The sequence below is a fragment of the Malus sylvestris genome, chromosome 11 (genome assembly GCF_916048215.2).
Source record: "Malus sylvestris chromosome 11, drMalSylv7.2, whole genome shotgun sequence".
Lineage (NCBI taxonomy): Eukaryota > Viridiplantae > Streptophyta > Magnoliopsida > Rosales > Rosaceae > Malus > Malus sylvestris.
The window spans coordinates 37,835,169-37,961,049 of record NC_062270.1 but is presented as its reverse complement, the minus strand read 5'-3'; the positions used below and the strand labels follow the sequence as shown (position 1 = coordinate 37,961,049).

The following is a 125,881-nucleotide window of genomic DNA, read 5'->3' as shown; positions in this document are numbered from 1 at the left end:
GAGCATAAAGAGCGACCTCAAGCTAACAAGACTCTTCTTTTTGCGAGGGTTGGGAGAAACATCTATCGTACACAGTCTTACCCTTACTTGGCAAATAAATTGTTTTCATGACTCGAAATCGTGACATTTCGGTGACAAAAGAAACAACATTTTCGTTCCGCCAAGTCCCTAAACCCTATATTGCAGGAGCATGCTTCAGAAAAAGTAGGATGACTACTTTGCAAAACTAAGATTGGGCATAGTTTAATTGTAGTGGCACAATAGGCATGTGGGGCTCAGCTAGCCTCCCGCGCTAAAAATTTATAGGACAAGGATTGTCTGCCCTCCTAGTTGTGGTGCCCTTTCATGCCCTCCTATTTTGTGCGGTCACGGTTAAGCCACGTCAATATTTTATATTAATTTTTTAATGAGACAATAAGACAAAAAACAATAAAAATATAAAATATTGACGTGGCTTAACCGTGACCGCACAAAATAGGAGGGCATGGAAAGGCACCACAACTAGGAGGGCAGACAATCCTTATCCAAATTTATATGCACTCGTTGAATATTATAATCTATTTTATATATAGTTGAGTGTTACGGTGATATGACATTATAAATGTGAAACACAGACGTTGTGACCACGAGTACATGCAAATTTTTCTCCTGTCTTAGACACAAGATATCGACACCTCATATTTTTTATATTATCGATGGTAAACCAACTTCATTGTCATGTTTAACATCCAAGCATTTGTATTAGGCATGGATAAGTGGTCCTTTTATGCCATTTTCTCTTTGTTTCCATTGAATTGAGAGAATATTAGAACTTCAAAATGGAAGAGGCCCCAACAGCTGAAAAATTAGGCCCAATTCTAACCGCTCTTCAACTTGTTTCGTACCAATCAGTCAACGGCCCAGAATTGTTTCATCATGTAAATATTTTTATTAGGTAATGTGCTGGCAAAACTCCAAGGACTGAAACCTTATCCATTTATGACTTTTAGAATTCCAAATATTTGAAATTCCAATATTACACCTCAATTGTTAATACAAACTAGGGAAAAGTTTTACCAAGTCCAAAAAATACAAGCAATTAAATGATTAAAAACATATATGGGCTCATTTGAAATTGTTTTTAAAATATTAAAAGTGTTTTTAGAAAGAAAAAAATATATTCTTTTAGGTTCCAAAAGCATTAAAATGGATAAAATTCATGATAGTAGAATTTCTTTTATAATTTAATTGTTTTTTTTTTCTTCTCAAATTTCATTAAGCTAACGTGTAAGCATGTTTCATAATGATAGCTTATTACACATATTATTTAAAAATTTCAGTACTTAAATATGTTAAATTAAAATTATGTAAGCATCTTGATATTTTTTTCCCACTCCAAACTTCACTAAGGGCAGCTGCCACGAGTGGACCTTAGCTGTTTTCGTTCTTGCACGTAACTTTACCCTCTTATCTTTGGTTTCAGGGTTTATATTCTTCACACTCATGTCACGTAATAAGTATTTTATTATTCAGACAATAATAGATCAATGTCCAATCGTATTTTATACTTGATTCCTGAAAAGAAAAGAAAAGAAAAAAACCACGGCCCTACTAGAAGAAGGGGAATTAAGTTATTGCCATGATGTCAATCAAGAAAAAGCAAACACCATGATGGATTCATATGGAAGATTTCAAATCTGAAGTGTTCAAGCCACCAAAATAGTTCAGATTAAAAAAAAAAAAATATATATATATATATATATATATATATATATATATATATATATATATATATATATATAGAAAGAGAAAGAAGATTCAAAAGTCAGCCTTTCGGAATGTCAAAAGACCGAAACTCTTGCATTTCGCGCGTTCTGATTGATCGTGGGATCAAAATGGTAAGGGAAGGGCTGTGCCGCCGTGGGAGCCACTTTCACGCGGTCTGCGAGATGGTGGGGCCCGCACCAGTGTCTGACTTTGTGGTTCTTTTTTTATTCCTGTCTTCCTTGCAGACACACGCGCGCTTCCAGTGGGGTAGCGCCACGCTCTTCATTTGTTATAATTTTTGTACGGTAGATTTGGGGAAATCAGGTGATTAGTGGGATTTGATTGGAAGTAGGTACGGCTGATATTCGCATTAGCAGGCGAGTAAAATACAATTATTTCGATTGTTTAGCAAAATGGCGGATGGTCGACACAAGGACCAAATCACGGGTTTGGCGGGAAAATATTATTTACGCAAGGCGGTTCTCGAACGTTAATAATAAAATAAAAAAATTTAACGAAAATGTCATTTTAACCAAATATCATATTTTTACATTAAAATGTCAATCCTAGTACTATTTAATTTACTCTTTATTTTATCTTTATCGTTAAAACTCAAAGTTTTCAAGTCATTTTCATTAGTTTCCTGTAAAAAAAATGTCAGAAATAAATATTTAAACCTAATTGGATTAAGATAATTATTAAGCGGAATAACAATTTTTTTTTTAACAAACGATATTAACTACACTAAAAGGGTAAGAGGGTAGGTTAAACCTCATAATAGGTTAACAATTTGTTTTTGACGAGAATTCAACATAAGATTTCTTACTTACAAATGAAGAAGAATATCACTACACCACTGACTAAGTGACAATTTTGTTTTATTTTTAAGTTCACACGTTTTTTGAAAACCGAAAAATAAAAAGTGAAATTTATTTTTGAGTTTTCAAAATTTAGCTTTTAGTTTATTTGTGATCAAACAGTTTTCAACTTTCAAAAATATAAAAATTGAAAAATAAATAGTTATTAAATAATTCCCAAGTATTAATTTATGATAACTTTCTAAAGAAGGTGAACTAAATGAAAATGACTTTGAAAAGAAAAGATAAACTAAATGAAAATGACTAAAATTTAGTTCATTTCCACTTGAAATGTTCTTATTTCGACTCCTTTGAGACCTATAAAAAGACATTGTATATATTAAAAATAGCCATTCATGTCTCACCCAACCAAAATACCATGATTGAAAGAAAGGAAATGTTATGTTCTGTGATGATAATCAGACCGTGTGTTTTTTCTTAAAGGCGCAGTTATAGTTTTTGATATTCACGTCTAGGTATTCATAGTCTTGTGCTATCATATAAAATTCTCTCGATGTTTAATAAAGCTTCTTTTCAATGTAAAAAAAAAAAATATATATATATATATATATATATTACAACGGTGTTGCAAATTGACTCGATCATGTTAGCATCAAATTCCTTGTACATTCTCAAAGAAATGTACTTCGAATATTATGCATTGTTTTTTTTTTTTAAATATTATGCATCGGTTTAAACTAGTCTACTACGTCTGATTTCCCATGCTAAATCTATTTGTTACCATTGAAATAACTATCACTTCCTCTTTCATTTACCTAACTTAGCTGCTATGTCACAGTCTAATTCACCTAAATACATCTTTGCTTTTATTTGAATTTGGTACCAACCTTTGGTTTTATTTATTAAACTGGATGACACAAATCAAACGGTGTATAATGTACGGCTGCTCTTAAATTATTTTCTATGACCAGAAATTATAATCAAATTTGGTTTTTGTTTTCTTTTGTTTAGTCATATTCACACCAAGGGAATTCAACATCCCACACCTCCAAAAAAAAAAAATTATAATAATAAAGGACCGGAAAGGCTCCATCAGATGCCAAATTAGAATTTTCTACAAAGAAAAAGAATTTATACATATTTGTTAAAAAGAACTAGAGTAAATTAGTCACTGATTATCAAAGTTTTAAAAGGCGAAAACGAAGTCAAGACATTACATTGATAATCTTGCTTAAAGTGACCTAAAATTATTAATATTTAGTCTAGTTTGAGGGTATGTCATATAGTCTAGTTGATTATTTGGTATAGTGAGTTTAAGCCTACTTTCGCTGGGTAGAGGCATTTTCATCGCCGCCTAGGCGCGCCTCAAGGCTCGTTTTTTTTAACATTGTTGATGGTTGGGTGTAGCGATATTTAGTCTACAGGTTGTACAAGTTGTTAGAAAATACTATGCATTTTAGTTTATTGGATGAAATTTTTCATTGTTTAATTTAATCCATAGGAAGTTTTATTTGTTAGAAATGTCATATTACGCACTATACTCATAAAAAAATTACAGTTAAGAGTTATAGTTAATAACACATAATATCACTAGGATTATTATGGTAACGTTGAGTTTGAAATTGTGAATAATTACATTGTCAAGATAAAATGTTATATGTGAATGTGATTACGTTACAAAAACGTTGTTAGACTATATTGCATAGTAATATCGAACATATAATAATGGTTGAGGGTTTGATATAATTTTAAACTTCCACCAACTCTTGGTCAACTTGGTAGTAGGAGTCGTAGACATCATGCTTTCCTTAATTAACACTTTAATTAAACTCATTTTAATAAATTTGAAATGTAACATTTGAAATGCCTCGTGAGTTTTTTCGATTTCCGATAATATGGACTGCTATCGCTTTAGCCCAGCTGATTTATTTTTAGAAAAACTCTTGAGCATGTTGATACGGTGGCAGGGTCCACTTTTAGTATCGATTTGGCAAACACATTATTCTCCCCCAAATATACAACCATATTATGTTCCAAGTACATGTTAGCATGAAACATGTCGGATGGATCTACTTTCCCCACCATATCATAAGTTGTTACAATATAATCATATATCGATCAGAATGTTTTTACATGGTAGGGCTCGAGTACTACTAAAATTAGTAAGTTAATGTATAATTATAACGTTAATTATTTTATACCGACTCGCTTCACAATATAATACAATGAATCAAACTGTTCGATATTTAGGTTTTTACACAATGATCATAATTGTAAAAATTCATATGATGTGAATAGTGCGAACTTTTAATTTTTTTTTTTACCAAAAACAGTGTGCTATTCTAATTATCTTATTAAAATAAGACAAGTGTTGTAAAAAAAAAGATTAAAATAACACAAGTAAAAGCGTTTGGATGTGAGTAAATTTTTATATGAAATGATTTTTAATGAGAAATTAAATCATGGTTGGTTATATCATGGGATATATAGCATGTAGTTGGTCCTAACGAGTGACACGGAGAAATTAATTTTATATTGAATTCCTTATTGTAATTTATTTTTATAAATTTATAAGATTTTATATAAAATTTTAAACTTGTGATCGGCCCGCCCCTAACCCTGGGATGGGTGTCCAAGTTAGCACCCATCGTTGCTACCCAATACAGTTTTGCTGTGCTACGTAGCACGCGTAAACTTGTCCCATACGCCTCTTTTGGTTATGCCATTACCAATTATGTGTAATCCCTAGGCCAACCGCCCTAACCTAATAAGAACAATTATCCTTATGACCAAACAAGGAGCAGACAATCTAAGCATTTTACTTGGTTATACATTTTATACCCATCGATACCCCTGCATGTTCTACACTCTCCATAATGTGCTAGTTCACTTGTACTTAGACTACTAGTAGTATAAGTTAACAATAGTAGTAAGGGATTGATGGTATGACCTCTTTAACATTAAGGAGAGAAATGCTACTAGACTAATGGCTATTTGGTTTACTCTAATAAGGGGAATGGGTGAGTTTAGCCTCACAATGAGCTAGCAATAATGTGGTTCAAATTCGCATTTGACGATAATCGGACCTAAAATCTCTATCTTTCTTATTGAACATCCTACACAAATCGTAAAACTTACACATAAAATCATTAAATATTTATCTCATTCTTTCCCGATTCACTATTTTTTACCTTACATCTTTTATGTCTAATTCTTCATCTCATATTTGAAACGAACAAAATTGGTAGGATGAAACTGAAAACGAACAAAATTGATTAGTATTATTTGGCTCGATTCTCAACTTCAAAGATGAATCGGATATTACCCTAAGAGTAGTTATATCGGGGAACCTTTAGGCTGGCACCCAGCCAAATTATTGGCTCGACACTGGGCCAATCCACTCCAGCCGAGCAGATAGGCTGGCACCCAGCCCAAGCTAGTCTCTAGGTCGACTCATAATGTGCTAAGCCCTTGCCCGACCTACATGACGCCAAGCGATACCGCCATGCCCCCCTGAGCTGAATTCGAAGCTTTCTGCTTTCCTTCCACCACGACCCCAACTCGAGCTTCCATATCCAAAACCCTTCCTCTCTATCTTTATCTTTTTCAGCCTTTAGAAAGCTTCAATCTTCCCCTATCTTTGAATTCGGGTCGGGGTGAACTTGGCTGATCTCACATGGGTTTTGGCGGTTTCAAGATAAGAAAAAGAAGAAAGGAAGAAAAATTGGTGAAACTGTGTTTGACCGTACAGTTGGAAAATCAGGGAAGAAAAAGAATAAGGGAGTCCAGAGAGACCAGTGGCGGAGCCACTAAAGGACAAGGGTAGTCATGGGTCTATCCTGCAATTTTTCCTTTTCTTTGTATAAGATATAGCATAACATCATTTTATTTCTGGTAAGTTTAGTTGCAATCTTGAAATTCATGGATTTGAGATTCTCTTATTCTAGTTATAATGATGTAGCTTCTTCAACTTGTTAATTACTTCATGTTCATCTTTGGGCGGAGGAGATTAATTTAGGTCGAAGTTTTTGACCGTGGTAATTGAATCTAATTGCCAGGATTTATCACTTACTCTAAGAATGTTGGCTGATATTTTTCTTTGTTGGCTTGAACTTCTAGTCCATCTGCTCTTAAATATTAGTTGGATTATGTGACTATATGGTTGATGCGGTATGGGTATAATCTACCTCTATCTTGCATATTAACCTAATGGTTGATGCGGTATGATATTTTTCTGAGTTGAGATAAATAAATCGGAATACAACCAATCTATTTCGTATTTTAGGCATTAAAAAATAAAGTATTTGTGAAAGCACCCCACCCCCCCACCCCCCGCGCGATGTAAGATCTTGGCTTCGCCACTGAGAGAGACCCTTTTGAGAAAAGTGGGAAGAAGAAGAAGGGATCATGTCAGAAATTAAAAATCAAATTATTATTTTATAATAAAAATTAATAATATTTTAATAAAATTGACTAGGCTATTTAGTTTTAGGGGTAGAGATGCATTTGGCTTATTAGTGTTCATCAGGATCTATCGCTGTTCACTGAGTGGATTAAATAAACTGGATACTGACGTATTTTTTTAGAGATGAAATTGCTCTAATATAAGATATCTAATAAAATTACAAAAAGAAAAGAAAAAGGTACGTGCTAGATCCCTTAGCCATTAAGGCACATACAATAGCGTTGCATCAATAATTAATTGCTTCCCACCGTAAACAAAAGGGGTTTTAACAAAACATTTATGATACTGTTTATTTTTGACGATAAATATATTTTTACTTTAAAAAATCACTTTTGTACTATTCATTTACAATACATTTTTATCATTTTGATTAAAACTCAAAGTTTTCAAGCCATTTTCATTAGTTTTTCTTAAACAAAAATATAAAGCTCGTTTAGATGTACTTTTAAAATGACAAAAAACACTTTTGGTGAAAATATTTTTAGAACCAATTTTTAATAAAAATATAAGTAAATCCTGGAAAAAACTTAAAACACTCATTAGAAGAAGCATATAACTAATGATTCTTGTAAAATACACTTCAAGTCTTTTTAGAACTAAAAAATATTTAAAAAAAATATTTTAAATATTTTAAATCATTTTAAAAACACATTTTAAAAAGCTCTCATTTGAATCTTTGATTTGCTTTGCCGGAAGAGAGAGAGAGAGAGAGAGAGAGAGAGAGAAGGACTCATAAGAGAAAGTGGCAGTCACGTCTGGCACGTTCATATCAAGAAGCCACGTGGAACCCTGGGAGACGTGGATCCCATGCTGAAGTGGCCGATGAGAGCATAGAAAAACGACACAACGTTGCTTACAATATTTTTAAATTTTTATTCTAGAGAGAGAAAGAGTTAGAGAGAGAGAGAGAGAGAGAGAGAGAGAGTTGAAGTTGGAAAGGATATATAGAAAGAAGCGACGAACAAGGCGCGGAGAGGCGGTCCGAGAACACGCAGAGACAACGTTATCATTTATTTCGATTCATTTTCTTTTCGCTTTTCTCCTCCGAAGTCCGCGTATCCGCGTTTTTCGCACACCAAAAAATTAAAGAAAAAAGAAAAAGAAAATCGGGAAAAAAAAAATTGAACGAAATCCGGGAAAGAAAATCCGTCGCGGAGAAGAAAGAAACGCGCAAGAAACGAGCAGCGAAACGCCGAGATTCATCGAGCTCGATACGCCGGATCTTGCTGCTCCGAATCCCGACCCGAATCCGAGTCCGCTCGCTGTCTGTTGGGACGCATTGGTTTATTAGCTCCGTGTTCGTTTTGATTTTCCGGGAAAGATATTATTTTCCTGGAATTTTTGTGCGGTTTGGGTAAATTTGATTGTGAGGTTTCTGTGGCTGGATCAGATCCTTCCGGTGGAGCTTGGATCTGGTGCGGCGGATGAGAGAGGAGGTGTATGTATTAAGAATCAATAGGGAAAACGATGAAATGGGGAGCATTGCTTAAGGACTTAAGGGAGAAGGTCGGTTTCACTCAATCGCCGTCGTCTTCTTTATCTGCTTCTGCTGCCGCCGCCGCCGCTTCTTCGTCATCGTCGCCGGCTCTCTCTGCCAATAACAATGCTAATTCAGCTCTTCACGGCTCGTATTCTCCTTCAGGGTACTCTACTCCTTGTGTTCTTCATTTTTTTCGCTTTTTATTTTTATTTTTAAAATTATTGGGTTTTCAGTTGTGTAGTTTAATATATTGATAAACTTGTTCGTTTTCAGTACGGCATTTTGGGTTTAATTTATTTACTAATTTCTTGTTAATTTGGGGGCTTAATGGGTTTTAAGTGGCCGTGGATTGAGTGTTTTGTTAATACTTCAACGGTGTTATGCACTCTAGGGAAGCTTGTCAGCTGTGATGAGTATTTGTTGACTTAAGCTTTGCAGCTTGTTGTTTGATCAAATGCTAGATTGTTAGATTTGGCTCATCTAGTCTCACCCGTTGGATGGTCTGTTCCACTATCCCTACAAATTTTGCAGCAACTGATGGTGTGAAAATGGATTTAATTTTAGCGTGTTGGAGTGGTTTTGACTTCAGAGTGTAGCCCATGGTTGCATTGCCTTGGCATCGATGTCATTGACATCTCATTCGTGGCAACTCATCAGTGATTATAGGTTATATGTGATCAGCTAATGCACCCGTCCTTGAATGGATCCCTGTTTTAGCATATGGTGGCTTGGGTTAGAGTTTAGTCATCAAACCTCATGGCTTTAGCTTGTTTGTCGTTGATTGATGCTTTACATTCCCAAACCTTGATATGCTTGAATGGGTTTAGAAAGGAAAATGTAATAGACTATGTCTGATGACGTGATTAGGACATGTAGAATATAACACATAGCTTGTGTGGTAAAATTTGGAGATTTGGCGGATAAAGAGGGTAGTCTATACACATGCATGTATAATCTATATATGTATACATGCAAATAGTTTGTACAAAACAATAGAGGTGAATTATGTAGCTGTTGATTCTGCTGGCCACTCAAAACATGTTTGGATTATTATAAGAAGTAGCAAAAAGTTACTGCAAGCTTTTGGTGCCAAAGTAAAGAGTTAGTGCTGTCTTTTTTAGTGAGTCTTAACATAAATTTTGTGAGGGTCAACATCTAAGTTTTATGATTTGTGTTCTCATATAAATCTTCCATAAAGGATGCATGGTATCAGTTGTTTGTAGTTTCTATATTTCAATTTGATACTGTAGCATTACAAGATCATTAACATCCAATGCCTGTGAAAGCAGAGACAAACATGAATTGGAATTGGACTTCAAGAGATTTTGGGAAGAGTTCCGGTCATCCAGCTCTGAAAAGGTTTTTTTTCATTACTTATTCCATGTGTTTTCTTTTTTATCGATGTGATGCAGAATAAATAAGGGGAAAAGGAGCAGAGAGTTTTTGGGTGAAATAGAAGAGGGGGGAAATGAGACAGAGATGATGAGCAATAGGGTGTCGGGGTTTTCAAATATATGATAGTCAACAACAACAACAACAACAACAAAGCCTTTTCCCACTAAGTGGGGTCGGCTATATGAATCCTAGAACGCCATTGCGCTCGGTTTTGTGTCATGTCCTCCGTTAGATCCAAGTACTCTAAGTCTTTTCTTAGAGTCTCTTCCAAAGTTGTCCTAGGTCTTCCTCTACCCCTTCGGCCCTGAACCTCTGTCCCGTAGTCACATCTTCGAACCGGAGCGTCAGTCGGCCTTCTTTGCACATGTTCAAAATCACCGGAGCCGATTTTCTCTCATATTTCCTACAATTTCGGCTACTCCTACTTTACCTCGGATATCCTCATTCCCAATCTTATCCTTTCTCGTGTGCCCACACATCCCACGAAGCATCCTCATCTCCGCTACACCCATAAATATATGATAGTCAATCCTCAAAATACGTTTGGAAAAAAAAAAAAGATCCTCAAATGGTTACATCATGAACTATTTATGTAGCCTTTCCAGAAATCAGATCTCCAATTAGCTTTCTAACAAACTGAAATCACCAATTAAATCCCCAATAACATCTCTAAATTAGGATAAAACGTTTCAAATCATTAACTTTTATTCTTAGGCAGAATCTTCATTATATTGTTTGTTGCTTTTATATATTTGCATGCAGTTATTTTTTGTTTCTGAAAATAATGGTTTCTAATTTTTTTTTAAATTGTATATGCAGGAGAAAGAAGCGGCCTTGAATTTAACTGTAGATATCTTTTGTAGATTAGTAAGGCAACATGCAAATGTAGCTCAATTAGTTACCATGTATGAACCCTCTTCCCCCTTTTCTTGTCTTCTGCATTGATTGGTACATAATTTCTTCGAAAAATGGGAAAAGGATGTAATATTATGATTCATATTGTTGTGATAAAATTAACTATGCGAAGGGCTAATTTACCTTGTAATAGAGATGCAAGTGATGTATACAATATTTCCTTTTAAGAAAAATTAATTATTGATTTGACGTTTATGTGTGTTCTGAATTGGTTTTATGGTGCCGCTGCAAATTAAAATAGATCAGTTCCCTGCATAACCAGCAACTTTGTGTTGCTAAAGCTGGGTTGGACAAGTATTGACTGTTTACTCCACTCTATTTTCTTGTCACTGGTGTCACTGAAAACATGTTTTTCCTCATTTATTTTTGTCAGATCCAATTACCAAAATCTGTTGTCATGTCGAGTTGGAGACCTCTATTTGATTTTAATTTGAGTATGTACAGATGCATAATTTTGTTTGAATTTTTAAAGCAGTTTTTTCACATTAGAAAATGAATCATGAAAAATGATTTGCTTGTTTTGGAACTTTTGGTAAAAGTTAAACTCTGCATTTCTATAACTGTTGGTTATAGAAAAATCCGAGTTTGTTGACTAACATACAACTTTTGATGAACACAGGTTAGTTGAAACACATATATTCTCATTTGTCCTGGGAAGGGCATTTGTAACAGATATTGAGAAGCTAAAAATCAGCAGCAGAAAAAGATATTTGGATGTAGAAAAAGTACTGACGTTTTTTTCAGAAGTCACAAAGGTTGGCTTTTATTTTAGTGGGTGTTATCATTGTTTTCTCATCTGTTTCCTGAAGTCATAATCTTATTTACTTCCGTGCAGGATGGCATCAGTCCTGGTTCAAATTTGTTAACTGCTTTACAAGTGCTAGCTTCTGCGGTAAACTTTTGTTAATTTCACTAGATTAGGATACTTATTTGGTTGTGACGGACTTAAATGACTTTTTTGTCTTTCATTCACATGCTGTTAATGCTTGTTTCCTTTTGCTGTTTGCAGCCTATTGATAAACAATCTCTCCTTGATTCGGGCATATTGTGCTGTCTCATTCATATTCTCAATGCCCTTCTGGATCCTGATGAAGCCAATCAGAAGCAAAAGGCTACTGATCATGATGAACTACTTTCAACTGAGAAAGATTATGACGGTGTTGCTGGCCAAGTCCATCGGCTTGAGGTAGCTTTTACTTAATGGTACACAAAACCATACATGTTTATTACACATGGATGTATGCAAAGATTGATTTTGAAAACACAATAGGCTTAATTGCTATCTTGTGTTTAGTAGAAGTAGAACCTTGTAGCATTTGAAGCGTGACATTTTTTGAACATGCCATGATTTGTGGGTATTTTAACATTTTTATTTTTCTTTGTTAGATGTTTATATTTCACATATTTGAACTCCAGCCAGTAGTGCGTGACATTTTTCTCATACTGAACTCGTCTTTATTTGTATGTTATTGTGCTGTCCATTATCACTTGCCTTATTAGGCCAAACCTCATTATTACTTTATCAGAAATTTTATTTATTCATGTTTGATATTGATTTTTAAGCCTGTTGTACTTGCTATGTTCTCGGTTCATGGTACGTTTTAAACTTTCTTTTTGTTTCTAACCTATAATTATGCAGGTAGAGGGGAGTGTTGTGCATATTATGAAAGCACTGGCAAACCATCCTTTGGCAGCACAAAGTTTGATTGAGGATGATTCTCTTCAGTTGCTCTTTCAGATGGTTGCGAATGGCTCTTTGACAGTCTTCTCTAGATACAACGAGGGCCTGGTTCTGCTGCACAGCATTCAGCTTCATAGACATGCTATGCAGGTTGATACATTGCACGTATTGCCTGCCGTATTTGTAGAGACATTAGAACCCGTAATTCGGATTTTGTTTGTGCTAACTTGTGCTTATCTTTCCAGATTCTTGGTCTTCTTTTGGTCAATGACAATGGGAGCACTGCAAACTATATTCGCAAACATCATCTGGTATGTAATATATTATGTGCGTGCACTGCATTGTAATGGTTAAATCCTAAATATACTGAATATGCCTGCTCAACTGACCATGCATACCTCCCACATACCCTCTAATGTTGGATAAGCATATAGTTCTAGCAGGAACATGAGCTAGCCAATGATGATTACACAGGCTGTGCTGACTTTTTTAATGTATTGTTTTCAAAGAATGGCTTGATCCATGGTTTTCTGGTTATCATTTTAAAATTATTCTCACATTATGATTTTCTGTTCTCCCTGTGCAGATTAAAGTTCTTTTAATGGCTGTCAAAGATTTCAATCCTGATTGCGGTGATTCTACATATACTATGGGCATTGTGGATTTGCTGCTTGAATGTGTTGAATTGTCATATAGACCTGGTAATTGGCTCATCAGTTTTCCTTCTTTAGTTGAACTAACATCTCTTCCTTGTGCTGTATTTTTTTAATATCATTTTCTGCAGCTTAAATATGTGTTGGTTCTGATACATTTTGGGTATGTAGATGCTGGTGGTGTCAGGCTTAGGGAGGATATACATAATGCCCATGGTTATCAGTTCCTTGTTCAGTTTGCTTTAATTCTTTCCTCAATGTCTGAAAGTCAGGGGTTCCATTCTGTTCAGTATAAATTTTCAGACAAAAATTCTGCTTCAGGCGGTTCCCATGCACAGGATGTTGTAGACATTCAGGATTCCATGGGAGAAAAGGGACCCTTAGATGAACAACTTTCTCCCACACTGTCTAGGTTGCTTGATGTTCTTGTTAATCTAGCTCAAACTGGCCCAACCGAACCAAAAGTTTCCAAGTCTTCCCATACCAGGTCCAGTGGCCATAGCAGAAGTCGTACACCATCTTCAGATAGATTGGCTGATGAAGTTTGGGAAAAGGACAATAATAAAGTCAAAGACCTTGAAGCAGTTCAGATGTTGCAGGACATTTTCCTCAAAGCAGAAAGCAGGGAGTTGCAAGCAGAAGTTCTGAATAGAATGTTCAAAATATTTTCAAGTCATCTTGAAAATTACAAGTTGTGCCAGCAGTTACGGACTGTTCCACTTTTCATCCTAAATATGGCTGGTTTTCCTCCATCTTTACAAGAGATACTGCTAAAAATTCTTGAGTATGCCGTGACTGTTGTAAACTGCGTCCCTGAGCAAGAGTTACTGTCACTTTGTTGCTTGTTGCAGCAACCAATATCATCAGACTTAAAGCACACTGTACTTTCTTTTTTTGTAAAACTTCTATCTTTTGACCAGCAGTACAAAAAGGTCCTCCGAGAAGTTGGTGTCCTGGAGGTTTTGTTGGATGACCTGAAGCAGCACAAGTTGCTTTTGGGTTCAGAGCATCAAAGTGCCAATACTAATCAGTTGGAGATAAATTCTGGTTCAAGCAGCTTTAAAAAGCACTTGGACACCAAGGATGTAATTATTTCATCACCCAAACTAATGGAATCTGGTTCAGGGAAGCTTCCTATATTTGAAGTTGATGGTACAATTACTATAGCGTGGGATTGTATGGTCTCTTTATTAAAGAAAACTGAAACCAACCAATCGTCTTTCCGTGTGGCTAATGGTGTAACTACTGTTCTTCCGTTTCTTGTGTCTAACACACACCGAGCAGGGGTGCTTAGGGTATTGTCATGTTTGATCATTGAAGATGGTACCCAGGTTTGTTTACTTTTTTAGTATACTGTAACTCTCTACAAATTTGAATTTCCGTGGTTTTGCATTCAATTCTTGTCCCTTTATTTTTATTTTTAATTTTCATTCATATATTTCTGAAATAAAAATTAGTGACAAATCTAGAACTTTCATAACATAGAAGTAGTTATAGAAGCTTTTGTGCAGACATAGTAGTATTTTAGTCATCGAGCTTTGCCATTGTCGATTTTCGAAATAACTTTAGTTTCTCATATTTGACCAGGCACATCCTGAAGAATTAGGTGTGATTGTTGAAATTCTAAAAAGTGGAATGGTTACCAGTGTTACGGGATCTCAATACAGGCTTCAAAATGATGCAAAATGTGACACTATGGGGGCTTTGTGGCGCATTCTGGGAGTTAGTAACTCAGCTCAGAGGGTTTTTGGTGAAGCCACTGGTTTTTCTATTCTTCTTACCACACTCCATAGTTTCCAAAGTGAAGGGGAGCATTCAGATCAATCTTCTTTAGAGGTTTACATCAAGGTGTTTACGTATTTGTTGCGTCTAGTGACTGCTGGGGTGTGTGGTAATGCTGTTAATAGGACAAAATTGCACACAATTATATCATCCCAAACTTTCTATGATCTTCTATCCGAGTCAGGCTTACTTGGTGTGGACTGTGAAAAGCAAGTCATACAATTATTGTTTGAACTAGCTCTTGAAATTGTGCTTCCACCGTTCTTAACATCAGAAAGTGTTACATCGTCGGATGTGCTTGATAATGAGTCTTCAAGTTTTTCAATAATGACTACATCAGGTTCATTTCATCCTGATAAGGAACGGGTGTTCAACGCTGGTGCTGTCAGAGTTCTTATTCGGTCGTTACTGCTTTTTACTCCAAAGATGCAGCTTGAAGTGCTTAACCTTATTGAAAGGCTTGCTCATGCTGGTCCCTTCAACCAGGAAAACCTCACCTCTATAGGTGCGAAAAACAATAATTATTGGCTTAAGTATCTAAATTGGTGACCAGTACTCTCACTTTCTACTTTGTCTAATGTATTTAGGTTGCATTGAACTTCTGCTGGAAACCATTCACCCATTCCTTTTGGGCTCATCTCCATTCCTTAAACATGCTCTGGAGATTGTGGAAGTTCTTGGGGCATACAGGTAAGACTTGCGTACATGTATTGGAATTTATTTGTTTTCTCTGTTCAGTTCTCATTGTCTTTTCACTTTATTTTTATCTAAGTTCTTTTTCTGTGCCATTTATATATGGATTTTTGGGAATGGAGGTGTCTCTCAGCAATTAAGAGTGGTGGTTTGACATTATTCAATTTGAATAACAAGGTTTTTTTATGTATATGGTGGTAGGTTATCTGCATCAGAACTTCGAATGCTTATTCGATATGTGTTGCAAATGAGGTCAATGAAGTCAGGTCGTATACTTGTTGACATGATGGAAAGGTTAATTCTCATGGAGGATTCAGAAAATATTTCCCTCGCACCATTTGTAGAGATGGACATGAGCAAGATTGGTCATGCTTCCATTCAGGTTTCTCTGGGAGAAAGATCATGGCCTCCAGCAGCTGGTTATTCATTTGTCTGTTGGTTTCAGTTTCAGAATCTGTTGAAGTTGCAAACAAAAGAAACTGAGTCCAAAGCTGGTTCTTCTAAAAAGTGGAGCAGTTCTGCCGGGCAACATCATGAGCGGCATATTCTCCGGATATTTTCTGTTGGTGCTGCAAATAATGGAAATGCATTCTATGCAGAATTATATCTTGACGAGGATGGTGTTCTTACCCTTGCAACCAGCAGTTCTTGCTCCTTATCATTTTCAGGATTGGAACTTGAGGAAGGCAGGTGGCATCACCTTGCAGTTGTACATAGCAAGCCAAATGCTCTTGCTGGATTGTTCCAAGCCAGTGTTGCTTATGTATATCTTGATGGAAAGCTTAGACACACAGGGAAACTAGGATATTCTCCATCTCCGATTGGGAAACCTTTGCAGGTAACCGTGGGGACTCCAGTTAATTGTGCAAGAGTTAGTGACTCGACCTGGAAGGTCCGTTCTTGCTACCTTTTTGAGGAGGTGCTCACCTCAGGTAGTATTTGTTTCATGTACATTCTTGGTAGAGGATATAGAGGGCTCTTCCAGGACACGGATCTTCTTCGTTTTGTCCCCAACCAGGCATGTGGTGGTGGTAGCATGGCTATCTTAGATACCTTGGATGCTGACTTGACCTTGGCTTCTAATACACAGAAGCTTGACAAATCTAGTAAGCAAGTAGTCTCCAAGGCAGATGGCAGTGGAATTGTTTGGGATTTGGAGAGACTAGGTTATCTCTCTTCACAGCTCTCTGGGAAGAAGCTTATATTCGCATTTGATGGAACCTGTGCAGAAGCTATTCGAGCATCAGGGGAGCTATCCATGCTCAATCTAGTTGATCCATTGTCAGCAGCTGCTTCTCCTATTGGGGGTATGTTTAAGACGACGGCTCACGTATTGGGTCCAAATTTTCACATTTATATGATTATATAAATATATATGCATGTATGTATGTGAAAAACTGGCGGATCTAGATTTTTAGAATTTTCCTTTATTTCCTTTGTTCTCATTTTTTGTTTTGTGCAGGTATACCACGATTTGGGCGTCTTCATGGGGATATTTACCTATGTAGGCAATGTGTAATTGGTGATACTATCTGCCTGGTTGGTGGGATGACTGTTATCCTGGCCTTAGTTGAGGCTGCTGAGACTAGGGACATGCTACAAATGGCCCTTACTTTACTGGCCTCTGCCCTTCATCAGAATCCTCAGAATGTGAGAGACATGCAAAAATGCCGGGGATACCATTTGTTGGCTCTCTTTTTGCGTCGTCGAATGTCACTGTTTGACATGCAATCTCTTGAGATCTTTTTCCAGATTGCTGCTTGTGAAGCTTCATTTTCGGAACCGAGGAAGTTGAAATATAATCGGACTAATTTGTCACCAGTTACAACTATGCAGGAAACCAGTTTTGAGGAACTTAATTTGTCAAGGTTTCGTGATGAGTTTTCTTCTGTTGGATCTCAAGGAGACATGGATGATTTTTCTGCACCAAAAGATTCATTTAGTCACATTTCGGAGCTTGAAAGTGCTGATATTCCGGATGAAACCTCAAATTGCATTGTCTTGTCAAATGAAGACATGGTTGAACATGTCTTGTTGGATTGGACATTGTGGGTAACGGCTCCAGTTGCAATTCAAATTGCACTTCTTGGTTTTCTTGAGCATCTAGTGTCCATGCACTGGTACAGAAATCATAACCTTACTGTTCTGCGCCGAATAAACCTTGTTCAACATTTATTAGTTACTCTACAGCGGGGTGATGTTGAAGTTCCCGTTTTGGAGAAATTGGTTGTATTGCTTGGTGTCATTTTAGAAGATGGGTTTCTCTCTTCTGAACTGGAACATGTGGTTCGGTTTGTGATTATGACATTTGATCCACCTGAATTGACACCCCGACATCCAATAGTGCGTGAGGCCATGGGAAAGCATGTAATCGTGAGAAACATGCTGCTGGAGATGCTTATTGATCTGCAAGTAACCATTAAATCCGAAGAATTGCTTGAGCAGTGGCATAAGATTGTTTCTTCTAAATTGATTACATATTTTCTAGATGAATCTGTTCACCCAACAAGTATGAGATGGATCATGACTCTTCTTGGAGTTTGTCTTACTTCGTCTCCTACATTTGCGCTAAAGTTTCGGACAAGTGGAGGTTATCAAGGCTTGACCCGGGTGCTTCCAAGCTTCTATGATTCCCCAGACATATATTACATTTTGTTCTGTCTGATATTCGGAAAGTCTGTCTATCCTAGATTGCCAGAAGTTCGCATGCTAGACTTTCATGCACTTATGCCAAATGATGGAAGTAATGTGGAACTGAAATTCGTAGAATTGTTGGAATCTGTTATTACCATGGCAAAATCTACATTTGATAGGCTGAGCATTCAGTCAATGCTTGCTCACCAATCTGGTAATCTTTCCCAGGTTGGTGCTGGCCTTGTGGCAGAACTCGTGAATGGAAATGCAGACATGGCCGGGGAGCTTCAAGGTGAAGCATTGATGCATAAAACATATGCGGCACGCTTAATGGGTGGGGAGGCATCAGCCCCTTTTGCTGCTACTTCAGTCTTGAGATTTATGGTTGATTTGGCAAAAATGTGCCCCCCTTTCACTGCTGTCTGCAAACGAGCAGAGTTTCTCGAAAGCTGCATTGACCTATATTTTTCTTGTGTCAGGTTTGTTATGGGACCGAGTATTCTCTGACATTGATACTGTTAATCTAAATTTTACTGGTTTTTCTTAGAACTTCTCTTTTTACTCAACTCATTATCTTGTTTCTTACAGAGCGGCCCATGCTGTGAAGATGGCGAAGGAGCTATCTGTAAAGGCAGAAGAGAAGAACTTGAATGATTGTGACGATACCTGTAGTTCACAGAACACGTTTTCTAGCCTACCTCATGAACAGGATCAGTCTGCCAAAACCTCCATCAGTGTTGGAAGCTTCCCTCCTGCTCAGGTGAGTTCAAGTTCTGAAGATACGGCTGTTCCCCTAAATTCTGGGGCCGATGATAAAGCAAAGACCAAGGCTATTACAGCCCAGCCGGAATTGCACATATCAGTGCAAGAGGATGTACAAGCTGTTCAGAGCTTAGATGGTGACAATGCTGACCAAGTTTCTGCCACATCCAGCACAAATGATTTTAGTTTCCGTAAGGTCACCCTGGAACCCCTTAAACCAGTGGATTCTGAGAGTTCCGCATCTTTTACCATGCTTGATTCTCCCAATTTATCAGAGAAGTCTAGTTCGAGGCTCCCACTTACACCCTCTCCTTCTCCTGTTTTAGCATTGACATCTTGGCTGGGAAGTGTGGGCTATAATGAATTCAAATCTCCCTTGGTTGCCACTCCTTCCATTGATTCTTCTGCGACTACCACTGAATTTGATCCATCTGCAGAGCTGAAGTCTCCTGGGCCTTCTAATGCAAGTAATTTTTTTTCAGCTAGTCCAAAGCTACTTCTTGAAATGGATGATTGTGGCTATGGAGGTGGTCCTTGTTCCGCTGGAGCCACTGCCGTTTTAGATTTTATTGCAGAAGTTCTTTCTGAGTTTGTGACCGAGCAAATTAAAGCATCACAGATTATAGAGGGAATCTTGGAAAGTGTTCCATTATATGTTGATGTAGATTCTATGTTGGTATTCCAAGGATTGTGCCTTAGCAGACTGATGAACTTTCTGGAAAGGCGTCTCTTGCGCGATGATGAAGAAAATGAGAAAAAGCTAGATAAAAATCGTTGGTCCTCAAATTTAGATTCCTTATGCTGGATGATAGTGGATCGTGCATATATGGGCGCTTTTCCTCAACCCTCTGGAATACTAAAGACGCTTGAGTTCTTATTATCCATGCTACAATTAGCAAATAAAGATGGCCGAATTGAAGAAGCTACTCCTAGTGGGAAGAGCCTCTTATCTATTGCAAGAGGGAGCAGACAACTTGATGCTTATATACATTCAATTCTTAAAAATACAAATCGTATGATACTGTATTGTTTTCTGCCATCATTCTTGTCTTCAATAGGAGAAGATGATCTGCTTTTGTCCTTAGGTTTGCTAGTTGAATCAAAGAAGAGAGCTTCCTCCAACTCTTCACATGATAATTCAGGAATTAATATCGGCACAGTCTTACAGTTATTAGTTGCTCACAGGCGAATTATATTCTGTCCCAGCAATATGGATACCGATATAAATTGTTGTCTTTGTGTCAACTTAATATCTCTCCTGCATGACCAACGACAGAATGTGCAGAACATGGCTGTTGATATTGTCAAGTATCTCCTGGTGCATCGTCAGGTAGCTCTAGAAGATCTGCTGGTTTCTAAACCAAATCAAGGACACCAACTGGATGTGCTACATGGGGGATTTGACAAGTTATTAATATTGACTGAAAATTTATCTGCTTTCTTTGAATGGCTTCAGAGTTCTGAAGTGATGGTGACTAAAGTACTAGAGCAGTGTGCTTCCATTATGTGGGTACAGTATATTACTGGATCAGCAAAATTTCCAGGAGTGAGAATTAAAGCTATGGAGGGTCGTCGCAAGAGAGAAATGGGGAGAAAATCAAGGGATACATCAAAGTTAGATATAAAGCACTGGGAGCAGGTGAATGAACGGAGATATGCACTGGAATTGGTGCGTGATGCAATGTCCACTGAACTAAGAGTGGTGCGTCAAGACAAGTATGGATGGGTTCTGCATGCTGAGAGCGAGTGGCAAACGCATCTTCAACAACTTGTCCATGAGCGGGGAATATTCCCAATGCAAAAATCCTCTGTTAATCGGGATCCTGATTGGCAGCTTTGTCCAATTGAAGGTCCATACAGGATGCGCAAAAAACTTGAGCGCTGCAGATTGAAACTTGATACTATCCAAAATGTTCTTGATGGACAATTTGAAGTAAGGGAAGCAGAGCTGTCCAAAGAGAATAATGAGAATGATCTGGATGCTTCTGATAATGATTCTGAGTCATACTTTCAACTTTTGACTGATAGTGCCAAACAGAATGGCCTTGATGGTGAACTGTATGAAGGGTCATTTCTTAAAGAACCTGATAATGCCAAAGATGTTGCTTCTTTTAGTCATGAATGGAATGATGATAGAGCTAGTAGTATCAATGAAGCAAGTTTGCACTCTGCACTCGAGTTTGGTGGAAAATCTAGTTCAGCATCTGTCCCCATAGATGACAGTGTACATGAAAGATCTGACCTAGGGTCTCCATGGCAATCTTCTTCTGCAAGAATCGATGATGTCAAAGTCACAGATGATAAATCGGATAAGGAACTCCATGATAATGGTGAATACCTGATCAGGCCTTATCTGGAACCTTTTGAAAAGATACGATTTCGGTATAATTGTGAACGAGTTATGGGTCTGGACAAGCATGATGGTATATTTTTAATAGGCGAGCATTCTCTGTATGTGATTGAAAACTTCTATATCGACGACTCTGGGTGTATTTGTGAAAAGGAATGCGAAGATGAACTCTCTATCATTGATCAGGCTCTTGGTGTAAAGAAGGATGTTACTATGGATTTCCATTCAAAGTCAACTTCATCTTGGGGAGTAACAGTAAAGTCAGGAGTTGGGGGAAGAGCATGGGCCTACAATGGCGGTGCATGGGGAAAGGAGAAAGTCTGTACTAGTGGTAATCTACCTCACCCTTGGAACATGTGGAAACTTAACAGTGTTCATGAGCTTTTGAAGCGTGATTACCAGTTGCGTCCTGTTGCTGTTGAAATCTTTAGCATGGATGGATGTAATGATCTTTTGGTGTTCCACAAAAAAGAAAGGGAAGAAGTTTTCAAAAATCTAGTAGCCATGAATCTTCCCAGAAATAGCATGTAAGCAATCAATTCCCGGTTCCCTCTAATTTTTTTTTTCCAATAGTCCTTTTCGTGTTATTTTGCATGATTTTTTTGGTCTACTAGTGTGTGTATGTCTGTCTTTGTGTGTGTTTTGTTTGTGTGCCCTTTTGGGACTCGGGATGTTGAAACTGTGCAAGTGTATATTGTGGAACATAGCATTTAAGATATGAACCGCAAATTTACCTATATTAGTGTTTTACTTATGTATTGATGGTTTTCCTGTCGAATATCTTCTGCATCACCTTTGGGATTTTTGCCAGTAATTTTTTAATTCATAATTCTATTCCTTGCTTTAGGTTGGACACAACCATATCAGGATCAGCAAAACAAGAAAGCAATGAGGGTAGCCGCCTATTTAAGTCAATGGCCAAGTCCTTTTCAAAGAGGTGGCAAAATGGAGAAATAAGCAATTTCCAGTACCTCATGCATCTCAACACGTTGGCAGGACGGGGATACAGTGATCTTACCCAATATCCAGTGTTTCCATGGGTTCTGGCAGATTATGAGAGTGAAAACCTGGACTTATCAGATCCCAAGACTTTTCGTGGACTTGACAAACCGATGGGTTGTCAAACATTAGAGGGCAGAGAAGAATTCAGGAAAAGGTAATATCAATTCCACTGGTTTATTCTTATTTCACTTTTAAGTTTTAAGTTGTGTTTTCTTTGATTACAGTATTTCCTGTTTCATTTCTGTATAGTTGTTTTAACCACATGAAGCACTTCCTCTAGCATGGTTTTCTATATGCAGAAACACATTTTTGGACGTATGTTATCAGCACTGTTTATTTATTCATCTTATCTTTCCTTCTCTACTCAGGTACGAGAGCTGGGATGATCCGGAGGTCCCAAAGTTCCATTATGGTTCTCATTATTCCAGTGCTGGGATTGTCCTCTTCTATCTTCTACGCCTACCACCTTTCAGTACAGAGAATCAAAAGCTACAGGGAGGGCAATTTGACCATGCTGATCGTCTTTTTAATAGTATTAAAGATACTTGGTTCAGTGCAGCTGGAAAGGGCAACACATCAGATGTGAAGGAGTTGATTCCTGAATTTTTCTACATGCCAGAGTTCCTGGAAAATCGTTTCAATCTTGATTTGGGAGAGAAGCAATCAGGAGAGAAGGTGAAACATCTTAATCCCTTACTAAGAATAAAAATTATTTGACGGTTGACAGTCATCGACCACCCTTGAGGGCCCAAATGCATATACCATTTGGGTAGACGTGTACAACTTTCTATTGTGCATTCTAATAAACAAAATATTGTGATTTCTAATAAACAAAATAAGATGTTCTAACAAAAGTTTTCTTTTGTTGGTACATACAATTTTGAAAATGCTAATAGTTAAGGTAGGGGAACTGGGTTTTTTTGTGCTCTAGCCAAATGCCACTTTTTTATTTAAGAGCAAGAGCCCAATGCTACTTGAATCTTCTTCTTTTTCTACTATTTGAGAATTTAAACATTATCTCTTTAATTTCTATCATTAGGTTGGTGATGTTGGCTTACCTCCATGGGCTAAAGGCAGTGCTAGAGAATTCATCAGGAAGCACAGGCAGGCCCTGGAATCTGATTACGTTTCACAAAATTTGCATCATTGGATAGATCTCATTTTTGGATATAAACAGAGAGGAAAGGTTCGTATCGAGATTCGTTCTTGGCACGCTGCAACTCATTCATAAGCTTTTAATAGGCCTCATAAAGTTGTACTTGTGCACCTGGAAGTTCTTCAGAGAAATTTGTGGCATCATTTTAGTTTCATCTTTCAGTTCAGTATTTACCGCACCTAGAGACATATTGCCCACATATATGTGATTGCATGAGATATACCCAAACCTAACTTGAACTGGTGAATAGTGAAGTCCTCATCTTTGCATGTGCTTATTTTTGCAACCAAACATATATTTAATGCTCAATTTTTCTTGGTAACGGATTACAAGCTCAATTTGATAAAGAACTTGTTGGTTGAAAATTTGCTGAGATATAATACTACTGGACTATTTTTCTATTCTGGCTCTCATGTGCCAAGCACTTGTTTACCGCACTTATTCTGGTCCTGACTTTGTGTTCTACTTTAGTACTTTCTGTTTTGGTCTGCTTTTCATTATAAATTTCCTTGAAATTGACAGGCAGCTGAGGAAGCTGTGAATGTTTTCTATCACTACACGTACGAGGGGAGTGTAGACATAGATTCGGTGACAGATCCTGCAATGAAAGCCTCAATTCTAGCACAGATTAATCATTTTGGGCAGACACCCAAACAGCTATTCCTCAAACCCCATGTGAAAAGGCAGGTCAACCGAAGGGTTCCTCATCCACTTAAGTACTCTCACCATCTCGTTCAGCATGAGATACGCAAGACATCGTCTTCGATAACTCAGATTTTTACTGTCAATGAGAAAATCCTAGTGGCAGGAACAAATTGTTTGCTTAAGCCAAGAACGTATACCAAGTATGTTGCATGGGGTTTCCCAGATCGTAGCTTAAGATTTATGAGCTATGATCAAGATCGACTCCTATCGACACATGAGAATCTTCATGGGGGCAACCAGATTCAGTGTACTGGCGTTAGCCATGATGGTCAGATTCTGGTCACTGGGGCTGATGATGGTTTAGTTTCTGTTTGGAGAATCAGTAATTCTGGCTCCCGTGTCTTGAGGCGCTTGCAGTTGGAGAAGGCACTCTGCGCCCACGCATCCAGAATTACATGTCTTCATGTTAGCCAGCCTTACATGCTGATTGTGAGTGGATCAGATGACTGCACTGTTGTTATATGGGATCTCAGCTCCTTGGTTTTTGTTAGGCAGCTCCCTGAGTTTCCAGCCCCGATTTCTGCGATTTATGTGAATGACTTGACAGGGGATATTGTGACAGCAGCTGGAATTTTACTTGCAGTTTGGAGCGTTAATGGGGACTGCCTTGCAATGGTTAACACGTCTCAACTGCCTTCTGATTCAATTCTTTCTGTTACAAGTAGTTCATTTTCTGATTGGCTGGACACAAACTGGTATGTAACGGGTCATCAAAGTGGGGCTGTTAAGGTGTGGCAAATGGTTTACCACACCAACCTCGAGAGTTCCCAGCAGAAGTCAACGACCAATGGGATGGGTGGTTTAAATCTCAATGATAAAGTACCAGAGTACAGGTTGGTCCTCCACAAGGTGCTCAAGTTTCATAAGCATCCCGTTACTGCCCTTCTCCTTACAAATGACCTCAAGCAGTTACTAAGCGGGGATTCTGGCGGGCATTTGCTGTCATGGACAGTGCCAGAGGAGAGCTTGAGAGCATCAATGAATCAGGGGTGATGATCCTAAAATACGATTCAAGTGTGATAACTTCAGCAAATGGGGCAGCTCTCGGTTCTAACTAAGACCCAAACCCTCGTGATGAAAAGAACGGAAGTGCTGCTCATGCTAAAGGGTACAAATGTGACAGCAGGGCTGGCCTGGACCGGAACAGGAGAAAACTATACAGGATTGACAGTAAAGACGAAGCCACCCATAAACTAATTGTTGTGTTGAAAACCACGCAAGCATGCTGCCTGTCAGGATCTTTGCTACACCAGGTTGAGCATCTGATCGGGAAGGCGATACTCGATGCTTTTAGGATGAATAGGAGGATGCTCTCCATTTCGGACGAGGAGCGTCCCAGTCTTACAGGTTTTTTGGTTTGTTTGTTATTTTTAATGTAAATAGTTGGACTAACACGGTGTGTGATGGAAGTTGTATAGCAGAGAAGTGTGCCAGGAATGGGGACGTTTGGGTGAAAAATGATCGGTCCAGTGTCAAATTGGTCAATTGTGGGCATTTTTGGGCTACAATTCTTTTTGAAATAGTGCATTTTGGGCACTTATTATTGCCCATTTCTTTTTGTAAAATTTACCCCTCTCCCACGAACTAAAGGTTGTGTTTTGTTTTCGATTCGGTAGTGGAATTATTCTAATTCACAACTTCTCGAGCATTTACTAGATGAACGTTAGTATCTATACTATTATTAAGAAAACCTTTCTTGTCAACTTTTTTTCCTTCATTTTTTTTCCTATTTTGCTCACTTTTGATACACTATTGACAAAAGGAGGGTAAAATAGTAATTTTGTACCTTTTGACAAAATGACATTCATATCCCTATTTTTCCTATTTTACCTTTTTTTTCGATAATGACAATCATAGCTTTCTAATTTTACTTACTTTTGATACATAATATTTACATAAGGAGGACAAAACAGTAATTATATAATATTAAAAAAAATATGCACTTATTAAGAAAAATTGTTTACACATACACAAAGTGTGTTTTTTGCTAGTTAGAATTATTTTGATTCTTTACTCGAGCATTTACTAGAATGTTTGTATTAGAATTATTTTGATTCTTTACTTCGTTGTGGTTAGTATTGAATACAAAATCAAAAGCATGTCAGTTCACAATTTATAATCGCCTGTGCCCAACTTATCTAATTTTTGACTCTCTTGTTCTAAATAAGTAAACATGTCATTATTTTGAAACTGGTAATAACAAAATGCATCTTGGATTTTTTTTGAGATCAGTTGTTTGTAGTATTGCGTGGTCCACTTGCACTCAAAATTGAATTCCGCTGCACTTGAGTTCGAATCTCCGTCCTAGTACATCAAAGCTTAATTTAAAACGCATGCATTACGCTCGTTATGCGCTAGAATATAGTCCCGCGCAGCGCTTGCGTTTGCCATGCACGTACTCGGCTAATGTAATGGCTACTTCAACCCGACACTACTGCTCCTCCACTTCCTCCGCCGTGCACCGCCACTCTATGTTGAAGAAAGCTCTGCCAAACCCGATTCTCCACTTCTTCAAACACCCTCAAAATCCCATTAAATTACCTTCCTTGAAGGAGGTTTGCGACGGAGGAAGCCTCGGGGAAGCTTTTCACTCACTCGGCAGTTTGCTCACTCATCCAAATTCCCTTCAGCTCTCTCTAGATGCGGCTTACTCGCCGGTCCTCGAGCTCTGCGCAAACGAGAAGGCTCTCTCAGAAGGGCAGCAAATCCACGCCCAGTTGATCAAATGTTGTGATGTGCCCGATTCTGCGTTTCTGAGTACTAAGCTTGTTTTTATGTACGGGAAATGTGGCTCTCTTTTGGACGCGGAGAAGGTGTTTGATAAAATGTCCCACAGAACGGTTTTCAGTTGGAACGCGATGATTGCTGCTTGTGCTTCAAACGGGAAGCCTTGGAAAGCTCTGGAGCTGTATAGGGACATGAGGGTTTTGGAGGAACCTCTCGATTCTTGCACTTTTCCTTGTATTCTGAAAGCGTGCGTTGCGATTAACAATCTCCGTTATGGGGCAGAAATTCATGGTCTGGCTATCAAATACGGGTATAGTAATGTAACACTCGTTGTCAACTCACTAGCTTCGATGTATGCAAACTGCAAATGTGTTGACGGGGCGAGGAAGTTATTTGATGGTGTGAAGGAAAAAGAGGATATTGTGTCGTGGAATTCAATTATTTCAGCGTATTCCGCAAATGGGAAATCAGCTGAAGCATTGGGGCTGTTTCGAGAAATGCTAAGCTCGGGACTTGCCCTGAACTCATATACCCTTGTCGCCGCTCTTCAAGCCTGCGAGGATTCTTTTTGTGGTAAACTTGGTATGGAGATCCATGCTGCTGTGTTGAAATCGGGTCACTTCTTTGACATTTATGTGGCGAATTCTTTGCTTGCTATGTACGTGAGATGTGGTAACATGCATGAGGCTGCAATAATCTTCAGAGACTTGGATGCCAAGGATGTTGTTTCGTGGAATACCATGCTCTCTGGTTTTTCCCAGAATGGTCTATATGACGAAACCCTGCTGTTGTTCCGAGATATGCAGAGTACTGATACAAAACCTGACCAGGTTTCACTATTAAATATCCTTGCAGCATCCGGTCGATTAGGAGATTTGTTGTCTGGGTTGGAAGCTCATGCTTATGCGATTAAAAAGGGATTCGACTCTGATTTGCAGCTCGGAAATACACTGATAGATATGTATGCTAGGTGTGGTTGTGTGAATTTCATGGGCCGTGCTTTTGACAAGATGCCTACTAAGGACTTAATTTCTTGGACAACTGTTATTGCTGGCTATGCTCAGAATAATTGTCACTTAAGGGCCTTAGAATTGTGCCGGAAGGTGCAGACGCTCCAATTGGATGCTGATGCAATGATGGTAGAAAGCATTTTAGCTGTTTGTGGGGCCTTGAAATGTGTTTCTTGGGTAAAAGAAGTTCATGGTTACGCTGTGAGAACAGGTTTATTCAATCTGGTGTTACAAAATGCAGTTGTCAACCTATATGGAGAGTGTGGATATGTGAAATATGCAGAGCTGATGTTCGAATTGATTGACTCTAAGGATATTGTGTCTTGGACGAGCATGATCTCTTGTTATGTTCATAATGGGTTTGCAAATGAGGCCCTTGAACTATGCCACTTCATGAAGGAAACAAATGTTGAACCTGATGCTATAGCACTAGTTAGTATACTATCGGCTCTTGCGAGTTTATCTGCTCTGAAGAAAGGGAAAGAGATTCATGGTTTTCTTATCCGGAAGGGCTTCATCTTAGAGGGATCTCTTGGAAGCTCTCTAGTCGATATGTATGCCCGCTCTGGAACTTTGGAGAATGCATATGAGGTATATAACTGTATTAAAAATAGAAGTCTAATTTTGTGGACTACCATGATTAATGCGTATGGAATGCATGGCCAAGGCAAGGCAGCCATTGATTTATTCGAGCAGATGGAAGGTGAAAGAAATGTTCCTGATCATATTACGTTTTTGGCTCTTCTATATGCCTGCAGTCATTCGGGCTTGATTGATGAGGGTAAAAGAATATTTGAAATTATGAGAGATGAATATCATTTGGAACCATGGCCTGAACATTCTGCCTGTATGGTTGATCTTCTTGGTCGCGCCAATCGGTTGGAAGAGGCATACCATTTTACGAATAGCATGCAGAGTGAACCTACCGCTGAGGTATGGTGTGCACTCCTTGGGGCTTGCCGGGTTCATTCTAACAAAGAATTCGGAGAAATTGCAGCAAAGAAAATCTTAGAGTTGGACCCGGAGAATCCTGGAAATTATGTGCTTGTATCTAATGTGTTTGCTGCTAGTGGAAGATGGAAAGATGTAGATGAAGTGAGGTTGAGAATGAAGGGGAGTGGATTGAAGAAAAATCCGGGATGTAGTTGGATTGAGGTTGGAAACAAGGTTCATACATTCACGGCGAGGGATAAATCTCATCCGCAGTCCGATGATATTTACCTCAAGTTAGCTCAAATCACAGAGAAATTGGAGAGAGAAGTAGATTATGTGGCTCAAACCAAATTTGTTTTGCACAATGTAGAGGAAGAAGAGAGAGTTAAAATGCTTTATGGACATAGTGAAAGGCTGGCAATTGCATACGGTCTGCTTAAAACTCCCAAAGGAACCCCTATCCGAATCACCAAGAACCTTCGGGTTTGTGGCGATTGCCATAATTTCATTAAACTAGTTTCAAAGGTTTTTAGGCGGGTGCTTGTTGTGAGGGATGCAAATAGATTTCATCACTTTGAAGATGGTATCTGTTCTTGTGGCGATTTCTGGTGACAGTTGAACATTGTATTTAAATTTCTTCACAAACAAGTATGGATGTCTTGGATTTACTACTGCTGGTGGGATCGTTGAAACATTGGTTCGATGTGCTTGCCGCTACATCTCTTGTGCTAATTATCTGCTCCCCGAATGCAGTGTGCGGGATACAATGGTTGGAAATTCTACTTGCATCAATAACTTCTCCAAAACATGTTTGAGTCCAACCTTGTGTGCCAAGAAAGAGCTATTGGAGTTGGTTATTAGGTTGCTTTCCAGCAGCTATTGAAGGAGAAATTACAATGTAACAACAGAGTTTGGATGGATTTCGACATAATTCAGGAACCGCGTACTTCAAATCGCGGGAAATACCAGACAGACGAGTTCATGAAACTGAACAGGTGAAAATTTTCACCAAATGAACCACAGTTCTTCGAGAATGATTGTTTTTTTTCTTCACCTTATTGATTTTTTAGAAGCAATGGGCCAATAAATCACCATAGTTGTGATATAGAAACATACAAAAGGTCACTTCTCAAGATAAATTCTTGTTTCTCTCGTCACATGATTTTCTTGTGTGTGGGTGAGATAGTGCGAGATAGACACATTGCATGTGATTTTCTTGTATGTGCATGAGATAGAGAGACTCGGAGAGAGATACATTGCATGTACTATAAGGGACTCCTCGGCACAAGTACCAGATGTTGTATACAGTCAATTGTCTGTATCTTCTGTACGATATTTTTTGTATCTTTTATTACGTGACAAGTCGTGTAATAAAAAAGAGATACGTGTTTGTATTTGGCACGTTGTACTGACATGTGATGTGTTGCGGCAAATTAAACATGCGAAACCAATTTCCTAACCAACCCAATAGGGTCTGGGCTAAATGATGGCATATCTTGAGCAGCCAAATAAATGTAATGTTAGCATACCAAGAGAAATGAAAAGGTCGCTTGCTCTATCTTCTTCTTCCTCTCAGTTACTGTGCTGCAGGTTAACAGGGGAAAGATATAGGAGCACCCCACCCTATAGCAGGAGATCACAGACTGCTCCGACTGTTGCATTTACTTCTTATTTCAGATGTTAAGACTAGTCCCATCTCAATCTTCAGATTTCATTATTTTTGGACCTTTAAATGAAGGAAAATGGCAAAAAAAAAAAAGAAAAAAAAAAGAAAAAAAGATGGACCATTTTAGGTGTTTAACAATTTGAATAGTTACTTAGTATTATGATCTAGTGATATTCTCTTTCGTTTTTAAGTGAAATGTTTGATTCTCGGCAAAGATAAGTTTGAACCACATTATTGCTAGCTTATTATGAGGCTAAGTCCATCATTTTTCTTTAATGTAGATAATATCATTTGTCCAAACTGTTCAACTAGTCCTACAATCTAATAATTAAACTTTGATCACATATTAACCAGATACTGAAAAAGCGATCATTCCAATAATTAAACTTTGTAGACTAATTATTTCACCAATTGCTCAAGTTTATTTATGAGAGGAAAAGAAAAATCCAGTCGATTTCAAACTTGTCCAAAAAAAAAAATTACCAAAAACTTTGAAAGGCTATCTCACAGGTAGCTACTAGGGCGTCAAAAAACGAGCCGTCTGCAATGAGAAAGCACGCAGACGCAGGGCATGGAAGGAAAGAGGACCAACGTTTACTGTGATCTTCATCTCCATCGAAACAAGCACCCATCCATCAGATCAGATCAGATCCCACGTCTTTAAAAAGAACTTTGATGACAAATTAACGTTTATCAAATCAATAGATCATATCAAGTTTGTATGAAACAAAATTCAGAAGGAAGAGCGTCCTGTAATATCAAACATCACGGGAAAATTTGAATATGCATTGCGTTTGCTGCTCAGTTATCACGCTTGCAGCAAACATGATCAATTGACAACTGACTACTCACTGTCGTCCAATGCAGAGATATCTCTATGAAGTACAAACTAATTGTGATGCTCTTTCAGCCATAAAAAATTCGAAAATAAAATTCTTGTTCTCTTTTCTTATTTTCCTTGTCATTAGCTAGCTAACTGTTGTACGAAAATTTGAACTTTCAATTTTTTTTAAGTCACCTTTTCAAATCCATTTTTCGTTAGTATCAATTAAACTTGAAACAGTTAGAAATCTATCGGCTATTCAATAAATCTAATAGCTATCTAATATTTAATTAAACATTGAATATTTTTACAACGTAATCAAATAGTTAAACAATTCTTTATTGGGTTAATTTTATGCATAGGTAATTTAAAGAGTAAACTAAAAAGTAAAATGTTTCGATCTATATGAAATATTACAATAAAAGAAGAACAGTCGAGAATGTAAAATAAAAAAATTCAGCTGAGAATGTCAGTACATCCCCTTAAATCAAAATTTTAGTAAACCCAATAATTGAAGTATCGTGGCCTTTTCTGTTGTGTAGCAACAGTGTGTTTGAATTTTTGTTGAGTACTTTTTAGAACAAACCCCATCTCCCTCTATTCCTCCAGTCCACAGTCTACAGTTTTCTAAATTTTCTTTAGGGTTTTTAGAGAGAGAAGGAGACTCGGGGCTATGGCCACTGCAAAGCCGCTCTATATATCTTCCACCTGTGATACCTAAACACTGTTTTAGCACAGCCTATACAGATTGATAGCTGCAATAGCTGTTAATATTTCCAGTCCTTTTTTTGCCACATGCTGATGCCTCTTTAATTCACCGCTTAAGAAGAGAAGGGGGCTAGGGTTGGTTTTTATGAACCCTACCTCTTTAACATCTGTCTCATTTCAACCAATCCAAATGCAACATCTGTCTCAGTTCCACCCTATATACATCAACACATGCCCTCAGGTTTCTGCATCTCTTGCGTTCTTCTCCAGTCTCCTTATTTTTCCTTGCTCTCCCATTTTTATTTTATTTTTTATAAAATTTCATCTTCTTTTACTTTCCAAAAGAAAAAAACCATACTCCTTTTCTAGTTAGCCAATGGAGAAAGAATACCTTTCTTTTTCTTGCAAAAGTTACCCAATGGATAAATAATATCTTTTTTTATTTTCTTGCCAAGATTTGCTCTAGATTTAGTTTTTTCTTGGTCAATACTTTTGTTTAAAATCGTAATTTCATTATATATTGAAGTTTATGCAATATTTTCATAAACTTGTTATGACCCAGCTATATATATTTCAAGGATCAGATTTTTATAATCGCGGATGTTCTTTTATTTTTGTTAGCTCGTCGTGGATGTTCATGCACTATATATTTCTTAAACTTTTTTGGCCCTTATCATTTTTTTCCTTATTTTCATTCTGTGCTCCAGTAGCCCTAGCTTGTCGTAGATATTCATTCTCCTTTTGTTCATCCACACAATCTTGAGAGCAAGAGTTGACCTAGTCTCTGCGTAAAGAAAGTAAGTTCACAAGGGAAAAAGTGAAGCTGCCAGCATGATCTAGCTTTGGCTAAAGATGTATATAATCACGTATATATGTATCAGTTCTATTAACCCTGGCTAGGTCATGCTCTGACAGCTTCACTCCTTCCTGTTTTGGGGACCCAAAAAACACAGAAAGCCAACCATCCTCTCAACCTTTGGAACAAGAAAAGCAGCATAAAGTTATGAGATATCACTGTAAGTACATCATAGTATATTCCTGTGGTCTTAGATTTATTTGTCTTTCCTAGCATGCGTTCTAACTTTCTCTTTTTTGCTCCCAGCTTTTCTGTTTGTTCTTACTTTTTTTTCTAAATTATAAGCTGTTCAGTGATCTAACCCCCCTAACAGTGTAAGATTGACCCGCACCTCGAAGATGTTTATATGTAAATATAATTTTCTCGTGTAAATATTCCTGATGCAGATTGGGTATCTACACAGATTTTGGTGGGTGTTAAGATTTTTATAAACTGGTGTGTAGTAAGAATTCAACTCTACCAGTTATTTACCATGTACTTTGTTTTGTGTTGGCAGATAGATTCGAACTTAGAATTTTGGGTTCGATGATACAATATTAGGATTGTTCAATACTTTGTAACTTAGTTCCCTCTTACATCCAGTACAACTGTCCTTCTGAGTGTAGTAGACTTATTTGTTAGATAAAAATTACTATTACACCAAGAGAATGATATGTTTGTTTTTTTTCAACATGTATATGTGAATGGGAGTTAGAGATTTAACACCAAGTTAATATGGAAATAAAAATGCTCAGCCAGAGAAATTTATGCAGAGAAGTGTGAAGCTAGGCCACACTCACACAGCATATATGACTTTGTACAACCGAACTTGTGGTGAAATGTCAGGAGTTTTTATTTGTTTCTGTTGATGTGTTGGACTGCTGGTCTCCAAATTTTCTCTTAAAGGTTTGAGACTACAAACTATAATGGTGGAGTGTTTGATTGACTGGCGTCCGCACTAAGATTGGATGAGTTATTTAGCATCAATTCTTGTCTGAACTAAAACATTGGTTTAATCCAATGTGATTTGATTATTGCATCTTTTATATAAAGCAAAGATGAATAGTGCTTTTGGTGTCAACAAGTTCCAACAAAAAAACAAAAAAAAACAAAAATGCTTCCTAGACGAAATTTTTTAAAGGCATTCCAAAATAATGCATTAAACAAATTAGGGGTATTTTTGCTATTTTAACAACTAATTTTTGAGCTTTAAAAAAAAATTATTACATAGGTTAGAAATAATGTGATTCAATTTGTATATTTTTAAATACGTTCAAAATGAGATAAAAATTATATGTTACATGTAGATAATAATATGATTAAATTAGTAGTAAAATGATTTTTTTCTAACAAACAATATGATTTATATTAAGGAGGAAATGATGAGTTTAGCTTTAAAATAGACTAACAATAATATGATTTAATTAATTATTTATTAAATATTATTATCTTTATTCTTAATGTAATTTCTTTAGAGGTTGTTTTTATTATGTGAATTTAGATGTTTTAATTAGTTTAAGAGGGATTTATTCTAGCACGATCTAAAATTTATTCTTTATTTCAAATATTTAACATTCTTTTTATTAATTTACGTATATAAATACATTTAAAATATATAAGTCGTGCGTAGCACGTTGTAATCAAAAAATTTCTTGTACATTCTTAACAAAATTTTTATCATGATCGATTTTATTATGTGATTTTAGTTCCTTTAATTAGTTTAGGAGTGGTTTTTAGGCATGATCTAAGATTACTTATTTATTTTAAATATTTTTTTTTTATCAATTTACGCATATGAATACATCTAAAATATGTAAGTTGTGTGTAACACTTTGTGAATAAAAAAATATCTAACCCTCACGCAGGTGCATGAGGGTTATTTATATATTGTTCGCAGACTCCCCCATGAACAGAGATTCTCTTCTCAGCCATATTAGGCCCACCAATCCATTGCCATATCTCTTGCTGCTTTTTCTGAAAAAAAGTCGGCTTGAAACTCCCCCTCAAATTTGTGCCCATTTTGGTACATCCTATTTACTTTTTCTCTTTAAATTGGATGATAGATTGCTGATTGACTCCTTATATGGAACGATGGATTAATTGTCACACATCTCGAAGTCTTGATTCATTAGACATCAATCTCCAAGGTCGATAGAGGGGCGCGTTAGTTAATTATGTTGTGTGTCCTCATCAATTAGGAGTTAAGAATACACAATATAATTGGATATCATTGTGCAAATTATAGATCATTAGGTTAAAAAGATTGTGTCGGGCTGATCCTATACAATATCATTGTGTAAATTATAACCTCTCAATCTTCTTCCTTCTTGTTTCCATTCGTGGGCATCTTTACTTTTTCTCTGTTCCGTTTACATACCAAATGATATCTTATGGAACATATGGATGAGATGTGAATACTCGAAATAACAATAGCAAAAAAGTGATGTTGTGACTATTATTCATAAGTTCTTCAGGTAAATGAAGACATTCATCTTTATACACATACTATTAATTTTTAAAATTATAGGGTAAAATACACAAAACTACTTTAACTATTGGTGTTACGACACTTTCATACTTCATCTTTTAAAATTGACAATGTCATACCGCATATTACAAATTTGTGCCAATGTCGGACTTCTGTCAGTTTTTCTGTTATTTTTTTTGTTAAATGCTAACTTGGCCAGAGTGGACCCACTCATTAATCCAACTGGATTAAAAAATAATAAAAAATATATTGTAATAATTAAATATTCAAAAATTAAAAAAAAATTGTTAAAAACTAAAAAAAATAAAAAAATGGCCTAAGGGATTTGCCCTTCCCTTTCACCTGCCCAACCATTTTCTCCACTCGTACCTTCTTTTTTTCTTCGACAGCCACCAAAACCTATAAACCTTCCTCCACCCATCCCCCCAACCTTCCCTAACCCACCCCTATTCCCCACCTCTTCCTGTCCCTTTCGAACCCAAACCCTAAACTGGAGCAACAGGATCTAGAGCCTTTTTTCTGGCCCACAAAACTCTGGCGAAGACCGTTGACGTCGTGATGCGGTTGCAGAAGACGAGGAAAATCGAGTACTTGTAAAACGCCTTGTCATCGCCGTACAGCACTCTCATGATCTTCTCCAGCAAGAAATCGAAGCAAAAGATTCAACATTTTCGCCGCGAAAACAAAGATCGATTTGAAGAATTAGAGAAATGTGAGGTATTAGGTGACCTGGAGAATGTCGTAGGTGACGAGCGTGGTCATGATTCCGGCCACTGCAAAAACCCCTTTCCACAGCTTGCTTGGCTGCGGAGCGCCCGACAACGGCGTCGTTTCGGCCATAGCACGATCGCGAAGAGTGTAGCTGATGGCGCTCGCCTGGAAACTTGTGACAATACGGTGCCGAGGGTTAGGGTTCTGTGAAAGAATCAAAGTGATGGGGTCGATGGCTTCTGTTTAAAAAGGGGGAATTAGGGTTAGGTTTGGGTTTGAAAGGGAAGGGAAGAGGTGGGGGATGAGGGTACGTTAGTGGGTTAGGGAAGGTTAGGGGGACGGGTGGCGGAAGGTTTCTGGGTTTTGGTGGATGTTGAAGAGAAGAAGAAGGTTGGTGCTACGGGTGGAAGGGAAGGCTGGATCCCTTAGGTTTTTTTTTTTTAATTTTAGTATTTTAATTTTTGAATATTTAATTATTAAAATATATATGTTATTATTTTTTAATCCAGTTGGATAAGTGAGTGGGTCCTTTCTCTGGCCACGTCAGCATTTAACATAAAACTGACGGAGGTCTAACATTGGGACAAATTTGTAAGATGTGGTATGACATTGTCAATTTTAAAAGATGAGGTATGAAAGTGTCATGACATCAATAGTTGAGGTAGTTTTTTGTACGTTATCCTAAATTATATTATGTTGAGCGAAATTTTATATCATTTTAGATCGGTGAACTCGACGAATCGCTTCTACAATAACATATCTGGTTATGAAACTTATCTGGTTATACAATAACATATCTACTTCATTTTCATGTCCTATCATATCAAATGAGACTTATTAATATGTTATAACAAAACAAATATAATCAGGGGCATTTTCATCATTTTAACAATGTTTTTTTAATAATTTATTTTTTGGTAAAGTGTTATTTATTTATATTTTAATTAGTATCTCACAATAGGTTAGTAATAATGTAATTTAATTTCTCTTTTTTTAAACATGTTCAAAATATCTTAAGAGGCGTGTAATGCCGGTTATAAAAAAAATATTTCGCACGCGGATAATAATATGATTAAATTAATTGTCAAAATGATTTTTTTTAAGCAAACAATATTATCTACACTAAGGAGGAAGGGGGGTGGACTTACCTTCACAATAAGTTAGCAATAATGTGATTCAATCAATTGTTTATTAAATATTATTTTTTCGATTCTTAATGTAAATTTTATAGAGATTGATTTTATTATGTAAATTCAGCTGCTTTAATTGGTATATGAGGCGTTTCTTTTAGCATGATCTAAAATTATTTATTTACTTCAAATATTTGACTTTCTTTTTGTCAATTTACTCATATAAATACATTTAAAACATGTAAGTCGCGCGTAGAACCAACCCATCTCAAAGTTCGAAATCTTGATTCATTAGATAAATCAATCCCCAAGATCGATGGAGAGGGGTTTGTATTAGTGAAATATATTGTGTATCCTCATCAACTAGGAGGAGTTGAGGATACACAATATAATTAATTAGGAGAAATGCTAAAGAGACTTTTAAAAGTGAAACTCTTCATAACTTTTCTATCACTTCATGTTTATGATATAATATTTTATAATGTTGGCACGCATGAATTGATGTTAAGCTATGAGATGACAGAGAATCCACAAAGAGTTTCACTTTTAAAAAAGTCCCCTTAACATTTGTCATGAACTAATTAAGCGTTGGTATGTGAGAAAGTTAAAATACATAATAATATACTTGATTAATTTGAAATACAATATTATAGTTACAGATAAGTTACTCTAGCTTGGAGAAAGATTTGCAATGGGTTGTATGTTGTACTTATACGCCTCTTTTTGTTTTTCTCTTCACTCACGTGACATATCACTTGAGGATCGAGAGAGTCACAAAAGTAGTATCCAGTTGCACTAAGTTTTAACTTCTTAAACATCTCATGAGAGAGGTAGAAGGTGACACTTGCACTTATGTTTTTTTCACAAGTGGGTGCCAATTTGGTGCACTGCTCACTGTCCCAGCCTTCAATATGATACAGTAGATTTTGTATCTTTCACATTAGCATAACATGTGTCTCTCCTTTTGAATATCTATGACATAAGGCAGATCTTCTTCTCTTAGAAAAACAGAGAGGAAGAAAATGAGAAATTATGTTCTCATCTCTCTTTTTGTTACTCTATTGATTAAATTTTTTTTAAAATTTTTTTATCAAGGTATTTAGGTATTAATAAGTGTCATTAATTATTTCAATAATACAATATTTTTTATTTCTAAATATATAATTTAGTATTAGAAATGTTACATTTGATATATTTAAATTTATGGCTAAATATTTATCATATATTTTTATTTTTAGTTTGTACCCATTTTTAGTTTGCAACCCTTTTTTAATTTGTAACAATTTTCTTTTCAGTTTTAATTTGTACCCATATATTAATTTTTTTTGTCCATATTTTTTAAGTTTTATTGTATTTGTACCCATATTTTTTAATTTATTTGCACCCATTTTTAATTTTGCTAAATGTATGTACCCATGCTAATTATATGTATTTATTTTATGTTTTAAAATATACCAATAGGTATTTTTTTAAACATGTTAAGAATTATGTGGGTACATTATTTCTTGCTACAATTTTGTGAAGAACAATATTACTCTAATGTTTATTTTTAAGTACTTAATACATTTTAAAAATATTATTTGAATTTGTTTAAATTTCATAATTTGTGGACATTAAATGCATGAGTTAAATCTTTTAAATGATGGTAAGGACTTCGATCAAAATATTTAAACAAACAAGGTTTCAATCTAACAATTAGGTTGATTAGGGACTGAAACCAAATGATCCAAGAGAAAATTAGAGGAAGATTCACTTCATGGTTTTTGCCAACGTTGATAGATGAAACATGTAATTAAACAATGAGTGACAGAGTGAGCAATAATGCAATATAAGATTGAAAATATCCCACAAGCCAAACAAAAAAAGATGAACAATATCTCATCATGTTGTCATATGTTAAATGTCTTATTCATGCATCCACACTTGTTTTTTAGTATAAAACGAAAAAAATAAAAAAGTGGAGATAGAGTGCGATATATAAATTTATCATAACCAGAAAGATCCTTGTACCAACTGCAACATCCAACCTAGCTTTATTTGAAGAATAGTTTATTAAGTTCCAGTTGCCCATTCGAACAAGCGAATAATATCTTATTTACAAATTTCAAGACCAATGTAAGCTTCTTCTTTGCAAATAAGATATATTTTTATATTCAAAATGTAGTTTTTATTTTAGTGGAGATCGCTTTAATTAGTATGTTAAATAGGCAGTTGTTATGGGTGAAGGAGAATTGATTGGGGTCGAATCTGTACCATGATGCATATGCATGATTATTTTTTATCAATGTGGTAAAATGTTGTTTGCATATTAAAAATGTTGTTAAAAAAAATATGGAGTTGGACTTAGGCAAGTTTGTTAGAACATTGTGTTCCTTCATCTGCGCCTAGTGGTAGAATCATAATTTTTTTCTTAGGTAGACAATTTTTAAGAGCTTATTGGTGGCGTCTAAGGATTGAAGAAGGAATTGTTGAAATGAAAGTAAAATTGGTGAATTTGGGTGAAATGAGTTTTCCTCAATTTCTCACGCTCGCAATTGTTGCCTATTGCAAAACCTACGGCGCCCGTCTTGCCCAACTGTTAGGTGGGCAAAATCCGATGGCTGGAGGGATTTTCAAGGTATGAGTGCATTCAAATTCAAATTTTTATCCTTATAATTTAGATAATTTACTATAGAAATCGCTTATATTAAAAATAAATAATTTGTAGTTAAAAAATAAAAATCATGAGTTTTGTATCCGAATCAAGCCAATATGTTTGGGAACTTTTCTTTAGAATATTTTGTTTTCCATTTTCCGAAACTTTCTCACTGGGATGACTCTGCATGCATCTATTGGTTCCATCTGCCCTAACCTACCAAAGGGATCGAAACAAATTCAAAGCCAACAGAATGTCAATATCAAAACCAACTTTATCAGAATATATTACAAATAATTTTTTATTTGCTTGTATCAGATTGTTCACTTTACACATTGGACTCCCAAACATTACTTGGCATTGTCGTTTTTAGGTTGCTTTTAATGTGTAGCTGACACCAATTAGGTTCTCAAGGAACAAGCTTTTCCACAAATCACATTCTATTTCATAAATTAAGGTAGGTCCATTTTCTTTTAGATTCTTTTAATGTGTAGCTGACACCAATTAGGTTCTCAAGGATCAAGCTTTTCCACAAATCACATTAATTCTATTTCATAAATTAAGGTAGGTCCATTTTCTTTTAGATTTTAGGTATTGAGGACAATATCACATGTTTACTACTTGCAATATAATTCTCTAAAAAGTCACATGTATGTATGAGTTGAATGATTTTGTGCTTCTAAAGCTTTGAAATCTAAAACATCTGAATTTATATTTTTTCTGCTCGTCTCATATTCATTTTAACTATCATTAAACAATTTGTGGGAATTTAAACGTTACAGTGTATTATTCTTATAAAACACATTAGGGTTCACTAATGCATTTCCACAAATGACATACATTTTTTATTTTTTCTCTCTAAATTGAGGAAATTTTGAATCTACTTTATCATCAGTCATTAATTTATGTAATTATTTATAAATTACATGTAATCATCTGTTTTGTGTCATCTATATGATTTTGTGCTCATGAGCGAAGCATCCAAATTTACAGTTTATTGCTCGTCCATATTTCATTGTCGAACTATTCGTTAGGATTGAGAATGGCTATTTTCTCCCTAACGAAAGAGAGGGAGAGATCATTGGTAATGCATGAAACCAAGAAGGAGAGGGAAAATTGTCACATGCGATTGTTTTGGTTGAGATGCTTCCCCTTTCCTTTTCTCCTAAATTTGCTAAGAAGCGTGCCAATGGTCCCCGATAAACTCATTGTGTTTTGAGCTCTTTTTTTGATTCATGTATGGTGTAGAAGAGAGACCCACTTAAAGTTGGTTAAAGCTCAAGGTAAATTATAGAAGAGGTCACTACCTTGTCTGCATGGTGGTGGCATAAGCCTGATAATATTCAATTTGTCTTACTTTGGACCACTGCCACATGTTCTTTCAACAAGTAATTGATCACTAATATACTATTACTAACCTTTAATTAGCCCTTAATTATAACAAATTCACCACAACTTAGGACTAACTCAGAGGAGTCTGAGACAGGAAGGCATTCTTTGGCCACTATTTATATCACCCTCTTCTCCTCTTCTCCAAACACATATCCTTCAGCTAAAGAAAAAACAGAAATCTCTCTCTCTCTTCCCCCCCCCCCCCCCCCTCTCTTCTCCCTCATATGGATTAGGGTTTTGCTTTGGATATCGTGGACCAATAGCAGTTGAAGCTGCCAGCATGATCTAAACTTCCCTCTTGGTCAAGGAAAGATCAGATCATGTGGTAGCTTCACCTGTTGATGAGGATCACGAAAAAGAACACTCTCCCACTATCACAATTCTAGCCCTACACACCTGGCTAGCTTCTTTATGTGATTTTCTCATTTGGGGAATCATTATTCTGCTACAATTTCTTTCATTTGTGTGCCACATATGGTACTGTTTCATCATTTTTTTCTCTTACTCCGTCCTTTTCCCCCTCATTTTTGGTTCTAGATAGGATTTAACTTAATTTGTGGTGGATTTATTTTAATCAAGCATATTTCTTTGATTGTGAGCAGTTTTTTGTTGCATTAACAGAGCTGATAGTAGGCCTTCTAACATTTTATTGTTTGGAGTTATTGGCACTTAAAAAAAAAAAGTCATTATGCACCATTAACTAGTAAAAAAAAAAAGTAAAAGCGAATAAAAAAGTAAAAGCGAATGGTGACTTTTTTAGAGTGCTAACACAAATTATAATGATTTATCATATTTAATCCAGTTGGAGAGCTTTACTTTGCAAAAGAAAGCCATGACTTGGCCAATGAGAATCTAAAAAGGGTATATGCTGGGGAATCTTAGCTGCTTGGGGTAATATTCATATTACTGTTAGGGTTTTGAGTGACAGAATTTCTCCAATCCAAAAATGTTTGGTGCTTTTGAGATTCCATCTTATCCCTTAACCCTTATGCTTAAATTAAGCCCTTGATTGCACTAATCCCTTTTAGATGTTGTTTAATATGTTGGTTTTGTTAAAGAACAATTTAGTGGTATACGTCTGTTGTAAAAGCATGCATTAACAAGGGGGAAAAAGCACTTGAATCTTTGTGCATGGCTGCACTAGTATTATAAAGTTCAACTGTTCCATCATGTATATTAATTAATTAAGTCTCTTTGGATATATGATTGTTTAAACGTTGGAATAGTGAAAGTGCTTGTGAAATTCTGCTATTGAATCTGGGAAATCAGGTTTATTGTGAATTATGAGGTTCATTGTAAATTCCTATTCGTTTTTATGCAATTTTTCAGATTGGCAGTCATTATTCGAAGAACTTATATAGTATGATTTCATCGTCATGTGATGTCATTTTTCTAATAATACACTGCCACTTGGTGTCTATTGTCTTAACATTATTCGATCACAATGTTTCATTTACCATGTTCGCAGAAGGTGTAGCGCAAAAACTACACCCATCATAATAATATAGTAGGGTTTGCAGTTTATAGGAGCTGTAATTTTATCTAGGGAACTTTAACGAAAAGCTTCCCGGTACTGTTCATTTTAATAAAAAACCACATTTTTACACTAAAAAGTCAATCCTGATACTATTCATTTTACCCTTTATTTTGTTCTTATCATTAAAACTCAAAATTTTCAAGTTTTTTTCATTAGTTTTCATTTTTATCTATGCACGTAAGATTATGTGCTTAATTTTTTACTCCTTCAGTATTAATTATCTTAAAGTATTATATCTTTTTTTTCTTCTAAAAAAAGCGATAGTACGTATGCAGAAAATTTAGTGATATTGAAAAAAAGAAGTTACACTTATTTAAGGAGGATATAAACTTTACTACTTAATTTGCAAGGAAGACGAACGTAGGATCATTTTTTTCTTTTGGCAATTTTACATATATTTCACAGTAGATATATACCTTGTAAGTTACGACAATATAAATACTAAGGAAGGTGTCCAATTAAGTTGAACCAACTAGGTCCATTTGTGAAAACTTGCTCCCGAGTTGAATGATGTGTTGTATATATGTGAAACCTGAAATCTACCATCTACACCAATTCGACGTAGGATCTGCAAACTAACATGAAAACTCGACAACATTAAATCAATTAAGAAAACGATCCATCCAGGAAATAGAACTGCAATTTTTGTTTAGTGTCGGAACTGTATGTGCGGACAATTTTTTTGTCAACTTGAACTGAATAGAAGAATAGAAGAAAATGTTACCGAGATAGCAACCTAAGAGCACCAATAATTTTAATTGATAAGAATTTGATATGTAACTTTCCAATAAAAAAAAGTATATAACACAATTCTACAAATTCAATTATAAAGGTTTCATAAAGATACAAAAGAAAATAACCTACAACATGACCTAATGAACACAAAAATTCAATTAAAACAAAAGGAGGTCTGAGCAGACAACTACCATCAACATCACATAGCAGCACCACTGTGGCAACTCCAAGTACTGACCAAACGCCACCAGGGGCACCGCCGATACCACTACACCACAAAGGTCGTTGTATAAGATTACATAACCACGCAAATCTCAAATCCTGCTCATTCGAAACCTAACCATATAAACCCAAAGAGGAGAAACCAAAATCCAGACAAGCCCCAAATAACACAGCGAAACAACTGAGCAAATGAAATATTATGTCATTTTCACCACTTGGAGACCAGCAAGAACGAAATCCCGACGTCAGCGAAATCAACAAGCATGCATGTAAACAATAACATAGAAGGAGGCGGAACGAAGACCTAAACCGAAACCAAAGGAATAGTTTTGCACATCTTCCGCTGAATGAGTGATAAATCACTTTCACAATGAGTGGCGAAGATAAGTTTCAGATTGTACGTCTCAACCGAAAGCAAAAGCATAGGAGGCAACCAAGCTTATGGTAGAGAGAGGGGATGGGAGGAGATGGTGGATGAACATGGCGGTGACTGGAAGAGGGGAAAAAGAAATTCAGGTTAAGGCTAGGGATTTGAGATTCTTTTTGGGTAGATCCAAAAATTGAGGCTTAAGAGAACAAGTCTAAGATAGCTATAGGGAAATACATATAGTAAGAGACATAGCCCCTTTGTTGAGACAACGCTCAGCCAATTGGAGGGACGGTTACGCCCAAGATAGTTAACGTCTTTAGGGATGTGTGGAACTGCGCTTCCAATTCGTAGAGAAATTTTCGGTGTACTATGAACACGGCTTGGTATATGAAGTGTCATAATATAAGTTGTTAGAAGTTTTTTTTCAAGTATACCATTTGTATTATGACATTGGTATACTTTCACAGCACACAGAAACAAAAGGGGCATTATTGACCTTTTGAGTTTCGTTTGTGCTTCGAATCACTCAATTTCTTGAGAAAATTTTCAGTATGCCCAGAATATGGGACGGAACATATAATTGGTGGAAAAAAATTTCTTTCAAGTGTCCCCCTAACTGTATAATAACATGTGATTTTCTGCCCCGTATTTCGTACACATTGAAAAATCTCTCCGCTTTCTTAAGGATCCTGCAAATACATTATGTTTATTTGGCGGGCCTGAACTTCTCTCTCTCCACTGTATCGAAGAAGGATGCTTGGCAGTTCACAACGAACATGTAACAGTGCAAGTATTCATAAACTTACAATTTACTATTGTGTTTTTGCTTTTGCCTTTCCTTTTCTTATCGTTCAGTTTGGTAATTAATCTGATTCAAAAATCAGTAAATTTTAACTTTTTTCCATGTGAGTTCGATGAGAGAATTAGATTTTAGAGGATGGTGATGGGTTCTTATATATATATAAATTTTTTTTCTTTTTTAAATTAAAAGGGTGTTCCTTAACTGGCTTGCTTAATTATGAGTCTATTTGACTATGGCCATGGGTAAGGTGAGCCTCTCCAAACTCGGAAGAGGTAGATAACCGTGACTTACCACCAGTTATGCCAATTTTAAAAGTAATAAAAATAAAAAAAATAAAAAAAAACTCGTTTACTTAATTGTAACAGGTGATGGGGTTGAATGATTCATCTTCTCAATTGGAATTTTCTGGAGTTTCTGTGTGTAATTGAATTTTTTTTTTCCTAAAAAATTGTTGAAAATGATTAAATTGGTTGTTTTGAAGGAAGCAGCTTGATTTTGATTTATGTCAGAAATTGTTGCGCTGGTTAGGTATCATATTCATGGAATACGATTCTTGAAAGCTTGATTTTGATTTATGTCAGAAATTGTTGCACTGGGATAGGTTTCATATTCATGGAATACGATTCTTGAAATGTGAAATGGTTGACACAGGTAATAAAGTGAGGGAAGGCTATGAATGGGCAAAATCTTGGGCATAACCGTCGTAATGTCCCTTAAAAACTCTCTAATCATCAGGTGATGAGAAAGATAAAGAGAGGGAGGGATATTACAGCGGTTATACGGTCAAATCTCTCTTGTGAAAGGGATCGTTGCCATATCCGCCAGTAGTAGTTGGTTTATACAAGTAATCTCCAATTACTACTCCAGCTCAGTTCTTACTTGCTGATGTTTGTACACAAATTGGTTATTTTTTGTCTTTGTAATTAAATAGTCATAAATCATAATTAGGGTTTGGCAATGTTCAATACCCCTTACAATCATCAAAAGAAATGTGACTGTCAGATGATTTTACATGTTATTCATTGAACTTATGCAGAAGTGGGGATTAGAATTCATATACTAGATCCTTTCCGCTCTTTCGAGTCTTTTGTTTTAGCCATAGTCGATCCTGTCTATAGCTCCCTTCTTATTGTTGAATGTATATTGTACATGTATGACCGATATTATCTAATCTACCTCTTGCTCTTACACTTTATAATCTTATCTAAGTTAGAAAATGAATGATGGCTGATTAAATTCGACTGCTGATTTTCTGGTTTAAATTGTAATGTATTTCATGAGTATCAATGTACAAGAGACCAAGTATATAAGGGAGAAGAGAGAGGAAGGAGAGTTGGCTGCAAGCAACCAAAGGAAACCCTAGTGACTGGGTACATCTAGGCCTAATCTAGTCCTTAAATCAAGGAATTACACCAAACACTAGGTTAAGTGACTGGGTAAATCTAGGCCTAATCTAACCCTTAAATCAAGGAATTACTCCAAACATTAGGTTAAGCCACTAATCAATCAACTCCCTTAAATCAAGGGAAGATGGTTGTTTTACAAGTTTACGATATAATGATGGCCTTGATAGCTAACCCTAGGGACCGAGAGTCTTTAAGGTTATACTTATACTTCAACACTCCCCCTCAAGCTAGATCGAAGAGGTTAATTGAGCCAAGCTTGCCCAAAAAACGATGAAATTGAACGGATGACATTGCCTTGGTAAAGAGATCTGTTAGTTGTTATGGCTTCGAGTGAATATGGTCCGGATGATTTGAGTTTAGACTTGAGCACGGATGAAATGGCAGTCCACTTCAATATGTTTTGTTCTTTCAGGTATCGTTTGGTATGCAGACGAGACGGGACGGAACGGAGAGGGAGCAAAGATGCCCTCGGATGGAAACAAGGAGGAAGAAGAAGGAGAAGGAGAGGTTATAATTTTTTGTTCCACGGATATGGAACGAGTTGTTCCAGAGGGGAGGCGGAACGAAAATTCACCCAAAATTCGTCATGTGGAACAGCGCGTTCCACCCGTTTTAGGCGCACCAAACGTGGGACGGAACGCCTCGTCCCACTCCATTCTGTCCCGTCCCACGTACCAAATGATACCTCATGGAACACAGGGTTGTCATCAATGTGCATGGCTGCCTGATTATCGCACATAAGGAACATATGAGTAAAACTAGGGAACCCTAAGTTTGAAAGAAGCCCTTTAAGCCAAATTAGTTCACAGGCAGTATTAGCTGCCATGGCTTTATATTCTGCCTTTGCGCTAGATCGAGCAATGTCCTGTTGCTTTTTGCTCTTCTATGTGATGAGATTTCCACCAACAAATGTACAATAGCCTGTGGTAGATTTCCTATCAATTGCATTTCCTGCCCAGTCTGCATTTGTGTAACCACTAATGTCAGTAGACTGATTGTTGTGCATGATAATTCCTCACCATATGGAAACCCTTGAGGTAGCGCAATATTTTCTTGACAATGCTAAGGTGATCCACAGTGGGATAGTGCATAAATTGACTAGCCAAGCTCATTGCATATGTGATATCTGAACGCGTGATGGTGAGGTATATTAGCTTCCCCACCAAGCCTTGATAGTAGCTCACATCATGCATGGCTTCTCCATCGATGTTGAGCTTCAGTTTACAATCAACGGGGGTGATAGCAGGTTTGCAGTCTAGTATTTTGGCTTCTTGAAGTAGGTCCAATACGTATTTTCGTTGATGTAGAAACAATCCCTTTGAAGATGTTGCCATTTCAATGCCCAAAAAATACTTTAACTTTCTCAAATCTTTGATATCAAAGGTTTGATGTAAGGAGAGCTTCAGTGCTTCAATCTCAACGGCACTATCTCCAGTGATGATAAGATCATCAACGTAGATAAGAACCACCAACTTTTCACTAGTGTCGGTTCTTACAAATAATGAAGAATCAACATTACTTCGCAGGAAACCAGCCTTCTCTAGTACAGAACTAAGCTTGGCGTACCAAGCTCGTGAGGATTGTTTCAATTCATATATTGCCTTGTGTAATTTACAAACCATATTGCCTTCAATATGATTATACCCCGGGGGGGGCTGCATATACACTTCTTCCTATAACTCTCTGTGAAGTAAAGCTTTCTTCACGTCCATTTGGTAAATGAACCATCCACCATTGAATGCTACCGAGAGTAGAACCCTTACTGAGTTCATCTTGGTCACTGGTGCAAACGTTTCCTTATAATTTACTCCAAATGTTTGAGTGAAACCTCGAGCAACAAGCCTAGCCTTGTGTCTCTTGATTGAACCATCAGCTTTGAACTTGGTCTTGTAAATCCAATGGCTTCCAACAACCTTTTTCCCTGGAGATAGTTGGACCAAGCTCCAGTGTGATTCTTTTCCAGTGCACGAAGCTCTTTTGTCATGGCTTGGTTCCATTGTAAGTAAAGATGCTTCTTGAAAATTTCTTGGCTCACAATGCTTATCAATTTCACAGAGAAAAGCAGCATGAGTTGTAGAGAGCCCACGAAGACTGATACTTTCAGTGATAGGATGCCGTGAGGAATACGTTACGTAGTCCTGAAACCTAGCTAGAGGTTTTCTGGTTCAATGAGGATTTCTCTTAACCCTTTGAGGCTCTGTAGAAGATTGGGAAAGATCTAAGTGAGACTCCATGTCTTTCTCACTGCAAGTTTGATCCCTGGAAGTGATTACGTCAGTTGTACTCTTTTGCGCTCTGGAATCATAATGGCTAGTCTCTCTTCAACACTTGATGATTGAAGTTTTAAAGAAGTGGAAACATATCAACTAGTTTCTCCGCTTGACTTGTATGAGTGAAATAAGGACAATCTTCTTTGAACTTCATATCTCTTGATACTAGACACTTCTTAGTGACTAGATTGAAGCATTTGTATCTCTTTTGGGCAGAAGAGTAACCCAAAAACACACACTTGGTTGCCCTGACATCTAGTTTGTCACGATTCAAAGTTTGGATGTGAACAAAGCAAACACAACCAAATACCTTGAGGTGTGTCAAATCAATTTGCCTACCCTTGAGTACTTCATAGGGAGATTTAAACCCTAGCACACGACTTGGAAGTATGTTGATGAGGTAAGTGGCAGTGGAGATAGTAAACGACCAAATTTTTTTAGGGACATTCATGTGTATCATGAGAGCATGAGTCGTCTCCAAGAGATCTCTATTTTTCCTTTCGGCTACTCCATTTTGTTGGGAGGTCCTTACACAGCTGGTTTGATGGACGATACCTTGAGAACTTATGTATTGAAGAATGTTGTTGGATAGAAATTCAGTGTCGTTATCTGATCTTAAAAATATTTGATTGAAATTGTGTTTTAACATGCATATGAAAATTCTTGAAAATGGTTGGAACTTCACTATTTGATTTCACAAGATATAAAAAAACTCACTCGAGAGAAGTCATCAACAAATAAGACAAAGTACTTAAATCCTTCCATTTCATTTTTTGGTCCCCATACATTAATGTGCACCATTTCAAAAGGTTTACTTGTCCTAGACACTAAATTGCCAAAAGGCAGTCTAGCAAATTTTGAAAAATGACAAGTATCATATGTAAGCTATGATTTACAAAAGTTTGGGAACAGTTTTGACAAGACGACCTCAGAGGGGTGAGCTAATCTCTTATGCCAAAGTTGGTTTTTATCAATGGACTATGATTGAGCTTGAGTAAAAATGGATTCTTGCACAAGTAGTAAAGTCCATTTATGAAGACTGTTAATGCATAAAACCGGAGGTCTTGGTACAACGTAAATCCGACCGTGAATCTGCATGAAATGTAAATAACACAAGATGTATCGTGGTTCACCCCAAGGTTTGGGCTACGTCCACACTGATTGTATTGTATTTCTCTGAGAGGATAGAGAGGGAGAGGGTGAGAGTTTCTGAGGGTGAGAGAGGGGATCTCAGGCTTAGGAATTGGCCTCATCATTTTATAGAATAATGACTCTTCACTTATTACATATTTGCCCCTTCCTTTATTACATAATTACATTTAAGTTCCTCGAGTATTTATACGAGGTCTAAATACGATGCCCTATATATGATATAAACAGTAGTCCCCCAAGTCTTCAGTCAAGAGAGTCTTTTGGCTGGAGACTTGAAATTCAGTCCATGTGTGGGCCGAAGTAACTAGATGTCATCTTGAGCTGATACTTGATATGAGGTGGTGCTCAAAGTGAAATGATGCTCAACTATAAGTAGCACATGTTGCGAGGCTGCTCGGCTTGTGGCGTCGAATGTGAGGGAGTCCCTTTTATAGAATAAGGGCTCGCGCCTCAATACATAAATGATGGGCTAGAGTTGATGCTCGTGGCGATATGGTTGCTCAGTAGGCGGCGATGCTCTTTAATGGTGGTGATGGAGTTTCTTTTATAGAATAAGGGCTCGCTTATCAATACATAAGTGATGGGTTAAGAGTGATGCTGGCGGCGAGGCGGTTGCTCAGCTGGCGGCGTTGCTCTCTAATGAAGGTGAGGGAGTTCGTTTTATAAAATAAGGGCTCGCTCCTCAATATATGAATAATGGGTGCTCTCTAATGAAAGTGAGGGAGTCCCTTTTATATAATAAGGGCTCGCTCCTCAATACATAAATAATGGGCTAAGTCCCCCAAGTATTTTTCATGAGGCCCAGTTGAGGCCCAATATATGGTGTATAGTGTAGTCCCCTAAGTCTTCGGTCAATAGAGTCTGTTGGCTGGAGACTTCAAATTGAATCCATGTATGGGCCGAAGTGGCGGTTGTTCGGAGGTGGTATTTGTATACCCTGCACTGAGGCTTTGAAGCTAGAGCTCTGTAAATCAAGCTTTCGAAGCTAGAGCTTTTGTAAATTAAGCTTTTGAAGCTAGAGCTCTGTAAATGAAGCTTTTGAAGCTGATTGACATGAGTGATGCTCATGAATATTTATGTTGATTGACATGAGTGATGCTCATAGATGTTGTCATGAGTGATGCTCATGAATGTTTATGTATGAATGACATGAGTAATGCTCATGTATAATTTGGAGTACTGGGCGTACTTTTGATCACCTGGTTGGTGGCATGAAGGAGAGTACGGGTTGTACATTTCATCACCTGGTTGTGTCATGAATGGCTAGTTGCCAAATGATATTAGAGTACGGGTTGTACATTTCATCACCTGGTTGGTGGCATGAATGGCTAGTTGCCAAATGATATTAGAGTACGGGTTGTACATCTCATCACCTGGTTGGTGGTAATAGCGGCAGGTTGCCGAATAATTTTGGAGTAATGGGCATACTTTTGATCACCTGGTTGGTGGTACTAGTGGCAAGTTGCCGAATAATGTTGGAGTTCCGAGCGTACTTTTGATCACCTGGTTGGTGATAATAGATGGGCTGGCTCTTTTGGGCATATGGGCCTTCGCCCTCCATATGACATTGCAGCCCATTATTTTGGGCTTGCAGTTTTTTTTTTAATTACTCCCTCTAATGAGGTTTATACAGATGTCTCCGAAAGATAAAATAAATTACATCATTTTGGTGTGATGTTTATTCCCTGCTTTTATAGTGTCCCCATGTGCCTCCATTTTGCTTTTATTTTTCTTTCTTTTGGCAGATGACAGACAAGGGAATAATCTTTTGTTTTGCTTTCATTTTTCTCAGCTTTCTGCAATTTTCTCCGAGGCTGATCGAGTAGTGGGTGGCCATGCTTTCTGCTTTTATTATTCTGTTGCCGCTCATTTCTACTCATTTCTTCCCTTTTTCTTTTTCTTTTTCTTTTTCTTTTTCTCTTGCGTTGTCCCCCATGTATTCCCCCATGATTCTTCCTTCCGTTCAAATGATTCTCCTATCTGGCCTCCACCTGCATGCTCACCTCCCTCACGTGCACTCGACACCTTCAGCAATCTCTGCACGATCCTCGACACGTACTTGCCGTCCTCGCATATCTTTCCCCGCCCTTCTTTCGTCGATGACACAGTTTCTAGCAACTTGGACATCAGCTTCGTTGCTCCTAAATGGACCAATCTAACATTCACTATCTTGCGAACTAGGTAATCTTGGAAAGGGAATCGAAGAAGGAAGATGGTTCGGTATAGGCGTCCAAGCGGTGGATTAGGTGGCAGATTTGGTCCTTGGGCAGTGGTGGTTGGAAGGGTGAAGAGGGTGGCGAGGAGGAGGTGGAGTTGCGTGAGGGGAGGCGCAAAACAGGGCAGGTGTTGTTGCCGTCGTCGACGTTGTAAACTTCCATGATGGTGGGGATAGATCTGCAGGCGGTCCTGAAGAAGTCGAAAACTCGGTGCCGGAGACGCAGGTGAAAGAATCCCGAGCAAGAAGAAGACGGAGCCGGAGCTTGAGACGGAGTGGGTCCACCGAATCGGAAAGCTGTCGGTCCGACTTGGAGTCATCGTCCTAGTCTTGTCGCCGTCGCTCATTGTTGCGGATTCTGCTCTGTTAAGACTTGTGGACAACCAACCCTCTTCAGTCATGGTCTCCATCTCATTGAACCCTTCAAGAAGCCTTTCTTGTTTCTTGTAATATTCTTCAACCCTGTACTTTTTTCTGGGGGCGCAGAGGTGACGGAAAGCGAAACGACTTCGTCCTCTTACTAGCTTCTAGAAGCTTCTTGGTGAGATTACCAGTACCGGGACCGATCTCGAGGATGACATCGGTGGAATTGATGCCAAAGTGAACAAGAGAGAGGGAAAGATAGTGCTTGAGCTTGTCCAAAATAAACAAGGAGGCATTTCTGGATATAGTGGACAGAGAGCATGACGAGGTCAGTGGGTGCCAAGTATAATGGCTGCTGTGATTCCTCTGAGACATGGTGTGGAATGATAAAACACTCTGATATGTGTTTGACGCTTTGAGAGTTCATCTTCTTCAATAACCTATTGGATAAGTAATTGCTCTGGCTTTTTGTCTAGAGTGATGGCAGACTTAATGGAGTGTTTATTTGGAGAGATTTTCAGTAAAGAGGGAGTCTTGCGAAGGTTTTTTTGTGATTTTGCAGATTCACGGCGGAGGTGAAAAAATGAAAGAGAACCGACATAACTTTTCGTATCGTTTCCCACAGACGGCGCCAAATGTTGATGCATAAAACCGGAGGTCTTGGTACAACGTAAATCCGACCGTGAATCTGCATGAAATGTAAATAACACAAGATGTGTCGTGGTTCACCCCAAGGTTTGGGCTACGTCCACACTGATTGTATTGTATTTCTCTGAGAGGATAGAGAAGGAGAAGGTGAGAGCTTCTGAGGGTGAGAGAGGGGATCTCAGGCCTAGGAATTAGCCTCCTCTAATTGTGAGGGTGAGGGGTCCTTTTATAGAATAAGGACTCCTCACTTATTACATATTTGCCCCTCCTTTATTACATAATTACATTTAAGTCCCTCGGGTATTTATACGAGGTCTAAATACGAGGCCTTAAATATGGTATAAACAAAGACCTCTTCACCAATCATCTTCATGGTGAGAACATCCTAAAACATCACATTATTTGGTAAGAAAATGGCATGACAATTTAGGGTGTTTATGATCTTTCCAATTGACAAAAGTTGAAAAGGAAAGGTTAGTACATATAAGGCAGTAGAAGGCTTTCTATGTGAGAGCGAGCAAGTTGATTTCTCCTTTACCTAAAACTAAGACATTATTTCCATTTGCAACAGGCACATGTGAAGGACTTGAAAAAGGTTTAAAGTTATGCAAGTTTGTGACTTTGTTTGTCATGTGATCAATGGCGCCTGAATAAATTATCCAACAAATTTTTCAACACTAGTTAATAAGGCAGTAGTGAAAGCTTTAGGTATACCTAGTGCTTCATCATGTGGTACTATCTCATTTCCAGTGAGGAAGCTGGCAAACTGTCCTAACATAGCTGTGTGATTGCCCTCTTCATTTCCTTGACCATGTGAGGCTCATCTGTGTCCCTTACTTTGTAGGAAAGCTACAAATTCATTAATAAGTGACAATGGATTTGCAGTGAACTCCATAGATCCTTGTGGAGTGGTAGGAGGATGAGCATTAGCAAGTTGTGCCTTGTAGTGGGGTTGCTGAGAGGACCTTGGTATCATTTTTCCATCTTTGCTAAACTTAGGCTTGAGTTCAGGATGAAGTTCCCAACATTTTTCTTCCACATGCCCAACACCATTGCAATATTTGCATTTTAGGTGTGTATTTCTACCCTTGTACACTTTGACCTCTGAGTTCTTGTAACTTGAACCGTATGCATGAGTCTTAGTCAATCTCAAGCTGTGTTGAACATTCATCACCTTCTTCCTCACTTCTTCTCATTGAATAATGGCCCATACATTGTTGATGGTGGGCAGTTCTTGACTCATCAAGATGTGACTCCTTAAATCCTCGTACTCAGAGCTCAAACTCCCTAGCAGCTAGTAAATTCTATCTTCCTTAGCTCGTTTTAGGAGGATGGTAAGGTCTGTGGTGTGTGGGAGATAGACATCCATCTCATTCCACATGGTTTTGAGGCTTCCAAGATGTTGAACAAATGTTTTCCCTTCTTGTTGAACACTAGCAATGTCCTTCTTCAGTTGGAAAACACGTGAATAGTTGTTTTGATTTCCATACATATCCTTTAAGGCTTTCCAGATATCATGTGAGGAATTGGAGTAGCTAAAAATCTCAGCAACATATTTCTCCATGATGTTGAGCAGTAAGGACATGACAAGTTGGTCTTTGCACAACCATGCATCGTATGTGGAAGAATAATTATCTGGAGCTTCCATGCTTCCATTTACAAACCCTAACTTTCATTTGCCTCCAAGAGCTAGCAAAACAGCTCGAGACCAAGGAAGGTAATTGAACTCGTTCAATAGAATTGAACACATATGTTGATTGGTGTTAACCTCAATATCTGAGAAATTTGAGGAGATACTATGCTGGGTTTCATCTTCACGGTTCATTGAACTTTCTTCAGCCATGGTTTAGGATTTGAATAAAAGTCGCAGCAGTAAGAGTGAGCAGAGATAGGTTACCAAAGAACCTGCTTTGATGCCATGTTGATTTTCTGGTTCAAATTGTAATGTATTTCATGAGTATCAATGTACAAGAGACCAAATATATAAGAGAGAAGAGAGAAGAATGAGAGTTGGCTGCAAGCTACCAAAGGAAACGCTAGTGATCGGGTAAACCAAAGGGAACCCTAGTGATTAGGTAAATATAGGCCTAGTCTAATCCTTAAATCAAGAAATTACACCAAACACTAGGTTAAGCCACTAATAAGTCAATTTCCTTAAATCAAGGGAAGATGGCTGTTTTACAAGTTTAGGATATAATGATGGCCTTGATAGCTAACCCTTGGAACCGAGAGTCTTTAAGGTTATACTTCAACATCGACCTATGCATTCTTGTAGATCTCCTTCAAAAATCACACTTACAAGTTCAATACATGGAATCTCATCTTGGAACTAATTATGTTACACCATAATAATCCACATCTTAGGTAATGTTTGGATCATTAGGGTACATGCATGCTTCGGGAATGACCATTCCATTGTTTTGGTTCACTTGTATAATTTGGAAATGAGCGTTCCAAATTTACAAATTCACTCGGGCCTAGGACTCCAAGCCCCGGGCATTAACTCCAAGCCTCAAAAACTCAAACCTGGACCCGCCACTCAGGACCCAAAATCCAAGCTAGGGATCTAGGACATAAACCCCGAGTGCTGAGTCCCAAACCTAAAGCTTGGGGCTCTAGTTTGGGCTTGAGCCCTTAGTTCACACCTAAAGCTCTGAGCTCAGGTACCAGACTTCTTGGCCTAGTCCCCGAGCTCTGGAACCTGGACCTTAATTCTCGAGCCAAACCCAAAACTTACAGTCTAATTGGGAAACATTCCCACATTGACTGTACGCGCCTCACGCGCGGCGATTTGTCCCTCACAATGAGGGTTTTTGTTAGGGTTTTTTTGGCTGGTCCTGAGCTGCCGCAGATCTTCCATATCCCCACCGACTCCGTCGAAACCCGCGTGGACTTGTGGGATCTTCGAGTTTACTCTCCTGTAAGCAAATCTGAGGCCTGATGGAGTCAAGTTGGATTGGGTGCTGGGTCTGACTGACAATCTCTGTGCGCCAGATCCCTGGCCCTTCGCTACTGTTACCACACCTCCGGGTAATTGCTCTTTCTTTGTGTCGCTGTCAGCTGGTAAAATGCTTTTGGTGTGCATCAACTGGGCAATGGGATATTGTGCTGGATCTGCCTAGATTCCGCTTCGTGCGGATTTGGGTCGGTGATTTTCGGAATTGGGGCTGCGTGTCTGAAATCTTGATATCAGTAGAATCTACTGGTGTAGTAAGAAGGGCCCACGTTAAGGGGTTCCGGCGGGGTATTCCTATGAGTAAGACAGGTGAGATGGATGAATTGGGGAATCGTTTTGGGTCCAAGTTGCGGCTGTCTGAGAAGGAGCTTGGGGGTGTCAACATTGAAAGAAATGATGTAAAAAGGGCTTTACTGGGGTTCCAATACACCATGATTGCTGAAGTGCTGACCTGCAAGGAGGTGAAGGGCGAAGTGTTTATTGACTGTTTCATGTCCTTGTGGCGAGGCAGGGATGGAGTCTCCATCAGAGACATTGGGGATCGCAGATTCCTTGCCAGATTTGCCAGCCAACGTGATATACAGAGAGTCTTGGATGTTGAGCAACCCTGGGTCTTTAAACAGGATTTGGTCATGGTAGCTGACAGATCAGAGCCTGGGCTAAATAAATGGACGCCACTCAACCTGGGCACATTCTGGACCCAAATCCACAATGTTCCTGTTCTGAACATGAGGAAAGCGGTCGCAGAAACTATCGGGGGATTGATTGGGACCGTGCGTAAGGTCGATAAATCAGGGAGTCGGGATTGCATTGGTAGATTCCTTCGAGTGAAGGTTAGATTCAATGTCCGGGAACCCCTCATGCGGGGAACTTTTGTTAACTTTCCAGACGAAGGGAAAGTTTGGGTTGACTTCAAATACGAAGCTCTACCGAAGTACTGTCTAAACTGTGGATTACTTGGACATACCACCAGCACTTGTAAACCCTCAAAGAAAGGCGAAGAGTCTGATTGTATGATCAGTGAGGAGAATGACGAAGAATGGGCATTTCGTGGGTTGGACGCTACTACAGACCTACGGGGAAATTTATTAGGGAATGCCTCACGCAGTAGAACTTCTTTTGGCTCAAATGGTGGGCGACGAAGCTCAGAAAGTTACAAAGAGGAACGGAGTGAAGAGGCATATGGTGGGTGGAGATCTGGAAGATCATCAGCTGGATCCGGCATGGGAGGCCAAACACCTTTTGGTGGCTCTAAAACCCCGAGTGGGAACATCTGTCTCTCTACGATGGTGGAAGAGGTGACTGACACGGCTATATCGCCCAACAAGCCTAAATGGTCCACTAACAAACAACGTACTGGAGAATCCAAGGCAAATGATAGACTTCAAACTAAACGGGAGGAAGAGGAAGGTGCGCGAATGGCAAGGGAAGCTGCTTTCGACGCCGGATTAATTGGACCTGGAGGAGTTCTTGCTACTGGAGCGGAACATGTGGTGCTGTTCGAACTCCAAGAGGAGGACATCACGAACAAGACTCTGGAGACGCCTCCTGGGCACAGTCAATGTATCGACCTTAACTCCTTCCCGAACCAGGTAGAGGACTTAGACAGAGGCACTCTTACAAGAGAGGAAGTCAATATCAGGGAGGGGGACCAAGGAAATAACTCGGATAACAACAAGGAGGTGAACGATGACCCATTCGAATTAGCTCCCATCATCGAAGCTGTGATGAAAGAACAGAGTGGGAAGAAACGAGGGCGTCACGAGGGAGACAGTTTCACGTCCAACCCACAATGGGAACCAAGGAAGAACCGGCCAAGGAAAAACCTTATTCCAGAGGTGGATGAGACCAGCCTAGATGGGTCTCCTAAGAATCCATGAAGCTAATCGTTTGGAACTGCCAGGGTATCGGGGGTGACCTGACAGTTGACAATTTGTTGGAACAGAACCGGCGTCATACCCCCGACATAGTGATCCTGCTTGAAACGAAAAACAAAAGCAGTCGCTATGAGTTTCTAAAAAGAAGGTTAGATATGAATTTTATGTTCGCTGTGGAGCCAAAAGGCATCGGTGGCGGACTCTGTGTCCTCTGGAAAGATGAGTCACAAATCATGCTTGTAAAATCAGAGGAGTTCATGATTGAAGTCAAGGTTTGGGATGCAACCATCAACCACCACTGGAGACTTTTTGCCATTTACGCCAGTACGGATGAACGGAGACGAATGGAGCAATGGAAGAATCTCAGCAAGAGGATCAATTATGATGATAACCATTGCCTCCTCATTGGTGATTTCAACGACATCTTGTGCAACGATGAGAAGGAAGGCGGCAACATAAGGTCTATCTCCAGTTTGAGGGACTTCAGAGATTTCGTGGCGATGAACGAGCTTCTGGACTTGGGTTTTGAAGGCTACCCATTCACTTGGAGGAACAATCGTGACTCACTTCCCATCCAACAGAGGTTGGATCGCGGGCTTGCTACCCCAGGTTGGTCCGATCTCTACCCTGACACCACAATCAAGCACGTCACCCTCGACGGATCTGATCACGTAATGCTGATCCTCTTCACTGAAAAAATGAGGGTGTGGAGAGGACGGAAATTCGCCTTTGACTCACGGTGGAGCAAAATGGAAGACTGTCGCGACCGTGTGTCCAGAGACTGGAAATGTATTTCGGGAGGCTCCCATGCCTTTCGTTTATGTGAAAAAATGAAAACACTAAGAAGGAGCTTAAAGGAGTGGTATAGAGGCAAGGGTAGAAACTCTAAGAAGGTTATTGACCAACTGAAGGTGGAGATCCGGAGGGCTTATGAGTCCAATCAGTTTGCTTCCGACCAAATAAAGATAAAGGAGAAAGAATTACGAGCTGCTTACAAGGAAGAAGAAGCCTACTGGAAATTGAAATCCAGAATTCAATGGTTAAAAAAGGGTGAAAAGAACACTAAATTCTTTCATGCACAAACTGTGAGAAGAAGAAAGCACAATAAGATCAAAGGGCTGGAGGACCATCACGGAGTTTGGCACGAGGATGAAAAGGAAATCTGTGATATTGCTTCTTCCTACTTTACTGGCTTGTTTCAATCCTCTAGGCCGAGTCATATTGGAGAGATAACGGAGTGCATGGAGAATAGAGTTAGTAATGATGACAACCGGCTTCTGACGGCTCCGATCACAGACAGTGAAATTATGGAGGCAGCCTTCCAAATTCCACCTACGAGAGTCCCGGGGCCCGACGGCTTCACCGGATGTTTCTATAAGGATCATTGGGAGATTGTGGGTAAGGATGTGACTTTGGTTGTCAATGCCTTCTGGCACTCGGGGAAACTGTTGAGGAAGCTAAACCACACCAATTTGGTTCTCATCCCAAAGGTGAAATGTCCAAAGAGTATGGCGCAATTCAGGCCTATTGCGCTATGCAACGTTATTTATAAGATCATTGCCAAGATATTGACTAACAGGCTAAAGTCTGTGATGCCGAAAATAATTGGAGAATATCAATCCGCTTTCGTTGCTGGGAAACAAATACAAGACAACATCCTAGTGGTGCATGAAATTTTTCACTCTCTGCTTCACCAAAAGAAAGGGAACCAAGAAGGAATGGCCATAAAGTTGGACATGGCCAAAGCGTACGACCGGGTGGAATGGAACTTCCTTCTTTCCATGATGGTCAAATTGGGTTTTACGCCTATGTTCTGCGATCATATAAAGGAATGCATCTCTTCTGTCTCCTTCAGTATTCTCATTAATGGTTCTCCGACGGGCCATATCCATCTTGAGAGGGGGCTTCGACAAGGTGACCCATTATCCCCTTTTCTGTTTCTCTTATGTACCGAAGGATTCTCTTCGCTAATCAGAAGAAGCATGGAACGCGGATCCCTACACGGTATCAAGCTGACACCAAGTGGTAACCCCCTATCCCACCTCTTCTTTGCGGATGACTCTGTGCTTTTTGGGCACGCCACTGTGGAGGAGGCTCAAGGGATGGTGGATGTTCTGAATGTTTATGCAAATGGCTCGGGGCAGAACATAAATCTGGACAAGAGCTCTCTTTTATTTGGATCCACAACATCGAAAAGAAATAAGAAGAAAATTGGGGAAACTTTGGGCATCCACTGTAGGATGGGCTTTGGGAAATACCTAGGGCTACAATCTGATTTTGGCATGTCCAAAAAAGTAGTGTTTGCTGAGGTCCGGGATAAGATTGAGGCTAGACTAGCGAGATGGTCTGAGCAATTCCTGTCCCATGCCGGCAAAGAGGTCCTCGTTAAGGCGGTAGCCATGGCACTGCCCAACTACGCCATGAGTTGTTTTAAGCTCCCCATCGGGGTTTGCAGGGATGTGGAGAGGGCTATACGGAATTATTGGTGGAGAGGAAATGACCAAAAGAAGGGAGTTCACTGGATCTCATGGGATCGATTAATGAGGCACAAAAAGTTGGGCGGACTTGGCTTTAAAGACATACAATGTTTCAATTTTGCTTTCCTGGCTAAGATCGGTTGGAGAATTGTCCAGAACCCGTCGTCTTTCTTAGCCTCTGTGCTAAGAGAAAAATACTTCCCGGAGAAAACCTTTAGGGAGGCAGGAAAGGGTAAAAACACATCGTGGGGATGGAAAGGTATCTTCGAAGCTCGAAGGGTGCTTCAACATGGAATCAGGTGGCGGGTAGGAGATGGCACTAAGATTAACATCCGGGACGACCCGTGGTTCCCGAAACCCACCACCTTTTTGGTAAAGCCGAGAGACTGCCTGCAAGAAACTATGGTTAATGATTTGATTGAGCCCAACTCCAGGTCATGGAAGAGTGAAGTCATCCTGCAAGGCTTCAGTTCGGAGGATACAAAACACATACTTAGCATCCCCTTAAGTAAATTTGGCTGCTGTGATAGACTTGTGTGGCACCACACCGTCGATGGAAGCTACTCGGTTAAAACCGGTTACGGGGTTGCTGTTAGTTTACTGGAGAACGGAGCTTTGGGAAAAAAATGGCGATGAGTCCCTAGCATGCACCATAACACCAATCAGGTTTGGAAAGGTATTTGGAACCTTCAAGTTCCCAACAAAATCAAGTTCTTCATATGGAGATGCTGTAATAATGCCCTTGCTGTTCGTCACAATCTAAAAAGACAACATATGCGGATCGACAATGTCTGCGGGGTATGCAACTTGGTTGACGAATCTGAAAATCACCTATTTTTTAAATGTGACCTCAGCCACCGCCTCTGGTTTTGTTCCCCACTACATCTCAACTCCATTGAATTGATCGGTGCTGATTTTTTAGATAGCTGGAATATCTTCTGCACTAGTATTAAAGATAGAGAGGACGCAGAGGCTATCATGCAAGAATTTGCGTTTGGGCTTTGGCGGATATGGAAAAACAGAAATGATGTGGTGTTCAAAGGGTCACACTGCCAACCAAATGAAATCCTAACTGTTTGGAGGAAGAACATCGGTGAGTACAGGGAAGCTATGAATCATGGTTCTTTGGATGAGGGTGCAGTACGGCCCCTAAAATCTCCTCCGATGATGCATGTTCTATGGGAAAAGCCGCAGTTTGGAACTTTCAAGCTCAATACCGACGCATCCTGGTGCAGTGCGTCCTTCAGAGCCGGAGCGGGATGGGTTATCAGAGATTTCGCTGGCATTCTCCATGCGGCGGGAGGCTCGGGCACCAGCACTTTCCACTGCGCGGCTGCTGCAGAGGCACATGCTATCCGTACAGGTTTGCAATACTGTACTGAATACGGATTTGAGAATGTCTTTGTGGAAGCAGATGCAAAAACTGTCATTCTGATGATCAATAAGGGGACTGCCCCTAACTGTAGCTTTGAATGCATTCTTGGCGATATTGAGGTACTAGCCCGGAGACTAACGTCTCTGACGTTTGGCTTTGTGCCTAGGGAGCGAAATCGTGCCGCTCACTCTGTGGCTAAGTTTGTCTTTAAGGAAGGCAAGGACTTTGTCTGGGACCATGTTGGCCCTGAATTTCTGTTTAATGTTCTTGTGCAGGATGTAAACATTTCCATTTGTATTTAATATATCTCTATCTTTGGTTTAAAAAAAAAAAACTTACAGTCTAAACCCGAGATGCTTACACATTCCTTTTGAATCTGAGTAACTTCTTGATAGTTTTGAAGAATGGTTCATCTGGAACTGGCATCAACTTCACAATCCAACCAATTGGCCATGATACAGCTGCAATTCCGATACAAGTTACCCATTGCAACAAAGTCAACCTCTCTGTATCTGCAAACTTTTTCAGGAACTCCACCATCACAAATTGAAGAACGATGGTTGTCCCCACAATGCCCATAAACAGTTTGTTCCTGTGAATACCTTTGAATACATTCTGCTTCTCCATGCTCCTTGAGTTGAACTCGTTGAAAATTTGACAGAGTACGAACGTGTTGAAAATCATAGTATCATTCACCGCATCAGTGACATTGAAGATGGAATCGCCACTGAACTGCAAGGTTAAGAGGATGGCTATTTGATATAGAGCTTGGCATAGAAGGTTTCTCCACATAATATTGGTTATGAGCGGTGCACTTCGACCTACAGGCTTCTTCTGCATTAGCTCATCTGTCGGCCGCTCGGTAGCAAGGGCGAGAGCGCCTAGTGTGTCCATGATGAGATTCACCCACAGCAATTGAACAGCTGTTAGGGGAACATCACCAGATGAAACTGCTGCGATAAAGTTAATTACTAGGGCTGCGATGTTAACAGTTAGTTGAAACTGGATGAACTTCTGTATATTGTTATAAACACATCGCCCCCACCTCAAAACTGTGGCCACAGAATTGAAGTTGTCGTCCAAGATGATGATGTCTGAGCTTTCTTTTGCCACCTCAGTACCTTGGATTCCCATGGAAAGTCCTATATCAGCTTCTTTCAGTGCAGGAGCATCATTTGTGCCATCTCCTGTGACTGCAACCACATGTCCTTTCTGCCTCAAACACTGCACCATCAATAGCTTGTCGAACGGGGAAGATCTTGCCATCACGCGAATTTGATTGACCTTTTTCATTCTCTCTTCGTGTGTGTAGTTTCGGAATTCTGCTCCTTCTATCACTTGATCACCATTTGTTGCGTCCTCAGTCTTTAGTATTCCACATTCTGTAGCTATAGCTTTAGCTGTGAAAACATTGTCTCCAGTAATCATTTTGATTTGCACGCCTGCAGACATGCAAATTCTCACAGCATCGGTGACTCCTGCCCGGCATGGATCTTTGAGACCAACCACCCCTAGCAAAAATAATCCATCTTCTTTCAGCTTTGGGTGGGTCTTGTTATCGTCGCTATATTCAATTTCTTTTTCTAAAATTTGAGTATGAGCAAAAGCAATGCACCGGAGGCTTTTAGCTGCCATGGCTTGGATTATATTCTCAATTTTTGACCTCCCTTCTTCATTCAGGGACTTTATAGTTCCGTTGGTTTCATAATAACTCGAGCACATTGCAACTATCATCTCAGCAGCTCCTTTCCAGTGCACATGGATGGTGTTGTCATCCTTCTTTTGTATAAGAACCCCACTTCGTTTCTTATCTGAGTTGAACGTTTCAACATGAAGAATGTCATATCTAGGCTTCAACTTTTCCATGTCCATACCCAAATCCGAAACGGCCCAATAGAGAATTGCTTTCTCTGTTGGACTACCAGAAATTTCAGGTTTTGATCCTAAAAGAGGTATGTAAACACTTCCGGTCGTGTTCAAGCCAACTCCTTGATGAAATAATTCACAAACATTTGGTGTGATTGAATTATCTTTTTCAATTTCTTCTTGGCCAAGACAAAATTTAGTCACTTCCATTTCATTTTTTGTCAAAGTTCCTGTTTTGTCAGTACAAATAACGGTTGCTGATCCCATCGTCTCACAAGCTTGTAGTTTTCTGACCATAGCCTGATCTTTCATCATTCTTTTCATTGAGTAAGCAAGTGTTAATGTGACGGCCAAGGGCAGACCTTCCGGGATTGCCACAACCACAATAGTGACTGCAGCGGAAACAATGCGAACTACTCCGCTCAACACACTATCTATGTCTTTGTTGCTACCACTATACTCCGTATGTCCATACTCATCTTTTGTGTTACCAGTGAAGTAACGAATCAACAAGACCACAAGAACTAGTAAGGCAACTGCAAGGCCCACCTTTCCAATAGAAGAGGTTAGTTTGTCAAGCCTTGCTTGTAATGGTGTTCTTTCATTTGAGTCCTGCGATATTGAGCTCATCATTTCTCCCCATGCGGTGTTCATCCCAACTGATGTGACGAGCATTCGAGCATGGCCATCTACCACCTTTGTACCGGAGAACAGGAAGGGGTTCTCGGTGGAATCAACTTCAACATGGTCACTCTCTCCCGTCATGCTTGACTCGTCCACTTGTAAGGAATACCCATCTAAGAACAATCCGTCTGCAGGTATTTGATCTCCCATGTTCAGAACCACAACATCTCCAACTACAATATCAAAGATGGAGATTTCTTGTCTTTGTCTGTCTCTAAATACCTCAACTTTGATGTTGCTACTGATTTTAGACAACTTGTTGAACTGTAATTCTTGTCTGAAGTTACTGAGAGCTGAGACAACAATGACAATGAATACAGCAACAAAGATGCTCCCTCCCTCGTACCAGCCTTCATCCGCTCCATGCTCTTTGATTCCAAATCCGAGAGAAAGTGCCGCACAGACACATAGGATCAGAATTGTTGTGTCTTTTAAAGCGTCGAGGACAAAGTAGAGCAACCCTTTTGGAGGCTGCCTGTGGTAGGTGTTTGAACCAAAGATTTCACGCCTTCTGTTGACTTCTAACTCATTTCCATGAATTCCATTTTTAGGGTTTGTCCCAAGAGAAGTGGCCACGCCGATAACTCCTCCAGACTCATTTAGAGCAGCCAAGTCTTTATCCTTCACCATTTGTACGAGTCCTGCATGATCAAATTCAATGTTGGGGAGGGAACTACGGCGATCAGTTTCAGTATTGATATCTTGGTGGGCAGTGCTTGGTTTCACGTCCAGTGCAGTGTAAGAATAAGAGTGCAAGATCTCGGGGTCCTTTTTGTAGTTGTTTCTCTTGTTTAGAAGCTCTCTGGGAAGCGAAAGCATTGCCCGAACAGCATATATTGCTGCGTAGGCCATGCGCCATCTCATCTTGGCTCTGGTGAGGGTGGTGGTGGTGATGTCGAGGAGCATTTTTTCATAACCATAAGGCGAATCGTGGCTGCTTAACATAGTTTGTCAGTAGTTAGAACGTTGAAGAGTTCACGGTTAAGTAAATAAAGTCAAGAAGTAAGCCTAGTTCAACAAATTAAAAACTTCATTCTTATGTGTATGTTGCAGTGTTTCTAGGAGTATAATTCTCTCCCTTTTTTTATCTCTCTTCCCTTTCCTCCTTTCCTACTTGAATGGTTATGATTACACAATGTCAACATTGTTCAGAATGAGTCCTACATTGATGGGAGGAGAGATATTGCATATGCTTATAAGAAGTTGGACTACTCCTCATATTGTCAATTGGTTTTATAGTGGAACCTTAACTTTCTTCAAACATTTTGTAATTTCTTTATAGAGAGAAAGACAAAAAAGAAAGTGTGAGATGAGGGAGGAAATTGACAAGGATTGTTTGCCCTACCGTGCCCTCCTGTTTTGTGTGGTCACGATTAAGAGGGCAGACAATCCTTGTCTGGAGGAAATGGGAGAAAATCTTACTTTGTTTTTATTATAGCCAAATTCAATCAATCATGTAAAATGTTGCAATATGTGACACGACACCAATGACACGATCTGAACACAATACAAGTATAGAACCCGATGCGTACATGAATAACGTTGTTCTCGCATTGTATTTGTATTTCTCTTGTGAAATGGAAAACTACTCCCTCCAAACTTTTGCTTGGTGGGTCTTTTTCTACGACCCGACTTCTCTGTCCTCTCACTTTTCATACACTCTCATTCCTTTTATTTTGTGCGGTCACGATTAAGTCACGTCAATATTTTATATTGATTTTTTATAGAGATAATAAGATAAAAAGTAATAGTAATATAAAATGTTGACGTGATTTAACCGTGATTATAAAAATAAAAGAGGATAAAAGTGTATGAAAAGTGGAAGGGTAGAGATGCCGGGTCCCTTTTTCTAAGGTCTATCATTCAATTGTGTGGTCAATCACCCTAAATCAAAAGGTTTCTTGTACTACGTGTAATGGCATGAAAAGGGTTGGAAATTTCCCCTCTTGTGGTGGTCCATGGAAGGAAAACTAAACAATAATGGTTGTACCACTATCTCCCTTCTTTATTAAAAGTATGATGGTACACTAATGGTTCTAAGAGTTGAAATTGTCAATTTCTACATGTGAGTACATATTTCAAACCAACGGTAATATAAAAGGACTTGGATTCTCTGCCCTTCCATTTCGGTGCCCTCTCCGTGCCCTCCTGTTTTGTGTGGTCACGGTTAATCCATGCTAACATTTTATATTGTTTTTTATAAAAATAATAAGACAAAAAAAAAATAGTAATATAAAATATTGACGTGATTTAACCGTGACCACACAAACAGGAGGACACGGGGAGGGCACCGAATTGGGAGGGCAGAGAATCCAAGTCCAATATAAAAATGATGATGCTATTCACACGCCACTTTTTATCTCTCACACTCGCACGTTCTTCTCAATTATCAGCTGTCGGTTCAGATAAATTAAAGAATATCAAAGAACAAAAATTAATAAGAGATGTACAAAAAGTAAAAATATGTGTGGATATCATCACCTTACAAACAAGTGAAAGATAATTTAGAATGTGTGGTTTCCTATACACTCGCAAGCCTTTCCACAAAAGTCTCATTCTTGCAAAATCCTGAAGTAGGATTATTGAGTTTTTATTAGGCCCACATGACTTGATTCCCTTATTAGTGCGATTACATAGTGAATTGACTTGAATTGAAAGTGAAATATTTGAAATGAAAACACAATCCTCTTTCCTTTTTTTGTTCCAAATAAGTAAACATGTTACGGACAATGATAAACCACCAACTCAATAAGTTTAATATTTAGGTTAATAGGGAAAAGCGTGTTGAAAATTCAGCTTAGTTTTACTTATCGCTCTTCTTGTGAAAATATTAATTTTAATGTTTGATATATGTTGCAAAATTTTTAAGGATACAAATTAAAAATTGAAAATTGAAAGTAGTACCTTTGTGTAGCAGCCGAGTTCTTTTCCCTCACAATTTCTGCAAGTCCAGCATCTTCATGATCATCAAAGTCGACCACAAAACTGTAGCGACCAGTTTCATCGTCTCCATATTTTTTTGTCCTGGATACTATCTTGGGAAGCTCAAGCATGACGTGGACAACACGTAATGCCAAAAAGGCCATCCGCCACCTTCTCTTAGCTCGGAGGCCGGTGTCAAGTTCGTCGAGGAGCGATTTGCCGCAGTGGTAGGCCGAGTCACTGCTGCTTGCCATGTTTTTTTTAGGCCTTAAGAGTTTAGAGTGAAAGAGATTAGTAGTTAGTGAGGAGGAGGAGGAGGAGGAGGAAAACCTAGCTAGTAGATAGGAAAAGAGTTTATTCTAAGGTGCATGGTGAGTTGTTTTTATAGAATATGATGGAAGCATATGTCCATGTACGCACAATAAGCAGCAATCACACGTCTATTTGGTCGATAACAAAATTTTTGCTGCACAATAAAAGGCAAAGTGAACACCACTTGGTTTCTTACAGGAACTTTTGGTAGAGTAACTTAACCTGAGAAGTTTTTACACTGAGTGGAAACATTATGAGGTTGATTGTGACCAAAATACAGGGTTCTTATACTTTCCTGCAAGAAACACATAACTGTAACTTTTTGCATGAATCACTTTTAATTGCTTTTGGAACCCAAAAAAATATCACCAAAAGCGTTTTCAGTCATCTTAAAAGCAATTTCAAATGAGTCATAAAATACATAAAATCTCATATTTTTCTAATAGAGGTCTCATTACGAATAACCTGATTAGACCGCCATTACAAAGTCATTCCTTCTTGCCTTCACAAACTGACACATACTAAAGCGATTCATTTGAAAAAACAAGTTTGTACGTACATGTTAAACTATAATTGACCTGTAAAAAAGAATGCTCATTAGAGTCGGTATTTTTCTTTTGTAATTGCCCTGTGAGATGGAAAGCACTCAATTCTACTTAAATTACAGAACTGCTAGGTTGGTCTTGGGGGAAATTGAAGAAAAAACAATTATTAAACAATGACTTAGGGTCTACACTAAAAGTTATCGACCAAAGTTTTCTAGCTCGATGTAAACGAAATGCCTAAGATTTTTTCAAAGAAATCTGTCAAATAATAATAGAGAATGAAACAACTGGAAAGCTTGTTGGAGTATATAAACCCTAATATTTTTCACACGAGAACCGTTTAGATTGTGAATTGTTATGAATACAATCAAATTGAGACAAACAAGCTGATATTCAAGGTTCTAAAAGGCGCTAGTTGGGCGGCAAGAAGTGATTTAGCGCCTATGTGTCTAGGAGAAGCTAGATGGTTTTTTTAATCTAAATTACCGATCAATAGAGCTCTCTTTGTTAACGAAAAGAGGGTGAAAAAACTATTTAGCCTTCTATCACACCAAAAAAATGATGGCAATAATGTAATTTCACATATCCAAATTTACTGTTTTTTATTGAAACCTCATCTATAGATGATGTTAAGATATATTTAATATTAAAAAATAAAAAAACTAAAACTAAAACCTCTCACTCTCATCCACGTTCTCTCTTTCCCTCTCTTACTCCAATTTTAAAACAAAAGTTAAAAGTATTCAAACACACAAAGTGTATAGACGTATGCTAGTTTTAATTAGATTTATTATATAATATATAAATAAATGTCTACTCATACTTAGTAAAAATGTATATTTTGTATTGGGATACATAAATTGTAAAATAGAACAACATATAGATTATAAAATATTAAAATATATTCAAAACATAGGGAACAAGCATATAATAAGTGTTCATCCAAATATTTAACAAGTCTTTTACAATTTATTGTAAAAAATAAAATTAAAAAACTAAAAGTTATCTAGTTGCAACCTCAGCAGGTTTAAGCGTCATTTTTTAATTTTCAAACGACTATAAATTAATCGAACGGTAATCAACTGCTCAGCGCCAATGCGACATCTTAGGCAAGGCAAGGCAAGGCAAAAAGCATTGACGTTTTTTTTATATAATATTTTTGTGAATATTTAAAAAGTCCTCAATATAGGGTTTTTTTTCTCACAACTTTATTAATTACTTGGCCCATAAAATGGGAAATGTACGGGTTTGTCGGATGCTCAAATTTGCAGCCTCCTCTAAGTTTGAGCATCCTATTAGCCAAAGGATCTACAAGTGTGCATGTCTTGAACAAATGATATTATTTATACTAAAGAAAAAAAGGTAGGCTAAATTTCACAATGAACTAGTAATAATGTGGTTCAAATTCGACTTTGGCGAGAATCGAACCTAAGACCTCTTATTTACAAGTAAAGAAGAATATCATTGAATTGTAGTACTAAGTGGCGCATGTCTTGGACTCTGTTCAACATAAATTGAAAGAAAACATTGCCAAAATTTGCATCGTAATTTTTGTCCTACCTAACTTTTTGTTAAAATATTGATTTATATTTGTCACTCTATTTTTTAAGATGGTAGTATTAAGTGGCGCATGTCATAGCCTAACAGTCCTGGCTTTTTAAGGTCTTCATTTTAACCTGTAAGGACTAAATGCATATTAACTTCAAAATTATATTAGTTTTGATCCAAATGTTTAAAATGTTTGACAACTTAACATATCAAAATAATTCATTATTCTCTTTCTTCACCAAACTTATCATTTTTTATCTTGAAATTTCGAATGTGCCCAATAATTCTCTTTATACACCCAACAATAACAATAAAATAAAAAAAAAAAATATATATATATATAATAAAATAAAATAAAAGAATTCAACAATAGGCAACTCTGGCCACCACATTTGTCCAACCCCCAACCACCCCAATCTCTACCCATCCCGAAACCCCCCCCCACCACCATCTTCCCTACCACCCACAACAATTTGAAAATTTGGAGAACCTTACCCCCTAACAACCCAGCATTAAAAGACCCAAAAGACATTCATGACAATGTTTCTTTTGAAAAAAAAAATTATGATATTACTAAAATTGTGATTCTCCACATATTACGTACACTCAAGTCCAACATAGTTAGATTCAATTGATTGATAGTTACTGCGTGGAAGTTTGTGTAGCTAGGGAAAGATCGGGAGAGGGTTAGTGATGGATGAGACCTTAGGGGTTTTCATTGTGGGTGATAGAGAAGGTGGCAGTGGCGATTGGGGAAGAGTAGAAATTGGTGGTGGTTGGGGTTTGGAAATTGGAGAGATGGGGGTGGCCGGAGATTTATGGTGCTAGAATTTTATTTTTTGTTCTTTTTCATTTTAGAGTTGAAAGAGAATTGTTGGACACACTCGAAACTTCAAGATAAAAAATGATAAGTTAGGTGTAGAATAAAGATAAATGAGTTTGAATAAAATTTCTCTGAAATTGTCGCATATTTTAAGCATTTAGATATAGAGAATTGTTATTAGCACTCCAAAAATCACATTTTACACTCTAAACTTTCTATATTAGAAAAGAAAAAGACACTTATGAAGAGTGTAGAATGAAAATTTTGAAGTGCCAATAACATTTATCTAGTTATAAACTAATATAATGTTGCGATTAATATGCATTTGGTTCTCATAGGTCATCAAAATGAAGACTTTAGGAGAGCAGGACTTCATAGTCTAATGGTACGTTCGAATTTGTTGGATGTGTAATGTTAGAGAGACTAAATTTGGAGACAAAATTTACAAACTAAATGATGTATCACTAATAAAAATAAGCACGTTTATCAACGCTTAAGTATTAAACCAATCATCAATTTCTATATCATTTAGTTTTCAAACTTTAATCTCTTTAACATTACTCTTTACATAATACTCAAACTTTGAAGCCTCTACCCGAGAGACCCACAAGTAGGCATTGAAGTTTGATCAACAAAAATCAAAAGCAAACATTGCCGATTTATTTTATGTAGTAGCCAACCTTTTGTTCAAATATTTGAAATTATGACACCAAAAGGTCAGAGGGAAAGGTTGAAGTTCAACATTAAATATCAAGTGTTTAAGCTAATGACAAATTAGAGGAGCCGTTGTAACCAACATCTGTCAGTTTATTTTCGTCCTTGCCTGTTCAACGGTTTTTGAAAAGAATTGCCGCCAAGCAGGACTTGATTCACCCATACTTTTTTTTTTTTTAATAAACAGTATTATCTATACTCAGGTATGGGAAAGTAGGTTATGCCTCACACTGGATTAGCCATAATGATGTGGTTCAAATTCGTTTTTGGTTAGAATCGAATCTAAGACCTACAAGTAAAGAAGAATATCACTAGATCGTAATACTAAATAACATTTATTTATTTAATTTTTTTTTTCTGTTTTGTAATATGCATAAAATACAACCACCCAATAAAATATACGAATTAGTTTTTTTTTTTTTTTTGTTGGAATAAAAGAATTAATTTATCACACATTTCGATATGAGGAAATTGTGGCACTAGTCCATCAACTTTAATCCAATTGGAGGAATGGTCCCTTAACTAAAAATCAATTACCATTGGTCCCTCAACTTATCAAAACGTGCAGCTATGGTTCATTTCGTCACCTCTATTAGAACTTTCGTCAAAATAAGTTACGTACCATGCATGTGAGGGTGAATCAATGGGCAAATATGAAAAATCAAATAAGAAAAATTGTATTAATGGTCTCTTAACTTTAATCCAACTAGAGAAACAATTACTCAACTTTAACCAAATTAGAGCAATGATCCCTTAACTTTAACCCAATTGTAGCAATGGTTATTCCAACATAACTCATTTTGATATAATACTGACGGAGTTAACGAAAATGACTATAGTTACATGTTTTGATGAGTTAAGGAACCAATAGTAATGAATTTTTAGTTGAGGGACCATTACTCCAGTTAAAGTTGATGGACTATTGCTACAATTTACTCTTTTAGTATCACAAACTGCAGTCATTATTTTATGTTTTTGTTACAATTTTTTATGTTGGTTCTAGTAGTAGAATCTTCTTCTCAAGTCATATTGCTAAGGCAGCAGATTACGATTAGCTCGGACGTCCGACAGGTTATGTGGTAGCACCGAAACAACGTTATTTGCGGCGTTTTTCACTTTTAAAAAATTGTTATTGACCTTTCAAAAGAAAATATACAACTTCGAAGCATCTAAAAAATTAAAGAGAAAATACCGTTTGAAAAAGTATATGGTAACTTTTCTATCGTGCCATATTAAAGAGAAAATGTCCTTTGAAAAGGTATATAATAACTTTTCTATCGTGTTAATAGAATGGTTAAAAGTGTTTTCTGACATCAAAAGCATATATAATAACTTTTCTATCGTGCCAATATAAGGGTTAAAAGTATTTTTTGACATCAAAAGCATTTCTAACTGCGTTTAAGAGATAAATCTAGAAGTGATTTTGGGTCATAAAAATGCTTTCTTTAAAAAAAAAACGCATTCATATGCTTCCCTTTTTTTTTTTTTCTTGAATAAACAATATTATCTATACTAAAGAGGAGGATGTGGGCTTAGCCTCAAAATTAGCTAGCAATAATGTGATTCAAACTCGCATTTGGCGAGAATCAAACATAAGACCCTTCACTTATAAGTAAAGAAGAATACCACCAGACCGTAGTACTAAATGACCATTCTTATGCTTCTTAAGAAAGCACTTCCAGAATTTTTTAGAATGCATTTAAATTTTTTTAACACACTTGTACATGTTTGTAGTAGAAGCGGTTAACTCATGAGCAAAAGTGCTTCCTACCGTTGCAGTCCCAAACAAACCCTAAAACTAAAGGCATAACAACAGAAAGACAATAATTACACAGATGATTTCCAAACATTCATTTTCTCTCTTCTAGACACTCATGTTTACATATATATATATATATATATATATATATATATATATATATATATAAGAAAGCACTTCCAGAATTTTTTAGAATGCATTTAAATTTTTTTAACACACTTGTACATGTTTGTAGTAGAAGCGGTTAACTCATGAGCAAAAGTGCTTCCTACCGTTGCAGTCCCAAACAAACCCTAAAACTAAAGGCATAACAACAGAAAGACAATAATTACACAGATGATTTCCAAACATTCATTTTCTCTCTTCTAGACACTCATGTTTACATATATATATATATATATATATATATATATATATATATATATATATATATCCCATAATTCTCATTTTATTTAGTTCAATTCAAAAGCCAAAAATATAAGAAGTCGGTCCAAAAAAATTTCCTTGTACTAGTTTACAAAATACACCACTTGGACAAATCGCAAGCCAAAAGCAATTTCCTGGTGGTTCGGAAGAGCCTTTCATGACTAATGCCAACAAACCAGTCAAACAAAATGGCCAAATTCATACATTACGAGATTGACAAAAACCAAGCTGTTCTTAATTTAAAGCGAGGAGCCCACAAAGGCCGTCCTTGCAACTTCCTTGCAATTTCCAGTGCCTCAATGCTTTCGTTTTTTAACTTAGATCCTTGCCGCGGCTGAACTGTGTGCTTCGGTTAGAACGACGACGACAGCGACATCTCGTGATGGTAATGGGGTGTGCAGACCTGTCCTCATTGAGCATTTCATCGGTTTTAAAATGACCTGCAAGGCAAAATGTAGGGTTTTATATGTATAATATTCCATGCAAAAATTATGATGTTGAAATTAGTCTTACGTGTACTGTATGGGGAGCGCAATTCGCGCTACGGGTCACCGTCAAAGCTCTAGTGATGTTCATCCGTTGCGCAAATAGCATTCCCTTCACTACGTATTTGATCACAAGATAAGATACCATTATGACAAGTCTTGATCACAAGAGATATCATTACTACAAAATTGATCACAAGACAATACATGATATCAACAGTATGTTTCCATATAGTTTTGCGTGTATGAACTTGTCTGAACACTCTACTGCCATTTTTTTCCCACCAAACCTAGTGGTGCAAAAACGCAACGAAAAAACCACAACGCCAACTAGCAGATCAGAAAACGTGTATATGTATATTTTAGTGAAGCATGTAAGATCAAAGAAGTTCTTCATACATTTTTAATGCCAAACATCAACAAAACCAAACAAGTTTCTAAGAGTAATACATAGCTAAGTTAATTTAAAAAAACAAAATAATTGTTTGAAGATAACTATCCTGCATATATTAAAGTTTAAAATCCTACTTATGCCAAACGTCTACGTAGCTAATTTACTTTATAAATGAAAAAGATGCTTTCAGGAAACTATTTGCTTATATAAAGGTAAAGCCTTTATCAACAAAAAAGTTTACAAATAAATTAATTTACAAAAGAAAAAGATTCTTTTTAGATAGCTATTAGAATGTTAAAGATAAACATACATAAGCAGAAAATCTACGGTGAATGACTTCATAAGGACAGTCCAAAATCATATATCCCCTAAAACATGCAGTTATGAGGTACAAGATGCCCTAAATTGTTTAATCTTTGGCCTAAAGTTTTTGGTTTGTATTGATGTTCAACCTAGATCAAAGTTAGTACTTCAATGAGGGTTTAAATTGGGCTCTTTCGGCCCAACGAGCCTCGAGTGCCATCCTTGTAAACAGAATGCAGTACCACCCCCTAAGAACATTGTGCATTCAAGCTCCATTATTTAAAGTAAGGATGCAGTCAAGAGACGGGAAAGAGAGATTTAAATCCAACAAGGCCATCCATTAACCTGTTCAGTTCTACACGCACAAGTCACAGTGAAGCACTACTAATTGGTATCTCTATTCACGCAAGTGACAATGACAGTCGATAGATGCATTCGCCGTAGTTTTAGCATTGCAGCAAACCTATGTCAGATATATAGCAGATTTGGACACTCTAGACAAAATGAATCCGGTAGAAGATGCATATGTTTCGATCATTTTCATGGATCTGTTTAAATATATAGTGCAAAGCGAAAACTGCAGTACGAGGTGAACTTTACCACATAGTTGCACGACCAAATTTTTCTTAACAGAATGAATAATCAGAAACATATAAATAATTTCTCTCACTCAAATGACTGCTATCAAATTCTTACAACTAAATAGAACTTCAACAACAACAACAACAACAACAAAACCTTTTCCCACTAAGTGGGGTCGGCTATATGAATCCTAGAACGCCATTGCGTTCGGTTTTGTGTCATGTCCTCCGTTAGATCCAAGTATTCTAAGTCTTTTCTTAGGGTCTCTTCCAAAGTTTTCCTAGGTCTTCCTCTACCCCTTCCTCTGTCCCGTAGTCACATCTTCGAACCAGAGCGTCAGTAGGCCTTCTTTGCACATGTCCAAACCACCATAACCGATTTTCTCTCATCTTTCCTTCAACTTCGGCTACTCCTACTTTACCTCGGATATCCTCATTCCCAATCTTATCCTTTCTCGTGTGCCCACACATCCCACGAAGCATCCTTACCTTCGCTACACCCATTTTGTGTACGTGTTGATGCTTCACCGCCCAACATTCTGTGCCATACAACATCGTTGGCCTTATTGCCGTCCTATAAAATTTTCCCTTGAGCTTCAGTGGCCTACGACGGTTACACAACACGCCGGATGCACTCTTACACTTCATCCATCCAGCTTGTATTATAAATAGATAGAGATAGGAAAGCAAACAAAAGATGTACGTGGTTCACCCATATTGGCTACGTACACGGAATAAAGGAGTTCTCATTAATTGTGAAGGGTTTACACAAGTACATAGGTTCAAGCTCTCCTTTAGTGAGTACAAGTGAATGATTTAGTACAAATGACATTAGGAAATATTGTGGGAGAATGATCTCGTAATCACGAAACTTCTAAGTACCGGAGTGTGGTATCGTCTTGACTTGCCTTATCTGTCTCGTAGGTAGATGTGGCATCTTCTCTGGAAGTACTCTTCCTCCATCCAGGGATGGTATCTTTAACTGGTGGAGATGCACAAGGTAATGTATCAATTTCACTTGAAGCTTACTTGTAGTTTCAGGCTTGGTCAAGCGCGATACAAACCATGTAGTAGGAGTCCCCCAAGTCGCCGAGCTAGGGGAGCTGCTGAAAGAGGCGACAGACAAGGTAAGCAATCAGAGCTCCAAGCAATCGGTCCCAGATCAGAACTTTGATTTCGAGTTCCGGCTGATTGTTCACATTCTCCCTATCTTGCAGGCAGCATGAAGGATAAAGAGAAGAAAAATGAGAAGAGATGATATGGGATACTTTTGCTTTTGAAGAAGTAACTTTCCACAGGCTTATTCTTGAACTGAGCTCGAGGGTTTTCTGGTTTCCTCCAGAGTATAAGGCCGACTGAAGAATTTGAGGGTCAAAACAAGTCCATCAAATCTATAGTACGTTCGACCCTGCTGATATGGGATACTTTTTCTTTTGACAGAGTAGTGGATGTATCGGCACGTGTGCTGTTACGCTTGTCTCCACATGCTTCCTTGTATCCTTCTCACTTGCCCTGTTCCTCAGGCAGATGCGGTATCTTCCCTGGAAGCATAAGATGTTGAAGATGAGTACTCGAGAGCAATGCCAGGTAAGTAATCAAGTAAGGGGTTCCAGGCAGTCAGTTCCTGACTGAAAGCTTGATTCCAAGTGCTGATTGATTGCTCTCTTTCTCCTTGTCTTGCAGGTAAGAACAAGGCCAAAGGAAAAGACAGGGAAAAAGCATGATATGGGATACTCTTGCTTTTAACCCTGATGATATGAGATATTCTTGCTCTAGTATAGCTTGTTTGCAGAGGTATTATCGGGGGGAAAGAAAGCTAAATATTTCAAAAGGCTTCGTTGGGAGTGCCCTCTCATATATGAGGAAGGGTTGAGCATTTTTGCAGGTCTGCCTGTCCGTTGGGGATGGAGATCGACAATATATAGGAGTCTCCCTAACAACAAGTAGTAATGCTATTCCTTTACCCTGCTTGGTCATAGCACGGTAGTGGGAGCTACCAGCTTCACATGTTTGAACTCTGTCAGAGCACTTTGAAAAAGTGGTCTGTGGTATCTGGAAAGCTGATGTTGCGTGTGAAGATTACAGACAAGCTTTATCCAAGGAGATCCGGCTCTTGAAGTTGGGAAAGTGGTGCCTCTTCGGTTTTCGAACAAGCAATCCTATCGAAGATCTGGCTCTCGAGATTCGGAGAACGATGCCTTTTCGATTTTTGAGAAAGCAATCCTGCTAGGGGTCTGGCTCTCGATATTCAGAGAGCAGTGTCTCTTCAATTTTTGAGAATGTAATCATGTTAGGAGTCTGGCTCTCGAGATTCGAAGGGCGGTGCCTCTTCGATTTTGGAGCAAGCAATCTTGTTGGGAGTGTTTTCTCGAATGTGAGAAAATGTTGGGCATGTTTGCTAGTCTACCTTGCCACGAAGCACAGAGGTTGACACACAGGGATTTTCCAATTATCCAGCAGTGGTACTGTTCCTTTACCCTTGTGGGTAATAATATGGTAGCTAGACCTTCACAATTTATGTGTCTAAACTTTGTTAGTGCTGTTTCTTTGCTATTCTTTTACCCTTCTTGGTCAGAGCGATGTAGTGGGAGCTGCAAGCTTCACGTGTCTCAACTTTGTCAGAGAACTTTGGCAAAGTTATCTGTGGTGCCCATGAGCTAATGTTGCGTGTGGGAAGTGGGTGATTGAACAGTAAGATTCATGTGCTTTCTACTTCACCAAAAATCTTCGACATAATGCCCATAATTTCCGCAAAGTTGAGTGTGCGTGTGACAGGTGCTAACAAGGCTGGAAAAGTAGGTGCCTCTTCGATTTCTGGGATCGCCCTCGTGGTCTCTGAGCAGCCCAGTTTTTGAGAAAGCAAGCGCCTCTTCGATTTCTGAGATCGGCCTTCGTGGTCTTTGAGCAGCCCAACTTTTGAGAAAGCAAACGTCTCTTCGATTTCTAAGATCGACCCTCGTGGTCTCTTAGCAGCCCAGCTTTTGAGAAAGCAAACGCCTCTTCGATTTCTGAAGCTCCATCGAGTGCAAATTTTTATAGATGCTGGCATTAAGTTCCAAAGCACACTTGAATCTCCACCAGTAGAAGCTCCATTCTTGCACTTCTAAGATCTTGATTTGTCCGACCTCTTCTCTCTTCAACACCTTTGAAAATGTCTGGCCCCTCCGACCGTCGTTTTGACTTGAACCTTGTTGAAGAGGCAACCACGCCTTCTCCAGACAACATATGGCGCCCATCCTTCGTCTCCCCTACTGGTCCTCTTACCGTTGGGGATTCCGTGATGAAGAATGATATGACTGCTGCGGTAGTGGCCAGAAACCTTCTCACTCCCAAAGATAACAGACTACTTTCCAAACGGTCTGATGAGTTGGTTGTTAAGGATTCTCTGGCTCTCAGTGTTCAATGTGCAGGTTCTGTGTCTAACATGGCCCAACGCCTATTTGCTCGAACCCGCCAAGTGGAATCATTGGCGGCTGAAGTGATGAGTATCAAACAGGATATTAGAGGGCTCAAGCATGAGAATAAACAGTTGCACCGGCTCGCACATGACTATGCTACAAACATGAAGAGGAAGTTTGACCAGATGAATGAATCTGATGGTCAGGTTTTACTTGATCATCAAAGATTTGTGGGTTTGTTCCAAAGGCATTTATTGCCTTCGTCTTCTGGGGTTGTACCGCGTAATGAAGCTCCAAATGATCAACCTCTGCTGCCTCCTCCTTCTAGGGTTCTGTCCAGTACTGAGGCTCCAAATGATCCCCCTCCAGTGCATGCTCTTTCTGGGGCTCTACCGACTGCTGAGACTTCTCCTAAGCAACCTTCGTGAAGGCTCCCTCTTGTTTGTTTATTTTGACTCATATATATGTACATATTTGTAACTGATCGGGGATATCAATAAATAGCTTTCTTTCATTTCAACGTATTGTGTTAAATACACTAAAGCCTTCTTCGCTAAGTTCTTTGAATTTTCTTTTGTTGAAGCTTGTATGTTGAAGCTTTGTGAGTTGAGCATGTAGGTTGAGGTAGTATTCCCTTAATTTCCCGAGTGAGGAAAACTTCTCGGTTGGAGACTTGGAAAATCCAAGTCACTGAGTGGGATCGGCTATATGAATCTTTGAACGCCATTGTGCTCGGTCCTGTGTCATGTCCTCCGTTAGATTCAAGTACTCTAAGTCTTTTCTTAGAGTCTCTTCCAAAGGTTTCCTAGGTCTTCCTCTACCCCTTCGGCCCTGAAACTCTGTCCCATAGTCGCATCTTCTAATCGGAGCGTCAGTAGGCCTTCTTTGCACATGTCCAAACCACCGTAACCGATTTTCTCTCATCTTTCCTTCAATTTCGGCTACTCCTACTTTACCCCGGATATCCTCATTCCTAATCTTATCCTTTCTTGTGTGCCCACACATCCAACGAAGCATCCTCATCTCCGCTACACCCATTTTGTGTACGTGTTGATGTTTCACCGCCCAACATTCTGTGCCATACAGCATTGCCGGCCTTATTGTCGTTCTATAAAATTTTCCCTTGAGCTTCAGTGGCATACGGCGGTCACACAACACGCCGGATGCACTCTTCCACTTCATCCATCCAGCTTGTATTCTATGGTTGAGATCTCCATCTAATTCTCCGTTCTTTTGCAAGATAGATCCTCGGTAACGAAAACGGTCGCTCTTTGGTATTTCTTGATCTCCGATCCTCACCCCTAACTCGTTTTGGCCTCCATTTGCACTGAACTTGCACTCCATATATTCTGTCTTTGATCGGCTTAGGCGAAGACCTTTAGATTCCAACACTTCTCTCCAAAGGTTAAGCTTTGCATTTACCCCTTCCTGAGTTTCATCTATCAACACTATATCGTCTGCGAAAAGCATACACCAAGGAATATCATCTTGAATATGTCATGTTAACTCATCCATTACCAACGCAAAAAGGTAAGGACTTAAGGATGAGCCTTGATGTAATCCTACAGTTATGGGAAAGCTTTCGGTTTGTCTTTGTTGAGTATTTCATTGGTTATATTAATACAAACACAATCACAAGGACAGGACGTACGGACCGGATGACGGATCGTCGGGTGGCCCTGCCCGAACAGGCCCACGGAGTAATGGTCCGGGCGATCGAATCTTATGGTTCTTGCAGCGGCTGAGCTCGTCGACATGGTTCGATTCGTAAGCCGCCATTTTTAGGTTGGGAGAGAGAAGAAGAAAAGAAGGCGCGTGCAGAGGTCAGCGATTTGGCGCAAAACTGTTGTATTCCGACACGTGTGAAATTTTTTGTATAGGCCGCACGTGAGAAAGTGAAAAAAATATATTAAATCAATTGAAAGATCTTTTAAAATAACTGAAAACGATTTTGGTAAAAATATTTCGGTTTGTCCTTGTTGAGTATTTCATTGGTTATACTCAACAAGGACAAGTCTCCTGTCGACTACAGCGCCACTTACAAGATATGATTAATACAAATTTGATCACAAGATAAGATATCAACAGTATGTTTCCACGTAGTTTTGCGTGTATGAACTTGTGCGAACACTCTACTGCCATTTTTTTTTCTGTTATTTCGGAGGCCATAACAAATCCAGTTTGATATTGTGTCAGCACATTAATGAAGCAGAAATTTCCTAGCTAAATAGCTTGTACAAATTTCACCAAACCTAGTGGCGCAAAAACACAAGGAAACAACAACATAACCAAGTAGCAAATTAGATAAGCTGTAAGTTGACTAAATTATATTTTTCAAAGTATTTGTACATTTTGTTGAAGCATGTAAGATCATAGAAGTTCTTCATAAATTTTTAATGCCAAACATCACCAAAACCAAATAAGTTTCTAAAAGTAAAACATAGCAAAGTTAATTTTAAAAACAAAATAATTGTTTGAAGATAATTATCCTGCATAAATTAAAATTTAAAATCCTACTTATGCCGAACGTCTACGTAGCTAATTTATTTTATAACGAAGATGATGCTTTCAAGAAACTATTTGCCTATATCAAAGGTAAAGCGTTCATCAACCAAAAAAGTCTATACAAATAAACTAATTTACAAAAGAAAATGATTCTTTTCAGATAGCTATGTGCAATGTTAAAGACAAAACACACACAAGCAGAAAGTCTATGGTGGATGACTTCACAAGGACAGTCCAAAATCATATATCCCCTAGAACATGCAGTTATGAGGCACAAGATGCCCTAAACTGTTGAATGTTTGGGCCTATAGTTTTTGTTCTGTATTGATGCTCAACCTGGGTCAAAGTTAGTACTTCAAATGAGGATTTAGAATGGGCTCTTTCAGCCCACCGAGCCCCGCGTGCCATCCTGTAACAGAAGTACCACCCTAAGAACATTTTGCACTCAAGCTCCACCATTCAAAGTAAAGATGCAGTCAAAAGAAGGGAAAGATGGATTTAAATCCCACAAGGCCATCCATTAACTTGTTCAGTTACACATCCACAAGTCATAGTGAATCATTGCTAATTGGTATCTCTATTGATGCAAGTAATGACGATAGATGCATTCGCTGCGGTTTTAGCATTTGCAGCAAACCTATGTCAGATATATAGCAGAATTGCACACTCTAGACAAAATGAATACAGTTCAAGATGTATATGTTTCAATTTCATTTTCATGGATCTGTTTAAATATATCGTGCAAAGCGAAAACTGCAGTACGGGGCGAACTTTACCACCGGATTTTTCTTAACAGAATGAATAATCAGAAGAGTGGAGCTATCCACGCACCCAATTTTACCTTTCAATTGCCGACCGTACCACCGGATTGGTTGAATTGAAGAAGATCAATGGACAAAAATTATACTCACAAGTTTCGAACACTAAATTAAAAAATGCATTGAATCTTTTCTACTCTTTCCAAGTTAAATCAAAGAAGCAGAGTTCAACCAAACATACCTTTTGCACAATCCCACTTCATCAGCAACAGTTTCGTCCGCTATTTCGTCACAAATGCACCAACTTTCACCTCCATTTTCCAAATCTCACACCTTCAATGTCAAATTCCCACCGCCAAAACACGATCAACCTCACTATCCGAACCAAACAATTCACCAGCCCTATAATTCGCTGAACCCAAAACCCCCAATTTTTCCAATCCAATCAAGTTGAGCCACGTACTCGGATCCGCCAGAGTCCCCCAGCAGACCAATCTCTCAACCTGCTTCACATTCACCCCTGCAATCCTCGCTTCTCTGAAGGGTTTCAAGAACTTTTCCTTCGCGAACCCGCCGCACTTCTCTTTCGCCGCCGTCAAACACCCCTCCATTTCTCTCTCCTCGCACTGTTCCCTCTGCTTCAAGTCTGTGACTTTCTGGCCAATCATAGCTCGCCACCACGGGGGCTTACACTTTTCCGATGCGCTAACGGCGCACGCGATCCTGGCACCGGCCTCGCACTGCTCGACGATCTTGGACTCGCAGGCTCTGTACGCGTTCGCCCAAGCTTTTGGGTCGCGAAACACCAGGACGTACGGACCGGATGACGGATCGTCGGGTGGCCCTGCCCGAACAGGCCCACGGAGTAATGGTCCGGGCGATCGTATCTTATGGTTCTTGCAGCGGCTGAGCTCGTCGACATGGTTCGATTCGGAAGCCGCCATTTTTAGGTTGGGAGAGAGAAGAAGAAAAGAAGGCGCGTGCAGGGGTCAGCGATTTGGCGCAAAACTGTTGTATTCCGACACGTGTGAAATTTTTTGTATAGGCCGCACGTGAGAAAGTGAAAAAAAATATATTAAATCGATTGAAAGATCTTTTAAAATAACTGAAAACGATTTTGGTAAAAATATTTTTAGAATCAATCTTTTGTAAAAAGACAAGTAAATCTTAAAAAAACACTTGAACTGTTTTTAGCCATTTTAAAAACATGGACAGTACTTCAAGTGTTTTTTTTCCTAAAAATATTTGTAATCATTTTAAAAGTACTTTCAATTCAAGCTTACAAACGAGCCCATTGTCCATGGTGTGAGCTAATCTAAATTAAGAAAAATTCAAAGTTCAGTGCAGATAGAAGCACACCAGATAATGCAACTGTAATTTTAAAAAATTATAAGCAAATTATGTTGTGAACAATAAAAGTAAAATGGCACCTCTCATGTGTTACAACCATAATTGCACAATGTGCATTGCTTCCTAATCAATGGGATTAAAGATACACATGATTTAGTTTTAATCCATTTTTCTATTTCTAATAACATGATTAAGAAAGAAGGAAAAGATCAACAGAGCAGCATCATCCTTGCAAATTCTTCATAGCTAACTAGACCATCACCATCCAAATCAGCTTCTCTGATCATTTGTTCAGCCTCTTCATCACTCAATCTTTCTCCCAAATTTATCATCACTTGTCTCAACTATCACATAAGAAAAAAAGTATGTAAATATATGAGTGGTGTTTCTTGCACCGTACGTTATTTCTCAAATTTGTAATACCAACTGATGTGACACATAACATAACAGTTGCTCACTAATTATAAACAAATGAAGTTTAAAGTGAATCCGAACATGAACAAATGCAATTTTGACACATTAGTTGAGATTTTAAAAGTCGGGACATAACTAACAGTCAACTATAATTTTATTTTTACCTCAAAGGCTGAAATGTAGCCATCTTGGTCTCTGTCAAATACTTTGAAGGCTTCTTTGAGCTCCTCAGCAGCATTTTCCTACAAGATTAATTACAATCTTCATCAACTAAACTGGTTTCAAAAGCTTAATTAACACAAATATGTTTAGTAAATTTGATATTATAGAGCTTATATACCTTCATCTTTCTTGACATAATATTCAAGAACTCTTCAAAATCTATGGTCCCATTTCCATCACCACCAATCTCACTAATCATGTCCTGGATTTCTTCTTTTGAGGGACGTTGATCCAGTGACTGGATCACTGTAGCTAGTTCTTCCAAGCTAATAAGTCCTGCAAATGAAGACTCGATCAAAAACCCTACCGACTCATCGACGTGAGCAGCACGAAGGCACGTGATAGATAAACGCGAGAGGAATCGATGTATGAGATTAAAGGAACTCCCGTCCCCGGTCGAGAAGAATCAGTTAACGGAAACATATGTAAAGTAATGATTATACGTGACCTGATAAGAACTTACCATCTGAATCCTTGTCGATGAGGCAGAAGGCTTCCTGGAACTCAGCAATCTGACCTTCTGTCAATGCCTCTGCCATTTTCTTGGATCAAAAGCTGAGAGAAAAATAAGTTAACTTCCTGTTGGCAGCTGAGAAAGCTGTATTGTTATATGGAGAAAAATAAGTTAACTTTCTGTTTGGCAGCTAAGAAAGTTGTGCTGTTATATGTGAAACAAAGAATGGTACTTGTTCACCAAAAAAAAAACAAAGAATGGTACTTTGGAATTGTTTGTGTCGCATTCTCATTATAAGTAGGTAAAGAAAGAAGCTAAATAGTTTTTTTAATTTAGGGTTTAATTGAAATAGTCAAAAACGGTGCATGTGGCATTTTTTCCAGTCAAAACATGGAAATTTTCTAGAAGTGAGGCCAAGAATCTTGAATCAACGGTTGAATACTTTGATTGTAAGAATTCTCCAATTATTTAAGCTTAATTCTCCAGTTTAGGATTTTTTCAGAGTAATTATACACGATCATATGATATTATATTATTAATTTTGTAGCACATATTTTTATCAATATTATACTTTCAATTTATTGTTAATCATATTATCTATTCATAGTATAATGCGAAAATTAGTAACACAATTTCTGATGCGGAAAATTTTCTACAATTCTTAGTAAAAAAGGACATGACTTTGATGCTCATTTTCAGTGTATTTTTGTTGCCGTTCTTGACATTTGTGACCTAAAAACAAACAATCGAATTTCAAAGACACCATTACTATAATATGTTGACTCCAAGTATTCAGCAGGAGCATGCCGTGTGACAAAATTTTGTAAGACATGTCATTTCGTTAATTACGAGGACTTAAATGTTATTTGTGTTGGCCTTACATGATTACATAACTAAAACACAAATAAAAGAAAACGATGGCTAACCTAAAGCACTTCGAGCGGCAGCCATTGACTGAGTTTGAAGGAGGAAAAAACCCCACAACGATGTCGAAGTTTTCTACAAGCATCTGATTTTATACAATTACTCAATGGAAAATGTTTGTTGCGTGTTTTAAGGATTGCAGGGACTTCAATATTTATACTGGCTAAGAGTCAAGGGTTCTGTCCATAAAGGGGACCCAAATCTCACTTTCTTAGCCTAGGTATTATAATTACATGTTCATCAAGGATTTAAGCGGCCTCATTTGGGTTCCAAGGCATACATTCACAAGGCTAATATAAAAGGGATCAACCACAATTTTAGCATTAATCTCTATTATTTCATTCCTATTACATTGTTGACCATTTAAAAGTTGATTTATATTGGATTAAGTCCAACCGTTTCAGAATACTTTTGTAAAACATACTTATAATTATAAGCAATTATGCTAGATTGTACCGAGTTTAATCTTGGCTTGAGATCGTTGGCTAGGTATATTGATTATACAAAAAGTCAAATATGTAATAAGTTAGTATTGGACAACGTAAACAAATTTCGCAAACATAAGCCTTTAAGGTTGGGTGCATTTTTGCTCACTCACATTAACTATAGGGTATGCTCACCACCCCTTTATCCACACTAACTCTAGTTAAGCCTTATTTTTCTTATTTTTTTTGCTTTAATTAATAGCAAAGAGAATCTACTTTTACTCATTTACTTCCATATATATCTTTTCTTTTTAAATTTTTTATTAAAACTTAAAAACTCCCCTTTTTGAATACAAACAGACTCAACCTTGTGCATTCATCTTCTGGGTTTTCCATCTGCTACGCATCTTCTAGGTTTTCTCCCCTTTTTGAATACAAACAGACTCAACCTTGTGCATGCATCTTCTGGGTTTTCCATCTGCTACGCATCTTCTAGGTTTTCCATCTGCTATTTTTCTCTGACTACAAAAAGGTATGCAATTCCCATTTATTTGCTTTTTAGGATTATTATAGGTAAGAATGGGCATCAAACACCCATTTCGTGTTAAGGATGAGGCGGTGGTGGGGTAACCTGACGGGATAGTACTGTCCAGAGTCTACATCTTCATCTGCATCATAAATACTTTAAATTATGTTCCATCATGGATTATAGGATGTCAATATATATGCTTTTCTTAGGATTATTATAGAGTGTCAAAATATATGCTTTTTATGGTCATTATATGGTGTTAATAAATGTGCTTTTTAGGATTATTATAGGGTGTTAATTTAATTCAATATTAAGTAATTTGATACTTATATAGATGGAACATCAAGATGATGAGTTTCATACTCCATCTTCCAGTGATGCCAAAGAATCCGTTGATTGTATACACTTAGATTCAGATTCCTAAACCTTTGAAGTCTTGGATCAAAATGAAGAAAAAATGAGAATTTACAAGCAAAGTTGGTGATATTTCTCTAGGGATGACTTTTGATAATGAGGATGATGCATATAATTACTACAATGCATATGGTAAAAGGGTTGGATTTAGCGTGAGAAAGAACAGAGAGAATAAGGACAGGTAAAGTGTGCTAAAGAAAAAACAATTTTGTTGTTCTTGTGAAGGTTTTTAAAAAAATAAAAATAAAAATAAAAATAAAAATAAAAATAAAAATAAAAATAAAATAAAATAAAACTCCAAAGAAGAAAAGAGAAGAAACAAGATGTGGCTGCAAGGCAATACTTGAAATCAAACTTAATTTAGAAAGGAAGTTTGTTGTGACAAATTTTGTTGTTGAACATTGTCATGTTCTTGTTCCGGCATCAAGTTCTCATTTATTGAGGTCACAACGATTAATAGAGCCTTCTTAAGCAAAATTGATAGATCAAATGCATTTCGCAGGACTACAGCCATCTCAAATCTTCTCATACTTTACCACAAAAGTAGGAGGGTCTCAAAAACTAAATTTTATTCAGTCTGATTGTAACAATTTGATAATGAGAAAGTGCATCGGGATTCTTAAAAAGGGCAACTCAGAATGTTTGCTTGAATATTTTAAGAAAAGGCAAACTGAAGACAAGTCATTTTTCTATTATCTTCGAACAACCGAGGAGAATGAAATAAGTGGTTGTTTTTTCTGTGATGGAAATTCGAGGTGCAATTATATTATATTTGGTGATGTTGTGTGTTTTGATACGACATTCAAAACCAATAGATATAATATGGTGTGTGGCCCAGTAGTTGGTATCAATAATCATGGTCAAACCATACTTTTCAGCTGTGGTTTGCTAGATGGAGAGACATTAGATGCATGTGAGTGGCTGTTCAAGACCTTTTTACAAGCCATGGATGGAAAAGCACCAGGAACCATATTTACATATTAAGCCTAATCAATTGATGCTACAATTAGTGAAGTATTTCCTAATTGTCACCACGAACTTTGTTTGTGGCACATATATCAGAATGCTGCGAGGAACTTGAATCATGTTTTTAGTGAGTTTAAATCATTTACGCAGGATTTCAAAAGATGCATATATGATCCGGAGACTGTTGAAGAATTTGAATCAAGTTGGAATAAGTTACTTGATGATTATGAATTGAGAGAAAATGATTGGCTAGAAGGGATATATCTATTACGTGAGAAATGGGCACACGTTTATGGTTGAGACCACTTTTGTGCAGGTATTACTCTTGACCAATTCCTATTATATTATTTTTACATATTATTCACAAGTTTCTTTTTCCACTATAATGTGATCAGCTTCCATTTTTTTTTTAGGTATGACAACAACACAAAGAATTGAAAGCATGAACAAGTTTAGTATTTTGCTCGAAATCTCCTTCTGCAAGAGTTCGTCATCCAATATGATAAAGCAGTAATGGATTGAAAAGAAAATGAAAGGAAAGTAGAAGATGCAACTAAACAAAAATGGTGTAGTTTGTGTTCTGATTGGAATGTGGAGATTGAAGCAACAAAGCAATATACAAGTAAGATTTTTTATTGTTTCCAAGAGGAGGTTAAGAAAGTTTTAAATTTGAGGCCACTAAAATTAGAAAGTGATGATGGGCTAACACGTACATACACAGTAATGAACTAAAAAAAACAAGGAATTAATAGAACACTTATGTATGACCTTGCAAATCAAACAGATTTGTGCAATTGCAAAAGGTTTAAGTTTGAGGGGATTCTTTTGTGCACTTGCTCTAAAGTTATACTATGATTTAGACTTGTCAAGTATACCATCCGATTATTATTTGAAAAGATAGAGCAAGGATGCTAAATGTGGTATTGGATTTGATTCTTATGGTGAACCGGCTGTGAATAATTTAGACTCATCTTCCTTGGTTCATCATAGCGGCTATCTAATATAGCACAAAGAATTATAGCAAAATGCGCAAAAAATAGCAAAAAATGTAGTTTTTTGAAATTTGAGTTGTTAAAGTTGGAGAAAAAAATGGAAAAACATGCCAATTTTGGAGAACAAGTTGATGGAACAAATGATGTAAATTATGTTAAGCATGTGACTGAAGCTAAGAAAAATCTTAAGATCCAAGATCCAAAAGTTCAGAAGTCCAAAGGTCGGGGCAAAAGGTAGAATGAAGAGTGCTTATTTGGCTTGTTTTTATTTACTATTTGATTCACAATTTGCATTTGTCAATGTAATTATGATTTTAATTGTTTAATAGCTTTTAAAGAATCCAATTCAAATGTATATGAGATGAACGGACTATCAACAAGATATGCACAAACTCTGGTTTAAAGTTTAGCAATTTTTTGTCATGAATATTTTATTTATTTATTTATATTTTTGTTCATTAGCATTGTTTTAATATATTTCTGATTTATCAATTGGAATTGGTATCTAGGATCATATTGGAATGCCAAGTCAAAACCAATTCAATATGGCACCCGTAAGTCAAGTCACACATTTTCCTTATGGATTTCCAATTGTTCCTTGTGTTCAAGGGATTCAAAATTTGCCAATTCAAGGGATTCAAAATCACCAACTTGGATTTCAAGCTATAAGTCCCATGATGTCCAATTACTCATTTATTTGTATCTTCACTAAATGTACTATATATATATATATATATATATATATATATATATATATATATAGTGTACTATATTTTTCTGGGAACCACTCCTCAACTAAAATTTTCAAATCCATCAACATCAAACATTCAACCAATACCTCTGGGAACCACTCATGAACTGAATTTTTCAAATCCATAAACACCTTAGATCAAGTTGTAATAGAATTTAGAGAATTTTTTTTGGAACGACATCCTTTGAAGTGGAGAATATTCATCCTACTAGCTTTGTACAATTTCATTTTGATGAGTTTCATCTGAAACAATAGTATTTTTGGACTAGCTTTTTGTACAATTTTATTTTGACGAGTTTCAAATAAAACAATTGTATTTTGAATGACATCATTTGTCTATTAGTTTTGTCACTGAAATTAGTTTTTGTTGGATATTGACGAAGTGATTTGATATTATTCGTATATCCATATAAAGTTAGAATCATATGTAGATGGAAGATCAAGCTCACATATTTTAATTACCATAAAAGTTTGATTACACATATTTTGATTACCATAATCTCCAACTAGTTACAGATCCTATTTATGATAAAAACTCCTTACATGATCATACAATAGTAAGGATCTAAGTCATGGAAGTTTACAAAAAACAATTACTATGAAGGTGTAATCGACATTGGGGTTGTAAGTTTGTGTTTATGTTTTTAAATTGGAATTAGTTGAGTCTGTTTGTATTCAAAAAGGAGATTTTTTAAGTTTTAATAAAAAATTTAAAAAGAAAGGATATATATATGGAAGTAAATGAGTAAAAGTAGATTCTCACTTCTATTAATTAAAGCGAAAAAAAAGAGAGGCTTAACTAGAGTTAGTGTGGATTACACATAGCAAACATTGAAATGGGTGGTGAGCATACCCTATAATTAGTGTGAGTGAGCAAAAATGCACACTTTAAGGTTAGCTCTTAATTTGTCATGCAGGTAAAAGTGAGATAATGAGTTAAGATTATATTAGACTTAAAATTCAATTTCTTCTAACGTGTCATTTATCGTGATGCAATCGTTGTATATTGAGGTTCACATTTTACATAGTGAATCATAATGCATAAAGCAAATCACAAACAACAATCGTTTAAAGAGGAAACAACAAGAAAATGGAAGAAAATAGATGAGACTTCCCAAAAAGAACGAAGAGGAAATAAAACTTGAGAGATAAGACACATTTTATAGCCACTCGTACAGTGGCGGATTCAGAATTTTAATATATATCGAGTGGTTTTAATAAAAAAAAAGTTTAAAAAAATTAGACGAAAGTAACATTAAAAAATTAAACAATAAACTGATAACTTTTTATTCATAATCTTTATACAAACAACATTGCAAGCTACAAAGATTAAATTTATCCAAGACGAAGTTTCATACTTTGAAAACATGTCATAATAGTTTCATTGTCAATACAAGGAAAAAGAGATCGAAGATGATTTCAAAATATCCAAAATTGGAGTTGAATTATCCAGAATAAAATTAGAAGAATCCAAAATTGGAATTGAAAATATTTGGAATAGGATTGTGTTGGAACTAATCGATGATGATTTTCGTTTGTGGTGGCTTAAGACCAACTCCAAAAGAGATACAAAAAATGTCACATAAACATATAATAATAACAAATGACATATTATTTTCTCCAACAGAGATGTCAAAGTTGACATGTAAAAGAAGACTAAGCAGACATATATAAAGAGATGTCAAATTTGAAGCTGCCTTCAAATATGATTTTTGCTATTTCCATAAGCATTCCACTTACCTCACCTTAAATGCTAGCACATTTAAGTATTATTTTATTATTTTTAAACAAATAACAACCCAACTTTTATTATTTTTGTTTAAAATAAACATAAATGAAGCAATAAATTTTGAAATGATTGTATTGACGTATGTCAAATTACCAAGTCAGTTATCAAATTGAAATTTGATGATTTGAATTTGATGCCTAGAGATGCTTGGTTGTTAGAGGAAAAAGCGTATAGATCTACCGCAAAACCATGTACCGCGTAGCAGTCGATTGGTCCTCAGCCCAAGATAGGTGAGAATCGTATAACTCTCGGGGGTTTTAGCGAAAGCGCCAGCGACAGCAAAGCAGCAGCAGCAAAGCCTCGTCTATTCACTCTCTCCTCGCTCGCCTCGCCGCCGCCGCCGTCGCATTTTGTTTCCGAATCCGGAACCGAGTTTACTCGGACAAAGTGGAGCTTAACCAACAGGTGCTCTTTCAATTTCTCATACCAGCTTTCACATAAAGTTTTATAATTCGAGTACCGCAACACTCCATTTTACAGTAACCGATGCAATCCCAAAAGTTTAGCATTAGGGTTTTGAGATAAATAGGTATCGTGATCGGACGTTTAGGTTTCAGGTTTTGCGATTCCCGTTGAGGGTATGTCGATTTGGTTCTGAGGATTAGCTGAAAGAACAAAACTTGGAGTAGTTTCAGCTAACGGTGATATTGGGCACATTTGGAATTTGAATTCAATGCCGATGGAAAAACCGGTAGGGGAATCCGAATTATGGGTTCAGCATGGAAAGGATCAATGTCAAGATCATTGCCAAAACCCATGGAACTAAATAGAACCCTGCATTTCCTTTTTCCGATTTCTAGGGTTCTCAGCTTCACTTATTGGTTTTTTCTATCTGCCCTTATTGTTTCGCTATATCTTGTTAAAAAAAATTCCTTCAATTTGTGTATTTTCGCTGAATTACTTTCAAAGATACTTTCTTGAGCTAAATGGTATGTAGATTTTACTTATAACTATGCGGGATTGTTACGCAGGTTTACACTGTAAGATGGTATGTGTTTATTTACTTCTTTTGCTCTGATGTTCTTGAAACAGGAAGATATGAGCAAGAAAAAGAACCCTCGTGTCTTCTTAGATGTATCAATTGATAGGGCCCCTGTGGAACAAATTGTTATTGAGGTACATAAAAATCAGTTACACTCTCACTTGTTGGAGTTTTTAGCTTGTTTTACTTGTTATAAAAGGAAAATTTTGGCTTGCATTTTGATATAGTGTTAATGTTAAACTCGTTTCTCCCAAAATTTTGTAGCTTTTTGCTGATGTTGTTCCCAAGACAGCAGAGAATTTTAGGGCTCTCTGTACAGGTAACTGTGAATGTTGATTTATCTTTTTAATGTAATTTGATTGTTGTGTTTGTTGGTTAAGTGTCCACTTTTGATTCTTTAAAAGTTTGAGGGATGCAGATTTGGTTTTATTATGGTTATGTCTGGAAGAAACAAAATATAAAGACTAAGAAGACATAGGATTTGTGAGCATTGGAACCACATTGGTGTTGCTGAGGTAAGGGCTTGTTTGGATGTGCTTTTAAAATGATTGAAAACGCTTTTAGAGAAAATATTTTTGGGTTCCAAAAGCACTTTAAGTGCTTTCTACAAGAAGCACCAGTTATGTGCTTCTCCCAGGAAGCACTTTAAGTGCTTTTCCAGGATGTACTAACATTTTTACTAAGGATTGTTTTCAAAAATATTTTCACCCAAAGCGCTTTCAGTCATTTTAAAAGCACATCCAAACAAGCTCTAAATCAGTTCGTAAACCCCCGTAGTGATACATTATCAGATTTGGAAATCTGGTTATAGTGTTTGATTCCATATCTTTTGTTTTTCTTGGTATGAATTTTTTTCTGCTTACATTCATCATCGGTTAAGTGACCTATGAGGTGACATTTTGTGTTGTCTTCTGTTATAGGTGAGAAGGGCATTGGAAAATCTACAGGCAAACCTCTCCATTACAAAGGATCAACATTCCATCGAGTAATAAAAGGATTTATGGCACAGGTATGTTGTCTCTTTTTTAGTGAACCGCCACCGTCTAATATTACTTATCTTCCTGAAAGGACAAATCACTCTGTTATAGGTAGAGATGACAACTTTTTCTGCTCATTTTATTTATTTATCTTGTAAGTACTAACATGTCATAATTGTCCATGTTTCTCTTTTATACAGGGTGGTGACTTTTCAAATGGAAATGGTGTGAATTTCTTCCTATAAATCAATTTTTTGTTTGATGAATGCAAATTTTCTGTTTTACTTTGAAATTCATGCCCAGACTTGTAAAGATTGACCTTTGATTGGTTTGAAGGCACTGGTGGAGAAAGTATTTATGGAGGAAAGTTTGCAGGTAGTTTTTTGTTTGTTTGTGTGTGCAGGAACTTGCATGCTTCATAACTGTTTAGTTGTGGTCATGATTTTCATTCCCCTTGCAGATGAAAATTTTAAATTGAAGCATGATGGACCTGGTCTTCTGTCTATGGCAAATGCTTGTCCAAACACAAATGGTTCCCAGTTCTTTATAATCTTCAGGCACCAGCCTCATCTCGATGGGTAATTTAAATTGCTTTTTTATTCACACTTTTATGTGAGATGCCATTTATACACATTACCTACCACCATAGATCTTTTTCATTTCCATTTTTCACCACTTGGTAAATAATGTTTTATGTAGGGTCCTTTTGTAGCTTGTAAAATGATTTTTAGTCATTGAATGCGTTTTTCTTTATATTCTTTGTCAGGAAACATGTTGTTTTTGGAAAAGTTGTGAAGGGAATGGATGTAGTTGAGAAAACTGAGAAAGTGGGAACTGCAGATGGAAAACCTTTAGAAACCGTGAAGATTGTGGATTGTGGTGAATTCTCAGAAATTAAAATCCCTGTTGCAACAGAGAAAGAGAAAGAGAAAGGTAATGTGTGTACATAAGTACTGACACAAGAGGCATATAAATACTTTATTTTGGCAGCATATAAGATCAGTTTTTCGTCCAGGTAAAAAGAGGAAATCAGGAAAGGTTTCATCCTCTGAGGATAGTTCTGATGAGGAAGCTAGAGGAAGGCGTAAAAAATCCTTGAAGGAAAGAACTAAGAGAAGAAAATATTCTTCATCTGACTCCTACAGCTCAGAGTCTGAGTCAGATTCTTTAGATTCTGATTCTGATTCTTCTCTATCTGACTCAAGTTCGTCTGGTGATGGAAGGCGCAGGAAGAGGAAATCTGTTAAAAAAGGTAAGCACCAGCGTTCAAGGAAAAGAAGAGATGGAAAAAAAGAGAGGAAGAGCAGGCAGCATTCCAAACGATCAAGGCGCAAGTCAAAACGGTACGGTTCCTAGTTACTTTAACTGCCACTTCTTTTTTCTGTTTTCTGCCTTGGCCTCTTATTTTCCATGGATGTTTATTATGACCTTGTTTTCAGGAGATCGGAAAGTTCAAGTGATACAGAAAGTGAGAGTTCTAGAAGCAGCAGAAGCAGTTCTGATGATGATAAAGATGGTCCTCATGTTTCTTCCCGTAAAACCAGTAACTTAAAAGGTGCAGAAAAAAAACTTCCAACCAATGGTATGTCATCTATATTATCACAAGATGTCCACTGTTACCTGATAATAGTTTATGTGAGTTATATGTTATTAACATTTATTTGTGTGCGTGCCTGCTCGTGGTTTGTTGTTATGTTTCAGATGCGGGAAAAGAAAAAAAAATTGTTGTCGAACAGAGGAACAATCATGGTATGAAGAAAACTGAGGGCAACTCATCTCAAGGAGAAGGTGAATTATCTCGAAAGAATGATGCACCTTTCAACAACGGGCATAATGCAGAAGCTAAAACTGCTAATCAGAACTCCGACTCAGATGATTCGAACAACTCCAGGTTTCCACTGTTAATAGCCAATTGCGTTTATTTAGACTGGTTCATGCACAACTAATAGTTAGTTTTTTTATTGCTTGACAATTTCTGTGCATATTTAATCAGCAGAAGTCCGACTCACAAAAGGAGGTCAAGAAATAGCCCTAGGAGCAGGCCAAGCCCAAGTCCTAATAGAATTCCTAGTGGAAGTCCTCCGAGGAATACTGGTGAGAAAAGTAGAGGAAGGCTTTCTAGGAGTCCATCGGGTAGCCCTGTCCGCAAAGCTCCTGAACCTTCTACTACCAATCATGACGGGGGTTTGTCAAAAAGCACTTCTCCAAATGGAAATGCAAAGCGCATTAGGAAAGGGCGTGGCTTCACTGACCGCTTTGCCTTTGCACGTCGTTACCGTACTCCATCTCCTGAGCGTTCACTCCGTAATTCCTATAGTAATGATCGAAGAGACACTTACAGAAGTAACCGGGATAGGTAATTTCAGTATTATGTTAGTGATTTATGAGTAATAAAGCATTCGCGTAAAATGAATTATCTTTTGCATGTCTGAAGGTACTCAAGCTATAGAAATTTTTCTGAGCGCCCACCTCGTAGACATTTCCGAAGCCCACCAAGAGGCGGAAGCCCTCCCAGGTTCTCTCTCTCTCTCTCTCTCTCTCTCTCTCTCAACCAGCCTGAATTGGATTTGTCGTTTTACTGTATTATGCTCCTGCACTTAATTGGATTTGTCGTTTGCATATTGAGGCACGAATGTTGCATGCTATTGATTGGGTTTTCCGTATATATATATATATATAGAAACAGGAGCAGGAGAAGTCGAAGTAGGAGCATTTCCCGCAGCCCTGGTGGTTACCGTGGCCATACTAGGGACCGCAGCCGCAGCCGTAGTCGTAGTCCAGTAGATCGACCTCCTGTAAGTGATAGACTAAAGTCCCGCCTTGGACCCCGAATTGGTGATCAGCACTCTCCAGACAGAGGTAGGCTTAAGTCCAGGTCGAGAAGCCCGAGGCCCTCTCATTCCAGATCTCCAGATGCTACACCTAAGCGTCGTAATCGAACTCCTAGGTCTCCCAGTAGGTCAATATCAAGCTCCCCACCTGCTCAAAGGGGGTTGGTTTCATATGATGATATCAGTCCTTAAATCTTTTCCCCGGTTCCGGCACGAGAGTAGTTGCATCTTCTGTACATGTATATGTACGCAGAATGGATCGATCGGAATTCTAGGTTATGTTTCTCGTTCGATCTTGCTTTCGCATTGCAATATAATTTGAATGTAATTGACTTGGTTATAGCATGATGTGTGGGGTTTTTGTTTCCCTTTTTTCGGAGACTAGGGGATTTCATGCCCGTTTAGAGCTAAAACAAAACGCCAATTTTTGGTGGTGCATCTGATTGCTTACATACTTAAATCACTATTCAACCTAGTGACGAAGTTTTGGACTTGTAGCTCAAGTGGTAAAGCGCAACCACTACTACGTCACATCGGTTGAGCTTTCTAAGAAGCCCAAATGACAAAGCGCAACCACTACTGTGTCCCATCGGTTGAGCTTTCTAAGAAGCCCAAATGACAAAATCAACAAAATAGAATGGAAAAATGACTTACACTTTCAAGGCATGCTGGAATCTTGATCTAAAATTGGTGGTGGGTCGATTGTTGGTCACCAATTCTAAATGAAGAATTCATCAGAATCTAGAAATTTAAATAAAGAATTTTTCAAAATTAATATTTACTAAATACTAGTTACTTAGTTATCATGCATGATGGCTTGCCAAAGACTGAATTTAGGTATTTACAACTTTAATTTTATGATTATTTTTAATGACAGCTAAAAGGTCAGATCCAAATGAAAATAAAGTTAAAACTTCACAAAACCAATTAAAAATCTAATTCCAAAGTTATAAACACCCACCAAATGATTCCATATAAAGTTTTAAACTCAAGGTCAGACCCAAATGAAATTCCCAAATGAAATTGAAAGTTAGGATAGCACATAAATGAATTTTAGGGTAATCATAAACTTTCGAAATATATGTTTGCGATATCGATCATCAACAATTCAGTCTCATCCTTCATGCACACGCCACAACTATGCCTGCCTACTACTACTAGGAGTAGAACCAAAAGGCATCAACTCTCTCTCAGATTGGTTGGCCTTTGGGTACAATTTTATCTTTGATCCACATGTATATAGGCACCAGTACATAGTATGCTGCTGCCATGACACCCAACATGAACCGCACGAATAACGTCCATGGGTTCACCGGCTTTGTCACGTCCTCTGCTTTCGGACCAAGCTGCATCGGAACACAACGACAGATGAAGAGTAAATAAGATAGAACACAGGATTAGAAGGAACCACACATCATAAAACAAGAACAAAATTGAAAAGCCACCATCTGCTCTTGCAATTGACAGCAATAGCATTCGAGTTCAGTGATCCATGTTAGTGACCGGAACTTCCACGACTTATACCGGAAATCATAACGTTTTTCCGTTTCTTTAAACAGTAGTAGCATGGCCAACGTATATGATAATCGAACTACTACACAGTTAGAATCTACTAGTTTCATCGGAGTGCTTGAATCTTAATCAACTCTAAATGCTGAAAAGATAAGAAATCGAACATGGAAGAGCATTAATCATCAAGAAACAGGTCAAACAGAGTTCTCCTAAAGAAAGTACCTGTAAAGGAGAATCCCCGGAAGCAGGCTTAACGCCTGTTACAGAACATCCCATGATCAATCCATGGCGGCGAACCCCACGATACCATTTCGGGCCAATTCTTTTCAGCTGGACATTTTTAAACCCTGCCTTCTGGAACCACTCACTGTACTCTTCCTCCTTTGGGAAGAGCATCCATACATCGGCAAAGAAGCGAGATAACCAATATGTTGGGTACACAGGACCAATTACGCATGCTTTTCCTCCGAGTTTTAAGACCCTGTATGCTTCCTTGATGCCACGCTGCGGGTCTGGCCAGTACTCGATGCTGAGAAAATGCAATCATACAGTCCCATTAGAAAGACTACAAAAGTTAGCATGTGCGTTTGAAATTCAAGATGAGCTAAAAGTGAATACCATCCTGCACTTTTTCACTACTTGTTCGAGTTCAATATTTCGCGTCAAGTGTGCATTTGAAAACCAAAGATGCGTTCGTTCTCAATTGAGCAATAGCATTCTTTCTGACAAGATGATATTCTAAACTACTCTAACCTACGAGGAGGAGGGGGATTCGAACATTGTCTTATCCAAAAAGACTAACCCAGATGTGCGTATAATAGCATTCTACATACGCGAAGACTACTTTCTAGCGGTTAAATTGAAACACAATCAACACATTACATGACAAAGTTGCAACTCGAAGATTAACAAAAGCTAGAAAACACACCAATGAAAAGGGTATGAGCAATGTACCTCCCAGCAGATACATATCGATCAGCGTAATCAGTTCGAAAAGGGAGGTCCTCAGCATCCCCCTCAATAATCTTGCACTCCTTCAAGGGCTCCTTCTGCTTAGCCTTGGCAAGCTGATGGGGTGACTGGTCAAGAATGGTGACATTCTTAGCATCCACATGCTTCACAATCCCCAGAGTGGTGAACCCCGTGCCGCCACCAACATCCACCACAATCATCCTCCGATCAGTGAGCTCAGCCGGCTCGAGCGCTTCATCCCTCATGTCCTCAGTCCAATGCCCGGGGTTTATAACATGGTCATACACAATTGAGAGGAATCTGTAGAACCAGAAAGCCTCCTTCTTGTGCTGAATAAACCTCGGCTGAGAAGCCGGCCTAGGAGCCGAGATGCTGTTGCCGCTGCTGCTGCATCTGGGCACACTGATTCTACCACAAGATTTGGAAATTCTTGTGGCTGAAGCAAACCCCGTTTTCAGAAACTGCTTCCCGTGAAGATCCGACCCGTTGAAACTCAGCCCGTTTGGGGTTATTGCTCTGACGAGGGTGAGATTCTCAGCTCCATTGAGCATCGCAGAGACCATGATTTGATACTTAAGAGAAAACTCTGAAAGAAAAAAGCTACTGAATTTCACTTGGGTTTTCAGCTAAGTGAATAAAATCAGTGGAAATTGATCTGCATGAAAATTGTAGCAGTTTTATGGGGTTTTACTGTTGCTCTGTTCACTTATCTCTCTCTCGAAATGGAAAGTTTACAAGAGAGAGAGAGAACTTACTGGTTGAGGGGAGCTTACAGATTGAGAGGAAGAAGCTTTTCTTGAGTGTTGAAGGAGCACCACAGGTTTAAGGTAGAGAGAGGGATACAAACAAAATGGTTGTGAGTGAACTGTGACGCAGCGTTCGTGTGGTGCTACTTTCTTTAGGTGGAGAAATTTTTAATTGTGATCAGAACACAAATGCTGCACGTGTTTTGATAGAAATGATGAGAAATTTTATTTTTTAAGTTATTAACTTTTTAGCACACATATCTCACTATTTATATAATAACACGTAGTGTACCACTCCGTATACCAATCACATTGAAAACTCTTCCCTTTAGGTGAACGTTCTTGTGGTAGTGCTACTTGCACTGTGGCGCCAACAAGATCATTTTTTTTCTTTCTTCTTTTTATTTGTCTAATTCTTATTTTTGAAGGCCACGATATTCCAAAAGATTATTCTTTAAGACAAACTATTGTCTACGTTAATTTAATTTTAGTTTATATACTGCAGCGAGCAGAATTCGGATATGACTGCAAATGGGGGAGTACAATGTTTTGTCCAACATAACTAAAATAGTGATTAAATTTAGCCAAATTGACAAGAACAGTTTGTTTTTTTCTTTACACTTAAATTCGAAATTTCCTCCATATATACTAGACAATTTCGCGTAAAATAGCATTTGTACATAAAAAAAAACTATAACGTGCGGAAAACTTTTAGCTTCACTTTTATGTTCAGAATCTCGTGTTCAATTCTTCACTCCTTTAAAACCGTTTATATCCCGAAAGAAAAACCTTCAACTAAAACTTAATTGTGCAAAAACAAAAATAATCTCTTAGTCGTTTTACATTTGGAGTTGTGGTGAGCCATGCAGAATCGATCTCTTGCTGCAAGATGTGATGGTACTCCATCCCACATCAATTCTGTCAGCAGTTGGTAGGATAGATAAATGTAAAATGGACCACTTTTGTTGGGATCTAATTGTATAAGGTTTTTCTTTTTACCATGCAACACTAAAGTTTGTTGGCTGTTTGCCCAAAAATTGTGCTCCTTTCATTTGTGTCACTTGGTGTTCGATTTACACCTTTCAACTTGATCTTCAATCCATTTCGTCATCTTATCTACATCGAATTAGTTTCAAGTTGATCTTATTCTTGTTTTTTCAAGTATTAGATTACGAATTTGAACGTGTAAGTTACACTTTTTATAATTTCTTATGTGTTAGTAAAATACAAAGAAAGTCACACAGTATAATAACTTTAACAGTATATTTTAGAAAACTTTGGAAAATTAAGAATTAAAATCATTCCAAAACTTATTTCATTTAAGTATGCATGTTATATCATCTCAAAAAAAAAAAAAAAGTATGCATGTTATATATTGGATTGGAATTGATAAGTATTATTGATTTCTAAGTCTCAAGACATTAGTATGCGAGTATGTTTTAGGTGCACCTGAAACATCTCCACGTGATGTTACTATTTCATTCAAATTATAATAATGTATTTTATTTTATATTATTATTTTCTAAAAGTGGGACATATCTCATACATTAATATTAGGGAGTTTTAACGAAAAGGGCATGGAACTATTCATTCTTAATTATAAGGACATTTTGTGTATGAAAGGTCCATAATGGATCAAGTTCTTTTCTTTATTTACTCTTATGCCATTACAGGGGGGTCCACAAAGATGTTGACATTTCTGTCTGGAAATACATCATTTTACATTATGCTATTAAACTTATGCTAATTTTATACCTAGCTCTTCAGGCTTCCATCATGTTGTCGATGTTATGCAGCTCTTCTTCTGACAAATTATTCCAATATTGTTCATCGCCTTCTACTAGCTCCGCATCTCTTTCTTTATCTTCTTTCACCTTGTAATATATTTCTGTTGTTTCTTCTTTATAATTTTGGCGCTTCCAATAAGGCTGATGACTGATTCTTGTCTTGCTGTAAATATACATCTCTTCTTCTTCTGCTACTAGTACCATGTCATACCTAAAATCTTCAAACTCATCTAAAGCAAACATTTGGATCATTCTAAATTTTAAAATATCTTTGTATGAAGGAGTCCACCTATGTGAGGAGATAGGATTTAGTCTAAATGACTCTTCATTGATCATGACTATATGCCTAGATTTCTCTTTATGCATATGTACATATCAATCTGGAGGACTCCTAATAAAACTTATGCAAATTTCTTTCCACCTTTCTAGATAATCTTCTGCTACTTTTATAAGTTTTTCAGGAAATGATTCTAGTTGAGAAATACGGTTAATAAATATTTTATCGAGATAACCAAACTCTAATAGTAAGGCAAGGGTAACTTCTACCACATTATGTTTTTCCTGATGCTCATAACTAAAATGCCATGATTTAAAATCTCTCATGTTAATCCTGATCACAACTACGCTAACCTCTGGTTTACAAATACAATTCTCTGTACTATCACAAAGACATGGATGATACATCTTTGTAATAATATTCATCTCTTGTTTTGGATCAAAGATGGATTGATACAAGGCGCATTGTAATTGTAATTATAACTTTTTCATGGACTGTGATGCTCTGCTCAGGATCTCATTTTGCATATTAGTTGGCATTATTCTTAGTTTTGCCTTTGAAATTTCTTCTAATAAAACATCATTTAATATTAAGTCTGAAGATATATTCCTAAGAAAACTTTCATATTTTTCTTGTTTTTCTTTGTCACTCAGAACCTGATGCTGATCATTACTTTGATGTTGCTCCATTTCAACGTCTTCTTCTAAGAGTTCAATCTTAATTCCTTCTATGGACTCATTAGCCTCTTGTTCTATGGGTTTAATAACCTCTTTTCCTTTATTCTTATGATGATCAGTTTCTAAACCTATTTTTAATTCTCTTTTCAAGGTATCACTTGTCTTTTGCTGCATTCTAAGAGATTGGAGTTCTTGGTTCATTTTGGTAAACTTACCAAGTAATGACTCATGGTCCTTAGAGATGGCTTGAAGGTTGTGCTCAAGAGAATAAATATGCTACTGGTTTTGGTGGAAATTAAAATTAAAACTATCAAACTCTTGTTCCAAGGCTCTAATTAATTTTTCATGACCTAACCTCATACTTGGCTGTTTAATTTGAATATTCCAAAAATTATCTAAGAGAATCTGCTGCCTATCAGAAAGCCCTGGTACCCTTGACCTATATCTCAGAGTTGGATTTCTAATTCCTTCAATAATATTGTCATTAAAGTTGAACGTAGGTACTGGTGGTGATGCTGGTCTGCTCATGCTATTTTGAAATCCACTGAATGGTGAAGGCTGATGGTGCATCATCATGCCATTGAAAGAAACTCTTCTACCTTGCAGCCTGTGCTATTTGTTGATGATGGTCCACGATATTTCATACATGTTCAACAAATTAATCTTGATAAGATATCAGCTAATGTATTGTCATTACCTTTTATATGTTCAAAAATTGGTTTAAAACCATTTCCTGTAATTGAATCAACAAAATTAACCCATCTTCGGGCTGTCTGTTTATTAGGATGTATCTTGTTATAATGAGAAACTATATTTTGACAATCTGTTCTAATCGTAAATACTTCATTATGTAAAAATAAAGAAAATGCTTCAAGTGAATTAATTATCCCTAGAATTTCTAAATCTGTTGATGGTAATCTTGACTGGATATCACTAAACTTTCATGAGGAATATCTACAAACTTGTTCGTCAGACTTTGGAGACTCCCTATACTTTTTCTGGTATAGTATACCTGCCCATCCTAATGATGAAGCATCTGTTTCAACTATCTTGTAACTATTATCTAGTTGTAATGTTAATGGCTTAAGTTTAGTAATTTCTTCTTTTATTTTTTAAACTAATTTAATATCTTCACTATTAAAATATCTTTGTCCTGTTTTGCTAGTTTTACTATGTAATACTGCTATTTTTCTTCCTAAATCAAGGATAAAATTTCTTGCATAATTTAGCAATCCTAAAAATGCTTGTAACTGTTTCTTATCTTCTAATTTATCTGGAAAATCTAACTCCTTTTTAGCTATATGATCTTGTAATTGTATTGTACCTAACTTGATATACATTCCTAAAAATTCTATATCTTGATTTTCTAATGCTATTTTATTTTTGCTAATCACAATTCCATTATTGATAAATTCTTGTAATACTATCTCTAAATGCTTCATATGTTCATTTTTATTTTTACTATGTACTAAAATATCATCTACATAAACACTACAAAAATTATCATATTTCTTGAAAATTTGATCCATCTTTCTTTGAAAGATCAATGGCGCATTTTTAAGTCCAAATGGCATAACGAGCCACTCAAAATGTCTTTCTGGACAAGTAAAAGTTGTCCACTCAATTGATTCTTCTGCTAATCTTATTTGCCAAAAACCTGATTTACAATCAAATTTGCTAAAATATTTACTCTCTTGAATTTTATTTATAAGCTCATCCTTATTTGGTAATTTATAACTATCTTCGTATGTATTATCATTTAATCTCTTGTAATTATAAACTATTCTAGCCTTACCTCTCTTTAGTTCTGAATGTTTTCTTACAATAAATGATGTTGATCTATGTCTAGACTTAGAGGATCTAATTACTTTTAAATTTAGCAACTCTTTTATTTGCTGCTCAAACTCTTGTTTATCTATTTGACTACAAGGCATATCAGTCGTCTTAATGGTTAAATCTGGGTTAATTATATCTGATTTTGCTAGTATTTTATTTTTACTCCAATGTAACTATGGGTCTTCTCCTATAATCCTAATTTGTTCTGCTAATTGTAACAATTCTTCTAAACTCTTTGGTCTATCTAACTGTAATATTTCTATATAGGTTCCTTTTTCTAAAATCGGGTATTCATGTTCAAAAATGTCTTCATCAAACTCTTCTACGTTATTATGCTCCTCATTTTCTTTTGAGTTTTCTAAATGATAACTATCTTGGCCACTAGGCTCTTCTATACTTATGTTTTTGTATGCTTCTACAGTATTACTTAGGTCAGTTATTGTAATGCCTCTTTTGAAAAATGTTATGTTAGGGTTCATAAATAAAAAACCTTGCAAACTTTTCAAAAAGTTTAAACCTAAAATAAATGGATATGATCCTACTGGTGAAACAAATGTTAATGGTAAATTAAATTGTTGTTTTTCTACTTTAATAAACTCATTATTTATACAATGTGTTAAGTAAACTGGTCTCTCATCAAATTGTGTTATTCTTACTGGTTTTGCTAATTTTTTTCTATATTTTTCTGGTACTAACTCTTTTCTTATGACACTCTGTGTACTCCCTGTATCTATCATAGCTATCGTTTGTATCTTATATTCTTTTGCTAATTCTATTTCACAATTTATGGTAATTAAAGAACTATTTTTTGGTTTTTCTATACTATAAACAATATTTCCTAATATTTCAGTATTTTCTTGTGATTCTGCTGAATTAACTTCTAATAACCTATTATTATAACATTTTTCACATAATATTGAATATGTATTATAGTATTTATTTGCAACTAATTTACTACACTTATGACATTTTTCTGGCCAACCTAAATTGATGTATTTATATTCTTCTTCATGCTGTTCTTCTATGAATGCACACATATACTCTTCTAGATCACTATTTGTGTTACTTGAATCTTCTGAGTCTGAATCTATCATGTTAATACTTTCTATACTATAAATGCTCTCATTATCACTTAAATTATCTAAACTGTATATTGACTGAATATCATTATCTTCTTCTAACTTAAACAACTTCATCAAATGTACTTTTTTTTTTTTACTGTGTACCTAATTTTGGACATTTAGGTCTAATATGTCCAGCTTCTCCACATGAATAACATTTACAATTACTCTTATCTTTTGGTGCTTTATATTTTCTAATCCAAGGTCTGCCACTTCTTTTTCTAAATTGTTTTGGAATATATTTTCTTTTCCTATATGTTCTTTAAGGTCTTATGCTTAAATTCTTATGTTGTTTGTAGGGTTTATACGACTTATATTTCTTTTTGTATATTTTCTTATGTTTTTTCTTATGGCAACCATACTGTTGTGGTAAATCTATATTTTTACAACACATGTAAAATTGTTTCCTAATTTGTCTCTTAACTTTTATTTGACTACACTCTTGTCTGAGTATATCATATACATGTTGAATTCTAGGTCCTATAGCAATATCATTTTTCTTCAGATGCTTTTGCCATTCATTCCAAATCTTTTCAACTATTGGTCCTTTTATTTTTGTCATATAAGTATCTAATAAATTAATATAACTAATTCTACCTGTTCTTCCTAATATTTAAAGAAATCTGTGGTATACTCAGCTATATACTATAAATCGCAAATTCGTAATAGTTCTAAATTTCTGATTGCTCTTATTTGTTCTTGTTCGCTTCTGCCATCTAACCTATTATGATCTAAAAACTCTTGTTTAATCAAAGTAACAAAACCATCAATATTAAAATGTATTTTAGCTGCCTGATGTTGTTCTGGATTTTGAACTTTCCATGACTGGACGTAATAAAAAACTAAACCATCCAAAGTATGCTCAAAGTAATCTAACATATTTTGTGAATTACTAAAATCTAACATTAATGTTGCATGTACGCAACCTTTTTCTCATCTCTCAATCGTTCTTTCCCAATCTTGTGGATATACATTATCTAAATTTAATATATTACTAGCTATATTAATTTGTTCTAACCCTCTCAAATATGGAATCCTATTTTTTCTAGGTTTTATCATACTTTCTTCCATATAGTCTACTTTTGCTTTTTCATTATATTGTTCATTTGTTGGTCTTAAAAATTGTTGATCAGTTCTACTTGCGTGTCCTGGATTTTCTACTCCTGGTGTACTACTCTCTTCTGCTGGGTTACATTCTACTTTCAATTCTAATAAATTATTATATTCTTTTGATCCTAAAATGTGTTCTACTCCTATTTCTAAGATTAAAATTTTCATTTCTTCGTCTGAAATTTTATGTAGTCCTAAATCATATGTCTTATATTTTTCCAAATATTGTTCTTCATCTAAATGATCAATATTTTCTATAAGTTTATTTACAATATGATCAAACTTTTGTTCAACTAAATTAATATCTAAATTATCAAAAGCCATATTTATACTCTCATTTTCGATTTCACTCTCATCCTCTTCTATTTTTTCTAGTTGCTTATAATTACTAAACCTAATTGTTGCTTGACCTGTACTAGTTTCATATATTTGTACTTTATCTGGTTGTCTATTTTGTGCTACTTGTAAATTAGGCAATGACCATTGAGTTCCTTCTAAAAAGTTATTATCTACGAGTTTTGCTTCTATCATATTTACATGTTTACTGCCAAATGTTTGAACTAAATTTTGAATTTCTAAATTAAACTTATGATTATATCTATCAGACACTTTACCTATATACATTAAGCTAATACACAAATTTTTATACTCTCCTTTCATATTATAATTTTTTGTTCTTATACTCACTTGATATATTTACTAAATTCATTAATCGTCATAACATAATTTGGAATACAACCTATGACTGCTAAGTTTGAACTTAAGTCTACTTCAGCTGTTGCTATTGCTGCTTGTTGGTGATTATCCCATCTATCATCATATATGTATACTAAAGCTTTTGTACCTACTTGTGCTCTGGTTAATCATGATATTCCAATTAATATTATTCCTATATGAATCTGACTAAAACGTGATTTTCTCAAATGAGTAACTGTTTCTTTACTAATTAGATTAAGTGTGACTTCTTTATCAATACAGCTAACTTCATGTTGATTGATGTTGTTTACAATTCTACTTATGTTTTCAAATAAACCTAATTGATACAAGTTATATTTATTTTTTTGTGTTCTCTCAAAACCTCTTCGAATAAATTCTTGTGCTTCTTCTTCATTTAGATAAATATCCTCAGCCCTAACTACTTCTTTTCCTTTTTTCCTAAAGAGTTCCATTTTCTATTATAAAAAAGATTTAGCTTATGTCTTCTATTATTATTTGCACTTAAAGTTAAATTTTCTAATTTATCTAGTAAAGATGGTGGAAGTGATGAAGATGCGTTATGTAAACTTGATTTATTTCTCCTATTTGTTCTTCAACTTGATCTAATTTTTCAGCCAAACTTAAAACTAATTGGATAATCAAATTATTTTGCCTAATGGGAATATTACTACTGGATACCTGTGTTGAAAATTTTGTTAAACCTACTGGTTCTTTATCTAACTTACTAATTTCTTTCAAATCTTGGATATATTTTCTGCTAATTCTAGAATCTGTCATTAAACCAATAATTTATCTATTTTATTATGCAACTTATCAGTTCACTCAACTCCTTTTGTACTAATTGAATTTTTTGAACTTCTAATTTTAGTTGTTCAACTATTTCTAATGACCTAAGTTCTACTTGCTTTGGCTTACTATCTATGAGGTCAACAAGCTCTTTTATCTCTCTTTTGCTAGGAAACCTTTGAATATTTTTATTATTATCTTCTAACTGAGATGTAATATAGTCTAAATTTTGTCTGATTATCTTTATGGAATTTTTCTGAAAATGTTCTAACAACTAGTTTAACAAATGATTATGCTTAATATTTTCTAATTTTATATTTTCTGCTTGACTAATAATAAGATCTACAATACTATTGGCTTCCGGATTTTCTTCACTGTGCAAAATATGATTATGCTTTCTTGATGGAAAATAACAAACTAAACTATTTTGGTCTAAAGTTATTTTTCTTTTTTGAGGTTCACTAATTTCTAAATTAAGATAATCTATCATAAACTACAGTATACCCTTCTCTAGAATTACAGCTAACTGGTTTCTTAAAAACTCTCTTTCTTCTCTCAATGTCTCTAAAACTTGATCTGTTGTTCTTTTTGCTTCTAAAACTTTATGCTGCACTTCTGTGTTATTATATTTACGAATAAATGAGGGATGTTTAAGATAGCCAAGATAAAATTTTTGCTTCTTCAAAGAACTGATAATTCTTTTGGATACATATGCTAATCTTCTCTTTATGCTAGTTATAGTTGGATGTCTGGAACAATAAATACCTGGTAATTGTGGTTGACAGGGTTTACAGGGATAATAATATCTGTTGTTCATACACAATAAACAAATATGATATCAGTTGTATCAATGACTTCTATCATCAAGGTACTTTACTATTATGCTTATATTATTAAAATGCTAAACTTAGCTCTGATACCAAATTCGAAAAGCATGCTCGTTTAAATAGTAGGATGACCATTATAGCAACTAGACATAGAATCTTGCACATGGAACTCGACATGTTTCAACATGACGGCCACTCACAGTACAAGTATAAGGCCTTAACGGTTGAACTCAGAGGTACGAAGAACTCAGAGGTACCCTGGTTAATGTCCAGTTATTTGTATTGCAGACATTCAACTATAACGGAGTGCTCGGATAAAGTATGATCGTCAGTTTTAGCAGGTTAATAATATAACCACAATAGTGTTTCCCTGTTTTGGACTAGAAGTCTAATTAAACAAACACACTAAAGAAGGAAAATAAAACTTACTTAAGACTTGGAGATTGCTTGAATATGTACACTTGAACTTTTATTGATATATGGAATGTTTACAGAGATAGTTGTTTACAAGAAGGTGATTACAAAGAGGTGTTTACAAGGATGCTATGAAGGCTACGAATGCTTGAGTGTATGAAGTGAGTATGGTGTTTTCAGATGTTGAGAGAGGTGTGTGTGTAAGAGGTGTGTTCTGTATGGGAGGAAAGATTCCCTTATATACAAAATCTAATTCTTCAAAGACAAAATAAATTTCATCTATTTACAATTTTTTAAATAGTAACAGCACACTGTTTCTGAAAACTGTCAGCACTGTTTCTGAAAGCTGGTTGTCTTATCTTTGCTTGAATGTCATGTGAATTTATGTTGTCTTGGTTGCTGCAGTGTTTGCCACATTTTCTTTTGCATGTGAATCTATATTGTTTTGGTTGTTACAATGTTTGCCACATATCCTTTTGCATGCAAATGCTTTCTGAAAATGTCAATCTCCTTTTTCTTCTTTTGGATGTATCTACATGAACTCAGAAAACTGACCCAATCTTGTACATATGTGTGAAGGGTAGGATCGGTATTTTTGAAAAAATATGTCTTGATGATTAAAAGTAAAGTTTTGAAGGTGTTTTGGTTAGTTTTCCATTAATATTATCACGTATAATACTACTACCATATGTCAACACTAGTACAACTAATAAGGGCACTGTATTGATACAGACGACTGTGAAGGAGACTTTTATCAGTGTCTAATGAGAATTTTACCCTTGAAACTTTTGATTGAGAATCATTGTTTTAAAGTGGAATCGTTAATGACAAAAATGCTACCTTTATGTGTCCGTCCCCCTCTTTTATTTCCATTTAAAAACAAATACAAGTTTTACGTCCCATCAATTTTTATGAGAGACAGATTTCAGTTCTTTATTCTATACCAAAATTTCCATTACGCTACAGAAATTCTCTCATGTCGTGCTGGGATGAATGCCAGACCAGAAAACTGAGTGAGTTTGAAGAATTGATTGAATTAATAAATGAAAGCCCTCAAACATGCAAAATTGCTAAATTTTTGAAACAATTAAATGAATACATATAACCAAAGGCAAACGGCCAAAGGAAGTACACTTCGTCAATCAAACAACTGATCAATAACCAAATCAAGCATCCAACTCAAACGTTTTGTTTCACTTTACCTCTTACTTAGAAACCAAATATAATCCAAAAAAACTTGGTCGTGTAAAACCCTAATTAAATGAATATGCAACCCCAAACCAAATTACAAATTAACAGAGAAACAAAACTGAGAGAGAGAGAGAGAGTTACACTCTGTGTCCTCTGAGCAAGGTTCTAAAAAACGCTAGGCGCTAGTCGGGCGGCGGGCTAGCGCCTAGCGCCTAGCGCCTAGGCGGGAGCCTAGGCGGCCTAGGCGGATTTAGGTAAATTTTTTGTATATCTTGTGAATAAGTGCATAGTGACTCTTACAAAATAGGTAGAAAATGTACAAAAGAAATATTTCTTTCAATAAATGAAGTAATTCATAAAGTCGTCTATTTTCTTTAGGTGATAATCTGGGAGGCCAGTGGCGCAACAAAACTGTTGGCATCATATATTACCAGAACAAGTCTGGTTGAGCAGTTCCAGCAATACAGGAATAAGTCCCATGGTGAAAGTCTTCGCTAATGGTAAATTTTGATCACCCTAATACTAAACAGCAGCTCAGAAGCCATATGACAGATGAGAAATCAGGTTATAAGTTAACTAACATATCAATTCTTGCTGCGAATTTTAACATGCAACCAATCCAAATGATCTTTCCTTCCAATAACAAAGTTGTAATAAAAGCATCACTACACTTTTTCCTTCCTGCCCGAGAACATTTTCTTCTAGAACAAAGCAGTTCTCAAAAACAAGTTCACATCTGCGAATCATAATAATATGGTATACTTCAGAACAAGTTTTCATAGGATAAAATTAACAACGAGTCAAATGTTCGAATGCTAAACGAGTCAAATGTTAGAATTAGGCTTAATCTAAGTTTTTTTTTTTTTTATTTCAAAAAAAAAAAAAAAAAAACCGCCCAGCCGCCTAGCCCGCCTAGGGCCGCCTAGGCGGCCGCCTAGAGCCAACCCGATTTTTCCAGCCGTTTTGCACAAAGTCGCCAAGGTTCCAACCCGCCTAGCGCCTAGGCGCCGCCTAGGCCGTTTTTTCGAACACTGCCTCTGAGCGTCGATAAACACTTGAATTCAGAAACCCACAACCAAAAGCAAAAATACATCATTAAACACAAAGCTAAAGAAAATTATCAGACTTGAAACAAAAAAAGAGTTTCATATCTGAGACCAAAATGAAGAAGAGAAGAGGAGAGCGTAATCACAATAATGAGTACGCATGCAATCAATCATAAGAAATTAAATAAAAATCACATATTCATGCTAAGGCTCAAGGCTTCGCCCTAGCAAAAGAAATTAGTTCCACATATTCATAATTGAAATCATAGAAATATCTCTTAAGAAAAGGATTGAAAACACCTTCAAGTAGAAAATCTTCAAAACCCTAGCACTTCTCTCTGTCTCCAATATTGCATAAAATAAAGCGTTTTTTAAAACTGTAGACGGCCAAGCAATATATCTCCTAAGCCACCACACAAACCCTAGCAAACTAAAATTAATAAAAACCCTAAATAAAAATAGTAAAATTCGTCTAAAATCTGAACAGCCACGTTTTGGCCCATAAGCTGCTCCAAAACTGGCCCAATATAGTTGGATTTGATGTTTGGAATATTCTGAACACTTTTCCAGAAGGCCACGAACCCATCCGATGTCATCTTGAGCTCCAAAAACGCAATTTAAGCCCAAAAACGTCATTTTCCAGCACTGCGCACTGCTTCTTTATTTCATCGCCAGAAAATAACCGCTTGGTGGAAAATCCCAAATTTTGATACGATCAAGCTAAGTGACTCACGAACGTCCTCCAACTGGAATTACTCCAAAATTCGTCCATTTGGTCCTGTTTTGCTCCAGAGGAAGTCGAAAGTCCTATATTGAAAATACAATTCAAAGTATCAAAATTCTTCCAATATATTAACCAAAATATACTAAGATTAGGGTAAAATATATAATATAAAATCTACTCATCACAACCCCAAACCAAATTACAAATTAACAGAGAAACAAAACTGAGAGAGAGAGAGAGAGAGTTACACTCTGTGTCCTCTGAGCGTCGATAAACACTTGAATTCAGAAACCCACAACCAAAAGCAAAAATACATCATTAAACACAAAGCTAAAGAAAATTATCAGACTTGAAACAAAAAAAGAGTTTCATATCTGAGACCAAAATGAAGAAGAGAAGAGGAGAGCGTAATCACAATAATGTTTTTTTCTATAATAACAGTATTGGAGTGGAAGTGATATTGTTGTTTTAATTTATAAAAAATAAAAATAAAAAATAAATAAAAAAAGAGGAGGACATGCATGCAGCTGTGAAAGTGGGGAGAAGATGAGGTGGAGAAGAGGAGGGCGTGATGTTCAGAGGAGATAGAGAGATAGAGATGTACTAATGCCAAGTCTCGAGACCTTAGTCTCGGATTAACTTGAGTATATTCATTGGCGTCGGTGGCCTAATTCCAAATCTCGAGACCTTGGTCTCAGAATAACTTTTAGGTGTATCCTAAACAATATCGTTTGTGTTATTGTTTCATTAATAGTATATTTGTTATTTTTATTATACTTGAGAAGTAGGACATATGAATATTGACGTACATTCATTTAATAACATATGAAATGGTAACACAACATGTCGGTGTTCTCAATACACACAAAAAAGTATCTCCTAGTCTTAGAGTTAAGGTCGAAGGTATTGGGATTAAGTGTCTTAACTTCTTAATAGAATAGGTTAGGCTACAAACATAGGATTGAACTAATCGAACCTTTCTACCATCCCTAACCACGCAACAACTAGTGTAAGGATTTATGAATCTAAACCATCCAATCCAAACGACCTCATTGGCCTTGACTTTGAGCTTACAATTTGCAAAAAATAATTACAGAGTAATGCTAGGAAGATCAAATTTTTAAACCAAATCTTGTAAACCAAATGATGTGGATGTTGATGATTGAATTATTATTTAAGGGATAAAACCAAATTTGAAAATCAAATGATCTATCACTAATAAAAAATAAGCACGTTAATTGACACTTACTTAATAAATCAATCATCTACAACCACATCATTTGATTTGTTAATTTGTTTTAAAATTTTGATCTCCCTAGCATTACCTTGACTTAAGTATTGATTAACGTGCTTATTTTTTATCGATGACACATCATTTGATTTGCAAATTTGGTATTCCTAGCATTATTCTTAATGATATGTATACGTAGATTACTTATTATAATCCCTTAATTTGCACAAAAATATAAAATAAAATAAAAAACCAATTATTTAACCTGTTAATTAAAAAGAATTTACTTTAATATATTATGTTCCTCCATCGGAACCATCAATCTATTGGCCAAGAGCAAGCCCCCATGCGAATGGCGGGAATTCCTGTGCCGCAACTTGTAGCCATTGGATTCACCGTCGTGGGAAACGACACGAAAGAGAGACGCTAAAGCTTAGGAATCTCTTGGTAATGAACGATGAATCTCAATCCAGTTACAATTTTAGCCATCAAACGTGCAAATATCTAGTTATCAACCAACAAGGTCAAATGGCACATCAGTAACTTCACACGCCCCTGAACCCTGAATTACTCTGCGGACAATTTTCAGATTCATTAATCTGGACAAAAATCACATAGAACCAAAAAAGATCCAGGCAAGGACAGCAAAAGCTCCGATGCTTCAAGGTCACAATCCACAAATAAATTTATAAAGCGTTCATTGGCATCCCATTCATAAATCAACACACAATCATCATCTAAACTCTATGCCCTAAGCTTATTCGTCAATCCATCGCAATGGCGCTCCCATTGAACCTCCAACCTGACGAGGCGAGCCCTGATTGGCTCAGCAAGGGTGACAATGCTTGGCAACTCACGGCTGCCACGCTCGTTGGCATGCAGAGCGTGCCAGGGCTTGTCATTCTCTACGGAAGCATAGTGAAAAAGAAGTGGGCGGTGAACTCCGCCTTCATGGCTCTGTACGCCTTCGCAGCAGTCTTGGTCTGTTGGGTCGGCTGGGGCTACCAAATGTCGTTCGGGGACCAGCTCTTCCCGTTCCTCGGCCGACCCAACGTGGCCATGGACCAAGCCTTCCTGCTGAAAAGAACATTCAGTGGGTTTCTTCCAAATGCAACTATGATTTATTTTCAGTTCGTGTTTGCGGCCATTACGTTGATTTTGATCGCTGGGGCTTTGTTGGGGAGGATGAACTTCCATGCATGGATGTTATTTGTACCCCTTTGGTTGACATTTTCTTACACAATTACTTGCTATAGTATTTTTTACCCCAATGGCTGGTTGTATAAGATGGGGCTTATTGACTACTCTGGCGGCTACGTCATTCATCTCTCTTCTGGTGTTGCTGGTTTCACTGCTGCGTACTGGGTAAGTCAACACAATTTTACTAACTTCAGTCGTTTAACCTTTATGTGGATGAAATTTGACCATTGATGTATTATGGCCTCTCGAGCATCACTGGCCAAAAATTAACCATTAGAATTTGAGCCACTGATCGTAAAATACATCATAATTTTAGCTCAGCCAAAGTTTACTCTTTATTAACCCACAAAACCTATTTGCAAAAAATGATAAGGCTACGTATGATAGACGTTCTCTCGACAATCGCATGGCGTGAAGCCTTGATGGTTAGGGTGGCCTACATTGCTCCATACATAGTATTGAGCATTTTAATCTAGCCTATCAGTCACCCTTTCAGTGAAGTCTAGGCCTGGTGAAATCAAAGTCTAATAATAATTGTTTAGAGTTTATACATAGAATTTGCCCCTAAAAACTGATTTTTAAGAAAAGGTTGCATAAAAACTCTTGAACCACCACCGGATATATGGAATATTTTTATTTTATGTTAGACTGCTATATTCTAATATGAGCAACATGTCTATGACAGAACATTTTTAGTATGTCTCGCATCTACTAGAAATTTTATATTAGTATAATGAATTAAACTTAAATACAAGAGAGCGAACATATTATCCTAATCAACTAATTTAACGCACTTCTATCAATGAAATTTATTATATGGGTTAAAATTAAGTTGGTTTTACAAGTAAACCACAAATATTGTTTTCCTTGAGGATTCAGGTTGGGCCAAGGGCAACCAATGACAGGGAGAGATTTCCACCAAACAACATTCTGCTGATGCTTGCTGGGGCGGGCCTACTTTGGATGGGGTGGAGTGGATTTAACGGTGGAGATCCTTACATGGTGAGCACAGACGCATCTCTGGCCGTCCTCAACACCCACGTGTGCACTGCCACTAGCTTGCTGACGTGGCTCTTGCTTGACATTGCTTTCTTCGGGAAGCCCTCTGTGATCGGTGCCACTCAAGGCATGATCACTGGCTTAGTTTGCATTACTCCTGCTGCAGGTATAAATTACTCGATTCACATAAAAATACTCAAATAATTTTGGCTTACCCTTGTTTTTTATTTCTACAAACTCCTCCTTATTTAGGGAATTTTAATGAAAAGTTTTCGGTACTGTTCATTTTAACGAAAAACCACATTTTTACACTAAAAAATCAATTCTGGTACTATTCACTTTACCCATTATTTTATCTTTATCTTTAAAACTCAAAGTTTTCATATCATTTTCATTAGTTTTTCTGCTTATTTATGTTTTTTTTATTTGTCCAAAATGTCATAAATAAACATTTCATTTCTCTTGCTTTAATTGGTATTCTATTAAAAAAAAATCATCATTTCTTAAAACATTTATTGAGAACATCTCTTGAAAACAATTTTCTTTAAGACCGCAAAACTTGTTCCGTATAAAAGGAGAAGAGAGAAAAAGCAATGGCGCTTAGAGTTTAAAATCTCGCTTTTAGTACTATTTTCAAGAAATGGACTATTTTTTTAAGTTAGTTTTGAATCCAATTTGGAAAATAGTTATACTAAACAAGTACTTATGACTTCAAACTTAAATGTTTTTGAGTTTAGAAAATTGAATTCAAATAGAGTACCAAACAAAGCCTTATTGTGTCACATAATCTTTTGAGTATAGGAGTGGTACAAGGTTGGGCAGCAATCATAATGGGAATGATGTCAGGAAGCATCCCATGGTACACTATGATGGTCCTCCACAAGAAAATCGGCATCCTAAAGCAAGTCGATGACACCATGGCCGTGTTCCACACCCACGCCGTGGCCGGAAGCCTAGGTGGCATCCTTGCCGGCTTCTTTGCCCACCCGAAGCTCTGCCGTATATTCTACTTAACCGACAAGTGGGAACACTACATTGGCCTTGCCTATGGATTGCAAAGTGGCCATGTCGGTGCAGGGTTCAAGCAAATGGGAATCCAATTCCTAGGAGTAGCGTTTGTGGTTACTGTCAATGTGATCATCACTAGCATCATTTGCTTGTTCTTGAGGCTTTTCATTCCACTCAGGCTCAACGACGACGAGTTGCAGGTCGGTGATGACGCGATCCACGGCGAGGAGGCTTATGCATTGTGGGGAGATGGAGAGAAGTATGATGGTTCCAAGCATAACTCAGTTTATGGAATGGAAGAGTTTCCCATGAATGCGCCTAAAGCTGAAGCATGAAGTTGATATGCTTTTATTTTGTTTATTTCTACTTTTATTTGTATTTGTATTTTGGTTTCTTGCAAGAAACGTAAAGTTCGTTTGGAAGTGATTTTAAAATAACTAAAAATGTTTTGGTAAAAATGTTTTTGGAACTAATTCTTAGTAAAAATGCAAGTGTTTTTGAAACCCAAAAAGATTTTCTCTAAAAACGTTTTCAATCATTTTAAAAACACTTCCAAATGAGTTCATAATCTACTCATCATCTAATGTAATAAGAACTAAAAAAAATATTGACAAACTATTTTGTCATTGTAATTGGAATTTGAAATGAAAGCTCAATTTTCTGGTTTTTATTTTTTATTTTTTGAGACATGGATTCCTAGAGCATCCCCAACGGGGGTTTTATCTTCCTCGAGGAGTTGGGATTTTATCTTCCTCTAGGCTACATTGGTAGCTCTAGTGAGGAATTTTCATCCCCATTGAGCTGGAAAATAGGGGTATATCTATCATATGGTTAGCTACTTCCTTTTTTGAGTAGCAAAAAGTTAGACTACATCTAGCTCCAAAAAGAGGTGGAACCTGCACCAAATTATGGAGAAATTATTTTTAGTTGTGACGGGAACACAGATGGTACACCACGTATTTTTATGCAAGTGGTGAAATTTTTTAATTTTTAAGTTATTAACCTTTTAACACACATAATCCACCATTTATATAGGGACACGTGATGTACTACCTCGTGTGACAGTCACACTGAAAAATCTCTCCAAATTAAGGGCCTCGTAGTAGTCTCGATTTCAGCGGTTTATTTTTCAAGTGTTTGTTTCATTAAGAAAACATAAGCAAACAACTTTTTTTTTTTTTGGTGTTATTGATTAAGAAAAAAAAAATATTATGCTTTGTGTTTAATTTTCTAAATTTAAAAGTTCATAAAAAAATGATGAAATTTAACATTGGTAGTTTAGAGACTTGAACCGAAAACAAAAACAAAAAACATACCTAAATTGTAAGGGCATTACAAGTTAGTTATTTGAAAGCATAAACCAACAAACAGACCTAAATTATAAATTCATTACAATATAGTATTTAAATGCTCCAAACACAAGAGTTAGGTGAGTAGTGAACAAGTGCAGAATTTGAATTTTTTTTAGGTTGAAATGTTCATTAAAAAATTTAAGATAACAAAGTCTAAAAGTCAACTTAGAAAAAGTTAAAACAAAAATAAATTTATCACGTAATCAAATTACTACATAAATAAATATATAATCCTATATAGAGCCGAAAGGTATATAACCCCTTGTTGAGAGAGATTTTTTTTTAGAGTCTCAAAATTTCTCAGAGCTCTAAAATGGGCTATATATATTCACTACTTTAGCAGTCTCATATAGAACCCTTCATGCAAGTGGTCTTTCACCACAATAATGAAAAGAAGTTGAGCCTGTGCATGATGGCTTGAGTTCGACTAATCTAAATATAGAACGCTTTCATTGGAGATGCTTAGAAGAATCATGTGCTTCTTGTAAACCCTAGAGAGCAGGCACATGGTTTAGCCATAGGATCTAGACTCCAATGTTTCGTGAAAGAGAAGTTACTTCAAATATTTAGCAATTGGTTGCATGTGGTGGCAAATATCGACAAGCCATGTTGGTCAGAGGTTTTTATTTTATTTTATTTTATTTTATTGGAAATACAATAATATATTTTACATTAAGAGGATGAGGAGTTTAGTTAAATCACACAATAGGTAATCTAATTTGATATCAAATTCGTCATTTACGAGATTCGAATCTAAGACCTCTCACTTATAAGTGAAGAAAAATACCACTAGACCATAGTACCGAGTGACATGTTGGTCAGAGAATTGTTCCCCCTGTATTGAAATTCAAACGTTTTTTTTTAATGATAGATTAGATTAGGTTACAATATCATTTGCAAAAAGAATTAAATTTTTTTTTTAACAAACGATATTATTTACACTAAAGGAAAGGGATGAGCTTAACCTCACAATAAATAGTAATAATGTGGTTCAAATTCTCTTTCACTAGAATCAATGCATAGGTTAAATTTGTGTAAGCAAGAACTTTGGTGTTATATGCATCGGTGATTCCTATGCATATAATTTCGTAATTAACGAAGAAACAATTATTTCAGCATACCGATAATGGCCGGGAGGGTCGGAGTGTTGAGGGAACCAATCTCTTTTCTTTGTCGTGAGTTTTGAAAAGCAGGAGGTCTAAAAGTAAGTAAGCAGATGACGACGGAGGCAGTGAACCTGCCGATCATTGACTTGTCCTCATCAGATTCTATCTCCTCCGCCGCTTCAATCCGTCAGGCATGCATAGAGTGTGGTTTCTTCTACCTGGTGAATCATGGCGTCGAGGAAGAGCTGTTTGCAGAGGTGTTCGATCAGAGCAGCAACTTCTTTTCGCTTCCTTTGGAAGATAAGTTGAAACTGGATCGCAAGCATCACAGTGGTCACAGTGGATACACCCCACTCTTTTCCGAAAACCTCGACTTCGCTTCCAGCTCCAAAGGTGACTCGAAAGAGAGTTATTACGTCGGCAATTTATATGACCCAACTCAGAGTCATTTGAATAAATGGCCTTCAGAAGACATCCTTCCATCTTTGAGACCTACAATGGAATCGTACTATAGAAAAGTCCTGTCTGCTGGAAAAAGGTTAAGCTCTCTGATTGCCCTGGCTTTAAACCTAGATGAGGACTTTTTCGACAAAGTGGGGGCACTGAATAAACCAAGGGGTTTTCTTCGACTTTTACACTATCCAGGTGAGCTGGGATCAACCGATGAAGAAATATATGGTGCTTCTGCTCATTCAGACTATGGCATGGTCACACTCCTTGCATCCAATGGAGTTCCTGGACTTCAGGTTTGTAGGGACAAATCTAAGCAACCTCGAGTCTGGGAAGATGTTCTTCACATAGATGGGGCATTCATTGTCAACATTGGGGACATGCTGGAGAGGTGGACTAATTGTTTGTTCAGGTCAACACTGCATAGAGTGATGCCAGCAGGACGAGAACGCTACTCCGTCGCATTCTTCATGGATCCCAATGAAGATTGTGTCGTGGAATGTCTGGCAAGTTGTTGCAGTGAAGAATCACCGCCAAGATTTCCTCCCGTCCGCAGTGGGGACTACCTGGAAGAGCGTTTTCGGCTTACAAATGCAATTTAAAAGGTCTGCCTTTTGCAGTTGCAGTACGATGATTTTACTGTGTGATAAACGGCTTTTATAATCAAATACATCTATTACAACCCTGGCTTCATAATTCCACTGGAAATAAACTGCTATTGTTTGTATTGAGCTGGTGACTAAGGTCCCGTTTCAAGATTGTTTCTCTAAAAAACATTTCAGCTCATAAGCGTTTGTTGCAGAAGTGATTTTATTATAAACATGTTGAAGTTTTCTAAACTCTTTTTTCGTGGATTGAGAAGAATATATTGAATGAAGTTGGAGACTGAAAAGAAAAAAAAAATATTATGTTTAGCATAACCCGTCACGGGGATTTCTTTTTAGTGTGAATTGCTAATTTAGTCTTTCAATTATCACTTCAGTGAAAATTAGGTCCCTAAATTATTAATTTTTTTCAAAAAAACCAGCCCTTGAATTATAAAAATTTGTCAATTAAATCCCTAATATTATATTCGAAGCTACTATATTCAATTTTCCATCAATTTAATCAAGTTATTTGCATGTGATACACATTGGAGGGTAGATTGGTAGTTTTTCATAAAAAAATAGTGTATGAAGTTAACTTTGGAGGGTAAATTGGTAGTTTTTCATAAGAAATAGTGTAAGTTAACTTTGAATGGTAAATTAGATGTTCCATTCGCAACTTATATGAAATGTTAAGGGCTTATAGGCAAGAAATTGACAATATTACACTCTTAAGTATGTCAAGTGACCTAAGTTAACAAAAAAAATGGATAAAATAGCTTTGAATAAAATAGTAGAGATGAAATTAGCAATTTTTAATGAATTTTAGGGACTTATTTTACCAAAAAAAATAATTTAGGGACCTAATTTTCACTGAAGTGATAATTTAGGGACCAAATTAGTACTTCACCAAAAAGAATGTTAGCTCATATACCCTGCCTTCAAGATTCCATTTTTGCATCCTCCAAGCTCTTGCTAAATCCAATCTACAATAATTGGTAATTCAGTTTATTTTAATTTTTAATTAAGGAATTGTTAGTAGCACTTTAAAATTTTTATTATGCAATTCAAACTTTCTATATATAAAAAAAGAAAATATTGTTATGAAGAGTAAAAATAAAATTTTTAGAGTGCCATAACAATTGCTTTCAATTATTCTTAAAACATGTGGTATGTATATAAGTGGACACATAGAAGATGCCTATTCAAGTACGTGGAAATAGAAAGAGACCCACTGGAAGACAGACACTTTTCCAAGTGGGAAATAGCTAACAAGAAAGGGCAATTTGGGATTGCTGCATTAATTTTTTTTTTAAAGCTACTTCTGCTGTGTTTGAAGAATAATGAGTTGTAAAATAAAGTATTTAAACGTTTGATAAATTTTATTTTTAAAAGTTTTGTGAGTATAAAAAGCAGTGTAAAAGGATTTCGTAAATTTTAATGTAGAAGTGTTATATTTGTAGATAATAAAAAAAATGGCCATGGTAGCGAAGGTGGTGGCAATGACAGTGGTGGCGAGGGCGGTGGTGATGGTTGTAGTGATGATGGTAGCGACAAAGGTGGAGTAGGGTATGGTGCTCTTACCAGTTGTTATGATTAGGGTGTAGAGATATAACAATGGTGGTCAAGGTGGCAACAATGGTGGTAGTGACGGTTGCGGTGGCAATTGTGGTATGGTGGTGATGGTGGGCGTGGCAGCAACGATGGCGATTGTGGTAATAATAACACTAGTTGTGACAATGATAGTGGTGGCGGTGGTGCCAGCAATGGTGGAGTTATGGTTGTAGTGGTGGTAATGACAGTGATGGTTTAATATTAGTGTTTGCAATAGTAGGTGGTGGCGGTTATTTTGTTTTCAATCGAAAAAATATGTGTAAAAGTTTAAATATTGTCATTTTTAAAAACTAATGAAGGCTTACAAAATTGAAAATATTCATTAAAAACTCAGCTTTATTCAAGCAACTTACATGATGTTTTTGCTTTTAAAAGCTGTTGTATGAATGTCATTGCTTTTAAAAATTTTGCCAAACACTTATATTTTATTGTAAACTTTAAAGTGAAACCATTTTGGTAAAAAAAAAAAAAAAAAAAAAACAATGGGGCGAAGAAGGAAAAAAAAACACTTCTAAATAAAGCTAAAGCCGCCTCTTAGCTGTTGTTTTGCCACTTGAAAACACATTATATAGTTTAAAATATGGATTAAATGAGCTCTCATTCAATATTACGATTTGGTGGTATTATTTTTTACTTGAAAGTGAGATGTTTTAGGTTTGAATCTCGTGGATGACGAATTGGATACCAAATTAGGTTACCCATTATGTGGCTTAGCCGAACTCATTATTTTCTTAGTGTAAAAATATTCATGTATTAAAAAATAAAATGATTAAATGACCTAATGAACAATATTTAACAGAAACAGTCCTTCCACGGGTCGTCAAAATTGTTCATTACGTATGGTATGAAATGAGTGAACAATAATTAACAGATAGTTAGAAACAGTCTTTCCACGAGTCTCCAAAAGTCTTGGTATTTATTTTTGTATTTTTTTGGTGAAAGCTTGTTGCTTGAAATATAGATACGAGAGAGTGAGAAAAGTCGAACTTGGACGAAATTTTCCTCTTTCTTCACCACCTACCAGATCTGTATGCTGATACATTACATGGGTTTGTAATGCGTGCGTGAGCTGGAAGAGAAGAATGGCGTCCGATACGGCGTCGTCGGTGGACGAACAGGCGCAGCAGCTGGATGCTCCGGGTGGTTTGGTCGGAGGAGGAGGAGGAGGAGGGTCCACTGATAAGAGAGGAAGGCATCGGATTCTCGCCGAACTCAGCCTCCTCGAACAAGAACTTAAGTTCTTGCAGGTTTCTTCCTTTTCTATGCCACTTGCTTTCTGTCTCTAAATGCTGTTTGTTTCCCGGGAAAATTCTTACTTGTAAAACAGTGTAAAACATTTCCCACTTCCTATTTTTCCCCTTTTGAGGTTGCAATTCAAGTTTTGTGTAAAAAAAGCTTGCAGCTTTGTGTGTTAAAGGTAAAGAAAGTAACTTTCTTTACAGAAAAGGGAAGGTGAAAGAAAAGGGGATGAGGGTTATTTTTGCCAAGGCATGTTATCTAGGGATTGGTTATTTGAGGAAGAAAATATTTCTGGGTTTTGGAAAATGGGTTGACTGCATGTTATGATTCCGGCTTTGGCGTTGAAGAATGTAAGAACGAGTCGCTGGTCCTTCTCTTTGAAATCTTGACATTTAATTTGAGCGGTCAAAACATTGAGAAGTTCCAATTTTGTGGGAAATGTGGGATTTAGGGATGCAATTTTCTCTGACAGTTTTTCCGTACTTATTTAGGGAAATTGTTGGAGAGGTGATGATGTTGTATAATTGGTGAGGTTACCAAATAGGCTGCAGACTTGGTCAACAGCACATTTGACTGGAAAACTAAAGTTGCTTTCTTTCATATGGGTGGATTAAGAGCTGTTTTAGGGGAAAATCACACTGCAAGAACTCACTAGATATAACTCGTTGCTGATCAACGGGGTGAATGGTAACGTAGTCGAAAAGTTCATTGTTATCTGAACAATCATTTAGTTCTTGACGTGGGATGTGTTGAACCACCACATTTTGGCTCTGAGAAAATCCGTTTGACGGTTAGATTGCAAAAAACACACTGCAAGCAGTAGTTGTTTTATGTATTGATTATATACATTCCTTTGCGTTCGTTTTGTGGTATCATGTCACCTTATTAGCCCTCAAATGCTTAATTTAATCAAGGTATGAAAGGAACATTATCATAGCTCAAGTTTAGAAAAAGCTAACCACATTTCTCGTTTTTAGGCTTCCAAGTGAAACTGATGTCCAGTTTTATTTTCATCTTCCAAAGCATTGATGCTGTAGGGACCTTCCGGTCTTCGAAGAACTTGGAACAAAGTTGTTTGGATTGTATACGTGTATGAATTGTCTGGTTTGCTTGTTTTATTTCTCTTGTGGAATTTCTTATGTTCCATATCCTTGCATTGTCCTAGGTTTTGTTCTAACAATTTGAGATTTTCCTTCATATTTCTATATACGTAGCTTATCCGAATTAGTGCTAGACTTGGCAATGATATATAAGTAGAAAACAGTCTTTCTGGTCCACAGCAACACCCCTTTAGACAGAATAAGCGCTCTCTGTGATTAATTACTTAAATGAATCATGCAGTTCATGGCTCTAATTTAACAGATAAGCGTTTTACATTTGTTATGTGCATGAGGTGGATGAGTTTTTTCTTATTCGTGTTTTAACATTGTCTATATACTCTTTTTATTCTTCCTTCTTTTAGTTAGTGCAACATTTGTAAACTTGTGTCGCTTGATATTGTATTATCTTCATTGTTGTCATATTTAAAGTACTGCAGAAGGTCATAGTTGAGTGAGTATTTGTAAACAGTCGATCACATTTTGATGTTACTTTATTTCTTTGATATCCAGGAGGAGTTGGGAGAGCTCGAAAGAACCGAAAATGTTTCAACCATTTGTTCAGAGTAAGTTTGAGCAACCATATATAAAGTACCCTGTCCCAAGTATTAAGTTCCTAGCATGAAAAATCTGATAAACTCAAAAGAAAATGATGAGCAATGATCTGTTTTTGTTGATATCACTTAGATTGCTTCACTACGTCGAAGGCAGGTTGGATCCTCTACTCCCATTGTAAGTTCCATAACCAATCTCCTCACTCTGCAATAATACAAGTTACTTGCTGCAATTGTCTAATGCTCCATCCTTGATTTGTTCTGGTTGCAGAACAAATGGACCTGTAAATCTGGTATGGGATCGATGGTTCGAAGGACCGCAGGATTCACAAAGTTGCAGCTGCTGGATACTCTGATGATTTGGATCTCATGCCATCTAACATTTGTTGCCATGGTTTGCGGGACAGGCTCTAGCTAGCAGCATAGCACCTTCGTTGACCAAATTGAATGTAAAATTGACCATTGACTTAAATGAAGTTTGGCATTATAGTAAATTTGAATATCGTTTTGTCAAAAGAAAAACAGATTTAAAAACGATGAGGATTTGGGCAGATACACTGCCGTAATGTGCAGTGTATCTGACCTCCGACTCCGACACTTAAATTTGAGTCTCATTGTTCTTTACATTAGAGTAGATAGAATGCCGTTTTGTCAAAAACAAAACTGATGAGGATTTGGCTTTTGTCTAAATTTTAATCACAACCGTTCATGCTCATCATATGGTCAAAAGTCATTTTTCATTCTTGAGCCTTTCTCGGCCCAAAGTTTTCACATCATTTCGATCCATGTAAGCCCACGTTAAGCATTTTAGTGTGGGCTTGAAACATCTTCTCCGGATTGTAGGTGTGGGCTTGATGTTTCTCTAACACAATGTTAGGCGACCCAAGAAGAAATTAGGCAAGCCCAAAAATTCAGGCTTGTATTTGTTCTAATAGTGTGGGCCGTGAGTGAATGCGCTTACCAAATGAGCTACAAGTCTCGGCTATGTTTAGATATATTCAGAGCAAATGGAGCTTTCATCAAAATATCATAAGTACTATGCCAAGGTTGTTATAGAATAGAGATGGAAAACAAATGATGCTTTAAATCATGCTTTAGAAGTGTTTTTAAAATGACTGAAAGTGTTTTTGGTGACAATGCTTTTAAAATCAATTATTGGTAAAACTTGAAATGAATCATGGAAAAACACTTTAACTATTTCTTGCATCTTGTGCTTCGAAGTGCTTTTTGGAACCTAAAATTAATTTCACTAAAAGCGTTTTCATTCATTTTAAAAGTACTTTTAAACAAACCTATATAATTTAAGTGATTAACTATAAATTGAATCAAAGCTAAAGAAAACAAAGTAAAAGTGTAATTTTGTAGACGCCTGCCCCTTTTTAAGTTAAAGGGTTTAGATATATAAGTCTAGTTTGAAAAAAGAATTAACGTAATGTCAAGAGAAGAACCATACACTAATGTGGTTGAGTAATGTGTAAATATGTTGTATTAACATCACTTAACTATTGGATAACAAAAACTACGAGCTGCCCCAGTGATTGTGGCAAGTTTCAGATCTGTATTCCTCACGGTTCGTTTTTGGTTTGATTTATAATGCTGATGAATTACACGATGGTGATCATGAAAATGCTGAAATGTTTTTGTGAATCTTACCAGCTCTTAAAAAGGTAGATTACCGTGACTTGACCACCAAGTGGTCCCCTTTTAATGAAATAAAACTATTGGATATACAAAATTATTAATCCGTCATTTGTTGTGTTAACTAACATGGATGTTACAATAAACATAGGTTGTCTTGGTCAAACACAAAGTCTAGACTCTAGAATCTAAGAGTCTAAGAATATAAAAACAGAGCCTAAATCCCATTCCTATACATTGCATCATCATTACATATTAGAAAAGATGCATTGATCAATGTTTAAATTAACTAATTAATAACAATTAACCCCTCATCGAAATCC

At 37.0% G+C, this 125,881-nt stretch overlaps 11 protein-coding genes and 1 long non-coding RNA gene across 17 annotated transcripts; 8 read left to right on the top strand and 4 right to left on the bottom strand.

The window, feature by feature from the left end:
* Positions 1 to 7,905: 7,905 nt before the first annotated feature.
* LOC126588701 (protein SPIRRIG-like) lies at positions 7,906 to 25,874 on the top strand. Its single transcript, XM_050253810.1, has 19 exons — positions 7,906 to 8,672; positions 9,799 to 9,868; positions 10,724 to 10,809; positions 11,439 to 11,574; positions 11,655 to 11,711; positions 11,829 to 12,005; positions 12,459 to 12,650; positions 12,746 to 12,811; positions 13,087 to 13,201; positions 13,325 to 14,484; positions 14,741 to 15,440; positions 15,523 to 15,625; positions 15,830 to 16,935; positions 17,091 to 18,741; positions 18,851 to 21,901; positions 22,222 to 22,530; positions 22,745 to 23,051; positions 23,416 to 23,562; positions 24,055 to 25,874. The coding sequence occupies exons 1-19, from the start codon at positions 8,497 to 8,499 to the stop codon at positions 25,228 to 25,230; spliced, it is 10,785 nt and encodes a 3,594-aa protein (XP_050109767.1). The 5' UTR covers positions 7,906 to 8,496; the 3' UTR covers positions 25,231 to 25,874.
* A 333-nt stretch (positions 25,875 to 26,207) lies between these two features.
* LOC126588406 (pentatricopeptide repeat-containing protein At3g63370, chloroplastic) lies at positions 26,208 to 30,319 on the top strand. Its single transcript, XM_050253493.1, has one exon. It carries the CDS (start codon positions 26,571 to 26,573, stop codon positions 29,517 to 29,519), a length of 2,949 nt encoding a protein of 982 aa, XP_050109450.1. The 5' UTR covers positions 26,208 to 26,570; the 3' UTR covers positions 29,520 to 30,319.
* A 1,703-nt stretch (positions 30,320 to 32,022) lies between these two features.
* LOC126591568 (uncharacterized) lies at positions 32,023 to 42,819 on the top strand. The gene is made up of 2 exons (XR_007612417.1): positions 32,023 to 33,120; positions 33,207 to 42,819. It is a non-coding gene; the product is annotated as an uncharacterized LOC126591568 (long non-coding RNA).
* Positions 42,820 to 61,099: 18,280 nt separating this feature from the next.
* LOC126590476 (uncharacterized) lies at positions 61,100 to 62,002 on the top strand. Its single transcript, XM_050255924.1, has one exon. The coding sequence runs from the start codon at positions 61,100 to 61,102 to the stop codon at positions 62,000 to 62,002; it is 903 nt and encodes a 300-aa protein (XP_050111881.1).
* Positions 61,975 to 67,690, bottom strand: LOC126590949 (calcium-transporting ATPase 12, plasma membrane-type-like). The gene is made up of 2 exons (XM_050256470.1): positions 67,155 to 67,690; positions 61,975 to 65,184 (listed from the first exon to the last, which is right to left on the bottom strand). Exons 1-2 carry the CDS (start codon positions 67,424 to 67,426, stop codon positions 62,058 to 62,060), a joined length of 3,399 nt encoding a protein of 1,132 aa, XP_050112427.1. The 5' UTR covers positions 67,427 to 67,690; the 3' UTR covers positions 61,975 to 62,057.
* A 5,615-nt stretch (positions 67,691 to 73,305) lies between these two features.
* LOC126590785 (uncharacterized) lies at positions 73,306 to 82,704 on the bottom strand. Of its 3 annotated transcripts, XM_050256294.1 has the most exons (4): positions 81,965 to 82,704; positions 81,302 to 81,374; positions 73,813 to 73,901; positions 73,306 to 73,739 (listed from the first exon to the last, which is right to left on the bottom strand). In XM_050256294.1, exon 1 carries the CDS (start codon positions 82,665 to 82,667, stop codon positions 82,065 to 82,067), a length of 603 nt encoding a protein of 200 aa, XP_050112251.1. In that variant the 5' UTR covers positions 82,668 to 82,704; the 3' UTR covers positions 73,306 to 73,739; positions 73,813 to 73,901; positions 81,302 to 81,374; positions 81,965 to 82,064. The 3 variants fall into 3 exon arrangements, with proteins under 3 accessions (XP_050112251.1, XP_050112249.1, XP_050112250.1); XM_050256292.1 differs by lacking the exon at positions 81,302 to 81,374 and having other exon boundaries at positions 81,965 to 82,703; XM_050256293.1 differs by lacking the exons at positions 73,813 to 73,901; positions 81,302 to 81,374 and having other exon boundaries at positions 81,965 to 82,703.
* A 382-nt stretch (positions 82,705 to 83,086) lies between these two features.
* Positions 83,087 to 84,433, bottom strand: LOC126590787 (calmodulin-like protein 11). Its single transcript, XM_050256295.1, has 4 exons — positions 84,173 to 84,433; positions 83,828 to 83,985; positions 83,652 to 83,729; positions 83,087 to 83,417 (listed from the first exon to the last, which is right to left on the bottom strand). Exons 1-4 carry the CDS (start codon positions 84,246 to 84,248, stop codon positions 83,283 to 83,285), a joined length of 447 nt encoding a protein of 148 aa, XP_050112252.1. The 5' UTR covers positions 84,249 to 84,433; the 3' UTR covers positions 83,087 to 83,282.
* A 6,745-nt stretch (positions 84,434 to 91,178) lies between these two features.
* Positions 91,179 to 96,181, top strand: LOC126589575 (peptidyl-prolyl cis-trans isomerase CYP63-like). 3 transcript variants are annotated; one of them, XM_050254905.1, is made up of 14 exons: positions 91,179 to 91,358; positions 91,990 to 92,069; positions 92,200 to 92,254; positions 92,856 to 92,944; positions 93,113 to 93,137; positions 93,249 to 93,287; positions 93,373 to 93,490; positions 93,679 to 93,845; positions 93,928 to 94,255; positions 94,352 to 94,494; positions 94,614 to 94,803; positions 94,906 to 95,268; positions 95,347 to 95,427; positions 95,593 to 96,181. In XM_050254905.1, exons 2-14 carry the CDS (start codon positions 91,992 to 91,994, stop codon positions 95,933 to 95,935), a joined length of 2,019 nt encoding a protein of 672 aa, XP_050110862.1. In that variant the 5' UTR covers positions 91,179 to 91,358; positions 91,990 to 91,991; the 3' UTR covers positions 95,936 to 96,181. The 3 variants fall into 3 exon arrangements, with proteins under 3 accessions (XP_050110862.1, XP_050110861.1, XP_050110863.1); XM_050254904.1 differs by having other exon boundaries at positions 91,180 to 91,358; positions 91,986 to 92,069; XM_050254906.1 differs by having other exon boundaries at positions 91,185 to 91,358; positions 91,986 to 92,069; positions 94,909 to 95,268.
* Positions 96,182 to 96,761: 580 nt separating this feature from the next.
* Positions 96,762 to 99,112, bottom strand: LOC126589576 (2-methyl-6-phytyl-1,4-hydroquinone methyltransferase, chloroplastic-like). Of its 2 annotated transcripts, XM_050254908.1 has the most exons (4): positions 98,983 to 99,112; positions 98,210 to 98,813; positions 97,478 to 97,784; positions 96,762 to 97,089 (listed from the first exon to the last, which is right to left on the bottom strand). In XM_050254908.1, the coding sequence occupies exons 2-4, from the start codon at positions 98,788 to 98,790 to the stop codon at positions 96,934 to 96,936; spliced, it is 1,044 nt and encodes a 347-aa protein (XP_050110865.1). In that variant the 5' UTR covers positions 98,791 to 98,813; positions 98,983 to 99,112; the 3' UTR covers positions 96,762 to 96,933. The 2 variants fall into 2 exon arrangements, with proteins under 2 accessions (XP_050110865.1, XP_050110864.1); XM_050254907.1 differs by having other exon boundaries at positions 98,210 to 99,055.
* A 14,382-nt stretch (positions 99,113 to 113,494) lies between these two features.
* On the top strand, positions 113,495 to 116,259 carry LOC126591312 (ammonium transporter 2 member 5-like). Its single transcript, XM_050256963.1, has 3 exons — positions 113,495 to 114,082; positions 114,797 to 115,082; positions 115,718 to 116,259. The coding sequence occupies exons 1-3, from the start codon at positions 113,495 to 113,497 to the stop codon at positions 116,257 to 116,259; spliced, it is 1,416 nt and encodes a 471-aa protein (XP_050112920.1).
* A 2,201-nt stretch (positions 116,260 to 118,460) lies between these two features.
* On the top strand, positions 118,461 to 119,671 carry LOC126590160 (2-oxoglutarate-Fe(II) type oxidoreductase hxnY-like). Its single transcript, XM_050255694.1, has one exon. It carries the CDS (start codon positions 118,493 to 118,495, stop codon positions 119,432 to 119,434), a length of 942 nt encoding a protein of 313 aa, XP_050111651.1. The 5' UTR covers positions 118,461 to 118,492; the 3' UTR covers positions 119,435 to 119,671.
* A 2,272-nt stretch (positions 119,672 to 121,943) lies between these two features.
* LOC126588539 (guanine nucleotide-binding protein subunit gamma 1-like) lies at positions 121,944 to 124,414 on the top strand. Its single transcript, XM_050253640.1, has 4 exons — positions 121,944 to 122,277; positions 123,880 to 123,932; positions 124,054 to 124,098; positions 124,192 to 124,414. The coding sequence occupies exons 1-4, from the start codon at positions 122,113 to 122,115 to the stop codon at positions 124,274 to 124,276; spliced, it is 348 nt and encodes a 115-aa protein (XP_050109597.1). The 5' UTR covers positions 121,944 to 122,112; the 3' UTR covers positions 124,277 to 124,414.
* Positions 124,415 to 125,881: the final 1,467 nt, after the last annotated feature.

Bases quoted from the DNA above. Each gene is read 5' to 3' on its own strand.
- LOC126590160 (XM_050255694.1), top strand. From the start codon at position 118,493: ATGACGACGGAGGCAGTGAACCTGCCGATCATTGACTTGTCCTCATCA.
- LOC126590476 (XM_050255924.1), top strand. From the start codon at position 61,100: ATGCGGATCGACAATGTCTGCGGGGTATGCAACTTGGTTGACGAATCT.
- LOC126588406 (XM_050253493.1), top strand. From the start codon at position 26,571: ATGCATTACGCTCGTTATGCGCTAGAATATAGTCCCGCGCAGCGCTTG.
- LOC126590787 (XM_050256295.1), bottom strand. From the start codon at position 84,248: ATGGCAGAGGCATTGACAGAAGGTCAGATTGCTGAGTTCCAGGAAGCC. The intron at 83,986-84,172 runs GTAAGTTCTTAT...CTTCATTTGCAG, and splicing joins CATCGACAAGGATTCAGATG to GACTTATTAGCTTGGAAGAA. The intron at 83,418-83,651 runs GTAAAAATAAAA...CTTATGTGATAG, and splicing joins GCTACATTTCAGCCTTTGAG to TTGAGACAAGTGATGATAAA.
- LOC126590785 (XM_050256294.1), bottom strand. From the start codon at position 82,667: ATGGCGGCTTCCGAATCGAACCATGTCGACGAGCTCAGCCGCTGCAAG.
- LOC126589576 (XM_050254908.1), bottom strand. From the start codon at position 98,790: ATGGTCTCTGCGATGCTCAATGGAGCTGAGAATCTCACCCTCGTCAGA. The intron at 97,785-98,209 runs GTACATTGCTCA...GCATTTTCTCAG, and splicing joins CGATATGTATCTGCTGGGAG to CATCGAGTACTGGCCAGACC. The intron at 97,090-97,477 runs GTACTTTCTTTA...GTTCCGATGCAG, and splicing joins CCGGGGATTCTCCTTTACAG to CTTGGTCCGAAAGCAGAGGA.
- LOC126590949 (XM_050256470.1), bottom strand. From the start codon at position 67,426: ATGGCAAGCAGCAGTGACTCGGCCTACCACTGCGGCAAATCGCTCCTC. The intron at 65,185-67,154 runs GTACTACTTTCA...TATGTTAAGCAG, and splicing joins AACTCGGCTGCTACACAAAG to CCACGATTCGCCTTATGGTT.
- LOC126589575 (XM_050254905.1), top strand. From the start codon at position 91,992: ATGAGCAAGAAAAAGAACCCTCGTGTCTTCTTAGATGTATCAATTGAT. The intron at 92,070-92,199 runs GTACATAAAAAT...AAAATTTTGTAG, and splicing joins TGGAACAAATTGTTATTGAG to CTTTTTGCTGATGTTGTTCC. The intron at 93,138-93,248 runs GTGTGAATTTCT...ATTGGTTTGAAG, and splicing joins TGACTTTTCAAATGGAAATG to GCACTGGTGGAGAAAGTATT.
- LOC126588701 (XM_050253810.1), top strand. From the start codon at position 8,497: ATGAAATGGGGAGCATTGCTTAAGGACTTAAGGGAGAAGGTCGGTTTC. The intron at 16,936-17,090 runs GTATGTTTAAGA...TGTTTTGTGCAG, and splicing joins AGCTGCTTCTCCTATTGGGG to GTATACCACGATTTGGGCGT. The intron at 18,742-18,850 runs GTTTGTTATGGG...TGTTTCTTACAG, and splicing joins CTATATTTTTCTTGTGTCAG to AGCGGCCCATGCTGTGAAGA.
- LOC126588539 (XM_050253640.1), top strand. From the start codon at position 122,113: ATGGCGTCCGATACGGCGTCGTCGGTGGACGAACAGGCGCAGCAGCTG. The intron at 123,933-124,053 runs GTAAGTTTGAGC...GATATCACTTAG, and splicing joins GTTTCAACCATTTGTTCAGA to ATTGCTTCACTACGTCGAAG. The intron at 124,099-124,191 runs GTAAGTTCCATA...TTCTGGTTGCAG, and splicing joins TTGGATCCTCTACTCCCATT to AACAAATGGACCTGTAAATC.
- LOC126591312 (XM_050256963.1), top strand. From the start codon at position 113,495: ATGGCGCTCCCATTGAACCTCCAACCTGACGAGGCGAGCCCTGATTGG. The intron at 114,083-114,796 runs GTAAGTCAACAC...TTGAGGATTCAG, and splicing joins GTTTCACTGCTGCGTACTGG to GTTGGGCCAAGGGCAACCAA. The intron at 115,083-115,717 runs GTATAAATTACT...TTTTGAGTATAG, and splicing joins TTGCATTACTCCTGCTGCAG to GAGTGGTACAAGGTTGGGCA.